The sequence below is a fragment of the Gigantopelta aegis genome, chromosome 5 (genome assembly GCF_016097555.1).
Source record: "Gigantopelta aegis isolate Gae_Host chromosome 5, Gae_host_genome, whole genome shotgun sequence".
NCBI classification, from domain to species: Eukaryota; Metazoa; Mollusca; class Gastropoda; order Neomphalida; family Peltospiridae; genus Gigantopelta; species Gigantopelta aegis.
The window spans coordinates 4,240,086-4,361,981 of NC_054703.1; the positions used below are offsets into that span (position 1 = coordinate 4,240,086).

At 38.8% G+C, this 121,896-nt stretch overlaps 5 protein-coding genes across 12 annotated transcripts in view; 1 reads left to right on the plus strand and 4 right to left on the minus strand.

Moving 5' to 3' along the window:
• Window positions 1-6,245, minus strand: part of LOC121373451 (flocculation protein FLO11-like) — a 71,757-nt gene extending 65,512 nt beyond the window's left edge. For all 4 annotated transcript variants that reach the window (XM_041500114.1, XM_041500115.1, XM_041500116.1 and 1 more), the window contains exon 1: window positions 6,058-6,245. In XM_041500114.1, the coding sequence (XP_041356048.1) occupies window positions 6,058-6,091 (34 nt within the window). In that variant the 5' untranslated portion in view covers window positions 6,092-6,245. The remainder of the gene's footprint in view (window positions 1-6,057) is intronic.
• Window positions 6,246-13,907: 7,662 nt separating this feature from the next.
• On the minus strand, window positions 13,908-22,959 carry LOC121373481. Its single transcript, XM_041500148.1, has 4 exons — window positions 22,705-22,959; window positions 22,511-22,564; window positions 14,615-14,792; window positions 13,908-14,186 (listed from the first exon to the last, which is right to left on the minus strand). Exons 1-4 carry the CDS (start codon window positions 22,957-22,959, stop codon window positions 13,954-13,956), a joined length of 720 nt encoding a protein of 239 aa, XP_041356082.1. The 3' UTR covers window positions 13,908-13,953.
• On the plus strand, window positions 15,632-21,856 carry LOC121373358. Its single transcript, XM_041499956.1, has 5 exons — window positions 15,632-15,744; window positions 17,081-17,279; window positions 18,149-20,396; window positions 20,971-21,148; window positions 21,578-21,856. Exons 3-5 carry the CDS (start codon window positions 19,299-19,301, stop codon window positions 21,808-21,810), a joined length of 1,509 nt encoding a protein of 502 aa, XP_041355890.1. The 5' UTR covers window positions 15,632-15,744; window positions 17,081-17,279; window positions 18,149-19,298; the 3' UTR covers window positions 21,811-21,856.
• Window positions 22,960-23,449: 490 nt separating the features above from the next.
• LOC121373482 lies at window positions 23,450-27,280 on the minus strand. The gene is made up of 4 exons (XM_041500149.1): window positions 27,174-27,280; window positions 25,640-25,838; window positions 24,513-24,768; window positions 23,450-23,668 (listed from the first exon to the last, which is right to left on the minus strand). The coding sequence occupies exons 1-4, from the start codon at window positions 27,238-27,240 to the stop codon at window positions 23,450-23,452; spliced, it is 741 nt and encodes a 246-aa protein (XP_041356083.1). The 5' UTR covers window positions 27,241-27,280.
• Window positions 27,281-51,580: 24,300 nt separating this feature from the next.
• Window positions 51,581-121,377, minus strand: LOC121373214 (paired amphipathic helix protein Sin3a-like). Of its 5 annotated transcripts, XR_005958042.1 has the most exons (28): window positions 121,285-121,377; window positions 105,381-105,508; window positions 102,412-102,530; window positions 95,549-95,723; window positions 92,285-92,442; window positions 91,713-91,905; window positions 90,813-91,094; window positions 90,508-90,609; window positions 86,947-87,117; window positions 86,329-86,460; window positions 85,790-85,876; window positions 81,772-81,890; window positions 80,009-80,136; window positions 78,648-78,745; window positions 78,051-78,167; window positions 76,194-76,351; window positions 72,824-72,904; window positions 71,462-71,645; window positions 69,603-69,735; window positions 67,621-67,734; window positions 65,983-66,212; window positions 64,465-64,648; window positions 62,164-62,333; window positions 60,587-60,769; window positions 55,775-55,950; window positions 54,673-54,955; window positions 52,510-53,119; window positions 51,581-52,442 (listed from the first exon to the last, which is right to left on the minus strand). XR_005958042.1 is itself a non-coding variant. In XM_041499700.1 (27 exons), exons 2-27 carry the CDS (start codon window positions 105,405-105,407, stop codon window positions 52,865-52,867), a joined length of 4,044 nt encoding a protein of 1,347 aa, XP_041355634.1. In that variant the 5' UTR covers window positions 105,408-105,508; window positions 121,285-121,377; the 3' UTR covers window positions 51,581-52,864. The 5 variants fall into 5 exon arrangements, 4 of the variants coding, with proteins under 4 accessions (XP_041355634.1, XP_041355632.1, XP_041355635.1 ...); XM_041499700.1 differs by having other exon boundaries at window positions 51,581-53,119; window positions 86,962-87,117; XM_041499698.1 differs by having other exon boundaries at window positions 51,581-53,119.
• Window positions 121,378-121,896: the final 519 nt, after the last annotated feature.

A 121,896-nucleotide genomic window follows, 5' to 3' on the forward strand; every position in this document is an offset into this window, starting at 1 on the left:
ATTTTGACATACTTGATATTGCTGCTGGGGTGTCGTTAAACATGCATGCATTCATTCATTCATTCATTCATTCATTCATGCACAAATATGACCATTTTGATGAAAGCTCTAAGCCGCTCTCTTTCATATTTCACATTACGAGCCGTTAACGTAGCTTTGCTGGGATCTGGGACCAGTGTTCGAACTCGGTACCTACCAGTCTTAATGTCTATCAGCTTAACCATTACACAACTAATATTAAGAGTCAAATATTAATTGTATCTAAATTACTCGATGGAAACCGCAGAATTCCTCTATGGTCATTCCACGGAAATAATGGGGCGGGACGTCGGTCTGGGATCGATCCCCGTCGGTGAGCCCATTAGGCTATCTCTCGTCCCAGCAAGTGCAAAACGACTGGTATACCAAAGGCTGTGGTATGTGCTGTCCTGCCTGTGGCATGGTGTATATTAAAGGCCGTTGTATGTTCTGTCCTGCCTGTGGTATGGTGTATATTAAAGGCTGTGGTGTGTGCTGTCCTGCCTGTGGTATGGTGTATATTAAAGGCTGTGGTATGTGCTGTCCTGCCTGTGGTATGGTGTATATTAAAGGTTGTGGTATGTGCTATTCTGCCTATGGTATGGTGTATATTAAAGGTTGTGGTATGTGCTGTCCTGCCTGTGGTATGGTGTATATTAAAGGCTGTGGTATGTGCTGTCCTACCTGTGGTATGGTGTATATTAAAGGTTGTGGTATGTGCTGTACTCTCTGTGGTAAGGTGTATATTAAAGGTTGTGGTATGTGCTGTCCTCTCTGTGGTATGGTGTATATTAAAGGTTGTGGTATGTGCTGTACTCTCTGTGGTAAGGTGTATATTAAAGGTTGTGGTATGTGCTGTCCTCTCTGTGGTATGGTGTATATTAAAGGTTGTGGTATGTGCTGTACTCTCTGTGGTATGGTGTATATTAAAGGTTGTGGTATGTGCTGTCCTACCTGTGGTATGGTGTATATTAAAGGTTGTGGTATGTGCTGTCCTACCTGTGGTATGGTGTATATTAGAGGTTGTGGTATGTGCTGTACTCTCTGTGGTAAGGTGTATATTAGAGGTTGTGGTATGTGCTGTACTCTCTGTGGTAAGGTGTATATTAAAGGTTGTGGTATGTGCTGTACTCTCTGTGGTATGGTGTATATTAAAGGTTGTGGTATGTGCTGTCCTGCCTGTGGTATGGTGTATATTAAAGGTTGTGGTATGTGCTGTCCTACCTGTGGTATGGTGTATATTAAAGGTTGTGGTATGTGCTGTCCTACCTGTGGTAAGGTGTATATTAAAGGTTGTGGTATGTGCTGTCCTGCCTGTGGTATGGTGTATATTAAAGATTCCTTGCTACTAACAGACTGAGACTATGTGTCAAAATTACCAAATGTTTGACATGCAATAAATAAATAAATACATTTTTAACAGTTATTTATATATTTATTTATTTATTTATTTATTGGATGTAATAAATAAATAAATAAGTAAATAAATAATAAATCAATGTACTTTAGTGGTGTCGTTAAACAAAACAAACGTTAACTTTACACGGAAATAGCCGATTTACGTGATCGTCAAAGTTCGGCGCCAGTCGACCGTGTCGTCCGTGAGATTGAGATTCGCGGCACGTCCGTGACACGACGTCAACTCCTCTGTCTGACAGGGTTATTTACACGTCATGATCGTCTGTCCATGTCTCCCGCTGTTTAGATACACACTCGTGGTGACCTGGCGACCAAAATAGCTACACGTCGGTTACTCGCACGTCATACACACACTCGCACGTAGTTTTTCAAATAAAAGTTAAAGTTTCTTTTGTTTACTGACACCACTAGAGAACATTGATTTATTAATCATCCGCTAGTTAATGTCAAATATTTGGTAATTTGATATACATTTTTAACGACACCACTAGAGCACATTCACAATCGATGTGCTCTAGTGGTGTCGTTAAACAAAACAAACGTTCTTATATATGCAGTAAAGTATTCTTATAACGAACTGCATGGGACCAGGACCATCGGTTCGTTATATCAGTAGTTCGTTGTAAACATTTACAGAAGTTAGCAGTTTTCATTTAGGAAGTCGGCCATTTTGGATTTTTCAAATTTAAACACCATAAACACAATAATTAGTGGGGTGGGTTTTTTTAATATTTCATTTATTATCACCAATAGAAGCAAATATGCAAATAAATACAGCATGTTGAATCAAATGAGTTTTCAGTCAGTCACGTTTTGAAACAAAGTTGCTTATTTTTGTCTGCTTAGTGAGGATTGGTCTCATGGCCTGGTGCACTGGTTGGAACGAGAAATAGCCCAATAGGCCACCGACGAGGATCGGTCTAAACCACCCGTGCATCAGGTGAGAGCGCTTTACTACTGAACTACGTTTCTTCCCTTTTTCAAGAAATGTTATTTTTGTTTAATTATGTAAAAGTAATTCTTAAGTATTTGTATTCTTTCACACTTTGATGAAATCCCGCGAGACTTTAACAAGACTTAAAATGGCGTCATTACGTTTTAGCACCATATAAGCATGACGATAAACGTAATTTGAAACAACTGTTATTTCGTTTGGACGTGAAGATATTTCTCATGGAAAAACTCCGTCGCTTGAGGAAATAATGAAAAGCATGCATTGAAAACTACAATTTGTTGCGAACGAAGTATCGGTTACTTGAAAACAAGAAGTCCTAACCGATTCTGGACCTCATCTATCCAGGGCTGCTGTTGGATGTAAAACATTTAAAGTCGCAGACACCAAGTTTGCTTAATCTACAAACCTGTAACACATTTGGATCAATAACAGCGTGAATCAAGAGTCTGTGATGTAGAAATGGGGAAAATACTCTCTAAAAATAGACTAGAGAGAGAATACTTTTTTTACGTGTCCATATACCACGAAGGTTTTGAACACGCCTGTCACGGGCTTAACCTCTGACATCGCCAGTGACCAAGACAATAGACTACAGCGGCGTTTCCATGGCAGTTACGTCTCGGACGTATGAGTTTTTCAAAATATGTAAAATACATTTTGGGGTATTAAAAACACCCGGATGACAACAAACACTTCGGTTATACGGAAATGGATAACAGTAAAATCTAAGTAATGGGTGATTTCAACGATTAAAAACGACTCTTAATTGTGAAGAATACGCCGAGTGTTTATAAAGTAAGGTCTGTCATTTTAAACGAAACTAGATAAAACGTGTCATTTTGATAGGGAATCTGCTACATAAATGGGAGGAACAATTATTTCCCCACTGAAAGGGAATCTGCTACATAAATGAGAGGAACAATTAGTTAACATTTTCCCACACAATCAGTTATGGTGCTCAATCATCACATCAGTAAAGTTAAACAGATCAATTTTCGATTATAATCGATCAACAGTGCCTTATTAGCTAAAACTCATATAAATCATATTATTAAGTTTCAAATCCATAACACTTCTGTTAAACAAATCACAAAATCAATCTATGTACGTAAAGAAACAAAAATTCTTAAATTAATATCAATCGGTATAAGATTACTCATTAAAATTCATTTCCAAATGCTTGAACAGCCAATATATGCAGTTTCGTTTGAAGTAATCGATAACGCAGTAGCAGACAGAAACAAAAGGCGGTTGCCTTCATCTCTGTATCAAAACAAGATACAACCTTTGTAATTTGCTGGTAAGTTGTAAAGAAACGTTTTTATATACACTGAGATTTTTCGTTTTATTGATTTGCGAGTTCAAACGGAAATTCCTGAGTTGATGCATTGTAAGATGTTTCCGACTAATAAAATATTTCTATGATTAAACTTATATAAAAAAATTTATTTTAGGAAATAAAATGAAATTTAACCTAGTACAAATATTAGAACGATCAGAAATACGTTTAATATACAGCCACTAATATTTTATGCAGAAAAAATATATTTCATATGTAATTACAACCGGTAAAAAGTCTCTTTTAGTCGATAACATCTTACAAATTGCAGCAAACTCAGGAATGTCCCTTTAAAACGTAATACTATGTTTCTATATAGCTATAGCCTATAGTTTGTGTCAATTCGTCGGTTCCCTTTTGACGCAAACGGAAACTACTCCCTGCGAACGGAAACTACTCCCTGCAAACGGAAACTACTCCCTGCGAACGGAAACTACTCCCTGCAAACGGAAACTACTCCCTGCGAACGGAAACTACTCCCTGCAAACGGAAACTACTCCCTGCGAACGGAAACTACTCCCTGCGAACGCTTATAAGATGGAGATTAAAAATATTTCAAACAAAATCTCTATAAATGGATAAATAATTTATTAAATAAATAATTGTACTGTTTTGTAATAGGCGTCTGGATTGGTTAAAATGCTATCATGTGATCTAAAAAAAAAAAAAACGTTCATTCTTCCATGCACGTGTAAACTGCACTTTTCGGTAAACAAATAAAAACAATGTTATTACCGGAATTACTTTTTATCAATTACGTCAACAACGGAATCCCCGAGGATTCCATCGTTTCTATTTTTATCCCAATATCGTCTGCACTGTGGGTGACAGTGACAATTCAGGCTTTAAACGACTCCGGTTTTGAACTGAGACACATAATGTATATGACAGGCCACAAAAATTAAGCTTCTATTTGTCGTTATAGCAGAGAATGCTCAACAAATCAAAAGAAAGACATGAGCGCAGCTCTGTCACATTTGACAAAAACACCAAACCGACAACTTACACGTGCGAAAACACATACGCCTTCGTGCACGCACCTGTCCTTTCCGAGAATAATATCACACAATCACAAACTTCCTCTGAAATCCACACACACACTAACACTGAAACCAGTTTATCCCTTCCCAGTCAGTCTTCACATTCACTTTCCACTAATTCAACTTTTAACAACTGCAATTTTAATATAGTAATTAATTAATCTTCTAAATAATTTGACGCTCTCCTTATGTTAGTTCAAAAATCTTATTCTAACCGCTTTACAACAAATCTTCCATTTAAGTTTATAGATCGTTCAATTCTTAATTAATTATCTTTGATATTTTTAAAGAAAAAAAAACAAACTTTTTGCGTTATCAGTTATTTTAAATTTTATAACTTTTTTTATCCACATTTGATTCAGAAAATTAAAATTGATAAAACCTTATGTAAATCATTATAATGAATCGGAGGTTTGACGGAAATAAACAAATGTAACTTTCTAAGGGAATTCCCTTATTTGTGTACGCCATTCATACAGTGTGTAAAACGGTTTTGGTGTTTATCATCGCATGAACGTCAAAAATATCAAGTTCAATTCTTAAATACATATATATATATATAAACGTATTTTTGTAAACTGTATATGCAATTATAATTCCGTTTAGCTATAAATCAATATTCAAATGACGTAGGAATATGTGACGCGATGTCGTTTTGAATGGGAACCATGTTAGATATCCTTCCATAAAATAAACTAGTGCATGACGGTGATTATTGGTTTTTGAGGGGTTTTTTGTGTGTTTTTTGTGTGGGGCTGGTTTTTTGTTTGTTTTTTAGTTTTCAGAACGCTGGACAACTTTCAATGTAAAGTTTTTATTGACTGGTTTTTCTTTGACGACTGTTGGTGCATACGTCATTTCTGGAGTGTTGCCGTTGTACGTTTGCTTAAATGCCAATAAACATAGTGCCGCGACTTGATTAATTTACATCTAATTTGCAAAGTTATCACATTCTTAAAGTATGTGATCTGAAAAATATCACAAACTTTTATTGCATTGGATACGATACCTATGATATATATATATATATATATATATATATATATATATATATATATATATATATATATATATATATATATATATATATATATATATTATAAAAGAAAACAAGTGTACAGTATAATATGTTTTTAAAATCATTTTAAAGGAATAATTTCCTTTGACATTTTTCAATTCATCATAAAAAAAGAACAACTGCTAAATAACTAAATATATATATTTGTTTTAAATAGATAAGCAAATAAAGAAACAAACAAAATATTAATAAAATGTCTTAGGCCTACCTAAGTGAGACGTTATTGAGTTAAACCTCTTCATGGTTTCCGTGAAGACCGCCAACTAAAGTCCGAGAGTGTGCGAGTCTCGGTCAGGTAAGACGTGAGTTCCGCCGCCACTGACTGTCATGACAATCTGCCTATCCGCCGATTTATCGCACGACTCGGGGAACACGCCAGCTTGTGTCAAACACGCGGATTACTACAACGCCGTAAGCGATACTAAAGGGAGACGACCGCGACACACTGACTAGTAACAGACGCGGAATGACGTCCGTATCTGGTCATGCGCAGTGTTTGGATGCCGCTGTCGATCAGACCAAAACCACGGACTTAAAGAAATCTCTGCGGTGTGGTATTTAACGGTTAAATGTTTTAAAGCCACCGGCCCATTTGGGCTATTACTCCTTTCAGCCAGTGCACCACGACTGGTATATCAAAGGCCGTGGTATGTGCTAACCTATCTGTGGGATGGTGCATAAAAAAAAATTCTTGCTACAAATGAAAAAAAATCTGCCATGGACGGAAGAGTTGGCGTGAATCAAAACGTGCGCCCAGGACAGGCGTGCGCTACAACAGCTTGTTCTGAACGTGCACGTGGGCATATATAGACAATAATACACGAGTGACCGTTAGATACCATTTATCTCACAACGAGTTGTTTATATAGATAATAATACACGAGTGACCGTTAGATACCATTTATCTCACAACGAGTTGTTTGCGTAGATAATAATAATACACGAGTTGCCGTTAGATACCATTTATCTCACAACGAGTTGTTTGCGTATATAATAATACACGAGTGACCGTTAGATACCATTTATCTCACAACGAGTTGTTTGCGTATATAATAATACACGAGTGGCCGTTAGATACCATTTATCTCACAACGAGTTGTTTGCGTAGATAATAATACACGAGTGGCCGTTAGATACCATTTATCTCACAACGAGTTGTTTGCGTAGATAATAATACACGAGTGGCCGTTAGATACCATTTATCTCACAACGAGTTGTTTTAAAAGGTATCGGAAGTGTACAAGTCAAGTCAACGGGAAAATGTAGCGGGTTTCCTCTCTTAGACTATAGGGGAGGGACGTAGCCCAGTGGTACAGTGCTCGCTCGGTGCGCGGTCGGTGTGAGATCGATCCCCGTCAATGGCCCCATTGCGCTACTTCTCGTTCCAGCTAGTGCACCACAACTGATATATCAAAGGCCGTGGTATGTGCTATCCTGTATGTGGGATGGTGCATATAAAAGATCCCTTGCTGTTAATCGAAAAGAGTAGCCCATGAAATGGCAACAGCGGGTTTCCTCTCTCAATATCTGTGTGGTCCTTAACCATATGTCTGACGTCATATAACCGTAAATAAAATGTGTTGAGTGCATCGTTAAATAAAACATTTCTATCTTTCTTTCTAAGACTATAATGAATGAATGAATGTTTAACGACACCCCAGCACAAAAATGCATATCGGCTGTTGGGTGTCACAAAACGATAAGCATATTTCTAGTGGAAACCCTTCTCTGTTCCAAGCGAATTCTTCTCTCTCTTTCTTTCCAATTCATTTTTCTGAGGGAGCATCATAAAACATCCTAAAAACTTCCATTGCCACAGTCCTGAGCCCTCCCCCACCCCTGCACAATTCCCTGCATAGGCACCTCTAACGAAATAAGGAACTTGACAATTATTGGCTGTGATAACGGCAGGAGTCCATGAATGAATGGTTAACGACAACCTAGTTCTAAACACTTTCTCTATCCTTTCAATACGTAGGTTAATGCCTGGACAAAACATGTTCCAGTTATTTCCATTTTGACAGTGGTGATTTATTTTGTATTGAAAAATAATATATACTAATTGCTGGCTTACTGGGGTGGATATTATTACAGAACATTGCAATGCATACCCGTTTCATCATTCCGCAAAAATCAGGTACGTTTATTTCTTCATATCAGTTCTAAGACTAATTCCTGACGTTACTACGTAACCACCGGCTCGCAAGAGGGCGTATTTACTGGGATGGAACAAAATAGCCGTCACATTTAACCGTTTTATTAATTAAATACCTATACCAAAATACTTGTTGATATTAAGTAATAATGTACATTATATATCGTTGAATATGCCTACCAGTTGAAAAGCCTTGCTTAAGCATTCCTTTAAGCCTCGGGTCGGACGTAGCCCAGTAGTAAAGCGCTCGCTTGATGCGTGGTCGGTTTAGGATCGATCCTCGTCGGTGGCCCCATTGGGATATCTCTCGCTCCAGCCAGTGCTCCACAGCTGGTGTAACAAAGGCCGTGGTATGTACTATCCTGTCTGTGGGATGGTGCATACAAAAGATCCCTTGCTGCTAATCGAAAAGAGTAGTCCATGAAATGGTTACAGCAGGTTTCCTCTCTCTATATCTGTGTGGTCCTTAATCATATGTCCGACGCCATATAACCGTAAACAAAATGTGTTGAGTGCGTCGTTAAATAAAATATTTCATTTCGTCCTTCCTTTAAGTCGAGGACGCGTCTCAAATCTGTCTTCGTGATCCGTGTCAGATGACTTGGAAGGGCGGGGCATAGCCCAGCGGTAAAGCACTCGCCTGATGCGCGGTCAGTCTGGGATCGATCCCTGTCGGTGGCCCCTTAAGTTATTTCTCATTCCAGCCAGTGCACCACGACTGGTATATCAAAGGCCGTGGCATGTGCTATCCTGTCTGTGGGATGGTGCATATAAAAGATCCCTTGTTGCTAATCGAAAAGAATAGCCCAAATGTCGACTATATGTAACAGTTATCAAATGTTTGACATACAGTAGCTGATTATTAATCAATCAATGTGTTCTAGTAGTGTCGTTAAACAAAACAAACTGTGTGTCAGTAATTGGGGCCATCAGGCGCATAAGTGTGTGTGTGTGTGGGGGGGGGGGGGGGATTTGAAGGTCGTAACTCTCCCCATGCTCATCCTGGGTTTTTTCTTAATATATTTTTCGAGGTATCATGACTTGTGAAAATCTCCCACCTCTCCCAGCTATAATTCCTGCACCTACGTCTGGCTATTCAACAATAAAATGTTTAATTTTTGTACCGCAAATCTCCCACATTTATAATGTTATAATCCTTTATAACTATGAGCCCGTGTCAAACGGTTGATTGATTGACGTTTGGGTGAAGGATCCGCGGGAAAGAGCACGTGCGGTGCCTACAGTTGTCATGTGACCAGATGTAGTGTCAGTGTGGTGTTGACTTTGATCCGGTCATCACTCACAGGACGGTTCATTGCGGCTAATTCACCACACGTAATACATGATTGGCTAGTGAGTGACGTATCGCTAATACGCATGTCTGTGTGGACGTATTCTGTAATTAAAACAGACGTGTTTTATCACAAAGATTAAAGTAACAACCGCGTCCGTTTCACGTAAAAGACAAGACGTCACAATGATTGGGTACCAGACGTTTCGCCCCAAGCCAGTTCGCCCCCAAATAGGATGTCAGTTCGCCCCCACGTGCATAACCAGTTCGCTCTCACAAAGGTACCAGTTGGCCCCCATAAAGATACCACTGTGTCGATGTGAATGTGTGGTCTGGACCCATCTGTGTGTGCCGGGCTTCCTCTACTGCAACCCTACCCATGTACATTTTTAGATGCGCGGTTTGGCAGTCGTCGAACTTTGATGTAGGTATGATTTACATTTTTAGATCACCGTAGAATTTTTTGTTTCGTACAAATCCAGAATAAACAGAGTTATTATGAATGCCATCAATGTTTAATTCTCAGCCAGGTGTGCCCTGCCGCAGGTTCTTCATACCTGAATGTTTTCAAACACACACACACACACCAATCTGAATAAAATTAGCTCTACTGGTCTACCGGTAGATCTAACAGCATTGCGTGTCCAGGCGACATTTCATCTATAAATAACAATTTAAATATCGACCAATTACACTTCGCCTTTTATAGCGTTATTCGGAAGCATAAAAAATTCTAAAAATATTGGGCGAAATTGTTGGTCTATTTCAACATTAAAAAAACGGGGGAAAGTGCAGTAATAAACTCTAGATTGTATACTAGTATAAACAAATTTTATGGCTATACCATCACGGGGGGGGGGGGGGGGGGGTGTTCGTCTTAAAACGAATTTTATATTGAAATTAGTTTCCGGCATCTTCGTAATTCACCCGAATCATGGCATATACCTTGGCATAATCACGAATGTTTTCAAATTCTTTCAAATCACTGGCATGATTATGCAAGTAAGGTTTTGATTGGTCGAATGAAAGGTCAGCTGGACATAAGCTCCAACGGGGTGCTGTTAGATCCACAGGTAATAGTAATTAACCAGTGGAGCTAATTTTAATTAGATACACACACACACACACACACAAACACACACACACACACAGACAGACAGACACACACACACACACAGAAACACACACACAGACAAACACACACACACACACACAGACACACATACACACACATACACACATACACACACACACATACACACATACACACACACAGACACACACACACAGACACACACACACACAGACACACACACACACACAGACACACACACACACACATACACACACAGACACACACACACACAGACACACACACACACACAGATACACACAGACACACACAGACACACACACATACACAGACACACACACACATACACAGACACACACAGACACACACACACAGACACACACACAGACACATACACACACACAGACACACACAGACACACACACACACAGACACACACACAGACACACACACACACACACATACACACACACACACACACAGAGACACACACAGACACACACACACACAGACACACACAGACATACACACACACACAGACAGACACACACACACAGACACACACACACACACAGACACACACACACTTTAACATGCCTTTAAAGAAACAATACAATAATTGTTTAAAAGTAACAAATAATTGGGAAGTGGGGGCGAACGGACTAAAAGTTTGGGGCGAACTGACAAATAGTTGGGGGCGGACAGGCAAATAGTTGGGGGTGAATCGACGTGGTGGCGAACTGGTACATAGGGCGAACATGTCAAACTGGGGGCGAACTGCCTTGGGGGCGAAACGTCATGGATTCATAATGATTTTCTCCTACATGAAGAGCCGTGGGACGCAGGAGGCATCGCCCCCTGTGGCTTCCGACACCCCCACCCCCCACACATTAGTGCACTGTCCTATCTGTGAACAAGTGCATACCACACAATAAACAGATATACTGGCTGCCGTAATAGGTCTCTATCACTTTCTCTCTTTCCCACACACTCCCTATCTTTGACTATCTCACACTCCCTTTGTTTTGCTTTCTCTTTTTATCTCCCATTCTCCTTTTTCACGCCCTCTTTTCTTCTCTCTCTTTCTTTTCCTCTCTGACTCCCTTCTTCGTTTGCTCCCATTCTCTATATCTTTCTTTCCCTATCTTTCCCACACGCTCGCGCCCTCTCTCTGCCTGTGTGTGTGTGTGTGTGTGTGTGTGTGTGTGTGTGTGTGTCTGTCTCTCTCTCTCTCTCTCTCTCTCTCTCTCTCTCTCTCTCTCTCTCTCTCTCTCTCTCTCTCCTGTCACTTCGTCTCTCCTGTCACTTCGTCTATCTCCATAAACAAAAACCCGTTCTTGTGCCGAAGTCCAGCTATAGTGAGTGTTTCCGCACTTCACACCCTGTTCCTCGGGCCTGCATTCCACTCCTGTCGACCAACACGATTTACAAACCGAGCCGGCCACGACTCGTGACGTCAGCACTTCGTCTTCCTCGCACGAGCGGACAGACGGACGTACGGACAGCTAGCCGCATCGCGTGTCATCCGGCCGCTGTCTGTGTTTGACGTTTATTGTTGGACAAAAACAAGGAAACCTTTTGTGACGAGTCATCACTCTCACCGGACACGGAATGGCTAGTGGGCTTTCTAGTGTGTGTGTGTGGGGGGGGGGGGGGGGGGGGGGTTGCAGTGTTAAAAAGGGGGCACTTTGAACTTAATTTACCATACAATGGTATTTGCTAAACCGAGCTGCGGGACGTAGCCCAGTGGTACAGCGCTAGCTTGATGCGCAGTCGGTCTGGGATCAATCCCCGTCGGTGAACCCATTGAGCTATTTCTTGTTCCAGCCAGTGCACCACGACTGGTATATCAAAGGCCGTGAGATGTGCTATCCTTTCTGTGGGATGGTGCATATAAAAGATTCCTAGCTACTAATGTAGCGGGTTTCCTTTCGAAAAGTAGTCAGAATAACCAAATGTTTGACATCCAATAGCCAATGATTAATTAAGCAATGTGCCTTAGCGGTGTCCTTAAACAAAAATCCTTTGTTTTTCTCTTCTTCTTTTTTTTTTTGGGGAGGGGGGAGGGGCATGAAAAGAGTTCGACCCGTACCCCTCTATATCAAAGGTTCTAAAGACTAACCCTAACCCTATACCTAAAACTACCCAAACCATTGAGATGGGGGGGGGGGGGGGGGGGTACGGGTCGAACTCATGCCAGGGGCATTTTGTAAGTAGTGGTGATATGATGTGTACGCTCAGCAAACCTACCCCACCCCCCACCCCCCACGATTCGCACCTGCGAGCATTTCGTTTGTCGGGCAGTCATCTTGAATAAAATATTTAATGTGACGATTTATCACAAACCACTAATAGTCACCTCCAACAAACGGCGTTTTGTTTCCTCGTTGTTTTATCGCCGTACGCAGTGAATATAAAATGATTCAGACAGCTATTTCAAACTCATCAACAGGTAACTAACGGATAGACCGACGGAATTGTGGGAAATATAATAAAAATGTTTTTAAGGAATGCTAAAGCAAGGCTTTTGGACGTGTGCATATTCAACGATACATAATGCACATTATTGCTTAATATCAACAAGTATAATCGTATAGTTAATTAATAAAACATTATAATTAAAATTAGCTCCACTATTACACGTGGATCTAACAGCAGCCAGTTGGAGCTCATGTCCACCAATCAAAACCTTACTTGCAGAATCATGCCAGTGATTTAAAAATAATTTGAAAACATTCCGAATTATCCTGAGGGAATACGACATGTTTCGTGTGAATTATGAAATGCCTTAAAACATATTTTATTTTATAAAATAAATAATTTGTAATGTAAAACTGAAGACTGATTTAGTTTTTAGTTTTTTTTAATAAATAAATAATTTGTAATGTAAAATTGAAGACTGATAACCCATCCCGTACGTATTGGTATGGTTCGCTGTACTGCAGACACTAAAATAGACTCGCCAGGTATTTTTAGAATTTGTATGCTCCCAAATAACGTTATAAAAGGCGAAGTGTGATTGGTCAATATTTAAATTATTATTTACAGACGAAATGTTACTTGGACATTGGAGACTACGCAGTGTTGTTACCAATCTGATTAAAATTAGTTCTACTGGTCTAAATAAGGCATTCGTAATTCACATGAAACATATCGTATACCCCCAGGATAATTCGGAATGTTTTCAAATTATTTTCAAATTACTGGCATGATTCTGCAAGTAAGGTTTTGATTGGTGGACATGAGCTCCAACTGGCTGCTGTTAGATCCACATGTAATAGGGCCATCCTTAAAAATATTTTTGTTTGTCCATTTCCGACCTGCAATTTCAAATGTGGGTAGGTCGGTAGGAAAAATCTTCTTTTTTTTTTTTTGAGTTGTGTGGGGTGGGGTGGGAATTCCATACATATTCAAGAAAATAAATCATTTGAATTTAACTTACCGGTATTTGCACCACTATTGGTTTAAAGTAAAATGTAGCCTTTTGTTCTACAGATAATATAACAAAGCAACCAGCTTAAAGTGTACTGTTTTATAGTTAAGATTAACACACTAGTTAACATATTCATTTCCGAATAGGATTCCTCTTTGGAGATCCAAGGTGCTTGCAATTAATGCAAACAGGTAATACAACGCGATAGTTCTGCATGAGATCCTTGTCTCGTTCTGCCCCGAAACTCCCACAATGACAACATACATCCTTGCGGACGATGGACGATGATGCAAAATATGCAAACTCGATTGGAGTGGTACAGCACATCTGAAGTCTGACAAATGCCTTCCCTTGAAGTATGTGACCTAAAATGCAAATAGAAGGAAAATTAATCTGTGCATTGTATTATACTTTTTGTCCATTAAATATTATTACTGGTGTTACAAAGAATGAAAATTAATTAGTACCATCACTATTGAGATTTTTTCAACCCAGTTTTCCTGCTGGGCTTATACTAGTACTTGTATTTATTGCATAACAATAAATGTATACACCCATCTGAGATAAACAATGATTTCAAATTAAGATCTTTTCAATAAAAAAATTGACATTGAACTAACCATCAGCAGTTAAGATAGACCCACATGTGTAGTCTTGGTACGCACATGTGTAGTCTTGGTATGCCTGAAGGACATGATAACAGGACTAGTGAAAAGTCCTATATGGATACACACATTGGAGAGAAACAATGATTTCAAATTAAGATGTCATCAATAAAATCTTGAAAACTCACCATCAGGGGTCAAGATGGACCCACAAGTGTAGTCATGAGACTCGATCAGTCGCTTGAAGGACCTGGTATCACGACTTGTGAAAGAGGATTTTGAGTAGACACAGCGTGGTTTCCCACATTCATGGCAGTGAACCGTCTGCCGGACATTCTGACCAACAAGTACTGAATTCTTGCAGCCCTGAATAAATAAAGTATTAAATAAACATTGCAAGTATGTGATTTCTTGTTTGTATTAAATACAATACTATTTTGAAGATGTCTAAATCTAATATAAATACTGTATTACATCTTAAGCATTTCTTGAGTGTTACAATTAAAGAGTGGCAATAAATTGCTTTAAGGCGAAAATAAAAATTAAGTTTGTTTGTCCTCACCCGACCGACCCACAAAAATCGGCCCGTGTCAAAATCTTTTTTGACCTCTTTTCAAGCATTTTTTTTTTTTTTTTAAACCAAGTTGTGTCAAGCAAACGTTTTAAAACCCAAATATATTTAACCAAACTTTATTAACGTTTGTCGATTCGTTGAAAATTAGAAATTCTGTAGGCCTTGCTTTTAGTATTAACAATAACGAGAACATTTCCCGTGATAGCACGACATCTCGCAGTGCATGTTGATGGCACGTGCACGTGATAATGGCGTTTCGCTTGGACATGAATGAAAGTGTGAAACGAAAGCATTTGTGCAACTTTACACTGTGTTGTTCCGTTGTTCTACACTGTGGGACGTTATCAAACATTATATGCAGTAATGTTATTTCCGATTTCGGCGATGATTGTAATTGGAATGAGGTACTCGAGTCATTAATTACGCATTGTGACCGTTCAAAAAGCGGAAACGACTTGTTTCGATTGATGGAATCCGACAAACGTTCAGTGTCTTTGACTTCAACATTGAATGGAACAGATATGTTTTATCCTAATATGCAGGAGAAAATAAGTGTCGTGCATCACTTTGACAAATGTTTAAAGTACACCAAATTTGAAATTGAACGATGTGTTACGGAACCGTCAAACAACGAGAGTGCTTTGTTGACCGGCGGCGGTGTGAACGCATTTCGCAGGATGATGGACGCTAGAACCGAAACGAAACCACCGCCACTAAAGGACGTCAGAAGTGGTAGATTCACAGGTATGTATTTATGATTATTCAATACTCCTGAATAAAAATTAAGATTATAATTGCTAATAAATCTTAAAATAAAACATTATACAGTTTTGTGAATTACGTGTAGAGGGTGGATAAGGGAGAGTCTTCAAATAAGTTACTGTTCTAAAATTTTTACTTTAGTTGGTTCATTGATTTATTGTAAGTAAGTCGCTGTTTAAAATGTCTATTTGTAGCATTGAAATGTGGAAATGGTTGGCATAACGTACATTGAACAACTTGTTCATGGGTCAGTGGGATGGGGGTGTTTTTGTCAGAGCATTGCCTCCGAGACCAGGCAGGTTAGCCCGGTGCGCGGAAGCTATGCTCAATTTTTTGTAGAAATTATTGGACTTTGTACATAAATTATTAATATATAATGAATGTTTTAGGATACCCCAACGCCGAGAAAATATCAGATATTGCATGCCAAGGAATGGTAAATAAGTGACGAAATGAATGCTATATAAATGACGATTTCATTTATTAAAGTGACAGCCTCTGGAATATTTTTTATTATTTAAGCATTTAGAACAGTTAATTCAATCACGTTTCGTGCATAAGTAGCAGCGCACTCCACATAGAATACGCTAGCTTTTCGTAGTCAATAACAGTGTCTTTCGAAACTGGGACGAGAAGAGCGGCTCACTTGAACTTCTGCTTTCATTGGTTGATCGCAAGCGTGAAATTCCCAAACAAGAGATACTTGCTTGTTCGATCAAGTCTTCCATATGTATAACGTCAAATACCGATAAAAATAGAACGGTTTAGCTAGACTGCGATACAAAATGGCGTTTTTGTTTTTCTTCAAACTGTATAGTAAACATTTGATGATAGACGTTAATGGCAACAACTCGCCAGTAAATTAAAAGTGCAGTTATACTTGAATTTGAACTTAGAACTTGATTTTATTGGATTTATTCCAGAGAATGTCACTTTAAGAATTGAACATGATAATTTTTGAGGTTCATGCTAGTATGAAACACAAAACCGATTTACACACTGTATGAATGGCATAGCGCAATAGCACGAAGCCATTCCTTCTAAAGTGTGTAAATAGGTTTTGGGTTTCATAGTATCATGAACCTCAAAAATTATAACGTTCAATTCTTATAATTCCAAACATGGAAAATGTTATATAATGCAAATCGTATTGATCAACAATCACACTAAATTCTCAATGTTACGTATTAACGCTCGCATTAGGGGAATCGCCAACGTCATTCAAAATTTGAGCTTCTTGCAATATGAAACTCGATTTTTCAAATGACGTATGTTTTACAGATTTGAATCATAACCATATATATAATATGTTTTCCAGCAAAAGACAAACTCTACAATGACGTATGTGTGGAACTGAAACGATCTGGAGCAGAATTTCCAAAATCTCTTCTCCCTGATGAAGTTATGAAGCAGGTTGGGGCGATTGTTGACCTGCTCTGGTACATTGATGGGAATGTATCTACTATTCAGGAAAGGTCTACACACGTACCAACAGAGATCACACCAGTGCCAAATAGGTATTGCTATTAAAATCGTATATACTAAGGTCTACAATACTATCCCCTTTTATACATGATTGGTGTGCATTTAAAAGATCCATTGCTGCTATTAAACCAATATGTGGTGGGAGTAGTTTTCTTCTGAGACCAGGGATCGAATTGTGTTCAGTAGGTCAAATGCTAATCTGAGGAGCTTGGGTCGTTGGATCGAACTACCTCAGTTTGGCCTTTTCCTCGTTCCAACCAGTGTCCCATAACTGGAATACCAAATGTTGTTGTAAGTACTGTCCTGTATAGTGAAGTGCAGATAAATGATCCCTTGCTGCTTGTTTGGTAGTAGACTAACCAATTTCCCATGGCTGGTACATCAGGTTTGGTATGCACTGTCCTGTCTTTAGGTAAGTGCACATAACAGATCGCTTGCTGCTTAATAGCCTAAGTGGTGTCCCATTACTGGTATACCACATCTGATCTCCAAAACCGTCGTACAGTCAACATTGTATCTGCATATAGTAGTTGAAACAATGTTTTATGCAAAATAATTTATGATATGTGGTGTCCTGACTGTGGGAAAGTATATAAAAAAGATAATTGCTGCTTTTCCGGTAGTAGCCCATAGAGTTGCAGCTACAGGTTTCCCAGACTAAATATATATCAGCCAGACTAGAAATTAGTAAAATATGCAAGATAAATAAAATAATGCAATATCTGTTTGAAATTTGTGTTCTACGTTTCGACATAGGATTCCATATTTCAGCTTTTATTATGAAAAGTAGGTCATTATTAGAATCAACCACAAATTTAAATAACAGTGTAAGAATCATATGCATATATGTATAGTCTGACGTTAATTTCATCTGTTACAAGTTATTGATTTTTTTCTTCAGGTTCTTGAAGTTTGAAGGCTACAATGATTGGAGGAAAAAGAAGTCAAAGAAGCCACAGCTACATGCAAAAGATCTTGATATTCATACCCAAATCGTATTTCGTTTGACAAGCAAGCCCTATGTACATGTTTGGAATAATGAACTTAAAAATGATTTAAATTCCTTGGCAGCTTCCCTCAGCTCTTATGCCTCCTACTTGAAGTCGAGCAACATCAAACAGCAAACTAGGCAACAACAGCTTTATCCAGTTCGACAGGTAACTGATAATGTATGGATTGAGTACAAACCTGCTTCAGCAACAACAGTAGCACCAGAGTATGCAATTCTAGAAACAGCATTAGGCGAGTTAAAAGACTTTGAAATCCTATTCTTTGATCCAGATGTACACCAAATTTCAAGTAAAACTGGATCACAAAAGTATCAAGAAAAGTACAGATTTTTTGACAATCTTCATCTTTCGCAAGACGTGGCTTTGCTGTCCTATGATCCAGGTGGTTCGCAAACATCTAGTAAAGTTATTTGGAAAATTCCAGCAGGAGTCGGCTCTTCAGAGTTAATGACTACTGCAAGTCGTGTTGTAAAAGACCTCGGTCACAGACTGTCAGAATTCCATACAAGGCAAATGAAGCGAGATTTCACAAGAAAGTTCTGCAATGTAGCAGGAAGCAAGATTCCATCTCATGTGTTAAGGGCAATATATGCAGAATTGACTCTTGATGCATCATCAGATCAAAATCCTGTCATAGACGCCAGAGTTCGGCAAGCAGTACTGGCTGGTGATCCAGATTTGGTGGTTGATATGCGCCATTTAAATAAAGGCCGTCCAGATGATGCATTTGATGCATATTTCCAGGAACTAGAAAAGCAAATCGAGTCAATAACTGCAGCTGATGAAAGACGTCATAATGTTGAACATATTTCCAGATTTATTTCTGTGCGGGACTTGATTGAGCAAGTAAAATCTCGCCTTCCCCCCAACACAGCACTACCAAGTGAATCTACAGTCCTCTTTGCTTTTGTGCCAAAAAATTCTCATACTAAAGTAGCAAAACTTTACAAAAGTCGAGTGCCTTTGAGATTTACTGTGCAAACATGACAGCTTCAGGCTTCACACCAAGATGATCACTATTGTGCAGCACAGTTCAAATATATGCGTGAGTTTGCTGTGAAACATCGAGACAGAGTTACCTTTGTGTGTCTAGATGACAAATCAAAACTAGATTTTGGAGAGCCGGGTGCTGCCTTATCATCAGGAGTGCGCGGAAAGAAATCTGTTGTTCCTACTACATCAACTCTTTCATGTTTGGATCATGATGTAGGTCAAAAGGGCTCTATCACACCATCAGTGTGTCTGAATGTAGAGATACCTGAAACACCAGACGGTTCTTTCTACAGAGGCCAAGTAACTGTTATTTTCAAAGATAGCATTTTTGAGCCAAGCTCACCCTTTAGGCATGCTGTTGAAATTCAGAATATCCTAGCACAGGAAGGTACCTTCAAACCAGTCTTGATGTTGTTCACAGATGGTGGTCCTGATCACAGAGTCACATATCATGCAGTGAAACTTTCACTCATCATTCTCTTTCGGCGTCTTGGCTTGGACATGATAGTTGCTGGTCGAACAGCCCCAGGGCACAGTTGGGCAAATCCTGCAGAAAGAATCATGAGTTTACTTAATCTTGCATTTCAGAATGCAGCTCTAACGAGGAATGAATGTACTAGTGCTGTGGAACAGGCACTGAGGAGTTGCAATTCAATGGAAGACATCCGGAAAAAGAGTCGGACTGTACCAGGACTTGAAGATGCTTGGGTTGCATCACTCCAAGAGATGGAAAAAATGCTTCAGGAGAGAGTTGAGCGGATCCAGTTGAAAGGTCAAAACTTTAAATGTCTCAGTGCAGCTACAAAAGATGCAATCAATGAATTTGAGGATGATATCCAGAACATTGATCCAGAACTTGTTAAGGGACAATATCAGCAAGTGAATGTGAACAAAAAGCAGAAATATCAGGACTTTTTGAAGACTCACTGTCTAGAGCGCACATACACTTTTCAGGTCAGAAAATGTAATGATGCGACATGTTGTGTTCCGCCAGTTATTCAGTTTCCTTGGCTGCCTGACCCAGAAATTGCCTCGGATGGTCAGCACTTCAAGCCCTTTGATGAAGTACTTGGCTTTCCTACGACTGAAAAAGACCGTCCATCTTCTCAAAGGCAAACCCTGACTGCTATTGCGGAAGATCAACAGGTATGTGAGTTAGACTATGTATAGCAACATCTGCTTAAATTGCACTTGACCAGCCTCGGGGGCGCAGTGGTTAAGCTATCGGCTCACAGGCTGGTAGGTACAGGGTTCGTATCCCAGTACCGGCTCCCACCCAGAGCAAATTTAAAGACTCAATTGTAGGTGTAAGGCCACTACACCCTCCTTTGTCTTAATAACACGTTAACATCTACTAACAATTAACCACTGTCCTGAACAGACTGCCCACATAGCTGAGGTGTGTGGCCATGACAGTGTGCTTGGACCTTAATTAGATATAAGCACGAAAATAAAGTTGAAATGCGATTGCACTGTATACAAAATATATTAACAGTATAATACCAATATGATTATTGGTATTAATCTCTGGACTAAACATGTAAATATTAACAATATATTAAAGCAATTTATTGCCACTCTTTAATTGTAACACTCAAGAAATGCTTAAGATGTAATACAGTATTTATATTAGATTTAGACATCTTCAAAATAGTATTGTATTTAATACAAACAAGAAATCACATACTTGCAATGTTTATTTAATACTTTATTTATTCAGGGCTGCAAGAATTCAGTACTTGTTGGTCAGAATGTCCGGCAGACGGTTCACTGCCATGAATGTGGGAAACCACGCTGTGTCTACTCAAAATCCTCTTTCACAAGTCGTGATACCAGGTCCTTCAAGCGACTGATCGAGTCTCATGACTACACTTGTGGGTCCATCTTGACCCCTGATGGTGAGTTTTTCAAGATTTTATTGATGACATCTTAATTTGAAATCATTGTTTCTCTCCAATGTGTGTATCCATATAGGACTTTTCACTAGTCCTGTTATCATGTCCTTCAGGCATACCAAGACTACACATGTGCGTACCAAGACTACACATGTGGGTCTATCTTAACTGCTGATGGTTAGTTCAATGTCAATTTTTTTATTGAAAAGATCTTAATTTGAAATCATTGTTTATCTCAGATGGGTGTATACATTTATTGTTATGCAATAAATACAAGTACTAGTATAAGCCCAGCAGGAAAACTGGGTTGAAAAAATCTCAATAGTGATGGTACTAATTAATTTTCATTCTTTGTAACACCAGTAATAATATTTAATGGACAAAAAGTATAATACAATGCACAGATTAATTTTCCTTCTATTTGCATTTTAGGTCACATACTTCAAGGCAAGGCATTTGTCAGACTTCAGATGTGCTGTACCACTCCAATCGAGTTTGCATATTTTGCATCATCGTCCATCGTCCGCAAGGATGTATGTTGTCATTGTGGGAGTTTCGGGGCAGAACGAGACAAGGATCTCATGCAGAACTATCGCGTTGTATTACCTGTTTGCATTAATTGCAAGCACCTTGGATCTCCAAAGAGGAATCCTATTCGGAAATGAATATGTTAACTAGTGTGTTAATCTTAACTATAAAACAGTACACTTTAAGCTGGTTGCTTTGTTATATTATCTGTAGAACAAAAGGCTACATTTTACTTTAAACCAATAGTGGTGCAAATACCGGTAAGTTAAATTCAAATGATTTATTTTCTTGAATATGTATGGAATTCCCACCCCACCCCACACAACTCAAAAAAAAAAAAAAGAAGATTTTTCCTACCGACCTACCCACATTTGAAATTGCAGGTCGGAAATGGACAAACAAAAATATTTTTAAGGATGGCCTAATATATTGTTAATATTTACATGTTTAGTCCAGAGATTAATACCAATAATCATATTGGTATTATACTGTTAATATATTTTGTATACAGTGCAATCGCATTTCAACTTTATTTTCGTGCTTATATCTAATTAAGGTCCAAGCACACTGTCATGGCCACACACCTCAGCTATGTGGGCAGTCTGTTCAGGACAGTGGTTAATTGTTAGTAGATGTTAACGTGTTATTAAGACAAAGGAGGGTGTAGTGGCCTTACACCTACAATTGAGTCTTTAAATTTGCTCTGGGTGGGAGCCGGTACTGGGATACGAACCCTGTACCTACCAGCCTGTGAGCCGATAGCTTAACCACTGCGCCCCCGAGGCTGGTCAAGTGCAATTTAAGCAGATGTTGCTATACATAGTCTAACTCACATACCTGTTGATCTTCCGCAATAGCAGTCAGGGTTTTGCCTTTGAGAAGATGGACGGTCTTTTTTCAGTCGTAGGAAAGCCAAGTACTTCATCAAAGGGCTTGAAGTGCTGACCATCCGAGGCAATTTCTGGGTCAGGCAGCCAAGGAAACTGAATAACTGGCGGAACACAACATGTCGCATCATTACATTTTCTGACCTGAAAAGTGTATGTGCGCTCTAGACAGTGAGTCTTCAAAAAGTCCTGATATTTCTGCTTTTTGTTCACATTCACTTGCTGATATTGTCCCTTAACAAGTTCTGGATCAATGTTCTGGATATCATCCTCAAATTCATTGATTGCATCTTTTGTAGCTGCACTGAGACATTTAAAGTTTTGACCTTTCAACTGGATCCGCTCAACTCTCTCCTGAAGCATTTTTTTCCATCTCTTGGAGTGATGCAACCCAAGCATCTTCAAGTCCTGGTACAGTCCGACTCTTTTTCCGGATGTCTTCCATTGAATTGCAACTCCTCAGTGCCTGTTCCACAGCACTAGTACATTCATTCCTCGTTAGAGCTGCATTCTGAAATGCAAGATTAAAGTAAACTCATGATTCTTTCTGCAGGATTTGCCCAACTGTGCCCTGGGGCTGTTCGACCAGCAACTATCATGTCCAAGCCAAGACGCCGAAAGAGAATGATGAGTGAAAGTTTCACTGCATGATATGTGACTCTGTGATCAGGACCACCATCTGTGAACAACATCAAGACTGGTTTGAAGGTACCTTCCTGTGCTAGGATATTCTGAATTTCAACAGCATGCCTAAAGGGTGAGCTTGGCTCAAAAATGCTATCTTTGAAAATAACAGTTACTTGGCCTCTGTAGAAAGAACCGTCTGGTGTTTCAGGTATCTCTACATTCAGACACACTGATGGTGTGATAGAGCCCTTTTTGACCTACATCATGATCCAAACATGAAAGAGTTGATGTAGTAGGAACAACAGATTTCTTTCCCTCCGCGCACTCCTGATGATAAGGCAGCACCCGGCTCTCCAAAATCTAGTTTTGATTTGTCATCTAGACACACAAAGGTAACTCTGTCTCGATGTTTCACAGCAAACTCACGCATATATTTGAACTGTGCTGCACAATAGTGATCATCTTGGTGTGAAGCCTGAAGCTGTCATGTTTGCACAGTAAATCTCAAAGGCACTCGACTTTTGTAAAGTTTTGCTACTTTAGTATGAGAATTTTTTTGGCACAAAAGCAAAGAGGACTGTAGATTCACTTGGTAGTGCTGTGTTGGGGGGAAGGCGAGATTTTACTTGCTCAATCAAGTCCCGCACAGAAATAAATCTGGAAATATGTTCAACATTATGACGTCTTTCATCAGCTGCAGTTATTGACTCGATTTGCTTTTCTAGTTCCTGGAAATATGCATCAAATGCATCATCTGGACGGCCTTTATTTAAATGGCGCATATCAACCACCAAATCTGGATCACCAGCCAGTACTGCTTGCCGAACTCTGGCGTCTATGACAGGATTTTGATCTGATGATGCATCAAGAGTCAATTCTGCATATATTGCCCTTAACACATGAGATGGAATCTTGCTTCCTGCTACATTGCAGAACTTCTTGTGAAATCTCGCTTCATTTGCCTTGTATGGAATTCTGACAGTCTGTGACCGAGGTCTTTTACAACACGACTTGCAGTAGTCATTAACTCTGAAGAGCCGACTCCTGCTGGAATTTTCCAAATAACTTTACTAGATGTTTGCGAACCACCTGGATCATAGGACAGCAAAGCCACGTCTTGCGAAAGATGAAGATTGTCAAAAAATCTGTACTTTTCTTGATACTTTTGTGATCCAGTTTTACTTGAAATTTGGTGTACATCTGGATCAAAGAATAGGATTTTCAAAGTCTTTTAACTCGCCTAATGCTGTTTCTAGAATTGCATACTCTGGTGCTACTGTTGTTGCTGAAGCAGGTTTTGTACTCAATCCATACATTATCATTACCTGTCGAACTGGATAAAGCTGTTGTTGCCTAGTTTGCTGTTTGATGTTGCTCGACTTCAAGTAGGAGGCATAAGAGCTGAGGGAAGCTGCCAAGGAATTTAAATCATTTTTAAGTTCATTATTCCAAACATGTACATAGGGCTTGCTTGTCAAACGAAATACGATTTGGGTATGAATATCAAGATCTTTTGCATGTAGCTGTGGCTTCTTTGACTTCTTTTTCCTCCAATCATTGTAGCCTTCAAACTTCAAGAACCTGAAGAAAAAAATCAATAACTTGTAACAGATGAAATTAACGTCAGACTATACATATATGCATATGATTCTTACACTGTTATTTAAATTTGTGGTTGATTCTAATAATGACCTACTTTTCATAATAAAAGCTGAAATATGGAATCCTATGTCGAAACGTAGAACACAAATTTCAAACAGATATTGCATTATTTTATTTATCTTGCATATTTTACTAATTTCTAGTCTGGCTGATATATATTTAGTCTGGGAAACCTGTAGCTGCAACTCTATGGGCTACTACCGGAAAAGCAGCAATTATCTTTTTTATATACTTTCCCACAGTCAGGACACCACATATCATAAATTATTTTGCATAAAACATGTGTTTCAACTACTATATGCAGATACAATGTTGACTGTACGACGGTTTTGGAGATCAGATGTGGTATACCAGTAATGGGACACCACTTAGGCTATTAAGCAGCAAGCGATCTGTTATGTGCACTTACCTAAAGACAGGACAGTGCATACCAAACCTGATGTACCAGCCATGGGAAATTGGTTAGTCTACTACCAAACAAGCAGCAAGGGATCATTTATCTGCACTTCACTATACAGGACAGTACTTACAACAACATTTGGTATTCCAGTTATGGGACACTGGTTGGAACGAGGAAAAGGCCAAACTGAGGTAGTTCGATCCAACGACCCAAGCTCCTCAGATTAGCATTTGACCTACTGAACACAATTCGATCCCTGGTCTCAGAAGAAAAACTACTCCCACCACATATTGGTTTAATAGCAGCAATGGATCTTTTAAATGCACACCAATCATGTATAAAAGGGGATAGTATTGTAGACCTTAGTATATACGATTTTAATAGCAATACCTATTTGGCACTGGTGTGATCTCTGTTGGTACGTGTGTAGACCTTTCCTGAATAGTAGATACATTCCCATCAATGTACCAGAGCAGGTCAACAATCGCCCCAACCTGCTTCATAACTTCATCAGGGAGAAGAGATTTTGGAAATTCTGCTCCAGATCGTTTCAGTTCCACACATACGTCATTGTAGAGTTTGTCTTTTGCTGGAAAACATATTATATATATGGTTATGATTCAAATCTGTAAAACATACGTCATTTGAAAAATCGAGTTTCATATTGCAAGAAGCTCAAATTTTGAATGACGTTGGCGATTCCCCTAATGCGAGCGTTAATACGTAACATTGAGAATTTAGTGTGATTGTTGATCAATACGATTTGCATTATATAACATTTTCCATGTTTGGAATTATAAGAATTGAACGTTATAATTTTTGAGGTTCATGATACTATGAAACCCAAAACCTATTTACACACTTTAGAAGGAATGGCTTCGTGCTATTGCGCTATGCCATTCATACAGTGTGTAAATCGGTTTTGTGTTTCATACTAGCATGAACCTCAAAAATTATCATGTTCAATTCTTAAAGTGACATTCTCTGGAATAAATCCAATAAAATCAAGTTCTAAGTTCAAATTCAAGTATAACTGCACTTTTAATTTACTGGCGAGTTGTTGCCATTAACGTCTATCATCAAATGTTTACTATACAGTTTGAAGAAAACAAAAACGCCATTTTGTATCGCAGTCTAGCTAAACCGTTCTATTTTTATCGGTATTTGACGTTATACATATGGAAGACTTGATCGAACAAGCAAGTATCTCTTGTTTGGGAATTTCACGCTTGCGATCAACCAATGAAAGCAGAAGTTCAAGTGAGCCGCTCTTCTCGTCCCAGTTTCGAAAGACACTGTTATTGACTACGAAAAGCTAGCGTATTCTATGTGGAGTGCGCTGCTACTTATGCACGAAACGTGATTGAATTAACTGTTCTAAATGCTTAAATAATAAAAAATATTCCAGAGGCTGTCACTTTAATAAATGAAATCGTCATTTATATAGCATTCATTTCGTCACTTATTTACCATTCCTTGGCATGCAATATCTGATATTTTCTCGGCGTTGGGGTATCCTAAAACATTCATTATATATTAATAATTTATGTACAAAGTCCAATAATTTCTACAAAAAATTGAGCATAGCTTCCGCGCACCGGGCTAACCTGCCTGGTCTCGGAGGCAATGCTCTGACAAAAACACCCCCATCCCACTGACCCATGAACAAGTTGTTCAATGTACGTTATGCCAACCATTTCCACATTTCAATGCTACAAATAGACATTTTAAACAGCGACTTACTTACAATAAATCAATGAACCAACTAAAGTAAAAATTTTAGAACAGTAACTTATTTGAAGACTCTCCCTTATCCACCCTCTACACGTAATTCACAAAACTGTATAATGTTTTATTTTAAGATTTATTAGCAATTATAATCTTAATTTTTATTCAGGAGTATTGAATAATCATAAATACATACCTGTGAATCTACCACTTCTGACGTCCTTTAGTGGCGGTGGTTTCGTTTCGGTTCTAGCGTCCATCATCCTGCGAAATGCGTTCACACCGCCGCCGGTCAACAAAGCACTCTCGTTGTTTGACGGTTCCGTAACACATCGTTCAATTTCAAATTTGGTGTACTTTAAACATTTGTCAAAGTGATGCACGACACTTATTTTCCTCCTGCATATTAGGATAAAACATATCTGTTCCATTCAATGTTGAAGTCAAAGACACTGAACGTTTTGTCGGATTCCATCAATCGAAACAAGTCGTTTCCGCTTTTTGAACGGTCACAATGCGTAATTAATGACTCGAGTACCTCATTCCAATTACAATCATCGCCGAAATCGGAAATAACATTACTGCATATAATGTTTGATAACGTCCCACAGTGTAGAACAACGGAACAACACAGTGTAAAGTTGCACAAATGCTTTCGTTTCACACTTTCATTCATGTCCAAGCGAAACGCCATTATCACGTGCACGTGCCATCAACATGCACTGCGAGATCTCGTGCTATCACGGGAAATGTTCTCGTTATTGTTAATACTAAAAGCAAGGCCTACAGAATTTCTAATTTTCAACGAATCGACAAACGTTAATAAAGTTTGGTTAAATATATTTGGGTTTTAAAACGTTTGCTTGACACAACTTGGTTTAAAAAAAAAAAAAAAATGCTTGAAAAGAGGTCAAAAAAGATTTTGACACGGGCCGATTTTTGTGGGTCGGTCGGGTGAGGACAAACAAACTTAATTTTTATTTTCGCCTAGTGGTGCTAATTTTAATTAGATTGTTAATAAAACGGTTAAATGTGACGGCTATTATATATAACGCGCGCAGCCATTTTGTATCATCCCAGTGAATACGCCTTCTGGCGAGCTGGTGCTTACGTAATACCTAACGTGTCACGTCAGGAATTAGTCTTCGAAATGAACAAACAAAAACATACCTGATTTTTGTGGATGCATAGCAATGTTCTGTAATAATATCCATCCCAGTAACACAGCAACGTGTATATGTGGTTTATTTTTAATACAAAATAAACCACCATTGTCAAAGTGTTGAAATAACTGTATTATATTTTGTATATAAATTAACCCACGTACTGAAATAATAGTCGGAGTGTTTTCTTGCTTAATTGGTCTTTTCTTTCTGTAGCCTGTACCTGTGGTTCTTGATTGGCAGGTGTATATTTAGACGGCCCCTAGACACTGTGTCTAGACACACTAAAAAGGCGTGCCTCTTTTATTAAGATCACAGGGTATTGTGTGATAACCTCAAATCGTAATGGACTTTACCAGTTTTATTACTGTAAGTAATTCTGTAAAACCATTTATTAAGTAGATTTTCCCATCTAAAATCACAAAACTGACCAATTACGTAGTCCCAGAGAAAAAGAGAATTATCACTTGGGTATCGTGAGTGGTCGTTTTTGCTTGAACGTATCCTACCAATAGGCCTAATAATATGCATTTTTTCTTTGGATTTTTAAAAGAAAAAAATACTATAACTCCATTTCGTTATATTGATGCAAATTGAAATATATTTAGTTAAATAGTTTATTATACTATTAAGTCATTTATGTTGTTTTACAAGTCAGGTTGATGAAAGCGAAGCGCCTTGTCGTAAATTAGAGCATTTGTTTACACTGTGCATAATAGAGAAGTTGGACCTGAGCTGACGTCACTTCGCCCCAAGCTATACAACCGGACGTCACAAAAACGAAACAAAATGGCTGCCCCCAGTTAGCAGGAATAATCACGTTGTTTTTTTTAATTCTAAAATTACGCGTTTTTAAGCATTCATTGTTAAAGTGTCAGTATCAGTTTTTGCTATACGTGGTATGTGTTGGTGGTCCGGGTATGCATCTTTCCAACACATAAGGTTCTTGTTGGAGTTTAGTCTACCTTTAATGCCGTATATTATTATTACTATTATTGTTGTTATTATTAATATTATTGTTATTATTGCTATTGTTATTGTAGTAGTTATTTCTGGCTGTTTTGTTCTCAAATTACTTTGTTATTAATTAATTTAGTAATTATTTTATTTATTTATTATTTATTTAATTCCTTATTTATTTTATTAATTTTAGTGGTGTCGTTAAACAAAACATTTTTTTTGGTATTAATGTATTGTCTTATTTATTTATTAATAATTAAATTATTAATAAATAAATTTTATTTAATTAGTTAATTTTGATTATTATTATTGGTTTTTATTTATTTTTAATTAATTAATTTAAGCAAATTAAATACTTTATGTCAAAAGCTCCGAATCGAACAGATAAAATCCACCAATGTATGGAGGGTATTCGAATAGACTCAGTTCAAGGGCCATAACTCTATGAAAAATGTGTAAAATACCATGGAAGTCAAACATTATCTGTAATTGAACATGATAAATTTATACACAAATTTCAGCTCAATATTAATGGCATTGTAAAAAATAATAATAATAATATAAAAAAAAGGAAAAAAAGGTAAAATAAATATATTTTTAAATCATATTTTCTAAGTTCAAGGGCCATAACTCTTCCAAAAACGGGTAAATCGCCATGGAAGTCTAACATGATATGCAACAGTACACAACAAAACTACACGGTACACAAAATGTCAGCTGAATATCTTGAGGCATTGTGAAACCGGCCTCCGTGGCGTCGTGGTTAAGCCACTGCACATAAGGCTGGTAGGTACAGGGTTCGCAGCCCGTTACCGGCCTCGGTGGTGTCGTGGTTAAAGCCATCGCACATAAGGCTGGTAGGTATACTGGGGTACCACGATATCGCGGTACTTAACTATTTGGTAGAAATAAAGAAATGTACTAACATATATGAAGATAAATATACTTGGGTTGTAATTTTTGCTATATCTGCATCACATCCATGGCATTGTGTTGACAAATAAATGTAGTTCTAACATTAAAACAATTGATGGAAGTACACCATAGCACTGGCTTCCGTTCAACGGAGGTTACCACGATATCGCGGTAAATCGCAAACGTTACAATACGGTGGACCGTACGGGTCAAAAATGGCTCTTTTTGTACACACATTTGTAGTAATGTCTAGTAAACAAACTTCAACACAAGGACGAACAAAAGTCAACTTAAAGGAAACATGTCACGAGACCATATTATAGCTCATTTTAAAAGCAAAATGATATAAAAATAATATACAAATAAGTTTATAACAATAAAATACGCGTAGTTAACTTAAAATGAAGAAATTACGCTAATCAGTATCAAAGTACGATTTATGCATATTTATTCGTGAGCGTTCGGAACAAAAGGGAAGTGATGTCAGAGCCGCTGTACTCTTCCATTGTTGTTAACTGTTTATATATGGAGTAAGGGGCTTACGATCTTTTCAATCCAACAGTGCAGTACTGCGCGGCCTTTGGGTGTAAAAATAAACAGTTTAAACGATCGGGATTGTCTTTTTACGGTTTTCCAAAAGATTGTATCCGAAGAAAGACGCGTGTATTTTATCGCAAAACAAAAGATTGGACACCAACACCGCATAGTACTTTGGTGTCGGCCTATTTACAGCCCGGAGCCCGAACGTTACCCGGAGACAAAAACAGTACTCGGTTGCGAATGCAGAGGTGTACATTGTACATATTTGGCCCAAAGATACACCTCAGCATGATGTATTTATATATGTTAAAACAAAATTGTATAATTTTTTTATGTTTTTATTTTTTTGGCTGTAGGCCTACATAACAAAATCTGTATTCACCGTCTGAAGAAGGAAACGTCAATAAGTAATTAAATATGGCATATACAAACATGGGATTTGGCATGAGGATACATCTCAGTACGATGTATTTAAATATGTTTTTTTTAAAAATATGTAGAAAAAAAAAAAAAAATTAAATAATGTTTTTAATCTTCGCCCGAAGCCCCAAAGTAACACGAAGTTCTATACAAAATAAACCACTACTGTCGGTGTCGAAATAACTATTATGTTTCATTTTATAGGTGTATAACGCGAGAGTACATTGGCATACGTCCATCCTCATCGTGGTCAGTTTCGAAGTGTTCATTACTGTAAATAATGCTGTAAAACCCTTGATTAAGTAGACTTTCCCATCTAAAATTACAAAACTGACCAATTACGTAGTACCAAAGAAAAGAAAATTATCACTTGGGTATCGTGAGTGGTCGTTTTTACTCAAACGCACCCTACCAATAGGCCTAATAATATGTTGGGGGGGGGGGGGGGGGGTTAAGAGAGAAAAATACTATAACCCCATTTCGTTCTATTGATGCAAATTGAAATATATTTAGTTAAAAAGTTGATTATACTCTCAAGTCATTTATGTTGTTTTACAAGTCAGGTTAATGAAAGTGGAGCGCTGTGTAAATTAGAGCGTTTGTTTACAGATTTCATTATGTACAGCCCGAACATGAAAAATGCGATATTTTCTTTAAAAAAAAGAAGAAAAGTTTTTCCTACATTTATATTTTTTACATATTTAAATACATCATACAGTATACACCTCGGCATCAGCATCCGGGTTTTGGTTTTATCTCCGGGTTACTTTCGGACTCCGGGCTGTAAATTTGTCGACCGGTCTGGTCTGGCACCATCGATGTCTCCACCCTCCGACTCGCTATCCGTTTTTTCTTCAGTATCACTATTGTAAGTAAATGTGTGTCTTTCTTCATTTACTAATAGCTCAAATTGATACGGCAAAACTTTTTGCTAACGAACACTCATTGTTTTGGTAAGCTGTGCAAGTCTTAGATTCTTTATGAGTGGTACGGACTAATGCTTTTAAGTGTAAGGCTTCAGATCAAGCGACGCGTCTCTGACATCACGGACCTCGTGATTGCCCTGCTCATTAAAGATCGGCAATTTCCGCTAAGAGCTCGTATCTGGGGGTTTTTTTACGGAGATATTTTAAGTAATTAATTTTTTTTTATTTTTTTATTTTTTTTTAGGTGATTCAATTTATAATTAATTGTACATGGTTGGTGCCAAATATTGGTCACGTGACATGTTTCCTTTAAAACGTTTCGTTTTTCAATTGTAGTAAAATATTTACTACTAATAATTATTCTTTTCTGCAAGACAGTGTGGGCATTTTTTAAATTGTTCATCATATTAGTAAGATTCAACAGTTATATAATCAATATTTATCGAGTGAAACCAAGAATAGAACATATTAAAAGTTATGTGTTTTGTTTAAATTGCCAATAAATATAGGCATGGCCCTTAAATGTTTCCATACTTTTCTAGAGGTCGCGCGTTCTAAATATAGTAACACTGTGACCGTGTATAGCCTCGTTTTGATTGTCAACAATCAGACGACAGTCTGATAGCTGTCAGAGCAGAATTGACACCTCTGTACGGCGTGATTGACAACCGCGCTGGACCAATCATGTTTCGCGGTTTAAAAACCGCGGGCCCAAATTTGCTTAGACGCCATTAGGTTAGACAACATAATTGTTTTCGATGTGTAACGTTTTTGTATAGTTAGCATTAAAATTAGTTAAAATAATTGTCTCCAAATGAATTATAATCATTGTAAACATATAGGGCCTACTTCTGCTGACATGTGTTAACAGCGATGACAACTATGCGGAGCCTACGATTGACCAATCTAATTAAAATTAGCTCCACTATTACATGTGGATCTAACACCAGCCAGTTGGAGCTCATGTCCACCAATCAAAACCTTACTTGCAGAATCCTGCCAGTGATTTAAAAATAATTTGAAAACATTCCGAATTATCCTGAGGGTATACGACATGTTTCGTGTGAATTACGAATGTCTTAAAACATGTTTTATTTTATAAAATAAATAATTTGTAATGTAAAACTGAAGACTGATTTAGTTTGGGTTGGTATGGTTCGCTGTACTGCGGCCACTAAAATAGACTCGCCCGATATTTTTAGAATTTGTATGCTCCCAAATAACGTTATAAAAGGCGAAGTGTGATTGGTCAATATTTAAATTATTATTTATTCATTCCGAAATTTCGCAAAGATGAAGCAGGACGTGTGTGCCTAGCTCTCTCGAGCTACCCCCCCCCCCCCCCCACCTGGGGGGACTCATTGCTTCAACGGGACACTACTGAATACCGCATCACGTACACCGGGCCACGGGCTACCGTGACCTTGGTGTACGGGGACCCAGTGAAGAAACCACCTAGGAGGAGAAGGAGGAGGAAGACGGACGCGCCAGGGGCGGACCGGGGGAGGTCAAAACCGGTAGCTCAACCTACCGGCGGCGACTTTACGTTGTACACCCCAAGCCCAAGGTCAACACCAGTGAGGCCAGCTGTTCCAGCTCTGCAGGATCCAGTTGACGACTCGCCAGTGGCGGACACGGTCTTTAAAAACGGGCCGCGATGGAATCGCCACCAACAACTCCGACAACTTCTACCCCCGGGATTCCAGCGATGCCACCCCCACCCAGTGAGTGGCGCTGTAGAGTCCCAGGCCCGTCTTGTAGTCGTTGGAAAACGAAAGGCGATGGTGTCACCAGGCGACCAATCAGCCAAGCCAAGTCCGCCGACACAACCGCCCCCACCTACTTCCTCCAGTGAATGACCAATCTGAACAACCTTGGTCACTGCAGGCCGGCAAGCTACCAACACGCTACTCGAGGCTGGTGAAGACTAACATTGGGGATGTCCGTCAGCTCCTTTGTGGACCGACTCCGGAGTCGTATCAACCTCTGCCACGAACCGAAGGAGAGTTCTCGGTGCGTAGGATCACGATAAACGATGGGCGAGGGATCTGCCTTACCGTTCGCCGGAAGGGACTTTTCAACCAAGGGATGCTTCTCGATGAAATGGACAACCCGACCATCCACCGTGTCATCAAGACCGTTGCCGGGGAAGATTACCGTCCAATCACCGAGAGCATCGCCAAGTCCGCAAACCGGTACGCCCTCACCCATCTGGACTCGTCCCTATTCATCGCCTCTCCGTGACGACATCCCCGCAAACAACCTTTCCTAGGACAGGTAACAACCTCTTTTTTTTTGGGCTAGTTAGACTTTAAACGTTTTGGAAGCAGTTCAAAATTCTTATGTTTATTTTTTTATAAGTAGTCTAACGCATTTTATTTTGGCGCCCGTTCAATTGCTCAAAATCACCTTAAAAACCTTTTGGCTGAGCAGTCTTAACTATTTTGGGTTAAATTTTAGAGTCCGGACATGTTTTGGATGCAGTTACTCTTTGTAGACTTAGGTAAAATACAGGCTTCACCGAGGAATCGAAATTCAGCCAATCAGAGCACGGCTCCCACTCGGTGTACTTCAAGTTTACGAAGTGTCTGCTATTTGGTCCGCGCTCGCGTTGACCTTACTAAATGGCTTTATTCCAAATTCCGCCCACCTCAAACTTAACCCCCCCCCCCCCCCCCCCCTCCTGCTCCGGAGTTAGTCACTGGCGAAGTCAGAGGCTAAATCCGTGGTGGGCGTGCCTGAACCTTCGTGGATAGGGGCACGTAAAAAGAGTTGCCCGTTGCCCGTAAATTATTATTTACAGACGAAATGTTACATGGACATTGGGGACTACGCAGTGTTGTTAGTTTTAAATCACTGGCAGGATTTTGCAAGTAAGGTTTTGATTGATGGACATGAGCTCCAACTGGCTGGTGTTAGATCCACATGTAATAGTGGAGCTAATTTTAATTAGATTGACGATTGACGTAAAATTAGTGTTTTCCCGGAAAAAACCGTCACATGGTATTGAAAGTGAAGTTTTGCCGAAATCCATCAAAATTCAACTGATATATAAATTCTACGAAGGTAAGAGTTTAAGAATCACTTTCCCTCCAATGTAATGGAATTTACTGAGGCAAGACTTCCGGTCGTTCCAGCATTCAGGCTTAAGTTAGGGTTAGTGATAGTATTAACAAGCATGCTGGAACGTTTGGAAGTCTTAGCTTTTTTTCCTTTTCTTTTTGTTTGCATGTGTGTAGGCGTGAGTATATGTTCTTTTGTGTGTGTGGGGTGAGGGGGGAGTAACCTATATGGTTGTGAGCTTTAGGGGGATAAGGAAGTATTGTCTGGAAAGTTATACATTAGGCAAATTTTATGTAGGGACCCTGAAATGTTTTGAAGAAAAAATATTAATTGTGATTTTTTGCAATCGGAACAGATCTGCCGGTTACAGTTTCTCGGTTTGATTCGATTTAAGCCAGTGCATCACGACTAGTATATCAAAGGTTGTGGTATGTGCTATTCTGTCTGTTGGGTGGTGTATATATATATAAAAGATACCTGGCTACTATGTAACAGGTTTGCACTCGACTATAAAAGTACAAAATGTTTGACATCCAATAGCTGATGATTAATAATTTAATGTGCTCTAGTGGTGTCTTTAAACGAAACAAACTTTAACTTATCCATTAGTCTCCCTCCACCCATGGGCGTCATTTGCAAGGAAAAAGTGGAGGGGACAATTGGGTTCTAACAATATTTCGTGCGACTAATCGCGAGCGCCCTAGGCGTGAAGCGACTCTAGGGGATCTGGGGGCATGACCCCCCCAGAAAATTTTGAAAAATGAAGGTCATTGTGGCTGTCTGAGAACATTATTTAGAGTAAATGACGCCCATGCCTCCACCCCACCTCTCAATTAAAATAACCCAATTTTACCATAATATATATTAAAACAATTCCTCACCTAACAGCAGATCAATTACCAATCTTGGGTAATTTATAATAAATACTGGTAAGACATTTTATTATTCCTTTATTGTTATTCTTAGAATGTTCAACTTGATGGTTTCTGCCAGAGGGTACTGAGGTTAAACTTATGTACCCTAAAATCTTGGAAATTAATAGATATATTTTTTAATGTTTAGATAAATGATAGTAAAAGAACTGCTGTTTATAAATGGTCATGTGCTTGAAATGTAATGTCCTAACCCTAATTTCAAAACATTTCAAACCCATAACCACCTAGATGTTTTGCTTTTGTTACCTACCCTAAATATGATTTTCTTTTGGAGACAGTAGTTTTGTTTTTCATCATTGTTTTATACCCCAAATTTTAGCAAAGCATAGGCATTTTTCTTCTTCCACGTGTCATCATATATGTAGCTTTGTGCAACTTTCTAATAGAAATCAAATAACATCATCAAAGTTAAATACATTGTTTACTACTTTTCTTAATTTACTGCTATACTTTTTAATTTTATACTTTGTTTAGTCACACTGATTTTGTTTCCTGTTAAAAAATGTTTTCCTAAAATTAAATTAAACTTTAAATTAATACAATGATATGTAATTAAGTTACAGACTAATGTACTTCTTCAAATGGATGTGAAATACTTAACATGTTTGTTTTTATATATTTCAGCAACTGGACCAATGGATGTGGAGTTATTGATTAGATGTCGGAAATGAGATTCTGAAGACAAATTATTAAACAAATTGCATTGCATTTTGATATTGAGAACAGAATGATAGAAATAACAGAACAGTTTCAACTGATATGTGAAAGAAAAACGGGGACGGGGTGAAATTGCTGCTGAAAATGACACTTTCAACAATTTCATTTAATACAATATATTTTATTGGGTTTTTTTCTGTTTGACATATTGCTGCTAAGGAGTAATTCAGACTTCCAAGACTTGGGATTCAGTTTGACACCACCCATCAAATGGTAATCCTTAATTGCTCAGTTGACTGTACAAGTTTCGAGGATAATGATTTGAAGATGGATGCCACAGAAAGATACATTTTTTAATAAATATATTTACCTGTACCAGACTGCATGGGGATTAATATGTAAAGACCCTCTCTTTGAGAAAAAAGAAAGTGTTAGGAAGTATTCTCATAATAAATATTAAACAAATAGTGCGAACTGCAATATGTGGTTTAGTTTCATATATATATATATATATATATATATATATATATATATATATATATATATATATATATATATATATATATGTATGTATATATATATATATATATGTAAGCCACCTGGCTAACAAAAGGAACAAGTCAGGAATGGTAGAAAACATCAGTTCGTATTTATTTACTGCAGCAGACAAACAGCCACAATAACACAACAAGCTATGAATATATCAAAAGCGGTGTAATGGAAATTCAGGCACAATTATAGTTTCATTTGGTTTAAATACTTTAAATTGTGTGTAAACCGTGTCAATCTCCATTCCAAATGCCAGGCCTACATAGTTAACTATTTGTCATAAAGGTAACCTTCCATTTTCTTTTTGTTATTATTTGAGATGTCATGAATTTGACACCGAAGTGCAAAGTGATAAACAAACTTTCCTTCGCGCTTTTTATACTTTTCATATGAAAGAAAGAAATGTTTTATTTAACGACGCACTCAACACATTTTATTTACGGTTATATGGCGTCAGACATATGGTTAAGGACCACACAGATTTTGAGAGGAAACCCGCTGTCGCCACTACATGGGCTACTTATCCGATTGGCAGCAAGGGATCTTTTATTTGCGCTTCCCACAGGCAGGATAGCACAAACCATGGCCTTTGTTGAACCAGTTATGGATCACTGGTCGGTGCAAGTGGTTTACACCTACCCATTGAGCCTTACGGAGCACTCACTCAGGGTTTGGAGTCGGTATCTGGATTAAAAATCCCATGCCTCGACTGGGATCCGAACCCGGTACCTACCAGCCTGTAGACCGATGGCCTGCCACGACGCCACCGAGGCCGGTCTTTTCATATGACGTCATCTAACCAATCGCGTTACGTAATTTGGCTGGACGATACACCAGATCGGATCTATTTTACAAAGAAAATGCTAAATAACCTAATAAATAACGTGGGGCAGTTTCTGCCCCACACGGATCCACAATCTACTATTACAGAGCATCCGTGTGCACTTTACTGCCCCAAAATCAAGTAAGTATTAGCTGTACAATTTATAACACAAACATCGAGTCGCCGCTCGACTTGCTTTGAACATTTACGTTTATATTGCTACTTGTTTTTATTTTTCATACAGTAAATACGACGGGGCAAACTCTGCCCCACACGGAATTAGGGGACACAGGAATACTTAATATTATACAACAATTCATTTTACGATATAAGTCAACGTAAAACCACGCCCAGCTATTTTGTGGTGATGCAACCAAAAGCCGTGTTACTAAAACAGACCACCAAGTCTAATTTTCCTACAGTAAATACGATGGGGCAAACTCTGCCCCACACGGAATTAGTGGGGCACAGCACTACTTAATATTATACATCAATTCATTTTACGATATAAGTCAACATAAAACCATGCCCCATTATTTTGTGGTAATGTATCCAAAAGCCGTGCTATAAAAATAAGACTACCAAGTCCTATAAAAATCACCAGTAGACTCGTACAGTATATCAGAGTAAATTATGCACACATAAACAAATAGCTTTGTCATTTAGCATCATTCTACAACGTTTTAAAGTTAACAAATCATTTTATTTTAACACGTGTTGTATTTTCGACCCCTGTAACAACAACACCGGTGAAGTCAATATGGCGGACATCCATGAATTCTTCTGCGAATACGCGCATAAATAGGAATATTTTAAACTCCAAAATAACATTATCTAAGGGAAATAACATAATTCAAGGTTATTTAGCGTACAGTGAAATCAGTACCAACATGTACAGAGTAACAAGTTCATCGAAATATCGTCTTATTGAGTAAAATAAATTATCTAAGCTAAAGTGTCAAAATCAGCTGTTTGCTAGTAAGGTGTTAATCACGTGATTTCGTACATTACTATAAATACTCATTCATATGCATGTAAATATGAATATTGATTAATATAGTGTACAGTAATTTGAAATAACTGTATAACGCGACCGAACACAAAATACATGTACAAACTAAGCACCACATAAAAAGGTGTTTTGAGCATGAATAATGTCGCTACGTACTGTTTCAGTCCTACTTTTGTCCTACGGTTTCTATATTTTCATTCTTAATTGTGTCCAACTTTTTCAAAAGGGTGTGCTGGACAGCCTGATTTTATAAAGAGGGGATGGGGCACCCAAACGTAAACAGCCCTAATATGACTGTCTTGTTAGAACGATGACGAGCCAATATGTCGGTATACATAACTGGAGGGCCAAAGATGTGGTCCCCACCAACCCCACCCTCTGGCTACGCCAGTTGTGATTTTTATTTTTATTTTTATTTATTTTTTTAATTTCGTGTATGGCTTTGGTTTCATAAATAGGGCAAGTGCCGTATATCGGTTGATTCAAGCAGTGCAGCTATGTAAGAATACACCCCCATAAACATCGCAATCCCACAATCTAAACCACTGCCTGCATAATTTTGGCACAGGCGACTGTATCCTGCTATAGTTTTGTAAGCTTTCGTGCATAAAATTATGGTACACGGATACCATTCCCACACGCCTTGTATTTTAATGTTACTGCTGACGTCCCTCCCTTTTGTTTTTTAACATTTAACGCAACCCGACCAAAAATAAAGACGCCACGGTTTTAAACGGGTCGTCGCCGCGCCTTCTATTCTCTTATTCCTCGGCACATCGAGATTCCATTAATATAAAAGTTGAACAACAACAACAAAAATTAAGATGAAAAAGGGGGAGAAGAAAAAAGAAACAAACAAGACATTTTAATTTATCAGTTCTGACAAGAAAAACGAGCATAGGATGTTTTAAATGTTCTTTTGGTTGCATTCGACGTTCGTCACTTCCAGGTTCTTGTGCTTCGATTTACTGAAGTAAAAATGGTTTCGTCGATTCAAATCACGTTGTCATCGTAAATGTACCCTGTAGTGAAATACTTGAATGTCTCCTCTTGTCGGCTTTTTATTTAAACAACGATATCTGTAAATAAATTAAGGCAAAAACGTAATCGGCAGATCGGTTGATTTTGCTATCGACCTGTGCGAATTGGCAGCCATTATTGAAAGTTTGTCTAACCTTGCATCACGTGTTACGGTGGGCGTGGTTAACTCGTCATACGGAGGGGTCAATTGTATGCATACATGTATGTTGTCATGTCATAGGGTTTTACGTGCACATTCAGAACAAGCTGTTGTAGCGCACGCACATGTATGTTAGGTACTGGGGCTGTTTATAAGCATGGGGGTGTCAGTAAATTCACACTCTGTTATTTTATGACCAAACAGTAAAATTATGAATACTTATCCAAAATTTTAACATGTTTTCAAATTTGTTAACGGGCAAAACAATGTGTTGTCTGTCATCACATTTCTAATAATAAACGTGCCACCAGGGGGCTTTGCACATGCTAAACTGCAAAAATGTAGATGCCGCGATATCGTGGAACCCGCGATATCGTGAGCAAGGAGTATACAGGGTTCGCAGCCCGGTACCGGCCTCGGTGGTGTCATGGTTAAGCCATCACACATAAGGCTGGTAGGTACAGGGTTCGCAGCCCGGTACCGGCTCCCACCCAGAGCGAGTTTTAACAACTCATTGGGTAGGTGTAAGGCACTACACCCTCTTCTATATCACTCACCACTAACAATTAACAACTAACCCACCGTCTTGGACAGATATCCGAGGTGTGAGCCCAGGACAGCGTGTTTGAACCTTTATTGAATATAACAATGAAAATAAGTTGAAATGAAATAAAAATGAAGTGAAACAGACAAAACCAATAGTAAAGTGAACCCATTGGTATGTGCTGTCCTGTCTGTGGGATGGTGCACATAAAAGATCCCTTTCTACCAATGTAAAAATGTAGCAGATTTCCTCTCTTATACTATATATGTCAGAATTGCCGACATCCAATAGCTGATAATTAATAAATAAATGTGCTCTAGTGGTGTTGTTATATAAAAACAGTTGTTAACTTTAAAACCCAAACAGCTGTTTTCCTTCTTCCAGTGGATACAATACTTGCTCGAGATGTTTGGGTTTAAAGATAAAGTTCCCTCGGACCTACTGACCGATTAGGGGCAGGACTTACTCCACTGGTACAGCGCTCTCTTGAGTGTTCGGTCTGGGATCGATCCCCGTCGGTGGGCCCATTGGGCTATTTCTCGTTCCAGCCAGTGCACAACGACTGGTGTATCAAAGGCTGTGGTATGTACTACCCTGTCTGTGGGATGGTGCATATAAAAGATCCCTTGCTGCTAATTGAAAAGAGTAGCCCATGAAGTGGCGACAGCAGATTTCCTCTCTCAATATCTGTGTGGTCCTTAACCATATGTCCGACGCCATATAACCGTAAATAAAATGTGTTGAGTGTCGTTAAATAAAACATTTCTTTTTACTGAATGAATAAATGAATGAATAAATGTTTAACGACACCCCAGCACGAAAAATACATCGGCTATTGGGTGTCAAACTATGGTAATGGAAACAAACAAGGTGATGATCAACATCAACAGAAAAATTCAAGATATAAATAAAAACAGTGTAAAGAACTGTGCAAAAATACAAATACAAATATCACAGATAAGATACTGACTTTTACTCTAAACTTCAATTTGTGCTGTATTGGCCATTCTCATAGAGAATGTTACACCCCTGCACCACGGTGAGGTTACAGCACGCGCAGGGGTTCTTTTTACTGATTCGGGGCGGGACGTAGCCCAGTGGTAAAGAGCTCACCTGAAGCGCGGTCGATCTAGGATCCATCCACGTCAGTGGGCCCCAATGGTATATTAAAGGCTGTGGTACGTGCTATCCTGTCTATGGGATGATGCATATATAAGATCCCTAGCTACTAATAGAAACATGAAGCGGGTCTTTTCTATAGAACTGTAAATATTGCCAAATATTTGATATCCATTAGCCGATGATCAATAAACCTGTGTTCTAGTGGTGTTGTTAAACAAAACAAACTTTTACTCTGCATTTTATTTCGTCCCTACCACTGGTATATCAAAGGCTGCGGTATGTGCTGACCTGTCTGTGGGATGGTACCTATAAAAGATAAATTCTTGCTAATGGAAAAATGGTGGGTTTCCTTTGTGTCGCAACGTCCTGATGTTTGACATCCAGTAGCCGATGATTAATAAATGAATGTGGGTTTCCTTTGTGTCGCAACGTCCCGATGTTTGACATCCAGTAGCCGATGATTAATAAATGAATGTGGGTTTCCTTTGTGTCGCAACGTCCCGATGTTTGACATCCAGTAGCCGATGATTAATAAATGAATGTGGGTTTCCTTTGTGTCGCAACGTCCCGATGTTTGACATCCAGTAGCCGATGATTAATAAATGAATGTGGGTTTCCTTTGTGTCGCAACGTCCCGATGTTTGACATCCAGTAGCCGATGATTAATAAATGAATGTGGGTTTCCTTTGTGTCGCAACGTCCCGATGTTTGACATCCAGTAGCCGATGATTAATAAATGAATGTGGGTTTCCTTTGTGTCGCAACGTCCCGATGTTTGACATCCAGTAGCCGATGATTAATAAATGAATGTGGGTTTCCTTTGTGTCGCAACGTCCCGATGTTTGACATCCAGTAGCCGATGATTAATAAATGAATGTGGGTTTCCTTTGTGTCGCAACGTCCCGATGTTTGACATCCAGTAGCCGATGATTAATAAATGAATGTGGGTTTCCTTTGTGTCGCAACGTCCCGATGTTTGACATCCAGTAGCCGATGATTAATAAATGAATGTGGGTTTCCTTTGTGTCGCAACGTCCCGATGTTTGACATCCAGTAGCCGATGATTAATAAATGAATGTGGGTTTCCTTTGTGTCGCAACGTCCCGATGTTTGACATCCAGTAGCCGATGATTAATAAATGAATGTGGGTTTCCTTTGTGTCGCAACGTCCCGATGTTTGACATCCAGTAGCCGATGATTAATAAATGAATGTGGGTTTCCTTTGTGTCGCAACGTCCCGATGTTTGACATCCAGTAGCCGATGATTAATAAATGAATGTGGGTTTCCTTTGTGTCGCAACGTCCCGATGTTTGACATCCAGTAGCCGATGATTAATAAATGAATGTGGGTTTCCTTTGTGTCGCAACGTCCCGATGTTTGACATCCAGTAGCCGATGATTAATAAATGAATGTGGGTTTCCTTTGTGTCGCAACGTCCCGATGTTTGACATCCAGTAGCCGATGATTAATAAATGAATGTGGGTTTCCTTTGTGTCGCAACGTCCCGATGTTTGACATCCAGTAGCCGATGATTAATAAATGAATGTGGGTTTCCTTTGTGTCGCAACGTCCCGATGTTTGACATCCAGTAGCCGATGATTAATAAATGAATGTGGGTTTCCTTTGTGTCGCAACGTCCCGATGTTTGACATCCAGTAGCCGATGATTAATAAATGAATGTGGGTTTCCTTTGTGTCGCAACGTCCCGATGTTTGACATCCAGTAGCCGATGATTAATAAATGAATGTGGGTTTCCTTTGTGTCGCAACGTCCCGATGTTTGACATCCAGTAGCCGATGATTAATAAATGAATGTGGGTTTCCTTTGTGTCGCAACGTCCCGATGTTTGACATCCAGTAGCCGATGATTAATAAATGAATGTGGGTTTCCTTTGTGTCGCAACGTCCCGATGTTTGACATCCAGTAGCCGATGATTAATAAATGAATGTGGGTTTCCTTTGTGTCGCAACGTCCCGATGTTTGACATCCAGTAGCCGATGATTAATAAATGAATGTGGGTTTCCTTTGTGTCGCAACGTCCCGATGTTTGACATCCAGTAGCCGATGATTAATAAATGAATGTGGGTTTCCTTTGTGTCGCAACGTCCCGATGTTTGACATCCAGTAGCCGATGATTAATAAATGAATGTGGGTTTCCTTTGTGTCGCAACGTCCCGATGTTTGACATCCAGTAGCCGATGATTAATAAATGAATGTGGGTTTCCTTTGTGTCGCAACGTCCCGATGTTTGACATCCAGTAGCCGATGATTAATAAATGAATGTGGGTTTCCTTTGTGTCGCAACGTCCCGATGTTTGACATCCAGTAGCCGATGATTAATAAATGAATGTGGGTTTCCTTTGTGTCGCAACGTCCCGATGTTTGACATCCAGTAGCCGATGATTAATAAATGAATGTGGGTTTCCTTTGTGTCGCAACGTCCCGATGTTTGACATCCAGTAGCCGATGATTAATAAATGAATGTGGGTTTCCTTTGTGTCGCAACGTCCCGATGTTTGACATCCAGTAGCCGATGATTAATAAATGAATGTGGGTTTCCTTTGTGTCGCAACGTCCCGATGTTTGACATCCAGTAGCCGATGATTAATAAATGAATGTGGGTTTCCTTTGTGTCGCAACGTCCCGATGTTTGACATCCAGTAGCCGATGATTAATAAATGAATGTGGGTTTCCTTTGTGTCGCAACGTCCCGATGTTTGACATCCAGTAGCCGATGATTAATAAATGAATGTGGGTTTCCTTTGTGTCGCAACGTCCCGATGTTTGACATCCAGTAGCCGATGATTAATAAATGAATGTGGGTTTCCTTTGTGTCGCAACGTCCCGATGTTTGACATCCAGTAGCCGATGATTAATAAATGAATGTGGGTTTCCTTTGTGTCGCAACGTCCCGATGTTTGACATCCAGTAGCCGATGATTAATAAATGAATGTGGGTTTCCTTTGTGTCGCAACGTCCCGATGTTTGACATCCAGTAGCCGATGATTAATAAATGAATGTGGGTTTCCTTTGTGTCGCAACGTCCCGATGTTTGACATCCAGTAGCCGATGATTAATAAATGAATGTGGGTTTCCTTTGTGTCGCAACGTCCCGATGTTTGACATCCAGTAGCCGATGATTAATAAATGAATGTGGGTTTCCTTTGTGTCGCAACGTCCCGATGTTTGACATCCAGTAGCCGATGATTAATAAATGAATGTGGGTTTCCTTTGTGTCGCAACGTCCCGATGTTTGACATCCAGTAGCCGATGATTAATAAATGAATGTGGGTTTCCTTTGTGTCGCAACGTCCCGATGTTTGACATCCAGTAGCCGATGATTAATAAATGAATGTGGGTTTCCTTTGTGTCGCAACGTCCCGATGTTTGACATCCAGTAGCCGATGATTAATAAATGAATGTGGGTTTCCTTTGTGTCGCAACGTCCCGATGTTTGACATCCAGTAGCCGATGATTAATAAATGAATGTGGGTTTCCTTTGTGTCGCAACGTCCCGATGTTTGACATCCAGTAGCCGATGATTAATAAATGAATGTGGGTTTCCTTTGTGTCGCAACGTCCCGATGTTTGACATCCAGTAGCCGATGATTAATAAATGAATGTGGGTTTCCTTTGTGTCGCAACGTCCCGATGTTTGACATCCAGTAGCCGATGATTAATAAATGAATGTGGGTTTCCTTTGTGTCGCAACGTCCCGATGTTTGACATCCAGTAGCCGATGATTAATAAATGAATGTGGGTTTCCTTTGTGTCGCAACGTCCCGATGTTTGACATCCAGTAGCCGATGATTAATAAATGAATGTGGGTTTCCTTTGTGTCGCAACGTCCCGATGTTTGACATCCAGTAGCCGATGATTAATAAATGAATGTGGGTTTCCTTTGTGTCGCAACGTCCCGATGTTTGACATCCAGTAGCCGATGATTAATAAATGAATGTGGGTTTCCTTTGTGTCGCAACGTCCCGATGTTTGACATCCAGTAGCCGATGATTAATAAATGAATGTGGGTTTCCTTTGTGTCGCAACGTCCCGATGTTTGACATCCAGTAGCCGATGATTAATAAATGAATGTGGGTTTCCTTTGTGTCGCAACGTCCCGATGTTTGACATCCAGTAGCCGATGATTAATAAATGAATGTGGGTTTCCTTTGTGTCGCAACGTCCCGATGTTTGACATCCAGTAGCCGATGATTAATAAATGAATGTGGGTTTCCTTTGTGTCGCAACGTCCCGATGTTTGACATCCAGTAGCCGATGATTAATAAATGAATGTGGGTTTCCTTTGTGTCGCAACGTCCCGATGTTTGACATCCAGTAGCCGATGATTAATAAATGAATGTGGGTTTCCTTTGTGTCGCAACGTCCCGATGTTTGACATCCAGTAGCCGATGATTAATAAATGAATGTGGGTTTCCTTTGTGTCGCAACGTCCCGATGTTTGACATCCAGTAGCCGATGATTAATAAATGAATGTGGGTTTCCTTTGTGTCGCAACGTCCCGATGTTTGACATCCAGTAGCCGATGATTAATAAATGAATGTGGGTTTCCTTTGTGTCGCAACGTCCCGATGTTTGACATCCAGTAGCCGATGATTAATAAATGAATGTGGGTTTCCTTTGTGTCGCAACGTCCCGATGTTTGACATCCAGTAGCCGATGATTAATAAATGAATGTGGGTTTCCTTTGTGTCGCAACGTCCCGATGTTTGACATCCAGTAGCCGATGATTAATAAATGAATGTGGGTTTCCTTTGTGTCGCAACGTCCCGATGTTTGACATCCAGTAGCCGATGATTAATAAATGAATGTGGGTTTCCTTTGTGTCGCAACGTCCCGATGTTTGACATCCAGTAGCCGATGATTAATAAATGAATGTGGGTTTCCTTTGTGTCGCAACGTCCCGATGTTTGACATCCAGTAGCCGATGATTAATAAATGAATGTGGGTTTCCTTTGTGTCGCAACGTCCCGATGTTTGACATCCAGTAGCCGATGATTAATAAATGAATGTGGGTTTCCTTTGTGTCGCAACGTCCCGATGTTTGACATCCAGTAGCCGATGATTAATAAATGAATGTGGGTTTCCTTTGTGTCGCAACGTCCCGATGTTTGACATCCAGTAGCCGATGATTAATAAATGAATGTGGGTTTCCTTTGTGTCGCAACGTCCCGATGTTTGACATCCAGTAGCCGATGATTAATAAATGAATGTGTGGGTTTCCTTTGTGTCGCAACGTCCCGATGTTTGACATCCAGTAGCCGATGATTAATAAATGAATGTGGGTTTCCTTTGTGTCGCAACGTCCCGATGTTTGACATCCAGTAGCCGATGATTAATAAATGAATGTGGGTTTCCTTTGTGTCGCAACGTCCCGATGTTTGACATCCAGTAGCCGATGATTAATAAATGAATGTGGGTTTCCTTTGTGTCGCAACGTCCCGATGTTTGACATCCAGTAGCCGATGATTAATAAATGAATGTGGGTTTCCTTTGTGTCGCAACGTCCCGATGTTTGACATCCAGTAGCCGATGATTAATAAATGAATGTGGGTTTCCTTTGTGTCGCAACGTCCCGATGTTTGACATCCAGTAGCCGATGATTAATAAATGAATGTGGGTTTCCTTTGTGTCGCAACGTCCCGATGTTTGACATCCAGTAGCCGATGATTAATAAATGAATGTGGGTTTCCTTTGTGTCGCAACGTCCCGATGTTTGACATCCAGTAGCCGATGATTAATAAATGAATGTGGGTTTCCTTTGTGTCGCAACGTCCCGATGTTTGACATCCAGTAGCCGATGATTAATAAATGAATGTGGGTGTTCCTTTGTGTCGCAACGTCCCGATGTTTGACATCCAGTAGCCGATGATTAATAAATGAATGTGGGTTTCCTTTGTGTCGCAACGTCCCGATGTTTGACATCCAGTAGCCGATGATTAATAAATGAATGTGGGTTTCCTTTGTGTCGCAACGTCCCGATGTTTGACATCCAGTAGCCGATGATTAATAAATGAATGTGGGTTTCCTTTGTGTCGCAACGTCCCGATGTTTGACATCCAGTAGCCGATGATTAATAAATGAATGTGGGTTTCCTTTGTGTCGCAACGTCCCGATGTTTGACATCCAGTAGCCGATGATTAATAAATGAATGTGGGTTTCCTTTGTGTCGCAACGTCCCGATGTTTGACATCCAGTAGCCGATGATTAATAAATGAATGTGGGTTTCCTTTGTGTCGCAACGTCCCGATGTTTGACATCCAGTAGCCGATGATTAATAAATGAATGTGGGTTTCCTTTGTGTCGCAACGTCCCGATGTTTGACATCCAGTAGCCGATGATTAATAAATGAATGTGGGTTTCCTTTGTGTCGCAACGTCCCGATGTTTGACATCCAGTAGCCGATGATTAATAAATGAATGTGGGTTTCCTTTGTGTCGCAACGTCCCGATGTTTGACATCCAGTAGCCGATGATTAATAAATAAATGTGGGCTAGTGGTGTCGTTAAATAAAAGCACACTTTCAACGTTCATTCCAGGGGCTGTATGTAGCACAATGGTAGTGTATAAAAAAGTTAAACTTTGTTTTGCTTAACAACACTACTAGAGCATATTAATTTATTAATCATAAGTTGTTGGATATCAAACATTGGGTAATTATGACATATATTTTCAGAGAGCAAACCACAGACTATCGGTAACCAATAGTAGCAAGGGATCTTTTATATGTACTTTTGCATAGACAGGACAGCATATACCACAGCTTTTGATATACCAATCATGGTGCTCTGGTAAAGATGGAGGAAAAACCCCGAATTAGATAGTGGGTCCACCAAGGTGGTTCGATCCTAAACCTCCAGCACCTCAGGCGAGCGCTCTACCGACCAACCTAGATTCCGTCTCCACCAAGGTGGTTCGATCCTAAACCTCCAGCACCTCAGGCGAGCGCTCTACCGACCAACCTAGATTCCATCTCCACCAAGGATTAGGGTTTTCTCCCATTCCAACCAGTGTGCCAAAGGCTGTGGTATGTGAGTCTAAAATTCTATGGAAAAATCCATATGCATTGTAAAAGATGCCTTGCTGCATTATCGGTAGTTGTAGTCCTATGTGGTGGCAGCAGGTTTCCACTTTTCCTTTCGACTGTGTCGAAATAACCATGTGTTAGACAGTCATAGTTTAAATTTAAACAAACATTCCTTTCGTTTCTATCACTATCTCAACCAAGTGTAGAAATAACCATATGTTAGACACCAAATAGCCGTAGTTTAAAATGTGCTGAGGTGTTATTGAACAAACATTCCTTTTCTTTCTGTCACTATCTAGACCAAGTGTAGAAATAATCATATGTTAGACACCAAATATTCGTAGTTTAAAATGTGCTGGGGTGTTGTTAAACACACATTCCTTTCCTTTCTCTTCATTCCCAGTCTGGAGCTCCACGCGGCAAGATGTGTTTGTTTCGCTTGTGCACATTGCACGTGCTTTCGTGTGCTCGACTTTGGGATCCTTCATTTCATTGTTTTTGTTAGCGAAATGAAGTTTTCTACTGGGATGTATGCGGCCATTGGAACTGATTGAACGCTGGAACGCTTCTCGATTCGACAGCCTGCACCACCAGGTTGGATTCTTTTTTAGTGAGATTCCTTGCTTCCACGTCATTTCTCCGGCTGAGTATGTAGACTTGTTTTTTTCGTGACTCGTATGACGGCCATTCTGCAGAATGCCACGGTTGTTCGCGTTTAGTCTCTACATGTCCGAGCCTGTCCTAGCAGCACTGGAAGATTGACCCATTCTAAGAAGAAATAGGAAGCAGGGTCGGCCCCTACTACTCTTTTCTAGACTTTACTTTGCTTTATAGTGATACCATCTCATATCCTCCAGAGTCGGGCCTGTTCGCACCACTATACCAACACATGACGACTGGAATATACCCAAGTCTGATACTCTCTCTCGTTCAGACGGATCCAGCTTCTCAAGATCTGTATTTCAGCATAGCACTACACCTTCAACCTCTAATGACTGTCAATCTAGGGGTTTTCTTGACAGGATGCAACCCATCTCGTCCCTACAAGCTGTGCACCCAAACGGCCTTAACGAGGCCACTCACGTGGACATACCGATCGGACTTTAAAACTTTTAGATCTGCATGCAAAATTTTATATCGAAATTACTTCTTTTTTTTTATATTATTAAATAGTCCGATCCTCTCTTCTTTCTCTCATTTAATTTTGGAATGTCCTTCTAAAATGCTCCAAATTATATGAATATTCGGCCGAGCAGTCAATTCATTTTATTTTTGGCGGGTAACTTTTTTTTTTTAATTTATTCTATTAACTTTTTTACTAATTGCTATTTTCAAAATTCTGCCCATTTTTAACTCTAATCTGGACCAAGTGTAGAAATAACCATGTTAGACACCAAATAGCCGTAGTTTATGTGCTGAGGTGTTGTTAAACAAACATTCCTTTCCTTTCTCTCACTATCTAGACAAAGTGTAGAAATAACCATATGTTAGACACCAAATAGCCGTAGTTTAAAATGTGCTGAGGTGTCATTAAACAAACATTCCTTTCCTTTCTCTCACTATCTAGACCAAGTGTCAAAATAACTATATGCTAGACACCAAATAGCCGTAGTTTAAAATGTGCTGAAGTGTCGTTAAACAAACATTCCTTTCCTTTCTCTCACTATCTAGACCAAGTGTAGAAATAATCATATGTTAGACACCAAATATTCGTAGTTTAAAATGTGCTGAGGTGTCGTTAAACACACATTTCTTTCCTTTCTGTCACTATCTATACCAAGTGTAGAAATAACCATATGTTAGACACCAAATAGCAGTAGTTTAAAATGTGCTGAGGTGTTGTTAAACAAACATTCCTTTCCTTTCTCTCACTATCTAGACCAAGTGTAGAAATAACCATATGTTAGACACCAAATAGCCGTAGTTTAAAATGTGCTGAGGTGTCGTTAAACAAACATTCCTTTCCTTTCTCTCACTATCTATACCAAGTGTAGAAATAACCATATGTTAGACACCAAATAGCCGTAGTTTATAATGTATGCTAGACACCAAATAGCCGTAGTTTAAAATGTGCTGAGGTGTCATTAAACAAACATTCCTTTCTCTCACTATCTAGACCAAGTGTAGAAATAATCATATGTTAGACACCAAATATTCGTAGTTTAAAATGTGCTGGGGTGTTGTTAAACACACATTCCTTTCCTTTCTCTCACTATCTGGACTAAGTGTAGAAATAACAATATGTTAGACACCAAATATTCGTAGTTTAAAATGTGCCGAGGTGTCGTTAAACACACATTCCTTTCCTTTCTGTCACTATCTATACCAAGTGTAGAAATAACCATATGTTAGACACCAAATAGCAGTAGTTTAAAATGTGCTGAGGTGTTGTTAAACAAACATTCCTTTCCTTTCTCTCACTATCTAGACCAAGTGTAGAAATAACCATATGTTAGACACCAAATAGTCGTAGTTTAAAATGTGCTGAGGTGTTGTTAAACAAACATTCCTTTCCTTTCTCTCACTATCTAGACCAAGTGTAGAAATAACCATATGTTAGACACCAAATAGCCGGTTTATAATGTGCTGAGGTGTTTTTAAAAAAAAAATTCCTTTCCTTTCTCTTACTATCTAGACCAAGTGTAGTTTAAAATGTGCTGAGTTTTTATTTAAATAAACATTCGTTAAAAAACAAGTGAAAATTATCCCCCCCCAAATTAACAACAACAATGAACTAGAAAGACTGAGTGACTGTTCAATGTTTATTTTAAATAATGATTTCAAGGTAAACAGTCGAGGCGGTGTTCGCGCCGCCCACTAACTCTACACATGATAAGTCTGACATGTTCCTCCGTTAAGAAAAGCTTCGTGATGAACTATTAACACAATGTACACAAATGTATGAACAATGAACTCAGACAAAACAATATGTCTGCCAAACACACGTCCCTTTCCCTTCTCATGTCCATTTTCCTTCTCACAGAAACTTCACTTTTCAACTGTCATTGCCAAGCAGGTGAAATTTCACACTTTTAATTGTGATCTCCAAGCAGGTGAAATTTCACACTTTTAATTGTGATCTCCAAATGGGTGAAATTTCAGTTTTATTCTGATCTCCAAACGGGTGAAATTTCAATTTTACTTGTGATCTCCAAACAGGTGAAATTTCAGTTTTATTCTGATCTCCAAACGGGTGAAATTTTAGTAAAATATTTCAATTTGTATCTACCAACTGTATTGCTTCCAATTCGACCATTAACCCTTACTATTCTCAACAGAAACCATTTATTGACCTATACTCTCAACAGAAACACATACATTTCTTTATTACCCTACTACATAACTATAGTCCATCCCACTTTTTTTCATGCTATGGAATAAACTACAAATTATTTATTTCTAAGTCAACTGATTTGTAAATTGCACACAGAAACAGTATTTTTATGTTATTTCTGAAACACTTTTACTTTTCGTCTTATGTCAAACCAAACTTAAATTATTTACCAAAAACATTTTCAAAGAATGATGGGACGGACTATCAGTCCATTGTTAACCCTTTAACACTCGCCAATCAAGAATTATTAACCCGATTAACCCTTTCAAAACTCACCTATAAAAACAAATCCAATCCTTTTAAACCTTTCCTATCGTGAATTATTAACCCTTTCAAAACTCACCTATAAAAACAAATCCAATCCTTTTAAACCTTTCCTATCGTGAATTATTAACCCTTTCAAAACTCACCTATAAAAACAAATCCAATCCTTTTAAACCTTTCCTATCGTGAATTATTAACCTTTTCAACACTCACTTATAAAAAAAATCAACCCTTTTAACACATACCTATCAAGAATTATTAACCCCTTTAACACCTATTCAACTTATTGTTAACCCTTTTTAGCACTCACTTTTCAAGAAATAATTTAACCTTTTTTAACATTTGTCTACTGAAATTTGCGATATTAAGTAGATTTGATATTTGCCCACTTTATTTCATGTTTTGTGTTCAGTCCCCAGAAGTGTAAATCTGGTTTATTCGGTCACTGGTTCGGGTTCTGGGGTCGGTTCGAGCGACTGCACGGTGTATTTGTGGTATTCGTAATACGGCGCCCTATCGGGCCGGTAGATCTTGTTGCACGTTGTTTGACAGTGTTTCGAGTCGACGACATCGCCCAGCAACCACTGCGTCGTTTTCGACTCTTCCTCCGCCGTGACGTTCACGTCGCACCACTTGTTGACCCACGACATGAACTTCTCGTGAAGACGCACAGACACTTTCTTGTGAGACTGGAAAAAAGAAAAAAAAAGTTAAAAAGTAAAATCATGTTTATCAATGCTAAACCCTTTAAATATACACGGTTTAAGTTAATTATAAAGGCTCAAGCAGAAAGACAAAATTATTTTTAAAAATTAATCCCCTTCGTGGTAAGACACACATCAGGCTGTATCCAGAGATCGCCACTGCTGCCGGTCTTTTGCCAGCTTCTCCAGCAGCCCCCAGCTCAGACCGCCCTCTCAAATTTCCTTCTCTAGTTTCTTTTGGTCTTCCCTGTTTTCTTTTTCCAGGAGGGGTCCATCAGAGTGCCACTCTTGGTAGGGCTGTTTGAGGCATTCTGATGACATGGCCAATCCAAGACAAGATAGTTTCCATGTTTATGTAACAGTTGTCATTTATTTGGTACAAATTAATTTTATATTCACTTAACTGTTAATTAATAAGATATGTATTTGTGTATAAAGTTAGTATGTTTTTGTTTAACGACACCACTGGAACACATTGACTAATTAATAATCGGCTATTGGATGGCAAACATTTGGTAATTCTGACACAGTCATCAGAGGAAACCTTGCTGCACTTGTCTAATGCAGCAAGGGATCTTTTATATGCACTTTCATACTGACAGAAAAGAACATAACACGGCCTTTAACCAGCTGTGGTGCACTAGTTGGAACGAGAAAAAAACCCAATCAGCTGAAGGATCCACTGAGATGGTTCGATCCTGCGACGCAATCATCTCAACCGACTGAGCTAAACCCCTCCTAAGACAATATACTCAGTTAAAGCGCATTGATATTCAGATATTTGTTTCAAGTTGTTTTAATATAAATTAAAGTTAGAGCGCATTGATATTCAGATATTTGTTTCAAGTTGTTTTAATATAAATTAAAGTGAAACATTTCAATGATTTTGATGTGAAATGTTTTCACCTCAGCATGATAGCACATACAGCCTTTTATATACCAGTAGTGGTGCACTGACTGGAATGAGAAATAGCCAGGATGGGTCCACCGACGGGGATCAATCTTACAGCGACCACTCATCAGCCGAGCTCTTTACCACTGGGCTACCAATAAACGAATAATACTCCAACCGTCTCCCACGGTAATTCTTAACCAACTGAGTTGTGTGCCCATGACACATGTCAATATTAATTTGAAAATCAATTAGCCCTAGATCAGGAGAATATGCTGGAGTCTCCCATGGTAATTCTTAACCAATTGAGTTGTGTGCCCATGACACATATCAATATTAGTTTGAATATTAATTGAACTTAGATCTGAGGAATATGCTGGAGTCTCCCACGGTAATTCTTAACCACTTGAGTTGTGTGCCCATGACATCAATATTAATTTGAAAATCAATTGGCCCGTAACCACATGAGTTGTGTGGCCGTGACACATATCAATATTAGTTTGAATATCAATTGAACTTAGATCTCAGGAATATGCTGGAGTCTCCCATGGTAATTCTTAACCACTTGAGTTGTGTGCCTGTGATATATCAACATTTGAATATCAATTGGACCTAGATCAGGAGAATATGCTGGCATCTCACTGACCTCCTTGGCTCTGTTCAGTGCCATCCTCTTGTAGAGGTAACTCTCGCAGTTCACCACGTAGACCATCTTGAACGAGTTCACGTTGAACTTGCAGCCCGTGCTGTCCAGAATGTCAAGGTCACCCGCCGGCCGACTCCGCGACGAGTCTTTGTCTGTGTCGGTCTTTTCCTCCCTCATTTCGGCCGCGTCCATCTCTCCATCCTGCTGCTCCTCCCTGTCCTTCATCTCTCTCTCCACGCGAGATTTCTGATTCTTATTGTGTTGTCGAGTGTGACGCACGTTTCTGTACGGAAACGAAATGATGAAAAACAACATTGTCGATGAAAAACAACATTGTCAATCAAAATCAATCAATCAATCAATCAACATTGTAACAAACGAATTAATGAAACAACAATGTAACAATCAATGAATAAATGAATCAACAACATTGTAACAATGAATGAATGAATCAATCAATCAATCAATCAACAACATTGTAACAAACGAATGAATGAAACAACATTGTAACATAAATGAATCAACAACATTGTAACAATGAATGAATCAATCAATCAACAACATTGTAACAATAAACGAATGAATGAAACAACATTGTAACAATGAATGAATAAATGAATCAACATTGTAACAATGAATGAATAAATGAATCAACAACATTGTAACAATGAATGAATAAATGAATCAACAACATTGTAACAATGAATGAATGAATCAACAACATTGTAACAATAAATGAATGAATGAAACAACATTGTAACAATGAAAGAACGAACGAATGAATGAATGAAAAGAACTACACTTTAGCCCACTGTAAACTACGTCTGTTTGAACACATGGTTATTTCAACATTTTCATGTCTGACATGATTGGGAAAAATAGTGCGAGTAAATCATACTTGGCATATGTTTTAATTCCACTGAATAATGCAATACAGTAATGTATTAAAGTACTAAAACCTGTCGACATAATTAAATATATATACTGGGAATTTTCAATGCCACTTTCTTTTGGGAATGGGTCCCATGTTCGGACCCATAGAACACCTGCATGAACCCCTGGTTCTTTCTGGTTAATAGACACACCCAGCATGAAGACCTACCGCGGCAGAAAGACGGGTTTCTTGGTGAGCTGGTCCTTGAGCTGGTCAGAGATGGTGTCGTCCTGGGCGACGTACCGCTCCACGTACTCCGACCACCGCTCGACCTCCACCGGGTCGTCCGACTGGTCATGTTCCGTGTCCAGCAGCTCAAACGTCACCTGGCAGTCCTTCTGGTACTGTAACAATATCACACTAATTACTGTAACAATATCACACTAGTTATAACTACAGTTATTCTGAAACTGTAACAAAACATACAGCATCTTAAACTTCCACTCTCAACAAATCATTTTAAACTACAGCTTTGTAATGTCAACAAATAAAAGATCATTTTAAACTTTAATTTTAAAAACAAATGCTGTGCCCGTATCAGTGAGGTCCAAAGCTTTGGAGTAAACATCCCTTTTTGAGTAGAAGCAAACATTTTTTAAAAGTATTTGGGTCAACCAAAAAACAAAACCCCACATAACCCTCATCCCACCACCCCTTTAAAAAATCCCATACCAAAAGAAAAAAAAAAAAACCTGTTCCAAGTATTGAAATAAGCATTGTGTCTGGTAACCCATTTACAGGTTACCACAAAATATAGCCTGGTAGCCTATAGGTTACCACAACTGTATGAAAGTTAAAATTGAATTCCTGTTATCGGTATGACTAACGAAATCTGGAAGTAAATTTATCTAGTGGGTGCTGCTTAAACGCGGATTGCCAAAATTGCTTTGCAATTGCACAAGTGCACGCGAACATCGATTGAATTCTTTACAAGAAAATGAAATGCAGAAGTCCGGAATTCATTGCCTGGTTTACATTCGGAAACAAAACTACAGTTACATTCAAACTTTTCTCACATGTGGTAACCTCCTGGTAACCTGAACGACCGTTCTTGACTTATTTCGAAGCCTGTGTCAAATATTTTCTCTTGTCATGAAAAGTTAACCTGACTCACACTAGACTGGCGCTGACATCAGGCTATCAGTCCACAGCTCGAACATAACGACGGCATTGACGGCACATATAATTTCACAGCTAGAACATAACGACAGCATTGATGGTAGATATAATTTCACAGCTCGAACATAACGACGGCATTGACGGCAGATATAATTTCACATCTCAAACATAACGACGGCATTGGCGGCAGAAATAATTTCAGTTCTAACATAACGACGGCATTGACGGCAGATATAATTTCACAGCTGGAACATAACGACAGCATTGACGGCAGATATAATTTCACATCTCGAACATAACGACGGCATTGACGGCAGATATAATTTCACATCTAGAACATAACGACGGCATTGACGGCAGATATAATTTCACATCTCGAACACAACGACGGCATTGACGGCAGATATAATTTCACATCTCGAACATAACGACGGCAGATATAATTTTACGTCTCGAACATAACGACGACATTGACGGCAGATATAATTTCACATCTCGAACATATAATATAATTTCCTGTGGGTTGAGAGCGTCATCGGCAGCAATTTTGTGCCACAGGATAAAAACTAGGATCAATCCCCGTCGGTGGACTCATTGGGCTATTTCTCATTCCAGCCAGTGCACCACGACTGGTGTATCAAAGACCATGATACGTTATCCTGTCTGACTATGGAATGGTATTTCTCGTTCCAGCCAGTGCACCACGACAGGTATATCAAAGGCCGTAGTATGTACTACCCTGTCTGTGGGATGGTGCATATAAAAGATCCCTTGCTGCTAAACGAAAAAGAGTAGCCCATGAAGTGACGACAGTGGGTTTCCTCTTTTAATATCTGTGTGGTCCTTTACCATATGTCTGATGTCATATAACCGTAAATAAAATGTGCTGAGTGCGTCGTTAAATAAAACAAATTCCTTCATTACTGCCGTCGGTAAAACTCCTTAACGACAGCAAAATGATAATATCTGGTGTACATTATCTGCCTGTATTTAACATTTGTACATGTGAAATGTCTACTTGCAACAAAACAACCTTTCAGTCATGTTTATTTGCTGCAGAAGTGACTGTTTAAAAACTTGCCACAGGCAGGCTCAAAACTGCCACCAGTGCACCGTTTCACCCACGGCAATAATAAAATTTAAAAAAAGCCTTGAGACAAATTGTTAATTTCGAGCCCTGCAGTCTAATGTAAAAGCACAATAACATAAAATGCATGAATGTCAGAGGTCAGGTGAAGTTATAACAAGAAAAGGGTTATAATATATAATTGACACACCACGAACTTTGAAAAGAAAGGTTATAATATATATAAAATGTACCCACCACAATTATTTTAAAGCAGTTTTCCTCGTGTTAGGTTTTCCTCGTGTTAGGATTAGACAATGAAAAGAAAACGGCTATGTCTGGTAATGTACCCACCATGATTATTTTAAAGCAGTTTTCCTCGTGTTAGGATTTTAATTTATTTTAAAGCAGTTTTCCTCGTGTTCGGGTTCGACAATGAAAAGAAAACGGCTATGTCTGGTAATGTAGCCACCACAATTATTTTAAAGCAGTTTTCCTCGTGTTAGGGTTCGACAATGAAAAGGAAACGGCTATGTCTGGTAATGTACCCACCATGATTATTTTAAAGCAGTTTTCCTCGTGTTCGGGTTCGACAATGAAAAGAAAACGGCTATGTCTGGTAATGTACCCACCATGATTATTTTAAAGCAGTTTTCCTCGTGTTAGGATTATACAATGAAAAGAAAACGGCTATGTCTGGTAAATTACCCACCATGATTATTTTAAAGCAGTTTTCCTCGTGTTCCGGGTTCGACAATGAAAAGAAAACGGCTATGTCTGGTAATGTACCCACCATGATTATTTTAAAGCAGTTTTCCTCATGTTAGGATTATACAATGAAAAGAAAACGGATATGTCTGGTAAATTACCCACCATGATTATTTTAAAGCAGTTTTCCTCGTGTTCGGGTTCGACAATGAAAAGAAAACGGCTATGTCTGGTAATGTACCCACCATGATTATTTTAAAGCAGTTTTCCTCGTGTTAGGATTATACAATGAAAAGAAAACGGATATGTCTGGTAAATTACCCACCATGATTATTTTAAAGCAGTTTTCCTCGTGTTCGGGTTCGACAATGAAAAGAAAACGGCTATGTCTGGTAATGTACCCACCATGATTATTTTAAAGCAGTTTTCCTCGTGTTCGGGTTCGACAATGAAAAGAAAACGGCTATGTCTGGTAATGTACCCACCATGATTATTTTAAAGCAGTTTTCCTCGTGTTAGGGTTCGACAATGAAAAGAAAACGGCTATGTCTGGTAATGTACCCACCATGATTATTTTAAAGCAGTTTTCCTCGTGTTAGGGTTCGACAATGAAAAGAAAACGGCTATGTCTGGTAATGTACCCACCATGATTATTTTAAAGCAGTTTTCCTCGTGTTCGGGTTCGACAATGAAAAGAAAACGGCTATGTCTGGTAATGTACCCACCATGATTATTTTAAAGCAGTTTTCCTCGTGTTAGGATTAGACAATGAAAAGAAAACGGCTATGTCTGGTAAATTACCCACCATGATTATTTTAAAGCAGTTTTCCTCGTGTTCCGGGTTCGACAATGAAAAGAAAACGGCTATGTCTGGTAATGTACCCACCATGATTATTTTAAAGCAGTTTTCCTCATGTTAGGATTATACAATGAAAAGAAAACGGCTATGTCTGGTAAATTACCCACCATGATTATTTTAAAGCAGTTTTCCTCGTGTTCGGGTTCGACAATGAAAAGAAAACGGCTATGTCTGGTAATGTACCCACCATGATTATTTTAAAGCAGTTTTCCTCGTGTTCGGGTTCGACAATGAAAAGAAAACGGCTATGTCTGGTAATGTAGCCACCACAATTATTTTAAAGCAGTTTTCCTCGTGTTAGGGTTCGACAATGAAAAGGAAACGGCTATGTCTGGTAATGTACCCACCATGATTATTTTAAAGCAGTTTTCCTCGTGTTCGGGTTCGACAATGAAAAGAAAACGGCTATGTCTGGTAATGTACCCACCATGATTATTTTAAAGCAGTTTTCCTCATGTTAGGATTATACAATGAAAAGAAAACGGATATGTCTGGTAAATTACCCACCATGATTATTTTAAAGCAGTTTTCCTCGTGTTCGGGTTCGACAATGAAAAGAAAACGGCTATGTCTGGTAATGTACCCACCATGATTATTTTAAAGCAGTTTTCCTCGTGTTCGGGTTCGACAATGAAAAGAAAACGGCTATGTCTGGTAATGTACCCACCATGATTATTTTAAAGCAGTTTTCCTCGTGTTAGCGTTCGACAATGAAAAGAAAACGGCTATGTCTGGTAATGTACCCACCATGATTATTTTAAAGCAGTTTTCCTCGTGTTAGGATTAGACAATGAAAAGAAAACGGCTATGTCTGGTAAATTACCCACCATGATTATTTTAAAGCAGTTTTCCTCGTGTTCCGGGTTCGACAATGAAAAGAAAACGGCTATGTCTGGTAATGTACCCACCATGATTATTTTAAAGCAGTTTTCCTCGTGTTAGGATTAGACAATGAAAAGAAAACGGCTATGTCTGGTAAATTACCCACCATGATTATTTTAAAGCAGTTTTCCTCGTGTTCGGGTTCGACAATGAAAAGAAAACGGCTATGTCTGGTAATGTACCCACCATGATTATTTTAAAGCAGTTTTCCTCGTGTTAGGATTAGACAATGAAAAGAAAACGGCTATGTCTGGTAAATTACCCACCATGATTATTTTAAAGCAGTTTTCCTCGTGTTCGGGTTCGACAATGAAAAGAAAACGGCTATATCTGGTAATGTACCCACCACGATTATTTTAAAGCAGTTTTCCTCGGCGAGCAGCTGTTCTGCCCGTCTCTGGTAGTTGGCCTCCGCCGACTGCCGCTGGTGCTGCGTTGCTAGGCGACCACCAGTCGCGTGACTTGCCTTCTCTTCACTGAACAGTTCTATCACCTTCTGTATCGACTCATCACCCACAATGTGTTGGAGCTGAAACAAAAAATGGTAAAAGTTAAACTTTGTTTTGTTTAACGACAACACTAGAGCACATTGATTTGTTAATAATCTGCTACTAAATGTCAAATAGTTTGGTAATTTCATTAGTAGCAAGGGATATTTTAAATGCACAATCCCACAGAGAGGATAGCACATACCACGACCTTTGATTTACCAGTTCTGTGCACTGGAACGAGAAATAGTCCAATGGGCCCACTGAGGGGATCGATCCTAGACCAACCGTGCATCAGGTGAATGCTTTACCTGCCCCTTTACCATTGTTCTACGACCCCCGCCCCTTTTCCATTGGGCTACGTCCCGCCCCTTTACCATTGGGCTACGTCCCGCCCCTTTACCACTGTTCTACGTCCCGCCCCTTTACCATTGGGCTACGTCCCGCCCCTTTACCATTGGGCTACGTCCCGCCCCTTTACCACTGTTCTACGTCCCGCCCCTTTACCATTGGGCTACGTCCCGCCCCTTTACCACTGGCCTACGTCCCCCGCCCCTTTACAACTGGCCTATGTCCCGCCCCTTTACAACTGTTCTATGTCCTGCCCCTTTACCACTGGCCTACGTCCCGCCCCTTTACCACTGGCCTACGTCCCCCGCCCCTTTACAACTGGCCTACGTCCCGCCCCTTTACAACTGTTGTATGTCCTGCCCCTTTACCACTGGCCTACGTCCCGCCCCTTTACCACTGGCCTACGTCCCGCCCCTTTACAACTGTTCTATGTCCTGCCCCTTTACCACTGGCCTACGTCCCGCCCCTTTACCACTGGCCTACGTCCCCCGCCCCTTTACCACTGGCCTACGTCCCGCCCCTTTACCACTGTTCTACGTCCCGCCCCTTTACAACTATTCTACGTCCCGCCCCTTTACCACTGTTCTACGTCCCGCCCCTTTACCACTGTTCTACGTCCCGCCCCTTTACCACTGGGCTACGTCCCGCCCCTCCTTTACAACTGTTCTACGTCCCGCCCCTTTACCACTGTTCTACGTCCTGCCCCTTTACCACTGGGCTACGTCCCGTCCCGCCCCTCCTTTACAACTGTTCTACATCCCGCCCCTTTACCACTGTTCTACGTCCCGCCCCTTTACCACTGGCCTACGTCCCGCCCCTTTACAACTGGCCAAGTCCCCCGCCCCTTTACAACTGGCCTATGTCCCACCCCTTTACAACTGGCCTACATCCCGCCCCTTTACCACTGTTCTATGTCCCGCCCCTCCTTTACAACTGTTCTACGTCCCGCCCCTTTACAACTGTTCTACGTCCCGCCCCTTTACAACGGTTCTACGTCCCGCCCCTTTACAACTGTTCTACGTCCCGCCCCTTTACCACTGGACTACGCCCCTCCCCTCATTGTGACATCGTTATGACTGTGTACCTGTCTGACGGAGTTCTGCACCAGTTTGTCCATGGTGAACGCGATGTAGGCGTGGATTCCGAACATCTCGCGCAGCTGGTCCTCATAGTGGCCCGACTCGATGTTACCGTCCAACAGGCTCTTCACCATGTCCAGCAGGTACTGGTAATAGTCGACGGGGTCAATCTCAACTACAATACACAACAAATACTGATAACAGTCAATACTGGTAATAGTTGACAGGGTCAATCTTAACTACAATACACAACAAATACTGGTAATAGTCGACGGGGTCAATCTTAACTACAATACACAACAAATACTGTTAATAGTCGACGGGGTCAATCTCAACTACAATACACAACAAATACTGGTAATAGTCGACGGGGTCAATCTCAACTACAATACACAACAAATACTGGTAATAGTCAATACTGGTAATAGTCAATGGGGTCAATCTCAACTACAATACACAACAAATACTGGTAATAGTTGATGGGGTCAATCTCAACTACAATACACAACAAATACTGGTAATAGTCAATACTGGTAATAGTCAATGGGGTCAATCTCAACTACAAGACAGAACAGATACTGGTAATAGTTGACAGGGTCAATTTCAACTACAGAACAAATAGTAAATAAATACTGGTAATAGTGAATACATGTGGGGCAATAACAGTTGTAAAAAAAACTATTTAATGACAAAAAAACCCCACCAAAACCCATCCTGCCAACTACTAATTGACAATGAAAAAACAATTATTTACGAAAACCCACCTCTGATATCAAAAACGATCTGGCGCAATAAAAGATTTTAAAAAATAAAACTACAGGGTTTAAAACAGGAAGTACAATATGACCTGCCGTTATGTTTCGAAAAACAGCAGACCAGCACAAATATGACTTGCCGTTATGTTTCGAAAACAGCAGACCAGCACAAATCTGACCTGCCGTTATGTTTCGAAAACAGCAGACCATCACAAATATGACCTGCCGTTATGTTTCGAAAACAGCAGACCATCACAAATATGACCTGCCGTTATGTTTCGAAAACAGCAGACCAGCAGAAATATGACATGCTAAGAACAAATACAGACTGCTGGAAATAAGACTTTTGACTTAAAATAGTGTGAAAAATTAGCAGTGTTTCTGTCAGAAAGAAAATTTTGGGTATGGCGCTATGGAATTGAATGCAACCACAGTCAACAGGGTGATTGGGAGGCCTCCCACAGAAAGAAAATGGGTTTAGGATTAGGGTTAGGGTTAGGGTTAGGGTTAGGGTTAGGGTTAGGGTTAGGGTTAGGGTTAGGATTAGGGTTTAGGATTAGGGTTAGGGTTAAGAAAATCATACAGTATTGATAAGGGTAATTAGTTTTGTTAAAAGGTTAACTTAAAAATAAAATCTCCCCAAACATTTGAGTACGGCGCCATACCCGGTTTACCCTCTGGTAGAAAGCCTCATTAGAACGTCCGAGATGTATTTTAGAGCATTATAGAATTAAAATATAACAGAATCTTCAACTAAATAGCAGGTGAGATGATCGTACGTAAATCTCCCGTCTCTTGGAAAAATGGGTGGATTTAGCAGGTGAATTTCTATTTATCCTGCAACCACTGTTTGTACTGACAGATTATGATGACCAATTAAAACTTTTGACACTTTTAAAACAGTTGACTTTTGATGTCACATTACAAAATCACTCATTTTGACTTCTAGGTCATCGTACAATGTTGCTGAAATAACAGAAATAATAGCTTTTCCCTTGAATTTTTATGGACTGCAGGAAAAATATAACAACTAGTAAATAACATAGAACATGGGATTTATCCTGATAAAGCCGATATCCTGATCAAGTCGATACCCTGATCAAGTCGATATCCTGATCAAGCATATATCCTGATCAAGCCGATATCCCAGTAAAGCTGATATCCCAGTAAAGCTGATATCCTGATAAAGCTGATATCCTGATAAAGCTGATATTCTGATAAAGCTGATATCCTGATAAAGCTGATATCCTATGTAATTAACTACAGTAAAAACCCTCTAAACCGGACACCCTCGGGACCAAGTAAAATGTCCACTTTTAAGAGGTATTCACTTTAGAGAGGTTAAGTTCTGTACCGATTTTTTTTTTAAAAGGACCATGAAAAATGTCTGGTTTAGGGGGAATTCCAGTTTACAGAGTCTGGTTTTGAAAAGTTTTACTGTAGTTATTCTCTATTTCATGTACTACGTCTAAACAATGGACAGCTTTTCTTTTTTTCGCAGGCCATTATTTCAAGCCCTGCACAAGATGTGTTGTGTCGAACACTACTCACACGGGGTGCGCAGTCGGAGTGACGTGGCCGTCGACTCCTTCCTCTCGCGTCGACAGTGACCGTTCTCCTCAATGATTTTCTGGGTGTGGATATAGATCTTGTGAAGTCGCTCACACAACAGGTGGTGCAGTCGCAGCAACAAATACCAGTTGTTGTTCACATAGAACAGGGTGTACAGGTCATCCTGCAAATACAGTTTATTATATATCACTAAATACAGTTTATTATATACCAGTAAATACAAATTATTATATACCAGCTGTTGTTCATGTAGAACAGGGTGTACAGGTCATCTTGTAAATAGTTTATTATATACCAGTAAATACAGTTTATTATATACCAGTAAATACAGTTTATTATATACCAGTAAATACAAATTATTATATACCAGCTGTTGTTTATGTAGAACAGGGTGTACAGGTCATCCTGTAAATACAGTTTATTATATACCAGTAAATACAGTTTATTATATACCAGTAAATACAGTTTATTATATACCAGCTGTTGTTCACGTAGAACAGGGTGTACAGGTCATCCTGCAAATACAGTTTATTATATATCACTAAATACATTTTATTATATACCAGTAAATACAAATTATTATATACCAGCTGTTGTTCATGTAGAACAGGGTGTACAGGTCATCTTGTAAATAGTTTATTATATACCAGTAAATACAGTTTATTATATACCAGTTGTTATGTCATCCTGTAAATAGTTTATTATATGCCAGTAAATACAGTTTATTATATACCAGTTGTTGTCATCCTGTAAATAGTTTATTATATGCCAGTAAATACAGTTTATTATATACCAGTTTTTATGTCATCCTGTAAATAGTTTATTATATGCCAGTAAATACAGTTTATTATATACCAGTTGTTATGTCATCCTGTAAATAGTTTATTATATGCCAGTAAATACAGTTTATTATATACCAGTTGTTATGTCATCCTGTAAATAGTTTATTATATACCAGTAACATTCAGTTACATATATAAAATATTAGGTCCTCCTCTCAATAAAGTTGTAATATTTTAAACTTTAAAGCCACTATTTTGAGTAATTTTTATTTGTTTAAAAAGTAAAAAAAGAAAAGAAATAAATCTAATTATTTAAGAAGTAACAACTTTTTAATTAAACAAAAATTAATTTAATAAATGAACTTTTTTGGTCACGTGTAATCAATGAAAAAAATAATTTTGTTTTGCTTAACGTCACCACTAGAGCACATTCATTTATTAATCATCGGCTACTGGATGTCAATAATTATACATATAATCTTAAGAGAGGAAACCCGCTATATTTTTCCATTATAGCAAGTGTTATTTTATATGCACCATCGCACAAACAGGATAGCACATACCACCGCCTTGGATATGTCAGTCATAGTGCACTGGCTGGAACAAGAAACAGCTCAATGAGCCCACCGACGATGATCGATACTTGACCAACCATGCATCAGGCGAGCATTTTACCAAACTCGAAAAAACTCTGAGAATTAAAAAAAACCCTCACATCTGTCGATCTGTCTGGAGTTTCTGTCGGGGACGAATAATCATTGCCGTTGACAACGGGCGAGTCAGGAGCAACCGGTGTGTCGTCCTCCGTTTTGACGACAACGTCTTTAGGTTTCTCATCTTTGTTGCCGTTCAGCGTAATTCGGCTGTCAGCGGGGTCTGCAGCAATTGTCTCCCCTTCCTCCATCTTTATCTCCGGCTCTTTCTTAATCTCATCCGTGTCCATGTCTGAAAATAAAATACGATAGTGTTCAAACATATCCTGTAGTGTTCAAACATATCCTGTAGTGTTCAAGTGTATCCTGTAGTGTTCAAGTGTATCCTGTAGTGTTCAAACACATCCTGTAGTGTTCAAGTGTATCCTGTAGTGTTCAAGTGTATCCTGTAGTGTTCAAATGTATCCTGTAGTGTTCAAGTGTATCCTGTAGTGTTCAAGTGTATGCTGTATTGTTCAAATGTATCCTGTAGTGTTCAAGTGTATCCTGTAGTGTTCAAGTGTATGCTGTAGTGTTCAAGTGTATCCTGTAGTGTTCAAGTGTATCCTGTAGTGTTCAAGTGTATCCTGTAGTGTTCAAGTGTATGCTGTAGTGTTCAAGTGTATCCTGTAGTGTTCAAGTGTATCCTGTAGTGTTCAAATGTATCCTGTAGTGTTCAAATGTATCCTGTTCAAATGTATCCTGTAGTGTTCAAATGTATCCTGTAGTGTTCAAATGTATCCTGTAGTGTTCAAGTGTATCATGTAGTGTTCAAGTGTATGCTGTATTGTTCAAATGTATCCTGTAGTGTTCAAGTGTATCATGTAGTGTTCAAGTGTATCCTGTAGTGTTCAAATGTATCCTGTAGTGTTCAAATGTATCCTGTAGTGTTCAAGTGTATTGTTGTGTTCAAAGGTATCCTGTAGTGTTCAAGTGTATCCTGTAGTGTTCAAGTGTATCCTGTAGTGTTCAAGTGTATCCTGTAGTGTTCAAATGTATCCTGTAGTGTTCAAATGTATCCTGTAGTGTTCAAATGTATCCTGTAGTGTTCAAGTGTATCATGTATTGTTCAAGTGTATGCTGTAGTGTTCAAATGTATCCTGTAGTGTTCAAGTGTATCCTGTAGTGTTCAAGTGTATGCTGTAGTGTTCAAGTGTATCCTGTAGTGTTCAAGTGTATCCTGTAGTGTTCAAATGTATCCTGTAGTGTTCAAATGTATCCTGTAGTGTTCAAGTGTATGCTGTATTGTTCAAATGTATCCTGTAGTGTTCAAATGTATCCTGTAGTGTTCAAGTGTATCCTGTAGTGTTCAAATGTATCCTGTAGTGTTCAAGTGTATCCTGTAGTGTTCAAGTGTATCCTGTAGTGTTCAAATGTATCCTGTAGTGTTCAAGTGTATGCTGTAGTGTTCAAATGTATCCTGTAGTGTTCAAGTGTATCCTGTAGTGTTCAAATGTATCCTGTAGTGTTCAAGTGTTTGCTGTATTGTTCAAATGTATCCTGTAGTGTTCAAGTGTATCCTGTAGTGTTCAAGTGTATCCTGTAGTGTTCAAGTGTATCCTGTAGTGTTCAAATGTATCCTGTAGTGTTCAAATACTTCGAAAGGCTTTTGTAACAAACATTCAGTAGTGAGAATGTTGAAGAAGTAAAGAGAATCGTACCCTCGTCTTTGTCAGCCTCGTCGTCACTAAGCTCGCTGCGCTGCGTGAAGAACAGATCGGGCAGTGTCTGGTACAGCAGCTGTTTGATCTTCCTCTTGTCCTCTTTGTGAATTCCTACAACACGCAGAGAGCACCAGTTACAAACCTACTCACATAATAGAACGAACCTGCATCAGATTGACAAACACAAGAATAATAAAATATTGAGTTTAGTAGCACACAATATTTATTCTTCACAATGGGCAAGTCAGGGCTTCTAGAAATTTTTTTTAATTCACTAGCCATGGCATCAGTAATTTAAGAAATTTACTAGCCACGATTAAAAATCCACTAGCCCTACTTTACTTTAAGTAAATAGAATTTTTACTAATTAATACTAATAATCAGATATGTCACCTAAAGAGGGAGATAGAGCTTAAAAACACTAAGATTGGAGGTGGGATGGGGGGGAGGGGGGGTGGGAGTGGGTTACAGGATATTCATATTTAAAAAATAAGACTAAAATGTAGCATTTGACAACTTTTGTTTTCACTAGCCGTTGGGCATGGCAATAGTAGTTATTTACTAGCCCAACATTGAATATCACTAGCCATGGGAGTGGGGCTACCACAATCTAGAAGCCCTGTCTGGCATGGCAATAGTAGTTATTTACTAGCCCAACATTGAATATCACTAGCCATGGGAGTGGGGCTAGCATAATCTAGAAGCCCTGTCTGGCATGGCAATAGTAGTTATTTACTAGCCCAACATTGAATATCACTAGCCATGGGAGTGGGGCTAGCATAATCTAGAAGCCCTGGGCACGTATGCTGCATTATTTACACAGTCTAACCTGTCTAAACCAGTCCCTGAACAAACCGGAATCCTGTCTTATCCAGCCATATTTCATGGCCACAAATTTTCTAAATTCCAAACCTTGACCCTCTAAATACTGGATCCTGTCTGAATTAGATAACTATTAGGTCCTCGACAAGATCCACTTCACAAAGATTTCATTGTACACACCACCATTTTTACAAGGGCCATAACTCTGTGAAAAATTGGTAAATTGTCTGTAACATGATAAAATGATATACAAAATGTCATATTGATATCTTCAGGCATTGGAAAAAAAAGTCTGGAAAATAAATTTTCATATTTGCTAAGTTTATGGGCCCTAAATGTGAAAAAAATTGGTAAATTGCTATGAAACTTTTATCTATAACGGTACATGATAAAGCTATAAACAAAATTTCATCTCAGTATCTCAAGGCCTTCTAAAAAAAACATATTTTCACATCTCCTAAGTTCAAGGACCATAACTTAATCAAAAATGGGTGAAAGTCAAACATGCAACAGTACATGTTAAAGCTATACACAAATTTCACCTTAATATCTCAAGGCATTCTAAAAACGAAACATCTAGAAAACTATATGTGGGACAGACAGACAGACAGAAGGACGGAGATGAAACCTGTACAGGGGCAGATTATGGGGATAGGTCCCAGTTGCACGGACCCCCCCCCCCCCCCAGCTGAAAAACCCCCACCCCACCACGTAGATCTATACTGATGTCCACGTAAAATTTATAATTTCAAAACATTTACATATTGTTTCGGACCCCCCCCCCCCCCGCTTTACCGAAAGCATAATCCACCCATGCTGTAGTCCCCACCGGTTGGACCAGTAGGTGACTAATAACAAACATTCTGACAGTACGGCAAAAGCAATACCTGTCCCCTTGCAACCCAACAATTTTTCATCTCCTTAATTCAAGGGCCATAACTCTGTGAAAAAAATAGGTAAATTAAGCTTGAACAGTAAGAGTACATGATAAACATTGAGTGAGGAAACCGAAGCATTCAACTCGCTTCTTTCTGTTCGTCATTGATGTTGATCATTACATCATTTTGGCATTTACCATAGTTTGACACCCAATAGCCGATGTATTTTTCATGCTGGGGTGTCGTTAAACATTCATTCATTTATTCTGTTCGTCTTACCGGCCTGTCTCTTCATGTGGTGGATGATGAGTGACGCTGCATCATCGATGATTGACTTGTCCTTGTAGAACAGAGACAGGTGGGGCTCCGACGACGTCGACTCACTGCCCCCCTCTTGTAGCTGCTCCTGACGCTGCAACGACAATTAGTTACACGGTCAGTGTTTCCGACAGAAAGACATTTACAACAATTAGTTACACGGTCAGTGTTTCCACACAAAGACATGTTTGGGTATGGCGCTATGAAACTGAATATTTACAATGAGTGTGCTGAATGCGATAGGGGGTAACCCCCAGAAAGAACAGAAGAAAATTTTAAGTGTTTTCTCTTTTATTAATACTTATCCTGACCTCTGAGGATAAGTAAGAGGTCAGGATAGAGTATAAAGAAAATGGGTTACGTTTAAGATTAGGGTTAAGAAAATCATACAGTAATGATAAGAGTCATTAATTTTGTCAAAAGGTCAACTTAAAACAAATTAAATCTGCAAACAATTTGGGTATGGCACCATCCCCGTTTTACCCTCTGGCAGAAACACTGGCAGTCAATTCACGAAACACGAATGCATGAACACAACTACTTCAGCTATCTATGTTAACTTTTCAATCTATGAGCCAGAAGGTGCCTTCTGGTATTAATCCTATAACTTACCCATGATATCCATGTCATAAACCCACGTGATAATTTTAGTGTATTAACCCGGTTAATAATGGTATGCAAATCTACAAGGTTTCTAGGTAATGTGTTGCTGTGGATGGGTCATTTGCTTACAAGCCAACAAGACCTGTGTATCTGAGTGAAACATTTTCAACGATTTAGTTAAAATGCATGATGTCAAACTAATTTGTGCTAATCGTGATGACTGTCATATTACCGATGGCGACAACTTTAGTACTGTGATTGACTAAAAATTGAATTAAAATGTTATTTTAGAAGTGTTATAGGATAAATAGAATTCGCTACTCTTGTTTTTTTAATATGTATAATATCAACCTTGTCTAGTTAATCAGTATTTGTCGAGGCTCTGTCGAGCCTCGACAAATACTGATTAACAAACTAGGTTGATATTTTCCATATTAAAAAATACTCATGACAAATCCTCTATTTCAGTCGCCAAATGAAAAAAGTGGTTGCATGTGTGACCAAATTGGTCATAACATAGAAGCTTCTAGTTTATTTAACGACACACTCAACACATTTTAACTTTGGTCATCTAGTGTCAGACATATGATTTAGGACCACACAGAGCTACTTTCCGATTACAAGCAAGGAGCAAGGAATTTTTTATACGCAGCATCCCAAACAGAATACAGGGTTCATAGCCTTAAAGACCAAAAAGTTCAAAGACTTTCAAAGACTTTTACCTACCATTTCCTAAGACTTTCAAAGACTTTTACCTACCATTTCCTAAGACTTTCAAAGACTTTTATCTACCATTTCCTAAGACTTTCAAAGACTTTTACCTACCATTTCCTAAGACTTTCAAAGACTTTTACCTACCATTTCCTAAGACTTTCAAAGACATTTACCTACCATTTTCTAAGACTTTCAAAAGACTTTCACACGCGGTCAAAGACAATAGAATGCAATAAAAATACCAAATCAGTTTGTTTACATTGCTGTCTATAGCACAAAATAGTTTGGGTTTTTTACATACATCATCACAGGTTAAACCTTGTAACTGGAAAATATCAATTGCATGCAGCTGTAAAAGTATTGTTATGATGTAGCTATGCCAGCAGAAAGAAGGTAGAGTATTGATGTTGATTCAACAATCTTATTTCGTCGAATATAGTTTCGATTTCATTCAACAATCTTATTTCGTCGAATATAGTTTCGATTTCATTCAACAATCTTACCTCGTCGAATATAGTTTCGATTTCGTTCAACAAGGCTTTTGACCGTATCGACTTGATGTCATTCTGTTTGAAGTTGATGCCCTGGTGGTCAAGACTCTTCAGATAATATTTCTCGTTCTGCTCGCGCCAGATTTTATTAAACCCTCTTTGGGCCTCTCTCCACTCCTCCTCCTTAGCCTTCAACCTGTAATGAACAGTTTAATTAGTACGCTATTAAAGGGGCGGTCTCACAGTTACAACCTGGTAATAACAGTTTAATTAGTTTATTATTAAAGGGGCGGTCTCACAGTTCCAACCTGGTAATAACAGTTTAATTAGTTCATTATTAAAGGTCTGGTAATAACAGTTTAATTAGTTTATTATTAAAGGTCTGGTCTCACAGTTCCAACCTGGTAATAACAGTTTAATTAGTTCATTATTAAAGGTCTGGTCTCACAGTTACAACCTGGTAATAACAGTTTAATTAGTTTATTATTAAAGGTCTAGTCTCACAGTTACAACCTGGTAATAACAGTTTAATTAGTTTATTATTAAAGGGGCGGTCTCACAGTTCCAACCTGGTAATAACAGTTTAATTAGTTCATTATTAAAGGTCTGGTCTCACAGTTCCAACCTGGTAATAACAGTTTAATTAGTTTATTATTAAAGGGGCGGTCTCACAGTATCAACCTGGTAATAACAGTTTAATTAGTTTATTATTAAAGGGGCAGTCTCACAGTTCCAACCAGGTAATAACAGTTTAATTAGTTCATTATTAAAGGGGCAGTCTCACAGTTCCAACCTGGTAATAACAGTTTAATTAGTTCATTATTAAAGGGGCGGTCTCACCGTTCCAACCTGGTAATAACAGTTTAATTAGTTCATTATTAAAGGGGCGGTCTCACAGTTCCAACCTGGTAATAACAGTTTAATTAGTTCATTATTAAAGGGGCGGTCTCACAGTTCCAACCTGGTAATAACAGTTTAATTAGTTTATTATTAAAGGGGCGGTCTCACCGTTCCAACCTGGTAATAACAGTTTAATTAGTTCATTATTAAAGGGGCAGGGTGACCAGAAATAAACTTTCAAGAAATTTAAATATATTTACGATCAGAAATTAACTGTTAAGAAAATTAAACTTATTTAGCATCAGAAATTAACCGTTTTAATATCCACTACAATTGTGTTTAGTGAAATTAATTGTTAAGAAATTTAAACTTATTTACAATCAGAAATTAACCATTTTAATATCCACTACAATTGTGTTGTCAGTGAAATTAACCGTTTTAATATCCCCTACAATTGTGTTGTCAGTGAAATTAACCATTTTAATATCCACTACAATTGTGTTGTCAGTGATACCAATAAGAACAAAGACTTACCGTCTCAGTACTAGAGGAACTGCCACCACGGGATTCTTTCTCAAACCATCAATAATATCGGGGGCCTTGTCACCGTATATTCTACAGAACAAAACAAAAATAACCGAGTTCACACTTTATAATATATACGTTCTATAAACAAACAAAATAAAACTGTGTTAAATTGACACAAAACCAGGACACATTTTGTTGACTTTCAGGGATCACATCATAATATTAAAACATTAAACAGTTGTTGCTTATCAATTTTCAACTGATTACAATTATTGCTAATCAAGATTTTCGAAAACAAAATGTTTCCTGAAAACCTATTTCAAATGCCTCTGAAAATTACGAGAATGATAATTTCAAATGCTGCCTAACTAATTTTTCATTTACTAATTGAATTTAGGACCTCATTTTCATGGTCTAGAAAGGTTACACAGAAAAAGAAATAGGTTTCCTGAATTTAAATTCAAAGAGGCATTTTAAAATTAACAAAACCAACAGGCCCCCATCATTTCATCCCTGGAAATGACCTTACGCTCCGATTCTATCAACGGCAAAAACTATTTATTGTTTATATCAGGGATTCTAGATTGTGGTAGCCCACTCCCATGGCTAGTGATATTCAATGTTGGGCTAGTAAATAACTACTATTGCCATGCCAGACAGGGATTCTAGATTATAGTAGCCCCACTCCCATGGCTGGTGATATTCAATGTTGGGCTAGTAAATAACTACTATTGCCATGCCAGACAGGGCTTCTAGATTATGGTAGCCCCACTCCCATGGCTAGTGATATTCAATGTTGGGCTAGTAAATAACTACTATTGACATGCCAGACAGGGCTTCTATATTATAGTAGCCCCACTCCCATGGCTAGTGATATTCAATGTTGGGCTAGTAAATAACTACTATTGCCATGCCAGACAGGGCTTCTAGATTATAGTAGCCCCACTCCCATGGCTAGTGATATTCAATGTTGGGCTAGTAAATAACTACTATTGCCATGCCAGACACGGCTTGTAGATTATGGTAGCCCCACTCCCATGGCTAGTGATATTCAATGTTGGGCTAGTAAATAACTACTATTGCCATGCCAGACAGGGATTCTAGATTATAGTAGCCCCACTCCCATGGCTGGTGATATTCAATGTTGGGCTAGTAAATAACTACTATTGCCATGCCAGACAGGGCTTCTAGATTATAGTAGCCCCACTCCCATGGCTAGTGATATTCAATGTTGGGCTAGTAAATAACTACTATTGACATGCCAGACAGGGCTTCTAGATTGTGGTAGCCCACTCCCATGGCTAGTGATATTCAATGTTGGGCTAGTAAATAACTACTATTGCCATGCCAGACAGGGCTTCTAGATTGTGGTAGCCCCACTCCCATGGCTAGTGATATTCAATGTTGGACTAGTAAATAACTACTATTGCCATGCCAGACAGGGCTTCTAGATTGTGGTAGCCCCACTCCCATGGCTAGTGATATTCAATGTTGGACTAGTAAATAACTACTATTGCCATGCCAGACAGGGCTTCTAGATTGTGGTAGCCCCACTCCCATGGCTAGTGATATTCAATGTTGGACTAGTAAATAACTACTATTGCCATGCCAGACAGGGCTTCTAGATTGTGGTAGCCCCACTCCCATGGCTAGTGATATTCAATGTTGGGCCAGTAAATAACTACTATTGCCATGCCAGACAGGGCTTCTAGATTGTGGTAGCCCCACTCCCATGGCTAGTGCTATTCAATGTTGGGCTAGTAAATAACTACTATTGCCATGCCAGACAGGGATTGTAGATTATAGTAGCCCCACTCCCATGGCTAGTGATATTCAATGTTGGGCTAGTAAATAACTACTATTGCCATGCCAGACAGGGCTTCTAGATTATAGTAGCCCCACTCCCATGGCTAGTGATATTCAATGTTGGGCTAGTAAATAACTACTATTGCCATGCCAGACAGGGCTTCTAGATTGTGGTAGCCCCACTCCCATGGCTAGTGATATTCAATGTTGGGCTAGTAAATAACTACTATTGCCATGCCAGACAGGGCTTCTAGATTGTGGTAGCCCCACTCCCATGGCTAGTGATATTCAATGTTGGGCTAGTAAATAACTACTATTGCCATGCCAGACAGGGATTCTAGATTGTGGTAGCCCACTCCCATGGCTAGTGATATTCAATGTTGGGCTAGTAAATAACTACTATTGACATACCAGGCAGGGCTTCTATATTATAGTAGCCCCACTCCCATGGCTGGTGATATTCAATGTTGGGCTAGTAAATAACTACTACTGCCATGCCAGACAGGGCTTCTAGATTATGGTAGCCCCACTCCCATGGCTAGTGATATTCAATGTTGGGCTAGTAAATAACTACTACTGCCATGCCAGACAGGGCTTCTAGATTATGGTAGCCCCACTCCCATGGCTAGTGATATTCAATGTTGGGCTAGTAAATAACTACTACTGCCATGCCAGACAGGGCTTCTAGATTATGGTAGCCCCACTCCCATGGCTAGTGATATTCAATGTCGGGCTAGTAAATAACTACCATCACAATGTCCAACATCTAGTGGAAAAAACAAGTTATCCAATGTTGTACGAGTATTTAAGTTTGAATATCCTCTCCCCAAATCCAAGGGTTTTCCAGCTCTGTCTGCCTCTTTACGTGACATCATCTGATTATTACTGGGTAAAATTGCATTTACTCTAAAAGTAGGGCTAGTGAAGTTTCAATCATGGTTAGTACATTTTTTAAATCACTGATCCCACGGCTAGTGATTTTTATAAAAATTCTAGAAGCCCTGAATTTATATTATTTCATATTTATTATGTTACAGGTCTCACTATAACAGAATAGCCATGGAAGTCAAACTTGATCCGTAAGGATACATGATAAAGCAAGACACAAAATTTCTAAAGGTATTCTGATAAAAACATCCGGAAAACTATGTGGGACAGACAGACAGACACAAAGGAAATGTTTTATTTAACGAAACACATTTTATTTACAGTTATATAGCGTCAGACCACACAGAGAGAAACACACCGTTGCCACTTCGATTAGCAGAAAGGGATCTTTTATATGCACCATCCCACAGACAGGATAGTACATACCACGGCCTTTGTTACACCGGTTGTGGAGCACTGGCTGAAACGAGAAATAGCTCAATGGGGCCACCGACGGGGATCGATCCTAAACTGACTGCACATCGAACGAGTGCTTTACAACTGGGCTACGGCCCACCCAGACAGACGGCAGGGCTCGCTGGGTTGATGTCGGGCTCTAAAGATTTGCAAACAGGGAGTCGTCATTGACACTTGAATGTTTTAAACCACAAATCGCACACTGGGTAGGGGACTAAAAACTGACCTCTGTATGGCCTTTCTGTGCAGGACCTCCGAACACCCGCCCAGTGTGTTGTCCAGTTTAAATTTGGCCGCCTCTTCGGACGTCATTCGAGACATTTTCTTCTGGACTGCTTCTAATACCCGAATCGTCGAGAGGTTCGTTTCTATGACAACGTCAAGCTAAATAAACAAAAACACCCACATAAATAAAACAGATAATTGCTTACCTAGAGATCAAACTCATTTACAGTTATGTCCGATTTTGACACGGTTCATACACAATTAGGATGGGAAATTCAAGCACTTTTTAAAAGCACTTTTCACTTTAAAATGACAGTTTTCATGGCTTTTGCATTCAACATATATTCAATTGGTAACACATGGTCTTGCATATTTTCATCAGTATTTATGACGGTGAATCCCACCATTTTCAATATTTGTGATAAAATCATGCTGACATTATATTAGCTAACAAAACTAGAGGAAGGTAAATTTCAATATTTATCAGCGGAAATATACAATTCCATCTTTTTTTTAAAGGATTTTCGCCAAATGAAAAACTTTTCAAGGGCTTTTCAGTATGACGACTCCAGTTCAAGTCCTTTTCAAATCTGTACGAACTCTGTTTCAAATAATATCCCCTGACATGGCAGTGTTCACAGGGGAATTGTATAGTAAAAAACTTTTGTTATTGCTGGCAGAAGGGAGAATAGCAGGAGCCCCATAACAATGTTACAAGAAACCACTAAACACTCCACCACCAGCCTTGATGGCGTCATGGTTAAGCCATCGGACATAAGGCTGGTAGGTACTGGATTCACAGCCTGGTACCGGCCTCCATGATGTCGTGGTTAAGCCATCGGACATAAGGCTGGTAGGTACTGGGTTCACAGCCCGGTACCAGCCTCGATGGTGTCGTGGTTAAGCCATCGGACATAAGGCTGGTAGGTACTGGGTTCACAGCCCGGTACCAGCCTCAGTGGCATCGTGGTTAAGCCATCTGACATAAGGCTGGTAGGTACTGGGTTCACAGCCCGGTACCGGCCTCGGTGGCGTCGTAGTTAAGCCATCTGACATAAGGCTGGTAGGTACTGGGTTCACAGCCCGGTACCGGCCTCAATGGCGTCATGGTTAAGCCATCTGACATAAGGCTGGTAGGTACTGGGTTCACAGCCCGGTACCGGCCTCAATGGCGTCATGGTTAAGCCATCTGACATAAGGCTGGTAGGTACTGGGTTCACAGCCCGGTACTGGCCTCAATGACGTCATGGTTAAGCCATCTGACATAAGGCTGGTAGGTACTGGGTTCACAGCCCGGTACCGGCCTCAATGGCGTCATGGTTAAGCCATCTGACATAAGGCTGATAGGTACTGGGTTCACAGCCCAGTACCGGCCTCAATGGCATCATGGTTAAGCCATCTGACATAAGGCTGGTAGGTACTGGGTTCACAGCCCGGTACCGGCCTCGATGGCATCGTGGTCAAGCCATCAAACATAAGGCTGGTAGGTACTGGGTTCACAGCCCGTTACCAGCTTCCACCCAGAGTGAGTTTTAACAACTCAATGGGTAGGTGTAAGGCCACTACACCCTCTTTTCTCTCACTAACAACTAACCCACTGTCCTAGACTGACAGCCCAGATAGCTGAGGTGTGTGCCCAGGACAGTGTGCTTGAACCTTAATTGGAAATAAGCACAGAAATAAGTTGAAATGAAATGAACACTCCACTGCAGACTTAAAAGTTTATTTTGTTTTATCGACACACTAGAGCACACTGATTTAATTACCGGCTATTGGATGTCAAACATTTGGTAATTTTGACATATAATCTTGGAGAGGAAACCCACTAAATTTTTCCATTAATAGCAAGTTACCGTACCTCAAATCGCTCATCCTCACATCTATAGATATGCTCCTCGTATTGTGTTTTGCGTGACGTGACAAAAGTGGAATCTTCCGACCAGGAGGGGAAGGAAACCCACGTGTTATTTAAAACCTGTAAACCAGAAAATGAAAGAAATGTTTTATGTTATTAAACTCTGGCTTTTTTTTACATCAAACGTAACGTTATTTAGAGAGATAGAGATAGATAGATAGATAGAGAGAGAGAGAGAGAAAAGATAGATAGATAGATAGATAGATAGATAGATAAGATAGATAAGATAAGATAGATAGATAGATAGATAGATAAGATAGATAGACAGATAAGATAGATAAGATAGATAGATAGATAAGATAGATAGATAGATAGATAGATAAGAGAGATAGATAGATAGATAGATAAGAGACAGAGAGAGAGAGAGAGAGAGAGAGAGAGAGAGAGAGTTAAAACTTGTCACACATAAATAAAGAAATCTAAACACAGCACATTTTAAACTACGGTTGTCAAACATCATGTTAATGTTTTTAGAAGCTTGGTTTGGAAAGGAAAGGAATGTTTTTTTGATGCTACTTCAATGCCGTGATCCATACTAACCTCCTTACAGAGCGCCGTCCTTCCAGAACACTTGGGCTGGTAGTACGACTTGGGCAGGGCCCGGTAACTGGCACCGTAACGCTTACACGTGGCAAAATCTGAAAATACACACAAACATGTCATCAAGGATAGATAATGAGTTTGTACAGGGTAAACCCAGTAGAGGATGGAGGGGGAGGGGGTGTTTATGACTTACCAATATCCATAGTGAGTTCTCCAATGATTCGTTCTGTGACAAAGTTCTAAGAAATCAGAGTTAAAACTCACACAGGAGTTTGTACAGGGCAGGCCCGGTAGTGGGTGGAGGGGGAGAGGTTGTTTATTACTTACCAATATCCATAACAAGATCTCCACTGATTCGTTCCATGACGGCATTCTGAGAAATCACAATTAAAACTCACACAAGAGTTTATACAGAGCAGACCCGGTAGAGGAAGGGGGTTAGTGTTTATTACTTACCAATATCCATAACAAGATCTCCACTGATTCGTTCCTTGACGGCATTCTGAGAAATCACAATTAAAACTCACACAAGAGTTTATACAGAGCAGACCCGGTAGAGGAAGGGGGAGGGTGTTTATTACTTACCAATATCCATAGCGAGGTCTCCTCTGATTCGTTCCTTGACGGCATTCTGAGAAATCACAATTAAACTCACACAAGAGTTTATACAGAGCAGACCCGGCAGAGGAAGGGGGAGGGTGTTTATTACTTACCAATATCCATAGCGAGGTCTCCTCTGATTCGTTCCTTGACGGCATTCTGAGAAATCACAATTAAAACTCACACAAGAGTTTATACAGAGCAGACCCGGTAGAGGAAGGGGGAGGGTGTTTATTACTTAACAATATCCATAGCGAGGTCTCCACTGATTCGTTCCTTGACGGCATTCTGAGAAATCACAATTAAAACTCACACAAGAGTTTATACAGAGCAGACCCGGTAGAGGAAGGGGGAGGGTGTTTATTACTTAACAATATCCATAGCGAGGTCTCCACTGATTCGTTCCTTGACGGCATTCTGAGAAATCACAATTAAAACTCACACAAGAGTTTATACAGAGCAGAACCAGTAGAGGAAGGGGGAGAGTGTTTATTACTTAACAATATCCATAGCGAGGTCTCCACTGATTCGTTCCTTGACGGCATTCTGAGAAATCACAATTAAAACTCACACAAGAGTTTATACAGGGCAGACCCGGTAGAGGAAGGGGGAGGGTGTTTATTACTTACCAATATCCATAGCGAGGTCTCCTCTGATTCGTTCCTTGACGGCATTCTGAGAAATCACAATTAAAACTCACACAAGAGTTTATACAGGGCAGACCCGGTAGAGGAAGGGGGAGGGTGTTTATTACTTACCAATATCCATAGCAAGGTCTCCACTGATTCGTTCCTTGACGGCATTCTGAGAAATGGACTCCACACTGCCGCCCGACTCCTTGTAGCCGAGGAAATCTTTGAACCACTTGAAGAGTTCGGGAAATTTCCTGTCAAAACAAATAACAACAAAATGTCAAACTCATAAATAAAGAATGATACAGGAGTGGCCGTTAGATACCATTTATAGAGAATAGTACAGGAGCGGCCGTTAGATACCATTTATAGAGAATAGTACAGGAGCGGCCGTTAGATACCATTTATAGAGAATAGTACAGGAGCGGCCGTTAGATACCATTTATAGAGAATAGTACAGGAGCGACCGTTAGATACCATTTATAGAGAATAGTACAGGAGCGGCCGTTAGATACCATTTATAGAGAATAATACAGGAATGGCCGTTAGATACCATTTATCTCACAACGAGTCGTTTATATAGAGAATAATACAGGAGTGGCCGTTAGATACCATTTATAGAGAATAGTACAGGAGCGGCCGTTAGATACCATTTATAGAGAATAGTACAGGAGCGGCCGTTAGATACCATTTATAGAGAATAATACAGGAATGGCCGTTAGATACCATTTATCTCACAACGAGTCGTTTATATAGAGAATAGTACAGGAGCGGCCGTTAGATACCATTTATAGAGAATAGTACAGGAGCGGCCGTTAGATACCATTTATAGAGAATAGTACAGGAGCGGCCGTTAGATACCATTTATAGAGAATAGTACAGGAGCGGCCGTTAGATACCATTTATAGAGAATAGTACAGGAGCGGCCGTTAGATACCATTTATAGAGAATAGTACAGGAGCGGCCGTTAGATACCATTTATAGAGAATAGTACAGGAGCGGCCGTTAGATACCATTTATAGAGAATAGTACAGGAGTGGCCGTTAAATACCATTTATAGAGAATAATACAGGAATGGCCGTTACATACCATTTATCTCACAACGAGTCATTTATATAGAGAATAATACAGGAGTGGCCGTTAAAATACCATTTATCTCACAACGAGTCGTTTATATAGAGAATAATACAGGAGTGGCCGTTAAGATACCATTTATCTCACAACGAGTCGTTTATATAGAGAATAATACAGGAGTGGCCGTTAGATACCATTTATCTCACAACGAGTCGTTTATATAGAGAATATTAACTGTTGAATTTTTATACTGATGTTGATTATCAAATTTGTTTTGCTTTTACCATAGTTTGACACCCAATAGCCGATATATTTTTGGTGCTGGGGTGTCGTTAAACATTCATTCATTCATTATATAGAGAATAATACAGGAGTGGCCGTTAGATACCATTTATCTCACAACGAGTCGTTTTAAAATGTATCTAATGTTCGAAAGCGAGTTTAATACATTTTTAAACAACCATCACTGCCATCGGTAAAGCTATTGAATAACAGCAAAATGATACACTTGGCATACATTATATGCCAGTATTTAACATTAGTAGATTTGAAATATGTCTACATACAACAAAACAACCTTTCAGTTATGCAAGTCACTCTTATTAGAAAAAAACTGCCATAGGCAGGCATAAAATTTCCATCGGTGGGCTGTTTCACTTACGGCATTTTTTTAAAATTTAGCTGTGGGTGACAAATTGTGAAGTTCGGTAAGAACTATATGACTAAATCAATGTGTTCTAGTGGTGTCGCTAAACCAACAAACTATATCCCTGTAATTTAAATTGTGTCATAATAAACAATAAACACTTATTTACCCGAGAAAGTTCTGTACCAGCTGCACGACCTCCGACCTGGAGATCACTTCCTGGTTGAAGAGCACGAGACATCGCAGGAAGTTGTCGTACACTTCCTGATAGCGTAACGCCTTCCGCACCTGAAACACGCAAATATAAATAAATAAATAATTATTACTAGTTCAATCTACAATATACTGTAACGCTTTCTGCACCTAAAACATGCAACGATAAATAAATAAACAATCATTTCCTAGTTCACAAGACATCACAGGCAGTTGTTGAACATCTCCTGATAGCTTAACACTTTTCGCAACTAAAACACGCAACAATAAATAAACAATACAATAGCATGCGACTATTACCACACGTGACTATTATCGCATGTGACTTTTACTGCACGAAGCTATTACCACATGCGGGTATTACCGCATGTGACTATTACCACATGCGACTATTACCACATGCAGTTATTACCGCATGCGGCTATTACTGCATGTGACTATTACCACATGCGGCTATTACTGCATGTGGCTATTACTGCATGTGACTATTACCACATGCGGCTATTACCACATGCGGCTATTACTGCATGTGACTATTACCACATGCAGCTATTACCAAATGCGGCTATTACCACATGCGGCTATTACTGCATGTGACTATTACCACATGCGGCTATTACCAAATGTGGCTATTACCACATGCGGCTATTACCACATGCGGCTATTACCAAATGCGGCTATTACCAAAGGCGGCTATTACCACATGCGGCTATTACTGCATGTGACTATTACCGCATGCGGCTATTACCAAATGCGGCTATTACCACATGCGGTTATTACCACATGCGGCTATTACTGCATGTGACCATTACCACATGTGACTATTACCACATGCAGCTATTACTGCATGTGACTTACTGCAGGCGGCTATTACTGCATGTAACTTACTGCATGTGGCTATTACCAGATGCAGGTATTACTGCATGTGACTATCACATGTGGCTATTACTGCATGCAGCTATTACTGCATGTGACTATCACCACATGCAGCTATTACTGCATGTGACTATTACCACATGTAACTACCAACACATGACTAACACCACATGTGACTATCACCACTCGTAACTATTACCGGAAACGTGTGTTGTACCAACCTTATCGAAGAAGGTGAACTTGTTAAGTATCCCGTATTTCCCTGCCTCCACCAGCGATATATATATATTACTGCATGTGACTATTACCACATGTGACTGTTACCACGTGATTATTACCGGAACCGGCAAAGTTCGGCTTGAATAATTTAATGTTAGAATGTCACATTCAGTATTCAATCGAAATTTCAATGATGTCACGTGAATTCGGTAAAACTCGGAATTAATACCGCTAGTTGACTATCTTTGTTCTAAAAATAACGGTAAACGCGTGGATTCGCGAAATTGACCCAAGGGAGAAGTGGATACGTCCTCTAATACTTAGCATGTACATCAAAACTGATAACATTGGAACTTTCAATCAAGGTACACAAATCATTTTATTAAGGTACACATCAAATGATGATTTATCAGTGCTCTACAAAGCAAGTTCAAATTTACTCTTCCCTGGCCAGTAAAGTATAAAGTTTTAGTCGCCAGCCACTTACATTTAGTAGCCAGCTAATATATACTTGTCATTAAATTGATTCGTCTGCCATTTTACGGCACATTACTAATGCCATATTTGTTATTAGGACTGCATTCGAATGAACTTGTGAAGAGATGATTCCTAGTTGTCAAATAGTAATTATATGTTACTGTTTGTGTCCGGTTCCACCAAAACAGTGAAGGACTATTAACTATCATTATCAAATTCCGTACCCAATAATTTTATTAAACGAAATTAAGCGAATTCCTATTTTAATGGCACTGCTAAGATATGCATTTAAATTGCAGTTAAATAAAAGCATTGTGATAATAATTACCAGGCTCCAACGTGTTACTAGTAGTTACCAATCAGCTACCTTACTTTTTGTTTAAATAATATTTATTTTCGTCACATACTGCCTTGTAAATCAGTAAATACTGTTTTGTAAATAGTTGTGTCTTTAAAGCCATCTAAAGTCGAGAATGAAAATATAAACATGTTTTCAAACTACACCGGTGAACATAACTTCCGACGTGATTACAACAACATTCATGACCGGAAACGTCGTTATCATGGAGGGACCCGTTATCACGATAAGCACGACACGATTGGAGCGCAGAATAACGCATATATAATTAACGTTTGAGTTTGAAACAGACAAGTAAAGACACACAGTGATTCAACAATCTCATTTTAAAACATAAATAGAACCTGGCTCTAAATGGGACAGGAGCAACTTGGTCCAAAACTGAACTGGGGCTGAATTATTTCCAAATGCTTGAAATTCAAGTTAAGGGAGATAACATCATAACGAATTATTACCTCCCTTAACGTCACCGTTATTCATATAACCGTGTCCAGTGTATCGGCGCACTTGGTATTTTGCTTAAGTATGCTTAGGAAGTTGTCATGTTGTCGGAGTTTTTAACGAATTAAAGTTCAATTCCTTTTTCAATGGTTAATCAAGTATCAACATATTTATTGTTAAGGGTGCAATTAATTTTTTTTTCAGAATTATCAATCATTATATAATAATTTCAAAATAAATCATTCACCTGTTTTCGTGTTTATAAACGTTATAAGTAGGTCATCCTTATTGATATTAAGAATGTTAAAACCAGTCTAAAAACACTTTTCCCGCATTTTAAAAATTATAGTAAACAGTATAAATGTAATTATTTTCGTTCGGTTATTTTTTATTTAAACCGAAAAAGAAAACAGACAAATGCAAACAAAACGAATATGTTACACCTTAAATGACAGTCATTCCAGTTCACAATTGTCACATTGTTATAAAAAATAAAAGCGAAATAAGATCCACGTGTGTGCACAATCTACCCGAGAAAAATAAAATCCATGTAGGCATCTTGGCCATGCATGACAATGAACATGTATGCATCTGCAGTACTGTACCACTCAAGAAAACGATTCCGAAACTGATCATGAGATGGGTCATATGTGATCGTTCATTTGCATAGTAATATTTTTAACAAGACAAAACAAAAAAGTACTAAAATAATTCTGGGACAATAGTGTAGCGTTTAAGGGCTAAAAGTGAGGTCATGGGCGGTTTATAAATAGCGGGGTCAATGATCTACATCTACTGCACTGAATCACCGGACATGCAAATCGTTTTGGATACAAGGGGGTGCCTATATTTATGCACTATTTTAAAATGTTTATTTACTACAGACATAAAACAGTTTGTAGTGTATTTCAGATTATGCACTTCTTCATTGGTGAGAGACGCATTTTATTAAATATTTCACAATGTTCACATAGAAAATGGTCCTTGAAAGCTTAGGTGCGCCGATACACCGGACAGCACTGTAGTTCGATTAACTTGTCTCAAACTTTTATTTTTTTTCTCCAAAAAACTACCGATAGAAAACATGTTTTATGGAAGATAAATTGTCACTGGTCGACTGTGTTTTCCGATGTCCAGTTTTGTTTACAGATTAAAGTAAAATTATTGGACAGTCGCCAACTGGCGAATGTGATTTTATTTTTTAGACGCCAGGGAATGTTTTTAGTGGCCATGGCGAGTATTTTACTCCCATTGTAGAGCACTGTTTATTCACACTCCGCAGTATATCTTATTGCTTAGAATGCATCCTGAAGACATGTAGATCACAAAACCTCTTGGGCTCTCAAGGGATTCATTGTGCTGTCCATAACTTACATGCTTGAGCCTACGTGGAAACCGCTAATTAAATTTACAAATGTGCTAATCAAATCACAAAATGATTACCAGCAACTGCTAACCATTTTTTTCTGTACAAATTATTCCCTGGTGTTCCGTAATTCCCGGCCTTCGCCAGCGAGATGTATTACTGCATGTGACTATTACCACACATAACTATTACCACATGACGACATGACTATTACCGGCAAACGTGTGTTGTACCGACCTTGTCGAAGAAGGCGAACTCGTTGAGTGTCCCGTATTTGCCAGCCTCCGCCAGTGAGATGTCCTTCAGGTGGCTCGTCTTGAGCTTCTGAAACAGAGGAAAGGAATGTCGGTTTAACAACACATTTTAAACTACACGCGGTCTAGATAGTCAGAGAAAGTAAAGAAATGTCGGTTTAACAACACATTTTAAACTACACGCAGTCTAGATAGTGAGAGAAAGGAAAGGAATGTCGGTTTAACAACACATTTTAAACTACACGCAGTCTAGATAGTCAGAGAAAGTAAAGAAATGTCGGTTTAACAACACATTTTAAACTACACGCAGTCTAGATAGTGAGAGAAAGGAAAGGAATGTTTGTTTAACTACGGTTATTTAGTGTCTAACATGGTTATTTCAGCACTTTGTCTAGATAGTGATAAAAAGGAAAGGAATGTCTGTTTAACTTCAGCTGTTGGGCTTTTAAAAAGTGTATATGGCTCTATGATCGACACCAGTCACCCCATTTGGGCCCTTACAAGTGACACTTTTAAACTCACCTTGATAGGGCCCTGCGATCCAGACAGCGTTCGTTTTATCTGACTGCTCTTACTCGACTGGTTCTTGTTGTTGAAACCTGGTTTCTTAACTGTGGACGAGTGGTCGTTACGCACGCCCAGCACAGAGTCGCTCTGAGAGAAACAGAAAACACAAATCAACAAGAATCCGTAACACAAATCAACAAGAATCCGTAACACAAATCAACAAGAATCCGTAACACTGGACTACGTATAACAAATGACTCGAGCACTTACTAGACTACATATAAGAAATGAGTCATGCACTTACTGTGAAGTACCATTAGACTACGTATAAGAAATGAGTCATGCACTTACTGTGAAGTACCATTAGACTACATATAAGAAATGAGTCATGCACTTACTGTGAAGTACCATTAGACTACATATAAGAAATGAGTCATGCACTTACTGTGAAGTACCATTAGACTACATATAAGAAATGAGTCATGCACTTACTGTGAAGTACCATTAGACTGCATATAAGAAACGAGTCATGCACTTACTGTGAAGTACCACTAGACTACGGATAAGAAATGAGTCATGCACTTACTGTGAAGTACCACTAGACTATGTATAAGAAATGAGTCATGCACTTACTGTGAAGTTACTTACGCTAACGTAAGCGGCGAGGTACGAGGACGAGCCGTTCGCATCGGGTAGAAACTGCCCGAACTCGTTGAGCAAGTCTTCCTGGTTCTGAAACAACTTGGCCACCTTCGCATACACCTCCGCCTCCGTCAGCGGCTTGTAACCCGGGGGAACGAGGCCCTGCAAGAATACAACGTAAAGGTTAAACAAACATCTTAACCATGATCTTATAATTCTCTTGTAAGCATTTGTTAGCCGTAGTATAAAATGTGCTGAGGTGTTGTTATTTGGTAACATATGGTTATTTCTACACTTGGTATAGATAGTGAGAGAAAGGAAAGGAATGTTTGTTTAACAACACCTCAGCACATTTTAAACTACGGCTATTTGGTGTCTAACATATGGTTATTTCGACACTTGGTATAGATAGTGAGAGAAAGGAAAGGAATGTTTGTTTAACAACACCTCAGCACATTTTAAACTACGACTATTTGGTGTCTAACATATGGTTATTTCTACACTTGGTATAGATAGTGAGAGAAAGGAAAGGAATGTTTGTTTAACAACACCTCAGTACATTTTAAACTACGGCTATTTGTTGTCTAACATATGGTTATTTCTACACTTGGTATAGATAGTGAGAGAAAGGAAAGGAATGTTTGTTTAACAACACCTCAGCACATTTTAAACTACGGCTATTTGGTGTCTAACATATGGTTATTTCGACACTTGGTATAGATAGTGAGAGAAAGGAAAGGAATGTTTGTTTAACAACACCTCAGCACATTTTAAACTACGACTATTTGGTGTCTAACATATGGTTATTTCTACACTTGGTATAGATAGTGAGAGAAAGGAAAGGAATGTTTGTTTAACAACACCTCAGCACATTTTAAACTACGGCTATTTGGTGTCTAACATATGGTTATTTCTACACTTGGTCGAAATAGTGACAGAAAGGAAAGGAATGTTTGTTTAACGACACCTTAGCACATTTTAAACTACGGCTATTTGGTGTCTAACATATGGTTATTTCTACACTTGGTCGAGACAGTGACAGAAAGGAAAGGAATGTTTGTTTAACGACACCTCAGCACATTTTAAACTACAGCTATTTGGTGTCTAACATATGGTTATTTCTACACTTGGTATAGATAGTGACAGAAAGGAAAGGAATGTTTGTTTAACAACACCTCAGCACATTTTAAACTACGGCTATTTGGTGTCTAACATATGGTTATTTCTACACTTGGTCGAGATAGTGACAGAAAGGAAAGGAATGTTTGTTTAATGACACCCCAGCACATTTTAAACTACGGCTATTTGGTGTCTAACATATGGTTATTTCTACACTTGGTCTAGATAGTGACAGAAAGGAAAGGAATGTTTGTTTAATGACACCCCAGCACATTTTAAACTACGGCTATTTGGTGTCTAACATATGGTTATTTCTACACTTGGTCGAGACAGTGACAGAAAGGAAAGGAATGTTTGTTTAACGACACCTCAGCACATTTTAAACTACGGCTATTTGGTGTCTAACATATGGTTATTTCGACACTTGGTATAGATAGTGAGAGAAAGGAAAGGAATGTTTGTTTAACAACACCTCAGCACATTTTAAACTACGACTATTTGGTGTCTAACATATGGTTATTTCTACACTTGGTATAGATAGTGAGAGAAAGGAAAGGAATGTTTGTTTAACAACACCTCAGCACATTTTAAACTACGGCTATTTGGTGTCTAACATATGGTTATTTCTACACTTGGTCGAAATAGTGACAGAAAGGAAAGGAATGTTTGTTTAACGACACCTTAGCACATTTTAAACTACGGCTATTTGGTGTCTAACATATGGTTATTTCTACACTTGGTCGAGACAGTGACAGAAAGGAAAGGAATGTTTGTTTAACGACACCTCAGCACATTTTAAACTACAGCTATTTGGTGTCTAACATATGGTTATTTCTACACTTGGTATAGATAGTGACAGAAAGGAAAGGAATGTTTGTTTAACAACACCTCAGCACATTTTAAACTACGGCTATTTGGTGTCTAACATATGGTTATTTCTACACTTGGTCGAGATAGTGACAGAAAGGAAAGGAATGTTTGTTTAATGACACCCCAGCACATTTTAAACTACGGCTATTTGGTGTCTAACATATGGTTATTTCTACACTTGGTCTAGATAGTGACAGAAAGGAAAGGAATGTTTGTTTAATGACACCCCAGCACATTTTAAACTACGGCTATTTGGTGTCTAACATATGGTTATTTCTACACTTGGTCGAGACAGTGACAGAAAGGAAAGGAATGTTTGTTTAACGACACCTCAGCACATTTTAAACTACAGCTATTTGGTGTCTAACATATGGTTATTTCTACACTTGGTATAGATAGTGACAGAAAGGAAAGGAATGTTTGTTTAACAACACCTCAGCACATTTTAAACTACGGCTATTTGGTGTCTAACATATGGTTATTTCTACACTTGGTCGAGATAGTGACAGAAAGGAAAGGAATGTTTGTTTAATGACACCCCAGCACATTTTAAACTACGGCTATTTGGTGTCTAACATATGGTTATTTCTACACTTGGTCGAGATAGTGACAGAAAGGAAAGGAATGTGTGTTTAATGACACCCCAGCACATTTTAAACTACGGCTATTTGGTGTCTAACATATGGTGATTTCTACACTTGGTCTAGATAGTGAGAGAAAGGAAAGGAATGTTTGTTTAACGACACCTCAGCACATTTTAAACTATGGCTATTTGGTGTCTACAATATGGTTATTTCTATACTTGGTCGAGATAGTGACAGAAAGGAAAGGAATGTTTGTTTAATGACACCTCAGCACATTATAAACTACGGCTATTTGGTGTCTAACATATGGTTATTTCTACACTTGGTCTAGATAGTGAGAGAAAGGAAAGGAATGTTTGTTCAAACACACCTCAGCACATTTTAAACTACGGCTATTTGGTGTCTACAATATGGTTATTTCTACACTTGGTCTAGATAGTGAGAGAAAGGAAAGGAATGTTTGTTTAATGACACCCCAGCACATTTTAAACTACGGCTATTTGGTGTCCAACATATGGTTATTTCATCACAATGGTAGCGGTTTTTTTTACCACTTGCCATTGGGATCGGACAAAATAACCGAATAAAAAGAAACACTTGCCTCGGACATTGGGCCACCGTATTCTAGAACCTGTGAATAACCATGGTAACATATCTGTAAATATCCCACCTCAACAGTAACCATGGTAACATAACTGTACAGATCCCACCCCAACCATAACCATGGTAACATACCTGTAGAGATCCCACCCCAACAGTAACCATGGTAACATACCTGTACAGATCCCACCCCAACAGTAACCATAGTAACATACCTGTACAGATCCCACCCCAACAGTAACCATGGTAACATACCATTACCAATCCCACCCCAACAGTAACCATGGTAACATACCTGTACCGATCCCACCCTAATGTTTAGTAACCATGGTAACATACCAGTACCGATCCCACCCCAACAGTAACCATGGTAACATACCTGTACTGATCCCACTTCCTTTAGGTTGCGCTGTTCTTTCTGGTATGTGTGTAGAATCTCGAGAAATTGTTTGTAGATTTCTGGCTGGCCCTGGAATCGATTCTAAAGAAACAAACAAAACAAAAAATATACAAATCTATAAATGTTTGTGTATAACACCTCTAGAAATAATGTGTATATTTCTGGCTGACCATGTAATAAGAGTTAAAAATTTGTTTCAACAACTTTAAAACAGTCAAATATTTTGAATATCTGATACGGATGTTGGCCGATTTGACTTAAGAGAACAACACGCGACTTCTTACCTTGATCTTGTTCACGTAGTTGATGGCGTGGTTGAACTCCACCGGCTGACTCGCTTGGGGCTGCTGCTGCGGCTGCTGCTGTGGTTGCGCTTGTGGTGGGGGTGGTTGGGGTGGAGGGACATGGGGGAGGGGGTGCTGTTGTTGGGGGGGTTGGGTCTGCGGTTGCGGTTGAGGAACAACTGGCGTCGGTTCCGGTTGTCGTGGCGAGTGGTGATAGGAATGATGCTGTGGGGGAGGGGCTACGGGGTGGGCGGGTGGGGTGGGCACATGGGGCACGGGTTTCTGAAAAAGATAAAAATAACAAAATAAATCAACAAACATTCTGAGAATACTGCTAAAGCAGGCCTCGGGAAAATGACGAGACCGATAGTTTTTGTTTACGCGTGCATCGCGGAAGTATAGTTTGCATAACCTTTCTCTTTTTTTGTTTGTGAACGCCTTGAATTTATGAAATCATTTACATGTATATGTTTATGATGGGTTAGGGGGGGTGACACTTACTGTCGTGCGATGGGGGTGACATACTCTGTGGTGTGATGGGGTGACACATACCCTCTGTGGTACGATGGGGTGACACTGTGGTGCGATGTGGGTGACACATACACTCTGTGGTGTGATGGGGTGACACATACCGTGGTACGATGGGGTGACACTCTGTGGTGCGATGTGGGTGACACATACTGTGGTGTGATAGGGGTGACACATACACTCTGTGGTGCGATGGGGTGACACATACACTCTGTGGTGCGATGGGGGTGACACATGCACTCTGTGGTGCGATGGAGGTGACACATACACTCTGTGGTATGATGGGGGTGACACTTACACTCTGTGGTGCAATGTAGAAGGTTTTAACCCCAGAATGACGATACTCTGTACTGCGATGGGGGTGATACTTACACTCTGTGGTGCAATGGGAGTGACACAATGCTGTATGGAGATGACCTGTTGACCCGGCTGGTGGACGTTGATGACCTCAGACTGGACCTCGATCTTGTAGCCAGGTGGTAGGAAGGTGTTGAAACCCACAATGAGGTCAGGATGACCTTTGAAGAGGTTTGATACGCGATTGATTACACCTGGCGTATCAATGCTGTAAATAAAACACTTCAATACTAATGTCAAACATTTCAAGCAGACATCTCAATACTAACAACAAATATTTAAATACTAACATCTGAGATCTGAATACTAAAGTCTGAGATTTGAATACTAACATCTGAAATTTGAATACTAACATCTGAGATTTGAATACTAACGTCTGAGAGTTGAATACTAACGTCTGAGATCTGAATACTAACGTCAGACATTTGAATACTAAAAACGTCTGAGATTTGAATACTAACATCAGAGATCTGAATACTAACATCAGAGATCTGAATGCTAACGTCTGAGATCTGAATACTAACGTCTAAGATTTGAATACTAGCATCTGAGAGTTGAATACTAACGTCTGAGATCTGAATACTAACGTCTGAGATTTGAACTCCTTCATGATGTCGAGGAAGTCGTTGTAGACTTGCGGCTGGTTTCCAAACTGCAGCTTCACCTGATCTAGGTACGACAGTGCGTCCTCGACCTTTAATCTCTGAAACTGCTGCTGTTGACCTTGAACCTGAGCCGAATGTGTCTGAAATTAAAGGCAACACAGTTATTGTAACTGGTACAATTCAGGGCTCTGTTTTACGAAGAAACAAGTCTTCTCGCTGCTCCATTTAAGCGGGGCAGCCCGCCCCGCTACTGCATTTTTCCGTCCTCCTTTCACGTTCTGCTGCCTTCCTTTAATTTTCTGTGCCCCTCTTTATTTCTCCCGCAACCTGCAATATTTTACAGAACCTATCTCCACTATTTCCAAATGCACTTTCTTTCCACACAACAATAATCAATATTCTGCACATTGGAGATCAAAGGAAACAAGCCGCGTTATGTGTACGAAAAGCAACCGACGAAAAACTTCAATAGCTTACGAGAGTTATCGTAACGTAATTTAACAGTATTTATAACAGCCTCTATTTTGTTCCATACCTGTATCGATTTATATGTTTGATACACACAATAAAAGTTATATTTTATTTGAGCAATGAAAACATTTTATTTGTTATTGACTCCGACTGAAAAACCACTTATTTGGCACCAAATGTGTCATATGATCAGACCGGTCATTCTGTCTTTTGTTTCCACTATTGTCTGATATTTTGTCCTCAAGTGCAGATTTAATTGGTTGTAACTAATGAATTTTACTTTCTGTCATTCTGTTTATTCAGCAATTCTTTATAAAATATTATAAACTTTTCAATACTGGACAGCTGGCCACAAATGCCATAAGTACACGTTTTTTGGGGGTTTTTTGCCTAATTTTAATCAGTATTAACCGATATAAAATATCATAAAAATTAGAAAAACCCATGAAAATAATACTCAAACATGAACTTTATTTTATGTATTTATAAAACATTTTAAATGAATATATGTGAGGAAAAATTATAAACGTGTACCCACTCAATGTGGTTTTTGTCAAAAATTATAAACGTGTACCCACTCAATGTGGTTTTTGTCAAAAATTATAAACGTGTACCCACTCAATGTGGTTTTTGTTAAAAATTATAAACGTGTACCCACTCAATGTGGTTTTTGTTAAAAATTATAAACGTGTACCCACTCAATGTGGTTTTTGTCAAAAATTATAAACGTGTACCCACTCAATGTGGTTTTTGTCAAAAATTATAAACGTGTACCCACTCAATGTGGTTTTTGTTAAAAATTATAAACGTGTACCCACTCAATGTGGTTTTTGTTAAAAATTATAAACGTGTACCCACTCAATGTGGTTTTTGTTAAAAATTATAAACGTGTACCCACTCAATGTGGTTTTTGTCAAAAATTATAAACGTGTACCCACTCAATGTGGTTTTTGTCAAAAATTATAAACGTGTACCCACTCAATGTGGTTTTTGTCAAAAATTATAAACGTGTACCCACTCAATGTGGTTTTTGTCAAAAATTATAAACGTGTACCCACTCAATGTGGTTTTTGTTAAAAATTATAAACGTGTACCCACTCAATGTGGTTTTTGTCAAAAATTATAAACGTGTACCCACTCAATGTGGTTTTTGTTAAAAATTATAAACGTGTACCCACTCAATGTGGTTTTTGTTAAAAATTATAAACGTGTACCCACTCAATGTGGTTTTTGTTAAAAATTATAAACCCCACTCAATGTGGTTTTTGTTAAAAATTATAAACGTGTACCCACTCAATGTGGTTTTTGTTAAAAATTATAAACGTGTACCCACTCAATGTGGTTTTTGTTAAAAATTAATCCAGTAGTGTGAAGGTTAAAGGGACCTGTCTGAGTTTGCTCCATTGTTAGCTGTTTCCGACTAATAAAATAGTTCTCAATTAAACTTACATATTAAATACATTTTCTTCTTTAATATAACAGTATATGTATATTCAATGTGTTTCTGGTCGTCTTAATATTTGTAAGAAGCCCAAACTGGATTTTGTCTTCAAATAATTTCGTACGTACGAAAAAACAATATTTTAGAAAATAAGATGAAATCTAACCTAATACAAATATTACAATGATCAGAAACACATTTAATATACAGCCACTAATATTTTATGCAGAAAAATATATTTGATATGTAATCACAATCGTTAAATCATCTGTTAGTGGATAACATGTTAAAAAGTGCCGCAAAATCAGGAATGTCCCTTTACAGTGATCTTAGGGTCCAGACTCCGTATTCATAAACGTACTTAAGTCAATGTATGATACCTAAATACATACCTAAAGCACATAAATAAGTATCATACATTCACTTAAGTATGTTTATGAATACGGAGCCAGGAGTCTGTAAAAAAAACCAAGTGATTCGTGTAAAAAGCTGGTTTCATACAATTTGTTATCAGCTGAATTCCACCACTCACTCAGGGTATTTTCATTTACGTTTCAAAAATAATTTTACATATAAGATAATTTTATAACACTGTCACATTGTGACGTAGCCCAATGATTAAGCACTTGCTTGATGCATGGTCTGTCTAGGATCGATGCCCGTCAGTGGGCTATTCCTTGTTCCAGCCAGTGATAAAGCACTTGCCTGATGCATGGTCTGTCTAGGATCGATGCCCGTCAGTGGGTTATTCCTTGTTCCAGCCAGTGATAAAGCACTTGCCTGATGCATGGTCTGTCTAGGATCGATGCCCGTCAGTGGGTTATTCCTTGTTCCAGCCAGTGATAAAGCACTTGCCTGATGCATGGTCTGTCTAGGATCGATGCCCGTCAGTGGGCTATTCCTTGTTCCAGCCAGTGATAAAGCACTTGCCTGATGCATGGTCTGTCTAGGATCGATGCCCGTCAGTGGGCTATTCCTTGTTCCAGCCAGTGCACCACGACTGATTTATCAAAGGCCGGGGTATGTGCTATCCTGTCTGTCAGATAGTGTATATGAAAGATACCTTGCTACCAATGGAAAAATGTAGCAGGTTTCCTCTCTGAGACTGTATGTCAGAATTACCATCCTTACAAACATGTCACTCACGACTTGGGCCCCTCCCCCCTGAAGTTTAACTGAGTAAATCTACTTACTAACATGTCACTCACGACTTGGGCCCCTCCCCCCTGACGTATAACAGAGTAAATCTTTATTACAATATTTACAAACATGTCACTCACGACTTGGCCTGCCCCCTGAAGTATAATAGAGTAAATCTTTACTACAATACTTACAAACATGTCACTCACGACTTGGGCCGCCCCCTGTGCCGCCGATACCTGAGCCTGCGTCGAGATGGATGGCTGGGTGATGGAGGGCGGGGCCGAGGGCGGAGCCTGTTGTGGAATGCCAGGGTGAGACAAAGGGTGGTGCACTGAGGGGGAGTGGTGGCCTCCACTCTGGTTGACCCTGGAAAAAGTAAACATTTCATGAACAAACATAATTTAAAATTTAGTAACATGACATCATAATGAGGTGACATACCAGCATTTCTGCCAGATAGAGAATTTTTGGGTATGACGCTATAGAATTGAATATGAATTTACAATGTGTGTGCTGAATGCAACCACAGTCCACAGGGGGTATGGAGGGCCTCCCCAAGAAAGAAAATGGGTTAGGTTTAGGGTCAAGAAAAGCATACAGTAATGATAGTCATTTATTTCAGAGAAAGTGGGTTAGGTTTAGGGTCAAGAAAAGCATACAGTAATGATAAAGAGTCATTTATTTCAGAGAAAGTGGGTTAGGTTTAGAGTCAAGAGTCATTTATTTCAGAGAAAGTGGGTTAAGTTTAGGGTCAAGAAAAGCATACAGTAATGATAAAGAGTCATTTATTTCAGAGAAAGTGGGTTAAGTTTAGGGTCAAGAAAAGCATACAGTAATGATAAAGAGTCATTTATTTAGGAGAAAGTGGGTTAGGTTTAGGGTCAAGAAAAGCATACAGTAATGATAAAGAGTCATTTATTTCAGAGAAAGTGGGTTAGGTTTAGAGTCAAGAAAAGCATGCAGTCAGGATAAAGAGTCATTTATTTCAGAGAAAGTGGGTTAGGTTTAGGGTCAAGAAAAGCATGCAGTCAGGATAAAGAGTCATTTATTTCAGAGAAAGTGGGTTAGGTTTAGGGTCAAGAAAAGCATGCAGTCATGATAAAGAGTCATTTATTTCAGAGAAAGTGGGTTAGGTTTAGGGTCAAGAAAAGCATACAGTAATGATAAAGAGTCATTTATTTAGGAGAAAGTGGGTTAGGTTTAGGGTCAAGAAAAGCATACAGTAATGATAAAGAGTCATTTATTTCAGAGAAAGTGGGTTAGGTTTAGGGTCAAGAAAAGCATGCAGTCATGATAAAGAGTCATTTATTTCAGAGAAAGTGGGTTAGGTTTAGGGTCAAGAAAAGCATACAGTAATGATAAAGAGTCATTTATTTAGGAGAAAGTGGGTTAGGTTTAGGGTCAAGAAAAGCATACAGTAATGATAAAGAGTCATTTATTTCAGAGAAAGTGGGTTAGGTTTAGGGTCAAGAAAAGCATGCAGTCATGATAAAGAGTCATTTATTTCAGAGAAAGTGGGTTAGGTTTAGAGTCAAGAAAAGCATGCAGTCATGATAAATAGTCATTTATTTCAGAGAAAGTGGGTTAGGTTTAGAGTCAAGAAAAGCATGCAGTCAGGATAAAGAGTCATTTATTTCAGAGAAAGTGGGTTAGGTTTAGGGTCAAGAAAAGCATGCAGTCAGGATAAAGAGGCATTTATTTCAGAGAAAGTAGGTTAGGTTTAGGGTCAAGAAAAGCATGCAGTCATGATAAAGAGTCATTTATTTCAGAGAAAGTGGGTTAGGTTTAGAGTCAAGAAAAGCATGCAGTCAGGATAAAGAGTCATTTATTTCAGAGAAAGTGGGTTAGGTTTAGAGTCAAGAAAAGCATGCAGTCATGATAAAGAGTCATTTATTTCAGAGAAAGTGGGTTAGGTTTAGAGTCAAGAAAAGCATGCAGTCATGATAAAGAGTCATTTATTTCAGAGAAAGTGGGTTAGGTTTAGAGTCAAGAAAAGCATGCAGTCATGATAAAGAGTCATTTATTTCAGAGAAAGTGGGTTAGGTTTAGAGTCAAGAAAAGCATGCAGTCAGGATAAAGAGTCATTTATTTCAGAGAAAGTGGGTTAGGTTTAGAGTCAAGAAAAGCATACAGTAATGATAAAGAGTCATTTATTTCAGAGAAAGTGGGTTAGGTTTAGAGTCAAGAAAAGCATGCAGTCAGGATAAAGAGTCATTTATTTCAGAGAAAGTGGGTTAGGTTTAGAGTCAAGAAAAGCATGCAGTCAGGATAAAGAGTCATTTATTTCAGAGAAAGTGGGTTAGGTTTAGAGTCAAGAAAAGCATGCAGTCAGGATAAAGAGTCATTTATTTCAGAGAAAGTGGGTTAGGTTTAGAGTCAAGAAAAGCATGCAGTCATGATAAAGAGTCATTTATTTCAGAGAAAGTGGGTTAGGTTTAGAGTCAAGAAAAGCATGCAGTCATGATAAAGAGTCATTTATTTCAGAGAAAGTGGGTTAGGTTTAGAGTCAAGAAAAGCATGCAGTCATGATAAAGAGTCATTTATTTCAGAGAAAGTGGGTTAGGTTTAGAGTCAAGAAAAGCATGCAGTCAGGATAAAGAGTCATTTATTTCAGAGAAAGTGGGTTAGGTTTAGAGTCAAGAAAAGCATGCAGTCAGGATAAAGAGTCATTTATTTCAGAGAAAGTGGGTTAGGTTTAGAGTCAAGAAAAGCATGCAGTCATGATAAAGAGTCATTTATTTCAGAGAAAGTGGGTTAGGTTTAGAGTCAAGAAAAGCATGCAGTCATGATAAAGAGTCATTTATTTCAGAGAAAGTGGGTTAGGTTTAGAGTCAAGAAAAGCATGCAGTCAGGATAAAGAGTCATTTATTTCAGAGCTAGCTCTGGCACTTGCCAAATTCACCAAATCCGAATTTTAAAAACAACTGGTGAATTTTATTTTAATTTGTCAAAATAATTTCATGAAAACAAATATATTTTATTAGAAAATCACCAGGTTTCTGCAGTTTTTGAACTTTGATAGATAATTAGACAACATTTTCTATGGACCCAGAGCTAACCCTGAATTTTATCAAAAGATCAAAATAATATCTGCAAAATTTTTGTGAATGGCACCATACCCGTTTTACTCTCTGGTAGAAAGCCTGCATAAATGTATTCATACGGTAATAACATAGTTCTTTTAATGTTTATAGTACTTGGGTAAAATTTTATAAAGTATCTCTCTATTACATTTAGTTTATGAAGACTGAATTAAAAATGACATTCCAGATAATATAACAGGTAATGTATTATAATGGATGGCCCTGCATGGGATAGCCCTGCATGGTAATATAAAGTGTTAACGTACGGTGGATAGCCCTGCATGGTAATATAAAGTGTTAATATATAGTGGATAGCCCTGCATTGTAACATAAAGTGTTAACGTACGGTGGATAGCCCTGCATGGTAATATAAAGTGTTAACGTATGATGGATAGCCCTGCATGGTAATATAAAGTGTTAACGTACCGTGGATAGCCCTGCATGGTAATATAAAGTGTTAACGTACGATGGATAGCCCTGCATGGTAATATAAAGTGTTAACGTACGGTGGATAGCCCTGCATGGTAATATAAAGTGTTAACGTACGGTGGATAGCCCTGCATGGTAATATAAAGTGTTAACGTACAGTGGATAGCCCTGCATGGTAATATAAAGTGTTAATATATAGTGGATAGCCCTGCATTGTAACATAAAGTGTTAACGTACGGTGGATAGCCCTGCATGGTAATATAAAGTGTTAACGTATGATGGATAGCCCTGCATGGTAATATAAAGTGTTAACACATGGTGGATAGCCCTGCATGGTAATATAAAGTGTTAACGTACGGTGGATAGCCCTGCACGGTGATATAAAGTGTTAACATATGGTGGATAGCCCTGCATGGTAATATAAAGTGTTAACGTACGGTGCATAGCCCTGCATGGTGATATAAAGTGTTAACATATGGTGGATAGCCCTGCATGGTAATATAAAGTGTTAACGTACAGTGGATAGCCCTGCATGGTAATATAAAGTGTTAACGTACGGTGGATAGCCCTGCATGGTAATATAAAGTGTTAACGTACGGTGGATAGCCCTGCATGGTAATATAAAGTGTTAACGTACAATGGATAGCCCTGCATGGTAATATAAAGTGTTAACGTACGGTGGATAGCCCTGCATGGTAATATAAAGTGTTAACGTACAATGCATAGCCCTGCATGGTAATATAAAGTGTTAACATACGGTGGATAGCCCTGCATGGTAATATAAAGTGTTAACGTACGGTGGATAGCCCTGCATGGTAATATAAAGTGTTAACGTACAGTGGATAGCCCTGCATGGTAATATAAAGTGTTAACATATGGTGGATAGCCCTGCATAGTAATATAAAGTGTTAACATAGTGGATAGCCCTGCATAGTAATATAAAGTGTTAACATACGGTGGATAGCCCTGCATGGTAATATAAAGTGTTAACATATAGTGGATAGCCCTGCATGGTAATATAAAGTGTTAACGTATGGTGGATAGCCCTGCATGGTAATATAAAGTGTTAATATATAGTGGATAGCCCTGCATGGTAATATAAAGTGTTAACGTACGGTGGATAGCCCTGCATGGTAAAATAAAGTGTTAATGTACGGTGGATAGCCCTGCATGGTAAGATGGTAAGATAAAGGGTTAACATACTGTGGATAGCCCTGCATGGTAAGATGGTAAGATAAAGGGTTAACATACAGTGGATAGCCCTGCATGGTAAGATAAAGGGTTAACGTACGGTGGATAGCCCTGCATGGTAACATAAAGGGTTAACATATAGTGGATAGTACTGCATGGTAAGATAAAGGGTTAACATACGGTGGATAACCCTGCATGGTAAGATGAAGGGTTAACGTACTGTGGATAGCCCTGCATGGTAAGATGGTAAGATAAAGGGTTAACATACAGTAGATAGCCCTGCATGGTAAGATAAAGGGTTAACATACGGTGGATAGCCCTGCATGATAAGATAAAGGGTTAACGTACGGTGGATAGCCCTGCATGTGTAGTGGATAGTACTGCATGGTAAGATAAAGGGTTAACATACGGTGGATAGCCCTGCATGGTAAGATAAAGGGTTAACGTACGGTGGATAGCCCTGCATGGTAAGATGGTAAGATAAAGGGTTAACGTATGGTGGATAGCCCTGCATGGTAAGATGGTAAGATAAAGGGTTAACGTATGGTGGATAGCCCTGCATGGTAAGATGGTAAGATAAAGTGTTAATGTACGGTGGATAGCCCTGCATGGTAAGATAAAGGGTTAACGTGCGGTGGATAGCCCTGCATGGTAAGATAAAGGGTTAACGTGCGGTGGATAGCCCTGCATGGTAAGATAAAGGGTTAACGTACGGTGGATAGCCCAGCATGGTAAGATGGTAAGATAAAGGGTTAATGTACGGTGGATAGCCCTGCATGGTAAGATAAAGGGTTAACGTACGGTGGATAGCCCTGCATGGTAAGATAAAGGGTTAACGTACGGTGGATAGCCCTGCATGGTAAGATGGTAAGATAAAGGGTTAACGTACGGTGGATAGCCCTGCATTGTAACATAAAGGGTTAACATACAGTGGATAGCCCTGCATGGTAAGATAAAGGATTAACGTACGGTGGATAGCCCTGCATGGTAAGATGGTAAGATAAAGGGTTAACGTACGGTGGATAGCCCTGCATTGTAAGATGGTAAGATAAAGGGTTAACATACAGTGGATAGCACTGCATGGTAAGATAAAGGGTTAACGTACGGTGGATAGCCCTGCATGGTAAGATGGTAAGATAAAGGGTTAACGTACGGTGGATAGCCCTGCATGGTAAGATGGTAAGATAAAGGGTTAACGTACGGTGGATAGCCCTGCATGGTAAGATGGTAAGATAAAGGGTTAACATACAGTAGATAGCCCTGCATGGTAAGATAAAGGGTTAACATACGGTGGATAGCCCTGCATGATAAGATAAAGGGTTAACGTACGGTGGATAGCCCTGCATGTGTAGTGGATAGTACTGCATGGTAAGATAAAGGGTTAACATACGGTGGATAGCCCTGCATGGTAAGATAAAGGGTTAACGTACGGTGGATAGCCCTGCATAGTAAGATGGTAAGATAAAGGGTTAACGTATGGTGGATAGCCCTGCATGGTAAGATGGTAAGATAAAGGGTTAACGTGCGGTGGATAGCCCTGCATGGTAAGATGGTAAGATAAAGTGTTAATGTACGGTGGATAGCCCTGCATGGTAAGATAAAGGGTTAACGTGCGGTGGATAGCCCTGCATGGTAAGATAAAGGGTTAACGTGCGGTGGATAGCCCTGCATGGTAAGATAAAGGGTTAACGTACGGTGGATAGCCCAGCATGGTAAGATGGTAAGATAAAGGGTTAATGTACGGTGGATAGCCCTGCAAGGTAAGATAAAGGGTTAACGTACGGTGGATAGCCCTGCATGGTAAGATAAAGGGTTAACGTACGGTGGATAGCCCTGCATGGTAAGATGGTAAGATAAAGGGTTAACGTACGGTGGATAGCCCTGCATTGTAACATAAAGGGTTAACATACAGTGGATAGCCCTGCATGGTAAGATAAAGGATTAACGTACGGTGGATAGCCCTGCATTGTAAGATGGTAAGATAAAGGGTTAACGTACGGTGGATAGCCCTGCATTGTAAGATGGTAAGATAAAGGGTTAACATACAGTGGATAGCACTGCATGGTAAGATAAAGGGTTAACGTACGGTGGATAGCCCTGCATGGTAAGATGGTAAGATAAAGGGTTAACGTACGGTGGATAGCCCTGCATGGTAAGATGGTAAGATAAAGGGTTAACGTACGGTGGATAGCCCTGCATGGTAAGATGGTAAGATAAAGGGTTAACGTACGGTGGATAGCCCTGCATTGTAACATAAAGGGTTAACATACAGTGGATAGCCCTGCATGGTAAGATAAAGGGTTAACGTACGATGGATAGCCCTGCATGGTTAAGATAAAGGGTTAACGTACGGTGGATAGCCCTGCATGGTAAATGACATTCCACTTGTCAGATTTTCTCCAACTTCTCCATACCGCTGGCCTCCAGGGGCAATAACTCTTGGGTACGATTCACTAGGATTAACTCTTCTCTGCAGAAAGAAAAGAAAAGAAAAACATATAAATAAATGGTATTTTCCAATATGTGTCTCACTATACAGATGTAATCTACCAATCAAACTCATTGTGTTAAACCAGTCTACCAATCAAACTCATTGTGTTAAACCAGTCTACCATTCAAACTCATTGTGTTAAACCAGTCTACCAATCAAACTCATTGTGTTAAACCAGTCTACCAATCAAACTCATTGTGTTAAACCAGTCTTTGGCCGGAAAGATGAGTCATCATTCCCGCTCTTCACAAATGAAGGGGGGTGGGGAGGGGGGGGGGGGGGGGGCATAAAACAAGTTTACAATTTCTGAATTCATTCAAACAGAAAATAATTATTAATATGAATTTAAGGTGATCCTACATGTGTACTCTTCACTTGCAACACGTTAAATTCATGAATATATCAAAATGTTAAAGAGTCGATTCATCACTCTGACGTATTTAAATGTCAAAATAAAAGTTAAAGTAGGTTTTGATTAATGGCACCACTAGAGCACATTGATAATAATTGACTAGTGCTGTAACCTCACGGTGGTGCAGGGGTGTAACATTCTCTTTTGAGAATTGCCAATACAGCACAAATTGAAATTTTGAGTTAAAATCAGTATCTCTCCGTGATATTTTTATTTTTGCAGTTCTTTACACAGATTTGATTTAAATCTTGAATTGTTATATTGATGTTGATCATCACCTTATTTGTTTGCATTACCATAGTTTGACACCCAATAGCCGATGTATTTTTCGTGCTGGGGTGTCGTTAAACATTCATTCATTCATTCCATTCGGGCGCGCGTGCAGCGAGTGGGGGAGAGGGTTTGAAAAATTTGGCATGTTTAATAGTCAAAATTTTACTTTAACGGGATGTAGCCCAGTGGTAAAGTGCTTGCTTGATGTGGGCCAATTACGCTATTTCTCGTTGCAGACAGTGCACCACGACTGGTATATCAAAGGACATGGTATGTGCTATCCTGTCTGTGGGATGGTGCATATTGTTTTTAGTGGGTTCCTCTCTAAGACTATATTTCAAAACTATCAAATGTTTGGCATCCAACAGCCAATGATTAATAAATCAATGTGCTCTAGTGGTGTCATTAACCTTCTGACTACTGCAGGCGAGATATCTCGCCCGACGTCATGCCAGTCGGCATACTGTACACTGTATACAGTGCATTCCCCAGTTCATATTTCCCGCCATTTTGCACGCGATACTCACTGGAAACGGATGTGTAATACAGCAAACTTGATTTCTTAACAAGATCGTTGTGTCTTTTGTTTATATTTTTTCAACTGAAAATACCGTGGAATGTTTGAGTTCAAAACATGGTTTTCAGCAAGTATTTTTACTTGACAACAATGGCAGCACGTCGCGGTCACTTTCTGGGAGTGATAGCTGATTGCGACAGCTAATTTGATAATAAATTTGATCGTTTTACCAACAAGGAAAATGGACAAATATTTGGATATAAATCGTAGTTCGGGTTTTTTTAAAATCTGGTCAGAAAACCACTGTTATCTGGAATACTGGACAAAAATGCCTGTAAGTAAATGTGACTTTTTCGATTTTTTGCCTAATTTTAATCAATATTAACTGATCTAAAATATAAAAATGAGAAAAACCAACGAAAATAATACTTAGATTCAAATATGAACTTTATTTTATTTATTTATAAAACATTTAAGTGAATATATGTGAGTAAAAATTATAAACATGGTTTTTGTCAAAAACTAATCCAGTAGTCTTAAGGTTAAGGTGATCTTAGGGCCCTGTAGTTTTAAGGTTAAGGTGATCTTAGTGCCCTATAGTTTTAAGGTGATCTTAGGGCTCAGTAGTTTTAAGGTTAAGGTGATCTTAGGGCCCTGTAGTTTTAAGGTTAAGGTGATCTTAGGGCTCAGTAGTTTTAAGGTTAAGGTGATCTTAGGGCCCTGTAGTTTTAAGGTTAAGGTGATCTTAGGGCTCAGTAGTTTTAAGGTTAAGGTGATCTTAGGGCCCTGTAGTTTTAAGGTTAAGGTGATCTTAGGACTCAGTAGTTTTAAAGTTAAGGTGATCTTAGGGCCCTGTAGTTTTAAGGTTAAGGTGATATTAGGGCCCTGTAGTTTTAAGATTAAGGTGATCTTAGGGCTCAGTAGTTTTAAGGTTAATAATCAATAAAATCTCAAAATTTAACTGTAATGGGACGTAGCCCAGTGATAAAGTGCTTGCTTGATGCGCGGTCAGTTTGGGATCAATCCCAGTCAGTGGGCCCATTGCGCTATTTACACCACGACCAGTATATCAAAGGCTATGCTCTCTGTGGGATGGTGCATATAAAAGATCCCTTGCTACTAGTGGAATTTTTTAGCAGGTTTCCTCTCTAAGACAGTGCACCACGACTGCTATATCAAAGGTAGTGGTATGTACTATCCTGTCTGTGCGATGGTGCATATTGTTTTTAGTGGGTTTCCTCTCTAAGACTATATTTCAAAACTACCAAATGTTTGACATCCAACATCCAATGATTAAGACATCAATGTGCTCTAGTGGTGTCGTTAAAGAAAATAAACTTTTATATATTCAGGACACTTTTGTCTTGTCCGAGCGCAGGATGATAGTTTTAGTTCATTACTGTCACTAACAGCTGCTGGAGAGTTGTCGGTATTCAGAAATGGATTTCAGGTTATTTTAATCTATTAAACTTAACATTTCGGTCATTTGGAGGTGAAATATTTTGAGGTCAGCATGTTTGTCACTTAATTTGGGTGTCATTATTTTGTAAACAACATTCATCGCCTCGACTTTGATGAAATCTAAAGTCTTGGTATTATTCACTTCCCAACAATAAACATTACTTACTTGGTCGTCAAGACAACGCTGCATCATTTCCAGGGTGGTTACCACGGCGATGTCTGTTGCCACTGGTAATCGTCAGTGTGGCTGGCGGTCACATGTAGAATGGTGGTGTAGATCCGTCCTAAGTCAATCTGAAAGAGTTAAAGTTTGTTTTGTTTAACAACACCACTAGAGCACATTGATTAATTAATCATCGGCTAATGGATGTCAAATATTTGATAATTTTTACATATGGTCTTAAAAAGGAAACCCGCTACATTTTTTTTTTTTATTCAGGTCGGGTCACGGTTTGAAGGTGCACATTCAGAGCAAGCTGTTGTACTAGCACATGGACGCAGGTGTCGACTTACGCGGACTCCTCCCTCCAGGGCAGGGTGGGGGTTGGGGGGCCGACCTGGGCCCCGTTCCATGAAGCGATCTTAGCCCTAAGATCAACTAAGTACATAGGGTAGCTATGCGCTTAAGGTAATCTTAGTGCTAAGATCGCTTCGTGGAGCAGGGCCCAGGGTTATATTAGCTTGACATAGTTTTAGAGGAAGGAAGGAATTTTTTTTTATTTAACGATGCACTCAACACATTTTATTTATGGTTATATGGCATCAGACATATGGTTAAGGACCACAGATATAGAGGAAACCCGCTGTTGCCACTTCGTGGGCTACTCTTTTCGATTAGCAGCAAGGGATCTTTTATATGCACCATCCCGCAGACAGGATAGTACATACCATAGCCTTTGTTACACCAGTTGTGGAGCACTGGCTGGAACAAGAAAGAGCCCAATGTGGCCACCGACCGGGATCGATCCTAAACCGACCACACATCAAGCAAGCACTTTACCTCTGGGCCAGGGCTCGAAATGGCTTGTGGCCAGGTCGCCAAATGTGACCAATGTCCTTTTTGGGAGACTTTAATATTACAAAATAATGGCGTTAGTCACCCAAATAATAGTATCATCTTTAGAGCTATATCACATGAGCCACTAATAATATTTGTATTCCACATTAAAATCATACTCATGGTTCACTTACCATAATTTGCCAACATGCCTTATAATTTTTTGGGCCACCATATATTTTTTGCGAGTTTCGAACGCTGCTGGGCTACGTCCCACCACTATAGTTTTGGAGAGGAAACTCGTTATTAGCAAGGGATCTTTTATATGTACCATTCCACAGAGATTTCAGCACATACCACAGCCTTTGATATACCAGTCATGGTGCACTGGCTGTAGAACAAAAAAAAAGAGGCTAATAGACCCACCCTAAGGGATCGATCCCTGACAGACAGCACATCAACAGAACACTTTACCACTGGGCTACGTCCCTCCCCCACTAATGTGGATGCTGCCCAAACACGAGTTGAAATTGTTTTAAAACTTTCAGCATTACCACCACTCTAGATTCATAGTGTGCTACCAGGGGTCGACATTTAGGGGGTTTTTACCACAGAATAGTGAATTATAAGAAACACTGTTCCTTCAGAGAATGTACTATCCCATTAAAGATGCAGGTAATATTTAGTTTTTTTTTTACCACAGAATAGTGAATTATAAGAAACACTGTTCCTTCAGAGAATGTACTATCCCATTAAAGATGCAGGTAATATTTGGGGGGGGGGGGGGGGGTACCACAGAATAGTGAATTATAAGAAACACTGTTCCTTCAGAGAATGTACTATCCCATTAAAGATGCAGGTAATATTTAGGGTTTTTTTTACCACAGAATAGTGAATTATAAGAAACACTGTTCCTTCAGAGAATGTACTATCCCATTAAAGATGCAGGTAATATTTAGGGGGGGGGGGGGGGGGGTTTACCACGGAATAGTGAATTATAAGAAACACTGTTCCTTCAGAGAATGTACTATCCCATTAAAGATGCAGGTAATATTTAGGGGTTTTTTTATCACAGAATAGTGAATTATAAGAAACACTGTTCCTTCAGAGAATGTACTATCCCATTAAAGATGCAGGTAATATTTAGGGGTTTTTTTACCACAGAATAGTGAATTATAAGAAACACTGTTCCTTCAGAGAATGTACTATCCCATTAAAGATGCAGGTAATATTTAGGGTTTTTTTACCACAGAATAGTGAATTATAAGAAACACTGTTCCTTCAGAGAATGTACTATCCCATTAAAGATGCAGGTAATATTTAGGGGTTTTTTTATCACAGAATAGTGAATTATAAGAAACACTGTTCCTTCAGAGAATGTACTATCCCATTAAAGATGCAGGTAATATTTTATTTAACGACACACTCAACACATTTTATTTACGGTTATATGGCGTTGGAAATATGGCTAAGGACTACACAGATATTGAGAGAGGAAAACCGCTGTCGCCACTTCATGGGCACCATCCCACAGACAGGATAGTACATACCACAGATATAAAAAATAAAATTCTACCACATATGAGAAAATATTCAGGAAAATAGTGTCCGGGTATTATAAATAAAACCAGCCTCGGTGGCGTCGTAGTAGGCCATCGGTCTACAGGCTGGCAGGTACTGGGTTCGGATCCCAGTCGAGGCATGGGATTTTTAATCCAGATACCGACTCCAAACCCTGAGTGAGTGCTCCACAAGGCTCAATGGGTAGGTGTAAACCACTTGCACCGACCAGTGATCCACAACTGGTTCAACAAAGGCCATGGTTTGTGCTATCCTGCCTGTGAGAAGCGCAAATAAAAGATCCCTTGCTGCTAATCAGAAAGAATAGCCCATGTAGTGGCGACAGCGGGTTTCCTCTCAAAATCTGTGTGGTCCTTAACCATATGTCTGACGCCATATAACCATAAATAAAATGTGTTGAGTGCGTCGTTAAATAAAACATTTCTTTATTTATAAATAAAATCGAATGTTCCAATAAAATACATAGTCACTGTTAGGCTGTGGATTTGTCTCCCCTGAATCAACACTAATCATAAAATCATTAATTTTGTCCACAACAAACTTGCGGGTATTGCGCCATAGCAAAAATTACACTTTAGGGGGATGGCATTTTACCTGTTTTACTCTCTGGCAGAAAACCTGATATTATACATTGTGTCAATACCGAATACCGTACCAATACCGAGGTAAATCACCCCAAAACTACTGACCAAAACCGAACCTCAAATTTCAATACCCCAGCTCTATTACTATTAGGGGACGATATTTCGAAATCTGAGGTAACCGGAAGTCTGTGCACATGGTTTTTACCTAGGTAAACCAATTGTTCGGTTACCTCAAAGTTACTTTGAAATTATATTTTAAATACAATTTTTTTTAGCTCAAACATAAAGTTAAAAGAAACTATAAAAGAAAAGAGATTCTTTAATGCTTGATAAAGTTAACAACATTGTAAAAGAACTAAATATAAGCCCCAGTTATGAAACAAAATAGATCAATGGTACTTCTATACTACAGTGACGTTCCAAATGTGGGTTTTTTAAAGCTCATTATGCAATGTCTGTAGGCCCTATTTTTGAACATCTGTGACACTTTTGGATTTCTGTTTACGTTAAAACCGTTTTTAATATTTGTAAAATATTATGTCCACCATACTTTCCCATGTATTATGCGTACCAGTGTATAATGGGCACCCGCACTTTGAATGTTTATACCAAGAAAGAAAACAGAACCGCAATATAATGCGCACCATTATTTTAAACTGCAAAATCAACGGTGAATGCAAGATGTACCGTTTTCCACCAGTCACCAAAATGAACTAATAGCAAAAGCAGCGGTATGAAGGCACTTGCGTACATAGACCTACATGTCGCACAAAACAGGTAGTACTTGCACATTTACATATCGCACAAAACAGGTAGTACTTGCATATTTACATGTCGCACAAAACAAGTAGTACTTGCATATTTACATGTCGCACAAAACAGGTAGTACTTGCATATTTACATATCGCACAAAACAGGTAGTACTTGCATATTTACATGTGGCACAAAACAAGTAGTACTTGCATATTTACATGTCGCACAAAACAGGTAGTACTTGCATATTTACATATCGCACAAAACAGGTAGTACTTGCATATTTACATGTCGCACAAAACAAGTAGTACTTGCATATTTACATGTCGCACAAAACAGGTTAGTACTTGCATCTTTACATGTCGCACAAAACAGGTAGTACTTGCATCTTTACATATCGCACAAAACAGGTAGTACTTGCATATTTACATGTCGCACAAAACAGGTTAGTACTTGCATCTTTACATGTCGCACAAAACAGGTTAGTACTTGCATATTTACATGTCGCACAAAACAGGTAGTACTTGCATCTTTACATGTCGCACAAAACAAGTAGTACTTGCATATTTACATGTCGCACAAAACAGGTAGTACTTGCATATTTACATGTCGCACAAAACAGGTTAGTACTTGCATATTTACATGTCGCACAAAACAGGTTAGTACTTGCATCTTTACATATCGCACAAAACAGGTAGTACTTGCATCTTTACATGTCGCACAAAACAGGTAGTACTTGCATCTTTACATGTCGCACAAAACAGGTAGTACTTGCATCTTTACATGTCGCACAAAACAGGTAGTACTTGCATATTTACATGTCGCACAAAACAGGTAGTACTTGCATCTTTACATGTCGCACAAAACAGGTTAGTACTTGCATCTTTACATGTCGCACAAAACAGGTAGTACTTGCATATTTACATATCGCACAAAACAGGTTAGTACTTGCATATTTACATGTCACACAAAACAGGTAGTACTTGCATCTTTACATGTCGCACAAAACAGGTAGTACTTGCATATTTACATGTCGCACAAAACAGGTAGTACTTGCATCTTTACATGTCGCACAAAACAGGTTAGTACTTGCATCTTTACATGTCGCACAAAACAGGTAGTACTTGCATCTTTACATGTCGCACAAAACAGGTAGTACTTGCATATTTACATGTCGCACAAAACAGGTAGTACTTGCATCTTTACATGTCGCACAAAACAGGTTAGTACTTGCATCTTTACATGTCGCACAAAACAGGTAGTACTTGCATATTTACATATCACACATGCATAAACCAAGACTTATATACCAGTACAATACACTGTACATAAATGAAAACAAAAATATAGCATATTACATTTGGTTCTCGTGAGATTTCTAATTTTATAGTAGTGTCATATATTTCCGGTTTGACGGAAATGGTCGAATTAAATCTCATAGAAATTTTAAATATTTACGGTCCATTTTTGTAAAATAAAATCATTTTTTGGCGAGGTATGGATGCTTTTGTAGATTTATTTTACATTTATTACAACCATCACAAGTGAAAAGCGAGTTTTAAGAGGGTTTTGGCATTTCATTGTAATGAACACTGTCAATAACCTGTAAAGTACCATAAACTACTGATCGACAAAAAATGTTATGGGCGATCGACATTTTAAAATATAATTTTATTCTATTATGTATAAGGCAAAAAAAAAAAAAAAGTTTGTTTCAGGTAACATGGCCAAAAAAAGTAGGGTAGGTAGGTAGAATGTTTTTTTGTTTTTTTGTGTTTTGTTTTTGTTTTTTTTGTTGTTTTTTTTAGTTCAAAGGTTACCCTACCTTAAATGTGTTTTCCAGAGAAAAACTCAGTCTCAAGACGAAAGACATGAAGGCAAGCTGTCTGAAAAATCTTAGTTTACTCTTTGCAGCCAGAGAGAAATAAAAACAATTTCACTGTCAATGTCAGTTTTAAGTTTCACATGCCACTTTTAAAAGACAGGAAAACTAAAAAATTTCATCAAACTATTCCTTTCACCAATAAAAGTCAGTAGATGACTGCACAGAAACTTCACAGCTTTGTCCAGTTTTGTCAGAGGATGACTGCACAAATTTGTCCAAGTTGGTCAATAGATGTTTGCACAAAAAGTTCACAGATTTATCCAGTCAGTAGATGACTGCACAAAAACTTCACAGATTTGTCCAACTTGTATTGGAAATAACAAAACAATACTAATTTTGTGTGCAATTTACAAATCAATCGCCTTAGAAATTAATAACTTGTAGTAAATTTCATAGTAATAAAAAAGACGTTCCTAGCTTGAGTACTCTGACTGTAAGAGAACTAGACGAACATTTGGACATAAATAATGAGAGCGTGTTTATGTTCAAATGTCCGTCTAGCTCTCTTACAGTCAGAGTACTCGGACTAACTTAAGGCGTTCCCTGTGGGACGGACTTATAGTTTTAATGTTTATTAGCCTACTGAACGGACCCATGCTAAAATCACCCAAATTAATTTATTCCCAATTAACTGAAAAACTGAAATAAATGTGAACTGTTTAATGTTTGTGGTTATTCTTGAATATTCCGTTTATTTAATTATTACCCATACTCAGCAGTTGATAGGCCTATCTACATCACTGGCGTAGGAAGCGGGTACTTTGTAGCAGCATCGATGGTTTATATATTAATTTTATACGTGTGTCTGTGTGCCCACCCACCCCACTTTTTGGTATCTTCCTACAGGCTACACCCGTGTATATTAACAAATTCTGGGTACTAGGCCTTAGCAGTAGCCAACAATGAAAATTGTATCACGTCTTCTTCAAATGACCTTCACCTTTGCATGCGGAAAAAAAAAAGCGATGACTTGTAGTTTGTGCATGTGGTATCGAGAAATCCTTGACTGTTTTGTTGAGATCGCACGTTGTTGTTTTTGGAAAATAAACCTACAATGTATGAGATGACTGGAGTTACGATAATACGATATATTTTCCTCTATAGGCCTACAGTATTTAGCAGTTTGTAATAAAAGCCGTTTAATCGCCACACACGTTACCGCACTGTCATGCGATCTCATGTGTCACCAATTACCGTGGTACCTAATAAGAGCACGTGCTATTAATAGTGTTCCACATTCGGTTTATAACTTACTCTTCTTTGGCTAGTGGACAAACAAAATTTACTAGCCAAGCTTAAAGGGACACACCCTAGTTACAGTTATTTGTTAACCATTACGGCGTTGTTTTTCGCTATTAAACCCCATTTTTCACAAATAAAATTGCACTTTACTTACATTTTGTTATTTAGAATACACATTTCCATTCACCTGAAGTGCTTTTTGGTAATCCTGATGTTTGTAAAACCACGAAGTGCATTTTTTCACAAGACGTGCTATAGAGAAAAAACCGTTAAGCAAGCGAGGTCCAATCTATTTTTAGTAAATTTTAGAGGGAATCTTCACAGATGTTGGTATACCACGTGACCGTTATCATTTTGGTTCGGTTTGTTTTCTCGTACACGGTTCGCACAATCAACATCCGATTTGTTGTTGTTCATTTGTGAGATTTGTCTTCACAGTTCGTGAACATTTTCAGTAACAATAAAGTTCAGACAAGTAAGTGTCTCAATACAAAACGTTACAAACCCTAAAAACCAATAATTTTGCTAAGTCTTACGATATCTGGAGAGAGGATACAACCAGGACAGAACAGTTGGAACATGTCCAGGAGAGGTGAAAAGAATGCACCCCAAGTCTGTGCGCACTCTGTGAAATTTGTCGTGACGTAGGCATTGTTGTGCTTCGAGCGACATCTACCGGTGACATCAGAATACTAACTTTCAAAATTATTTCAAGCAATTGGGACATGGGGATTCCAATGGTATTTATCAATATAAAACCTGCTTTTTCACTCCATTTGATAAAAACGTGATCTAAGTGTGTTACAGGTTTGTAGATTAACCAAATTATAATTTATTTTCACTGGATGGAACTAGGGTGTGTGGCTTTAAAATGTTACTCGCTACAGTGCGACACTACTCATTTTGTATCATTTATGAATGTGTTGTAAGTATCTGGATTGTTTTCGCCAAATTACTAAAATCAACGATGAGTTCCGAATTGTACTGACAATTAATACTGAATTCACAGTGTTCAATCGGACAACTTCGTAAATAGTGAAATGTTCCGACTGCACAATGATGTCAACAAATTTCATTTGAATTCGCTGCTAGGACTCTGAACGCACATGGCAAATAATTTAATACTTAGACGTTTTTGGAGTCAGTCGCCAGATGGCGACGATAATAAATTCAGTCAGTCGCCATGCCAACATTTTGGTCGCAACGTAGAACACTGGTTAATGATTCCAATTTCAAACAAATTAGTTATGCTCATATCCATTCAACGTCCAGGCATGTCTAGTCTGGGTCCAGTTTCTAACAACACCAGTGATTGGGTCCAGGGCATGGCGTAAGAAGGTGCCAAAAAGTGGGATGGGGGTGTATAAAAACCATTGCTGCTGCCCCCCACGCACACACACCCCTCAACCTCCATTTAACACACACACTGACGTGTAAGAGTTATCCTACTTGAGTACTTCTGTCGTCTGCTGTGTCGATCCGCGACCACAACTTCTCTGTGCGCTTCCCCCCACCCCACCCCACCCCAGCAGAAAAAAAAAAAGTTCAGGGTCGGTGGCAAAATTTGGGGTCGGTCGGTTGACCGGAAACAAACAAATTTTTTTTGGGGGGGGCCTAATGCGCACCCCCATTTTTAATGGGAAAATATGATAATATATGTTTCTTTAGAGATAAAATAGCAGCAGATAATTTATTTGCCACCAGCAGTCCGTGCACATTTCTTTAAAACTTTTGGCTCAACTCAATACTGAGTATTTAATTTAGACTGGTCGCAAGTTAAAACTGTTGCAATATAACGTTGGTCTACTGGTTTGCTGCACATCAAGTATCTTACAAATCAGTTTAAAACATTTAATCAAACTTTAGGGTCTCGAAATTACAATACTCAACTGTATAATAAACATCCTGTAATTGTAAAGTTTGCAAGTTTTAATTTCTGAACGTCTACAGGTCACGATGTAACCGATTTGCGGTTCGCATAAATTTAATTTAGCGTAACCGACACACGAGCAGAACAGCAGTTCTCGTGAAATATTGTTCCCTGCCTATATATCACAATATTTCACGAGAACCGGTGTTCTGTTCGCGTGTTGGTTACGCAACTTTAAAATCACGTGACCCGTCAATTGGTTATGTGGTGAACAATTACATTCTAAAATTAAAAGTACCATATATCAGCAATGAAAGTGAAAAACTGTTTGTTTTTAAATACATTTGAACCACCAATGTAGCACAGAACCAATGTAGCACAGAACCAATGTAGCACAGAACCAATGTGGCACAGAACCGTAGTCCAAGTGTTTTAGGATTAGGTAGAACTATATTCACGTAACCTAACAATCGGTTATCTAAGTAAAACTCACGTCAACTGATTTCCAGTTACCTAAGATTTTGAAATATTGTCCCCTGCAATAGCAATACTCCACCATGTACATGTGTTTCACATATTAGTTATGCACCAGTAATTCACACTGAACAACCACTTGCACCGACCAGTGATCCATAACTGGTTCAACAAAGGCCATGGTTTGTGCTATCCTGCCTGTGGGAAGCACAAATAAAAGATCCCTTGCTGCTAATCGGAAGAGTAGCCCATGTAGTGGCGACAGCGGGTTTCCTCTCAAAATCTGTGTGGTCCTTAACCATATGTCTGACGCCATATAACCGTAAATAAAATGTGTTGAGTGCACACTGAACAATTCCCATCAGTTGTTTCTTTTGCAGTTATATAGATAATAAATTAAAAAAGAGAAATCGCAAATAACTAATTTCAAATCCAAATTACTCTACAAAGCGAGTGAAATACTCGCCATGGTGACTAAAAACATTCCTTGGCGTCTAAAAAATCAAATCACATTCGCCAGTTGGCGACTGTCCAATAATTTTACTTTAATCTGTAAACAAAACTGGACATCGGAAAACACAGTGGACTAGTAGCAATTTATTTTCCATAAAACATTTTATATCAGTAATTTGTTTGAAAAATAAAAGTTTGAGACATGTTAATCATGACTATGAATAACGATTTTCCAGTATTCAAGAGTAAACACGGTGACGTTAAGTGGGAGGTAATTAATACTTCATTATGATGTTATCTCCCTTAACTTGAATATCAAGTGTTTGGAAATAATTCGGCCCCAGTTCAGTTTTGTACCAAGTCGGTCTTGTCCCATTTAGAGCCAGGTTTTATTTGACATTGTTGAGTCACTGTATGTCTTTACTTGTCTGTCTGAAACTCAAACGTTAATTATTTTAAATGTTTGACTTCTAATATATGTGCTATGCTGCACTCCAATCGTCTCGTGCTTATCATGATAACGGGTCCCTCAACGATAATGACGTCTCCAGTCGTGAATGTCGTTTTAATCACGTCGGAAGTCATGTTCACCAGTGGAGGATGAAAACATGTTTCTATTTTCATGACTCGACTTTAGACAGCTTTAATTTATTTAAAGACACAACTATTTACAAAAAAGTATTTATGGATTTACAAGGCAGTATGTGACGAAAATAAATGTTATTTAAACCAAAAGTAAGGTAGCCAATTGGTAACTACTAGTAACACGTTGACGCCTGGTAGATATTATCACAATGCTTTTATTTAACTTTTAATGAATACTGCAATTTAAATGTTATTGGGTATGGAATTTGATACTGATAGTTAATAGTCGTTCACTGTTTTAGTGGAACCAGACACAAACAGTAACTTGTAATGACTATTTAACAACTAGGAATCACCTCTTCACGAGTTCATTCGAATGCAGTCCTAGTAACAATTACGGCATTAGTAATATGCAGTAAAATGGTAGATGAATCGATTTAATGACAAGTATATATTAGCTGGCTATTAAAAGTGGCTGGCAACTAAAATATTATACTTTACTGGCCAGGGAAGAGTAAATTTGAACTAGCTTTGTAGAGCAATGGTTAAGTTGGTTACAAATACAGGTTGGTTTATATCAAGTTTGAACTAAATAATAGTTTGACATTTTTTTTATGAGAGAAAAAAAACCCTGTTCGATGTTTTTTTTTTTTTTTTTTTTTTTTTTTTTTTTTTTTTTTTTTTTAATGTTTTATTTAACGACGCACTCAACACATTTTATTTATGGTTATATGGCATCAGACATATCGTTAAGGACCACACAGATTTTGAGAGGAAACCCGCTGTCGCCACTACATGGGCTACTCTTCCGATTAGCAGCAAGGGATCTTTTATTTGCGCTTCCCACAGGCAGGATAGCATAAACCATGGCCTTTGTTGAACCAGTTATGGATCACTGGTCGGTGCAAGTGGTTTACACCTACCCATTGAGCCTTGTGGAGCACTCACTCAGGGTTTGGAGTCGGTATCTGGATTAAAAATCCCATGCCTCGACTGGGATCCGAACCCAGTACCTACCAGCCTGTAGACCGATGGCCTGCCACGACGCCACCGAGGCCGGTGTTCGATAGTGAAAGATTGTAATTTAAAACAACGAGACAGATCTTCGTGCACGTATTTATCCAGGCACGCTGGAATGCTGGTATGTTACTACATTATAAGTTTTTTGTTTTGTTTAATGACACCACTAGAGCACATCGATGAATTAATCCTCAGTTATTGGATGTCAAACATTTGGTAATTCCAACTAGCAGACATCAGAGGAAACCCGCTACATTTTTCATTGGCAGCAAGGAATGTTTTATGTGCACTTTCCCGCAGGAAAGCACATACCACGGCCTTTGACCAGTTGTGGTGCACTGGTTGGAACGAGGAAAAAACTAATCAATTGAATGGATCCACCGAGGTGGTTTGATCCTGCAACACAACCACCTCAGGCAAGCACACCCGTAACCGACTGCGCTAAATCCTGGCCCTGTCTATTATATAGATCATAAATAGTTAATGATGTCACATATCTGCTTTATACTATGATGGTAAGAATGGGAAATTCCGCAATGCTCTGCCGAGCGGAATTACTCATTCGGCCTGAACAATTTCCAACGTCATTAACTAGTTATCATCTTTATTTTGTAATGTAGGCTACGAGTGACGTCAAAAGTTATTTTGTGCTAGTAGCAGGATATCATTGCTTTATCCGACATCATATAATGTCAAAACAAACTGTGGTTGCAGGATAATCTATATTAATTTAAAGCCACTTGGTGTCCTGCCTTGAAAACATATCCCAAATATCATTTATTGACACTACTCATTTTCCCACTAATTTTCCCAGTCATAACTCATATTGGACATTTTCCCAGTCATATCGGACATTTTCCCAGTCATATCAGACATTTTCCCAGTCTTATCGGACATGTGACCCTGGTGAAACATCCTCAATAAATCCCTGCATCAAACTTTGAAGGGGGAAGGGGGGGATGGGAGATGATGATATCAAAACCACAATATTTTTCACCATGCTAAAGTGTTTGTCTGTAATGGCAGATTCACTGAATGTTGATAGAATGGTTGACAATAATTCTACCTCAAGCAGGGTTTCTGCCAGAGGGTAAAATGGGTATGGCACCATGTATACTCAGATTTTTTGGCAGATTTGTTTTTAAAAGGTAACATTTTGACAAAATTAATTACTCTTATCATTAATGTATGATTTTCTAAACCCTAACCCTAAACGTAACCCATTTTCTTTCTGGGAGAGGCCCCCCATACCCCCTGTTGACTGTGGATGCATTCAATTCCATTGTGTCATACCCAGAAATACACTACTAAAGTGATATCATTGATTGCTCAGGAGTGCAGAAATGGAAAATATTTCACTTGCCTGCTGGACCAGAACTAACTAAAAGCTTGCCAGAATTTCTACTAATGTGGAACTCTGACGTTGTTAATTATTATCAATGCGGTACCTACGTATACATATTGTTGTGTATTTTGTCACCATTCTGAACAGTTTGTTTGAATAGTGACAAAAGACAGATCACCAGTCAGACTGATAGTTGCAATTTTTTAACTTGTCAGTCAGATTGTTTTACTCACATTTGGTGATCGGGTGAGTAGTTTTTGCACACCTCTTGCTCCAATAAAATGAACTGTCAGAATCGCAAGGTATTAAGGTACTGCATGTTGATAAATATAGACTGATCATCAACAGTTAACCCGGAGCATGCGCATGTCATTATGATACCGGTCTAACCGACAGATGTAAATAATGACCGCTACCTGTGGGACCGTGAGGTTTACGAGGTACAACTTACATTATATAAACATAATGGAATTAGATTGTTCAGTTTAGAAAGGTACATTTTTGTGAACATTAGAGATGTGTTGGGGTTTTCAGTCATTTAGAACACATCCGATCGTCAGGCTTGCTCAGGGTCTATTAATAGACATGTATGGGGAAACCCCTTTTCTAAGCAAATGCAAAGACGATGTCCAATTAGCATGAGCATGCTATGATTGAAAAACTATTTTAAATATTAAAGTTTGTTGGTTGTTTAACAACTCCACTAGAGCACACTGATTTATTAATCATCGGCTATTGGATGTCAAACAAGTCTAAGGAAGGAAACCTGTTACATTTTCCCTTTAATAGCAAGGGATTGTTTATATATGCACTATCCCACAGACAGGATAACACATACCACGGACTTTGATATACTAGTTGTGGCACACTGGCTGAAGCAAGAAATACCCCAGCCGATCCCAGACTGACCGTGCATCAAGCGAGTGCTTTACCCACTGGGCTACGTCCCGCCTCAATTTTATTTTGTAACAAAATATCAATTAATCCATGAAATTATTTGGCCAAATTAAAATAATTTTGTTTTCAAAATTCGCAGTTAACGAATTTGGGGAGTGCTAGTGCCAGCTAGCCCTGATTTAGAATTCTGGCATACCTCAATCGGAGACAATGCCAAATAAAATTCAAAAAATAATACTTACCAATTCAAATATAAACTTTATTTTATGTATTTATAAAACATTTAAGTGAATATATGTGAGTAAAAATTAATCTGGACAGTATTCTAAAGGTTAAGTTTGTGACTGTCAAAAGTTGACAAATGACAAATATGTACAGTTTAATGTCAGTGACCGGCCATTTATTTCCACATTTGTGTTACCGGTGACAGACCCTACAAATCACTCATGAATTTCACATTTAAAGGAACATTCCTGAGTTTGATGCACATTTTAAGATGTTACCGACTAACAGACTTTTTAACGATTGTAATTACATAGCAAATACATTTTTTCTGCAGAAAAATTAAAATATTAGTGGCTGTATATTAAACGTGTTTCTGATCATTCTAATATTTGTACTAGGTTAAACTTCATCTTATTTCCTAAAATATTGTTTTTCATACGTACGAAATTATTTGAAGACAAAATCCAGTTTGGGTTTCTTACAAATATTAAGACGGCCAGAAACACATTGAATATACAGACACTGATATTCTAAACAAGAAAATATATTTAATATGCAAGTTTAATTGTACAATGCAGCAAATTCAGGAATGTCCCTTTAATACTTGTTCACCATCTATTTTGGGGGTTTTTATGAACATGTATATGAAAATGAACACATACCCAAGGACATTTTCCATCACTCGATGTGTAGGAACAATTATTAATATTATCAACACATTCCCAACAGTTTTCACTATACTCTATTACCAGAACATCACTGGTTGTTTCAAGCTTATCTCGTTAAAGTTAATAAATTGTAATTCTATAATGTGAAAAGAAATCATGGGTTGTGTTGATGGTGTGGGGTTTTTTTTTTTTTGGGGGGGGGGCTTTTTTTGCAAGACTACTTAAATCTACGACATTCATATATTGCTCTTAACTAGCTATGATGGCTTTGAAAATACGGGCCCTAGCTTATAAATTAATCAATAAATTAAGTTTAATAAATAATAATACAAATCATTGTATGTGTAATAAAAAAAAATCTATATATATATAAAAAATAATTTATAATAAAAATAATTATATGAGTAAAAAAAAATCTAATCAAATGATTCAAAACGGGAAAATCGATTCTTTCTGAAACCAACATTCCCTTCAACAATAGACTCGTCCAACATCCTTTGTACCCTCCACCCTAAACTGTGTAACCAGGAAATGGGGCATCAGTGGGTGGAAATAACTACATTTTATGACAACATCTCTGAACCACGTTTAAAATAATAAGTGTTTTACTAACGTGCTAATGAAAAACGAAAACGATAAACATCAATTGGTTTAAACCAGTGAAAACAATCCGTTTTGTCAGACATGGACTGACCCGAAATCAACCATTCGTTCACGGACTGTACCATCAACGACCATAACATTCCCGCGAAATTGTCTGTGTTTAGTCTTGGAGGCAAAAATCACACCCAAAACCCTTTCCTTTGATGCACCTATACCCGTCCCTGTGAGTGTGTATTAGTCGACTCAAATGTGAGAATGTCTGTAATTGTGTACAATAGATATAACTCCAAAAATTAAGTTTTTAAAACGAGTACGTGGGGAAACAAGACGAAAGAACTCGAAATTTGGACGGAAGCCAAAACAGACTACTGGCAACATATTCTTCAATAAGAATGCGGGTCCCCAAAAATTAAATCTACGATGTGGGCGACATTTAGTTTGATAAGCACATACAAAAATAACAATAAAAGTTCAGTTGACAACAAGATTTTTCGTTAACTTGCCCCAAAAAAATTGTATCCCCAAACAACCCATCTACGCCGACACTGGACGAGTCCATTTTGACAAGCTGTACAAATGCAAATTGTTAAACGTCTGTCAAGAAAATCTGCTGAAGATATTTTGTTAAAAAACACACAGGCATAAACCGAAAAGCATGCTGCATCACATTTGAATTAAATCAAAAGTTTGTACTGAATGGTTTTTTCGAATCAGCGTTGTTTGTGATCATGTAGGTCAGGTAACAGTAGCCATAGGTTGCTGACAGACACAGTAATATGGCTGTCACTGAAAAAATCATCATCTATGAAATCAGAAGCTGCATCGGAGAAAAATAATTAATTATGTAGATGCCTGAAATATACAGAAAGATTGTCGTATAGTACTTACCTCAAAATATTTGGTGATGACAGCGATTTTAACAGATAATCCAAAGGGAAATCACCGCGGATACCCCACATAAACTGATTCTATTTAGGTCTACGCGACGTCATTTTGCGAAAGCCAATCAACATTCGCGATTCATTTTGAACGTCATTGCGGGAAACACTGGGTAAACACTGTCTCGCAAATACAGTAGCCTCCCTTGACCAGATAATCATATACACACTACAAGAAAACTGGCTGTCACGTGACATTACATTTTTATGGTGTGTCTTATACTAAATTAAAAGCAATTAGAGGTTTTAAACCAAAATGCCAAAATGTCGATAACAACTAAACAGTTATTATAAAACCATTATGCAGTTTCGCATGCTGGTCAGTGGTCGATCCAGCGTGAAATCGAGTAGGGTTCAGAGGTGGATCTAGAGGGGAGACCAGGGGACGCGTCCCCTCCCAAATGTTTTTAAAGTGCCCTCAAAATGTTGAAGTGCCCGTTTTGTTTGTATAAAAATTATTTTGCACGTAAGTCTTTTTAGCTGCATGAAGTTAAGGTGTGCGTGTATGGGCATGGGTACTCTATTTATGTGCGATCACGAGCGCCTATCCGACCTCTGACCT

Coding starts and splice junctions, on each gene's coding strand:
- LOC121373358 (XM_041499956.1), top strand. CDS start 19,299: ATGCGTGAGTTTGCTGTGAAACATCGAGACAGAGTTACCTTTGTGTGT. Junction 20,397..20,970: donor CTATTGCGGAAGATCAACAG/GTATGTGAGTTA, acceptor TTATTTATTCAG/GGCTGCAAGAATTCAGTACT. Junction 21,149..21,577: donor GTCCATCTTGACCCCTGATG/GTGAGTTTTTCA, acceptor TTTGCATTTTAG/GTCACATACTTCAAGGCAAG.
- LOC121373482 (XM_041500149.1), bottom strand. CDS start 27,240: ATGATGGACGCTAGAACCGAAACGAAACCACCGCCACTAAAGGACGTC. Junction 25,839..27,173: donor CAGAAGTGGTAGATTCACAG/GTATGTATTTAT, acceptor TATGTTTTCCAG/CAAAAGACAAACTCTACAAT. Junction 23,669..24,512: donor AGCTTTATCCAGTTCGACAG/GTAATGATAATG, acceptor CAAACATGACAG/CTTCAGGCTTCACACCAAGA.
- LOC121373481 (XM_041500148.1), bottom strand. CDS start 22,959: ATGCTTGGGTTGCATCACTCCAAGAGATGGAAAAAAATGCTTCAGGAG. Junction 22,565..22,704: donor AGCGCACATACACTTTTCAG/GTCAGAAAATGT, acceptor GACTGAAAAAAG/ACCGTCCATCTTCTCAAAGG. Junction 14,187..14,614: donor GTCCATCTTGACCCCTGATG/GTGAGTTTTCAA, acceptor TTTGCATTTTAG/GTCACATACTTCAAGGGAAG.
- LOC121373214 (XM_041499698.1), bottom strand. CDS start 105,407: ATGATGCAGCGTTGTCTTGACGACCAA. Junction 87,118..90,507: donor AGGAAGTGGGATCAGTACAG/GTATGTTACCAT, acceptor GTATTCTTGCAG/GGCCTCGTTCCCCCGGGTTA. Junction 85,877..86,328: donor GATCGCAGGGCCCTATCAAG/GTGAGTTTAAAA, acceptor CCTCTGTTTCAG/AAGCTCAAGACGAGCCACCT.